This window comes from Saccostrea echinata, unplaced genomic scaffold (assembly GCF_033153115.1).
Source record: "Saccostrea echinata isolate AGI-Se365-2 ecotype Australia unplaced genomic scaffold, CSIRO_AGI_Sech_v1 ptg000007l, whole genome shotgun sequence".
Taxonomy (NCBI): domain Eukaryota; kingdom Metazoa; phylum Mollusca; class Bivalvia; order Ostreida; family Ostreidae; genus Saccostrea; species Saccostrea echinata.
The window spans coordinates 2,298,458-2,442,636 of NW_026889756.1; the positions used below are offsets into that span (position 1 = coordinate 2,298,458).

The 144,179-nt window shown below is 34.1% G+C and overlaps 8 protein-coding genes, 1 non-coding gene and 1 pseudogene across 9 annotated transcripts; 4 read left to right on the top strand and 6 right to left on the bottom strand.

Moving 5' to 3' along the window:
- Window positions 1-6,658: 6,658 nt before the first annotated feature.
- LOC133180614 (uncharacterized) lies at window positions 6,659-8,344 on the bottom strand. Its single transcript, XM_061315086.1, has one exon. It carries the CDS (start codon window positions 8,342-8,344, stop codon window positions 6,659-6,661), a length of 1,686 nt encoding a protein of 561 aa, XP_061171070.1.
- A 2,588-nt stretch (window positions 8,345-10,932) lies between these two features.
- Trnac-gca (transfer RNA cysteine (anticodon GCA)) lies at window positions 10,933-11,004 on the bottom strand. The gene has a single exon. It is a non-coding gene; the product is annotated as a tRNA-Cys (tRNA).
- Window positions 11,005-12,717: 1,713 nt separating this feature from the next.
- LOC133180615 (midasin-like) lies at window positions 12,718-73,811 on the top strand. The gene is made up of 98 exons (XM_061315088.1): window positions 12,718-12,912; window positions 13,976-14,042; window positions 14,216-14,343; window positions 14,659-14,874; window positions 15,385-15,568; window positions 16,719-16,925; window positions 17,303-17,538; window positions 17,775-18,050; window positions 18,399-18,576; window positions 18,844-18,959; window positions 19,248-19,396; window positions 19,694-19,754; window positions 20,021-20,135; window positions 20,576-20,660; window positions 21,038-21,150; window positions 21,657-21,793; window positions 22,020-22,124; window positions 22,271-22,532; window positions 22,809-23,074; window positions 23,411-23,589; window positions 23,885-23,976; window positions 24,544-24,660; window positions 24,988-25,134; window positions 25,548-25,695; window positions 26,036-26,315; window positions 26,790-26,925; window positions 27,159-27,434; window positions 27,823-28,019; window positions 28,319-28,488; window positions 28,702-28,908; window positions 29,331-29,536; window positions 29,788-29,910; window positions 30,318-30,515; window positions 31,247-31,354; window positions 31,582-31,692; window positions 31,934-32,014; window positions 32,324-32,560; window positions 32,925-33,053; window positions 33,180-33,369; window positions 33,671-33,938; window positions 34,078-34,194; window positions 34,564-34,648; window positions 35,813-36,085; window positions 36,415-36,593; window positions 36,888-37,180; window positions 37,356-37,529; window positions 37,655-37,788; window positions 38,006-38,139; window positions 38,614-38,912; window positions 39,316-39,644; window positions 39,898-40,050; window positions 48,880-49,094; window positions 49,223-49,616; window positions 49,787-49,978; window positions 50,133-50,366; window positions 50,641-50,730; window positions 50,879-51,054; window positions 51,488-51,743; window positions 52,021-52,288; window positions 52,418-52,653; window positions 53,781-53,876; window positions 54,023-54,117; window positions 54,381-54,483; window positions 54,846-55,032; window positions 55,618-55,727; window positions 55,820-55,924; window positions 56,037-56,183; window positions 56,524-56,671; window positions 57,001-57,050; window positions 57,134-57,230; window positions 57,942-58,044; window positions 58,180-58,282; window positions 58,470-58,585; window positions 58,755-58,833; window positions 59,087-59,278; window positions 59,558-59,628; window positions 59,820-60,229; window positions 60,313-60,404; window positions 60,535-60,756; window positions 60,991-61,128; window positions 61,306-61,584; window positions 61,850-62,029; window positions 62,113-62,251; window positions 62,400-62,503; window positions 62,802-62,918; window positions 63,027-63,191; window positions 63,700-63,795; window positions 63,948-64,055; window positions 64,207-64,413; window positions 64,615-64,833; window positions 64,952-65,041; window positions 65,639-65,754; window positions 66,077-66,251; window positions 66,477-66,550; window positions 66,907-67,021; window positions 67,270-67,482; window positions 72,501-72,548; window positions 72,978-73,811. The coding sequence occupies exons 1-98, from the start codon at window positions 12,836-12,838 to the stop codon at window positions 73,113-73,115; spliced, it is 16,056 nt and encodes a 5,351-aa protein (XP_061171072.1). The 5' UTR covers window positions 12,718-12,835; the 3' UTR covers window positions 73,116-73,811.
- On the bottom strand, window positions 45,983-47,989 carry LOC133180731 (uncharacterized). The gene is made up of 2 exons (XM_061315200.1): window positions 47,931-47,989; window positions 45,983-47,833 (listed from the first exon to the last, which is right to left on the bottom strand). The coding sequence occupies exon 2, from the start codon at window positions 47,814-47,816 to the stop codon at window positions 46,263-46,265; it is 1,554 nt and encodes a 517-aa protein (XP_061171184.1). The 5' UTR covers window positions 47,817-47,833; window positions 47,931-47,989; the 3' UTR covers window positions 45,983-46,262.
- Window positions 73,812-82,531: 8,720 nt separating the features above from the next.
- LOC133180616 (uncharacterized) lies at window positions 82,532-84,178 on the bottom strand. Its single transcript, XM_061315089.1, has one exon. It carries the CDS (start codon window positions 84,176-84,178, stop codon window positions 82,532-82,534), a length of 1,647 nt encoding a protein of 548 aa, XP_061171073.1.
- Window positions 84,179-116,382: 32,204 nt separating this feature from the next.
- LOC133180617 (uncharacterized) lies at window positions 116,383-117,096 on the bottom strand. Its single transcript, XM_061315090.1, has one exon. The coding sequence runs from the start codon at window positions 117,094-117,096 to the stop codon at window positions 116,383-116,385; it is 714 nt and encodes a 237-aa protein (XP_061171074.1).
- A 473-nt stretch (window positions 117,097-117,569) lies between these two features.
- On the bottom strand, window positions 117,570-118,031 carry LOC133180618 (E3 ubiquitin-protein ligase TRIM45-like). Its single transcript, XM_061315091.1, has one exon. It carries the CDS (start codon window positions 118,029-118,031, stop codon window positions 117,570-117,572), a length of 462 nt encoding a protein of 153 aa, XP_061171075.1.
- Window positions 118,032-123,320: 5,289 nt separating this feature from the next.
- LOC133180732 (midasin-like) lies at window positions 123,321-127,446 on the top strand. Its single transcript, XM_061315201.1, has 8 exons — window positions 123,321-123,465; window positions 125,248-125,301; window positions 125,395-125,487; window positions 126,230-126,332; window positions 126,466-126,568; window positions 126,664-126,779; window positions 126,938-127,016; window positions 127,265-127,446. The coding sequence occupies exons 1-8, from the start codon at window positions 123,390-123,392 to the stop codon at window positions 127,340-127,342; spliced, it is 702 nt and encodes a 233-aa protein (XP_061171185.1). The 5' UTR covers window positions 123,321-123,389; the 3' UTR covers window positions 127,343-127,446.
- Window positions 127,409-130,525, top strand: LOC133180619 (midasin-like). The gene is made up of 5 exons (XM_061315092.1): window positions 127,409-127,452; window positions 127,556-127,940; window positions 128,006-128,113; window positions 128,235-128,456; window positions 130,436-130,525. The coding sequence occupies exons 1-5, from the start codon at window positions 127,409-127,411 to the stop codon at window positions 130,523-130,525; spliced, it is 849 nt and encodes a 282-aa protein (XP_061171076.1).
- Window positions 130,526-130,673: 148 nt separating this feature from the next.
- On the top strand, window positions 130,674-140,341 carry LOC133180620 (midasin-like; annotated as a pseudogene).
- Window positions 140,342-144,179: the final 3,838 nt, after the last annotated feature.

Genomic DNA, 144,179 nt, shown 5'->3' on the forward strand with positions numbered 1-144,179 from the left:
AGTGCTAAATCTTTGACGCTTTATATCTCAAAAGTGGGAAATATTTTGATAAGCAATATTGAACCAAAGATGTCCAAAATAATGTTCTAAACAGGACACAACCTTTCATTTTTTGCTAAACGTCCCCATTAAGGAGTTGAAGGGCCGGCCCCTAAATACTTCTTTTGCGAATATCTCAGAAACGAAAAAGAATTTCTGACTAGCTGATGAACAAAAAGTGTAAAAAATCATGTAAGCTTTAAGGTGATATCAAGGAAAAGGGTCTGACCCCTTAAATAAGGGGCCGAAAGTATACAATCAATAACTCTTTAATGATCAATATTTTGTAATATATTACTGAGGCGAAATAGTTCTTCTTCACACACTTTATCTAAATAACATGATGTTGATATTATATATTACGCAATAAGGGGTCTTTAGGGGGCCAGATTGCATAATATTTGGCGCAATATGTCTCGAAAAGGAAGAATATTTTGATAGACAGTATTGAACAAAAGACGTTCAAAATAATATTCTGAACAATATGCACTCTTTGAATTTTTGCTAGACGTCCCCATTTAGGACTTGAAGGGCCGGCCCTTAATATTTTAATATTTCTTTTGCATATATCCCGAAAACAAAAAAGAATTTCTGAATAATTGTTGAACAAAAAGTGTTCAAAATCATGAGAGCTTTAAGATTATATCAAGAAAAAGGGGCTTACCTCTCACATTAGGGGCCAAGAAGAGCCGAAAGTCTTTAATCTATAACCCTTTAATGATCAATATTTTGTTAAACATTATTATAGCAAAATTGTTCGTCTTAACAATTTATTATATCATTATATTCGAACGAAAATCTCAGTCAAATTCGTATCTCATCTTATCAAAAATCGGACGGAAGACCCACTCGTTGCTCGCAACGAGATCTGATCTAGTTGTTATTTACTTTCCTATTGACTCTAGTATACTGAGTTTAGTCACGTCTATATTGTGAACAGGAAACGAATCGAAATAGAAATAGGAAACGAAAACATGCAGTCTCATGTAGAAAAAAAACTATAACATCAGCAGTGATAAGTCTCCCATTGATTGATGTATTGTTTGCTGTTTTATGTCCCTTAAAACATTTCACTTATATAAGACGTCATGATCACCGTATGCCGTGAAGGATTCAAATGTAGACTTTTACTCGAAACTAAAGGCACCAGAGTTGTGAGGGTTCCTAAGCGCCAAACACCTGTTGTAATACGAGGTTTTGATTTTAAACGTATCAATGGAAATACTCACAGATTTCACTACAAAATATAATGGGAATTCATTATCTTCTCATGTAAGTACATTATCGTTCGTGGATAACCTCACGATCGTGCTTTTCATTATCCATTTCATCATCATCTATTCAATCTCTTGGTAACCTTTTACAAGAAGTCTGAGAACTAGTACCTTAGCAATGCGAAGATACCTAATCAAAGGAAAAGCTAAATTCTTAACAACATTAACAGAGCATGGTTTACCAGTGAGTGATTTGTTTTACTATTTTGTACCCTAAAACTGTTTTTAGATTTTCTTACATTAAAGAAATGAGTCCTATCATGGAAATTTCTTTGCTGAGAATTCCCTTTAGATTTTACTGGAATATCTTATTTGAGTCAATTAGTTATTAAAGTGTTCATTTTAATTCTTCACCTTGAGAGTTTTTCCTTTTCTTTAGGTACTGATGATCCATATTATGAGTGAAAAAAATCTCCAGAGGGACGTTAAACAATACAGGAACTGATGCCAAGGAATTATTTAATAGTAAAGAAAATGTAATGAACGGAAAATGCAATATTTGTAGTTGAATATGGAAATAATTTACTCGTGGGATAGGAGTTTATTTTATATTTTCTCTCGTGCGTCGCACTTGTGTAAATATCAAAGAAATCCTCTCCAAATCTATAAATGAATTCCAAATCAGACAACAAAACATTGAATATTCTTTACATAAGCTGGGTCTAATTCATCTTTTCGAATATTATTGTCATTTAAATGTATGTCAGTTGATCTATCATGACCCATTTGAAGAATGAAAGTTACAGTGTGTCGTAAGAGCAAGATTGTCAGCAAGTCTTTATGCTTGTTATCAATTTGCACTAATTAAAACTAATAATATTGTTCAAGGACCGATTTGCTTAGTACCAAGGTTTATAACTAAAGAAAATTTTTTTTCTAGCTTTCATTGATTAATGTGACAATTACATAATAAAAAATCGAGCAATTATGTGTCTTATATATATAGTCCATTGAAACAATAAAAATCGAGAGCAGAGTAGACAGGGACCTCTATAAACATCAGAGGTGGGATCAGGTGCCCTGGGGGATTAAGCATCCCCTGACGGCCGTTCACATCCAACCTGTGTTCATTGTTATGATCGGGCAAAGGTAAGAATCCATATATAAATCAGTGTTTAAATAATGGCCTAACAATGAGTATGAAAAACGTCAGCCAGCATTTGTTTTAATGATAGTTTGTGTTAGGACATTTTACGACTGAATACAGTAACACCCGAGATATTAGCTGTTTCCTTTTTTCTTACACAAAAAAACTAGCTCTATATTAGTAAAATGAATGAAGAAACAACAAAAGTGTCTTACACATTGTTTTGTTTCATTAATAGGACCATTTTATGAGTCTTCATTCCTAGCTCAAAAGGTATTGGCGATGTATCAGAAAACATGTTTTTACGAACAGAGCTTATTTTACATGGAGAGCAAGGTTAGACATCTATTAGCGACGTGTGAGGTATAATTACAAATATACTAAAAGTTAAAAACTTTAAGGGTTCTGTAAAGTGGGATATAGAATTCATATATATATAAAAACTCTTATGCTTTGAGTGAAACAATTATATCTTTAGATAGTTATTAGGTTAGAAGGACTGATTCTAAAATTGGAGGAGAATGGAGATGGTTGCCAAATTTTAATCTTCTAAGATATGTTTATTCGAATCCCGACTCAGGACTGTCTACAGCTATATTTCTCAACCTTTCATATGTGAGATGTAGTCGGTCTCAACATTTACTGGTTGACTATATTTTGAAGATAATTAAAATGATCAAAAAGACAGAGATAAATTCTACATGAAGTTAATTCCGACTACCAGATCAATATGACTGGTATGATCGGTTGAGAGGGGATGCTTATTTCACCTGATTACATATCCGGTGTTTACAGGGTCAGTGTTTTTGGCCTGTCCATGAATCGTTTTCTTCACTGTATTTATGAGACTGATCATTGTTCTTACCTTCACCTTTTAGCTTTTATTACCTTATAATATATAGAGGACAATTTTGGTGTATTTTCTCGACGGTCTGACAGTATTAACATCAGAGTTTGAAAACGAATTGCTTAATTATGTTTAGAATTAAAGCACGAAACTGAACAGAAGTGTTTCTATAATGAGTGTCTAGAGCACGGACTGTACATTGGCGACGAGGATAAAAACTGCACAATGGCAAAGGTATTACAAACCGCGTGGCTGAGGCTGTCAACATCAATTACTGACTTAAGGAGGTTGGATCCTGCCATCAAAAGTAATGAGAATTTTTTATCAAGTATATTTTTAGAATTTACACACATAGCTTAATCAAAAATCAAAACAAAAAATGGGGGTCAATGCGCTTCTTTTGGCGCTACAGAACATTTAGCTTGACCTTTTTGCACTGTAAAAACGTCTTACACATAAATCAATTTTTAAAGTTTTTCCTCCAATATTTTTTATTCTAATAAGTTATGGGAACAAACACAGTCTTATTTCATTTTGAGTAGACACAATAAAATTTGTGACAACGAAAAACAATTTCATATTACTCCGCATGTTCAATTATTTGACCTTTTTGCACTCAAAAAAAAAAATCATTTTCTGGCATTAAAAATTTAACAAGCAAAAAAATCATTTTGAAAGTAATGACATTTTACTGAATTTAAGAAGAATGGTTTAAAGTATCTTATATATTCAGAAATGAAAATTAAAAGTGGGGGTCTGTGATGTTAATTTTTAGATATTACTAAAATAATGCCAATTTTAAGCTTAAATTAGGGCTATTTTTATCTTGATTTTCATAATATATTTGCTATATTTGTCCAATATGATGATAAAATTCATGACAGTTTATTAAATATATAATTTAGGACCAATATAAAACAGTTCACTGCACAAAATAACTCTGTGTGCAGACTGCATGTAAAAATAGGAATCCAAACTTAACATATTTTTAAATACTTATGGAGAGAAAAAATGATCATTTTCTTCTTAAAAAAAACCTTCCGCCACAAAAAATAGTTCCTCAGTTAATGCTTTTGGTATGGAATTTAATCATGGAGTTTTAACTGAATATAGTTGAATTGGCATTGTAGAATCCATATTTATTGTAAGAATTAAAACATTATGCAAAATGTTTGAAATATAGGTTAAGATAAAAATCTGCTCAAAAGCTCAGGAGCGAACCTTTGTTAATATTAACATATAGCATTCTGCTGATAGAGCACATTCCTATACGTGGGAAACATTAAATCTGAATGAACTATTTAAGATATAGACATTACAATCAGATATAATGCCTAAGTATCAGCATACAATGTAAAAGTATCAGCATACAATGTAAAAGTATCAGCATACAATGTAAAAGTATCAGCATATAATGTAAAAGTATCAGTGTATAGTGTCAAAGTATTAGCATATAATGTTAAAGTAAAAGCATATAATGTCAAAGTAGCAGTATATAATATAAAGGTATCAGCATATAGTATTGAAGTATCAGAATATAATGTAAAACCATCAGCATATAATGTTGAAGTACTTGTATCAGGATATAATATCAAAGTATCAGCATATAATGTTAAAGTATCAGCATATAATGTCAAAGTATCAGCATATGATGTGTCAAAGTATCAGCATATAATGTTAAAGTATCAGCATATAATGTTTCAGGTATCAGCATATAATGTCAAAGTATCAGCATATGATGTGTCAAAGTATCGGCATATAATGTTGAAGTATCAGCATATAATATCAAAGTATAAGCATATAATGTTAAAGTATCAGCATATAATGTTAAAGTATCAACATATAATGTCAAAGTATCAGCATATAATATCAAACTATCAGCATATAATGTTATAATATCAGCATATAATGTCAAAGTATCAGCATATAATGTTAAAATATCAGCATATAATGTTAAAGTATCAACATATAATGTCAAAGTATCAGCATATGATGTTGAAGTATCAGCATATAGTATCAACATATAATGTCAAAGTATCAGCATATGATGTTGAAGTATCAGCATATAATGACAAAGTTTCAGCATATAATGTTAAAGTATCAGCATATTATGTAAAGGTATCAGCATATAATGTTAAAATATCAGCATATAATGAATGTTCTCCACATAAGGCAGCTGATGCGTTCCATATACTTGCTGTAATAGATTCATTGACTTATGGTGTTCAATCCAGAAAAGGTTAGTTAAATATTTACTTATATCGACGTGTTCCTGCAAACGGAAATCCATTTTTTTCTAGCAGTAAATCCATATGAATACAAGGTCTGGGACAGTGAATGGTTATAAGAACCCTAAAAATGTAGTTTTCCTAAATTTGTTCACAGCGACTGAATAAAATGTCAATTGTGTCCGACAATGCGGGGCTCTCACTCATCAACATCCACTTTATCATTCTGCAGTGCGCAATGAAATGACTGATTGTATGTTGTATTATGTCCTGCTCGAGAATTTTTCACTCATATGGAGACCTCACCTTATACCGGTGAAGGGCTTCAAATTTAGACCTTTACTCAGGTAAAGGCTCAGGGCCAACGAGCAGTGAGGGATCTTTGTCGTGCCAACGTCTGTCGTGACACACGGGTAAGGGCATCGGTTTTAAAGATGTCATTAGAAAGACCCACAACTTTCACCTATTTTTTATTGACTAAGGTCAGTCGCAGCCGAAGTTCAACCCCTCAACCTTCCGATCACGAAACGAGCGCTCTGCCGACTGATCTACCGTGACGGTCGCAAGTAAAATAATTATAGGGCGAAACACAAATTACCAATTTGAGAGGAATTAAATCAAAAGATCACCTGGCCGATGGTTGATACGATGCAAGTTCCTTATTAAACAATTATTTTGGGTATATCAAGTGATATTCTGATGGGTGTGAACTCGTTTGCTTGCACAAACTCGTCATTACTCATCAGAATATTTCGTGATACCCAAATTACAATTGTTCAATAACTGTAAACATACTACATTGGGATATAAAATAAAACAACAATGGCCTTGCTGTTCTTGAGAAGAAGTTTTTTAACGATTTATCCAATGTATTCCTTCAGAAGTTTACGACAACGACGACTGACAACGGACAAATTTTGATCAGAAAATCTCACTTAATAGAGCCTTCGGCTTAGGTGAGCTAAATCAATGGGATATACAATAATACAACTTGGGGATATAATAGAGATATGAAACAATACAACTCTGGGATACGAAAGAATACAACACTGGGATATAAAGCAATATAACACTGAAATATAAAGCAATACATGTACAATATTTGGATTTAATACAATACAACACTGAGATGTTAAACCCAGTGCAGCACTGACATATTACTAGTTTTCTTGGCATTAATGCATTATACCGAGCTTGTGTTCTCTAGATATTCATACACGAGCACGGTTGAATTGATATTGAAACCAACCCAGAGGTTGTGTTGATCGCTAACACAGAGAGCACTTGGAGAGTGTGGACATTGCTTTGGCGTAAGTAAAAGAGACAGAAACTGACCGTCTATGTCTACCATGTGGATACTGTAAAACGTCTTAGAAGGCATGGTACCACAATTACTCACCAGGATATGCCCCAGAGCATCTGTTGATATGCCAAAGGGAATGAATACAGACTGAGACTCGTGCCCCAAGTAAGAGAACCGATAATTTCCCGACTCTGTCACGACCACCACCTTATTGGCTCTTGAATCTGACGTACAAATATCGCCATTGACATTCTCTGTTATATAGTTTATACTCTTATATATTTTTCCTCCATCAATAGTTTGAATGTCATGAAGCCTTTCCCCAGTTGTGTTGTATCTCGTCACTTTCCAATCATCTTTCTCTTTTCTTATCCCAATCAGTATATGTCCATTGATGTGAGAGGAGTAGATTGAGCGTGGAATCCAGTCTTCTGTTTTTAGTACTGTGGTTGTCAGATCATCAGTCACTCTGTGAACTGATTTAAGTTCTCTCTCTGTATAAAGTAGTTCTCCCTCTTTAGTGACTGTATGGTAGCCTATGTTAATGGACTCTTTTGTGCATAATGTTTGCAAGATGTTCCCCTCCGTGTCACATTGGATGAGATTCCCCTTTCTATCACTGGCCCAAAATTTTCCTGATGGTAAGAGAGATAAATGACAAACAGTTGTGAGATTTGGGATAGTTATTCTTTTTAATTCTTTCATAGACGAGGGAAGCAAACTATATTTTTGGATTGTTTCCTCGTCAGATGAAATGATTTTGATATGGCCAAACTGTTGGAATATTTCTTCTCTATTCATTATCCCTGCTGTTAACTCTGAATTTGCTTCGGTTAAAGAAGGTATCTGGCTTTTTTCTTTATCAGCTAGATGTTTGTTGATTTCGCCAAACTGTTTTGATATTTCCTCTTGATCCAGCTTGCCTGGTGTAAACTCTGTTATGACTGGTGAATCTATCCTTGGCATCCTCAATGTGACTGAGGAGATTTCCCCGTGGAGTTTAATAAGGTCAGTGTGTTTTATTGATGACACTTTACTCTCATAGTCTGTGATCAGATCATTTACGTACTTAATATAATCCTGTATTTTGTTCTCTTGTTGAACAACATAACTCATTGCAGATTTTTCAGCGTCCTCCAGCTTTGCATTATTATCGGCTTCTAAAGTTTCCACTATTGCCTTCATCTCATCAGCTCTTTTCTTCGTGCATAATCTTGATTTGAATATTTCCTTTCTGACATTTTCAGAGATTTCTTTAAGTAACTTAAGATTGTTTACAGACTTTGGTATAACATTTGTCAAGAGAGTATTCAATTCCATCTGACATTGTCGGAGAGTTTCGTTGTAGACAGTTTCAAGGGGACGGTTATCATGAAGACTGTGGTCTGAAGCAAAGCATGTAGAACAAACGGGGTCCTGGCAACAATCACAGTAGACATCTATGTCGTTTGTGGGGTGGATCCTGCATTTTTCCGAAGGAAGTTTTCTTTTTCTGTCATGATAAAGAACAACCTCATGGTTACTTGTTATTTCTTCAGAATGATGATTTCTGCACTGCTCACACATTCTCCGGTGACAGGTATTGCAGTAGAATTGAGAATAGTTTTTACATGATCTCGAACCGCAAGTGACATAGTGCTGGGCAGTATCCGGTACCTGATCCATGGCGTTCAAGTTAACAGCTTTAAATAAAAAAAATATCAGTTCTCCATAGTTAGGGTTTAATTGTATGCATATGAGATATGGATAAGGATTTTGAAGGATACATTAATATATTCAATGCTTACATGTCACCACGTTAGCACACTTCCATCTAAGCAGTGTCAGCCATTTGTACAATACCTGTCTATATATAGGGGTAGACAGCAGTCAACTTTCTTTTCCAGTAGATAAAATTATTTATAATCTTGTCTAGGCCCGATCTCGATCTGTATTATGTAAATTTAAAGTGCATAAATTGAGCTCGCAAATCCATAATAAAAAGTTCTTTTGACGTTACACATGTACAGGAAAATATATGAATGTATTACCTGTACCTGGACATGGCCATTTACAGGCCGATAGAATGCCTTGTAATAACAGGTGTCAGTGATTAAATTACATCCTATATATATATAATATGCTAGCTGCAAGATTGTCTTAAAAACTTAAATCAAGAAATTCATTAAATTTAATGATAGTATTCACCCCACGGCTATGGAGCAAGGAATACAGCTTTTCAGCTATCTTATCACATTTACTTTTTGCTGATGACACCTGTGGTTCGTTCAAAGTCTGAAATATAAGTAATTTTCGTGGTGGTGGTGGTAGTGGTGGGAGGGGGGTCTTTGTTTGCGTGATATGAAAGGATCCACAAATTCATGCCCTCAACAAAATGTCAAATATCAAATATATAACAATTCAGCACTTCTTCAATCACGAAATGAAATCCCCGCAATTCAATATAATACCCCTTAAACCACACCGGATAATTTGACCCCACGACATGGGCATCATTTTATAGTTATAGTAAAATTGCTAGGTTTTGCATCTCAATATAGCATTGCATGTTTGAAACTTTGTAGTATATTATACATTTGTTACATGATCGTGAGGGAAATATGAAGATTTATTCAGCCAAGAAAAAACATTCCCCTATTCTTGGCTGAATAAATCTTCATGTTTCCCGAACACTCATGCAAAAAATTGTTTATTTTATACAGACACAAGCAAAAACTTGAAAAATAAACGTAAACTTTAAAGCGGATCTATTTACTTGTCTGTACCTGCTTCCATTTGTCATTCTAACAATAAACAAAACAAAAGTGCTTCAGCACTATTAAGAGCACTAATTGAATTCCCTCTCACATTGGTCTCTCTTGTTCTCTCAATTTTGAAAGAGGCACACTTGCTAATCATAACTATGCACTTAGTTTGATTGTTTGCTGAATACCCAGGAGCAGAGAAGATTTTCAAATAATTTATACAGTTTCACTTTATGATCATTACGGAAGTTACAGTACGAACACAAAAAGTTTCCACGCGCCTTTTATGCCAATTAAGTAATATTGGAAATTATGTATTTCTTGTAGTGAAATATTTATAAGTTAGTAATTACCTGTTTGACATCATTCTTTTCTCGGTGTCTAAGAAAAAGAAAAGTCCACCATAATACCTACATTGTACATGCTGTACAGGTACAAAACCGTCCAATTATTTAAATCTCTCCATTTCAAAATCTGACCAATAGATGTGTGTGTGGTCATGTAAAAGTATATATCTACAGGTGTGGATCCAAAGGGGTGTATATCTATGTCACTAAATACCCATGTTAATAAAGAATGGACAGAATGAAACTTTAATAGAAAACTTAATTATCATTTATGCATTTATAGCATATTTAATAGTTTATTTAATTTATATTTAATATTTATTTTATTTCATTTAAAATCATTTCAACTTTTATTATTTTAATAAAATTACCTCAGTCTACTTCAAATGTACTTCTGATTTTTTCTGTTGTTCATCTACCGGAATTTTTCGGGTATTCTGGTATATATATACTTTTTTTCTAAAATACCTTTGAGCACTTTGATACAAACTTTGAAAATTTAATTTAATCTATTGTATGCATTTCCATTTGGAAATAATCAATAAAAACCTGTGATAGGAGGGTTAAATCACTATTCAGATATGACCATAAAGTTTTCTCTCACTTCATTACAAAATTTATAATATTCAGAAATTAATATTACACTAGTGTAGGTTCTATAGTTTGATACATGTATGTGGATACATATTGTATTATAAATTTGCTATTTATTTGAAGTTATATTTTCTAAAGTGGTAAAATATGAATTAAGTCTCATATATAGATTTACAGTGCTGTTGTAAAAAAAGAAAAAAAAAATGCTAGCCCCAGCCTACTGAATGCCCATATAAGCACCTGTCCCAGTTTATACTTTGTACGGATCAATGTTGTCAGTTCCCTAACTGGAGTGTTAGAAAAACAAAACAAAAAAAGTAAGGCCAGAGACTTCCGGGTTCAGTATTACTGTTAAAAAAAATGCCTGACCAATCCTACTGAATACAAATATACCCGATACCTGTCCCATTAACTCTGTTCCAATCTGATCCTGTGTATTAATGTAGTGGTCCCTAAAAGAAAAAATATTAGGGGACACCCGGGTTCGAACCGGGGACCTCTCGATCTGCAGTCGAATGCTCTACCACTGAGCTATATCCCCTCTTGATATTTTAGCTGTTTGTAATCGTTTAAAACAAGTTGATTAACATTCAGTTTTAAGATTTCTCTATTTTCATGTTTGCGTTTTCTCTTTCAGTTGATGGTCGAAAAGCTTTGTTAACTTTGTACAACAGATAGGACTGGCGCTCTACGAAAACAAAGAAGATAACACAATACCGTTTCATTATTAGACCAGTCTATTTCATTATATAAGAAATCCGGAATAAACATACATGTATAACGTTCCGGTTCCGGCGATTATATGTTTGCAATACACACGTGGGGAACCTCATGGAATAATGACATAAAGTGCGTGGATTGTGTGCTAGTGGTTGTATAGCAGACTTTAGAAAGATCAGATAAACTACATAGATTAAAAAAAAGAAATGTCGACGGAGAAACAATAGACTTACATTCAGGGTAAGTTTACTAAACTGTTGATCTAAACTGTTTAGATCAACAGTTAACAGCCGACACAGTATGCATTGCCAGTGGGCAGCTGGTGGGTAAAAAAACAAAAAAAAAAACAAAAAAAAAACACGGGCACTAGAAGTTAATGTAAATATTGAGTATGTGCATGTATAAAATGCATGCACATACTCTACTTCTACATTTATATTCAGTGCCAATGCTTCATAAAGGTAAAATATGCAGACATGAAATTTGTTGATAAATTTAAAAAGTTGAATTGTTCGATCAGTTTATTACAGAATTAACATCATTTTTTGTAAGTTAAAAGTTAACATGTGGTTATTGATGCAAGTTTTCATCAGACATAAGTAAAAATGTTATGTCTCTGGTTTCAATTTACATTGCAATTTCAGCACATGAAACATTCTGTACTTTCAGATGATGAAATTTAGTAGATTGAATGAATCGTCAACAGCAGATCAAAAGAAGGACACGAATGTGGTAGATTTTATCTTCCTATTTGAATGTTAGATGGTTTTACCCATCTGTAACTGTACACATGGTATACCTCAGTCATGATTGATTGACCCACACCTTTTGACACAACAGTCCACTGATTTTTTATTTCTTGACAAAGAGTAAGACAGATCAACCTAAATTATTTTAATTCATTGAACAGTCATAGAAGAATGCATATGTATTCCTTTTTCCTGTATCTTATGTAAAACAAAAGAAAAAAAACAAAAAAACAAAAAACAAAAAAAAAAAGATGATACAAATGACTGTGTTACCCTTTGTAAAATTTTGTCTTATCAAATATCCATACTTGATAAGCACTTTTTTAAAATATTTGTTAAACATTAGAATTTTTATTTAGAGTTAAAATATCTACCATTTACTTTTTAAAAATCATTTCTAATTTAAATACTTTATATTGAAATATATATAAATATTGTGCGGCCAAACTTTTATTAATAGTCAATAACTTCTCTGAAGTGACTTTGGGTTGGGGCTGAAGTGACTTAAGGCCAGACTCTCTGATTGCCTTTCATTTTTTTTTCTTCGTTTTTTTTTTTTGGTTTTCATTTACTTTTGAATTTATGGTATAAACTTTTTCCTTATCATCATTGGCATGAGGTTTAAACTCAGTTTTGTTTGATATCTGATTAAAATTTTTTATTTAATTAAAACTTAAAGTTTAGACAGTAATTTGGAATATAAGTATATGATATATTTCTAAAGTGAATGATAAATTAGCCAAGTAAACAAACACTTTTTCATCAAATTTCTAGGTCCTACAGAAGTTAGGACGATTACTAACTGACACACAGCATGTGGAGAAGGTATGTCAGAGCTGCAGAAAGAATGTCCTAGATCTAGTTCATCGAGCTCGAGATGCTATTGCTGAGATACAGGACGAGATGTCTCGGAAAGAGAAACAGCAGATGTACTGTGTGGCCTTAGCCAGAATTCTTGAGATGTGTCCTTATATCATAGGGTAAGGGGTTGTTTTAATGTACAATTAATTTCATATGTATTATGTACAGAGTTTTCAAAAACAGTTTGTCCTTTGACAATCTCAGTAAAAGTTTGTCTGGACCGGTATCTTAATATAACAAAACATCGGTCCAAATGATCATTTGAAAAATATAATAATGGTATTGCCAAATATGCTGAGTGTAATAAGTATTTTTGGTATACTTTATACAGTAAAACTCGGTTAAAGCGAAGTTCTGGGGACCTTTCAATTTACTTCGTTATGTCCTTAATTCGTTATATCTGTATGATGAATTCATTGAATTATATATAGTGAATTCGCAATACACGTTTTTCTGTATATATATTTGCCGACTAGGTGTAGGGAAGTATTAGATACAAAAGAAATTCTTGGAGAATTAAAAATTTAAAATGAATTTAATTTCAAACGTAAATAATCATGGAAAATAATGTTCAATTAAAATCATCAATACTTCAGTTTTTTTTTATCTTTAAAATCCATTATAAAAGATGTATATTGCATTACTTTTAAGTTCTAGGAGATACAAAATCAATTCGCTATATCTGTAAATTCGTCATATCTGTGTTCTTTATAACCGTAATATTTTACAAGGATTTGTCAAGATTTTTGCCAAGGATCTCAAAAAACTTTGTTATATCAGTAAATTTGCTATATCTTTGTTCATGCTAAACAAGTTTTACTGTAACTATATAATAAGGCTGATAGCATTTATTATTTTCTTTTGACTAATATATAATATGAAAAAAAGACCAGATTAACGAATTTGATAGAAAAGCTAGTGAGAGATTGCGACTGCAGAAACAGGGAGCCATTCATTGTTCAAATTGTTTCATTTACAAAATAATTTAAGATATACATTTCTACATGTACATCAAATATCAGAAATATTCATTTGTTGGACAGATATATTGCTAATTTTACTTGTCCAACCTAGTTTATACTTTCCACAGACAGTCAGACAACCATTACTGTCTGTCATGTATCGTAAATGCCTGTACTAGGATCAAAGTAAATTTTGTACATTTATCATTTCATGTTGCAGGTTTGTGGACAGTGTTGTGAGGTCATGTGACAGTTTCTTTCATTTACGGCATAATTCCGAAACCCAGGTCTGTATAATATAAAGAATTGGAGGTAATCACACACAAAATGTTGAATAATTTTGTAAATGCTTGGTTATCAAAAGAAGTAAAGCACATTACTTAAAAAATATTTGAAATACACACAGTTTTCAAACTCAAAAAAAAATCAGCTTTGCATTTTGAAAAAAATTCTTTTACAGTTTGTTCTCGACTTAACAAAAGCAACCTTGACCTTGACAAGGAGACTTCCAAGCATTCCCTTTGACCTGCATTCTCTATTGGAGTTTTTGAGACAGGAAAATGGCAAGCTAGAAACCGAGGCATTGTGGTAAATAATAAAACGATTATACTCACTTAAGACAAAATGATATGAGTCAGATTTATTTTATTAACAGCTTTTTTTTCAACATCAAATCTGCATCAATTTGCCATTAATAAGCTTTATGTTTTGGTAAGTAAAGTTTTAAGGTTAATGAAAAGAATATGTTATGACTAAGTATGTAAAATTTAATTGCTATTTTATAAAAGTTTTTCAGTAAAATGCTGCATACATTCATAGTTTAGTTAAATTTTGTTGTAATTGTGAAAAAAGCATGGTACTTGAAAAAATAGTTTCAAACTGAAATGTAATTATTTGATGTAGGAATGTTCTTGGTGCCCTTGGAGAAGCAGTGCGGTTGTCAGGGAAACAGAAGAAGGACCTGCTGCAGTTAATTCTGTTGTCAAGGGCAACCAAGGCACAGTTAGAGAGTGGGGAGTCCCACAGGAAGAAGAAAAAACACAGTAGGAGGGACCGTGGAGGGACACAGCCAGGGGTCGTAACCATGGAGAACTCTGACCTTGACCTGGAGATAGCTAGGTGTGCAGGAATCTGGGGATTAAATTTTTTTGTTTGATTTTGATTTGATTGAGTTACTTAAAAATGGGATAAAAGCACAGCTATTGTTTGATAGCAGGGGTCTGATAGCGAAGGAATGATTAAGTTTGATAATTTCATACGTGTACTGTTGATCACCAAATTTTCACAACACCTTATTTTCGTGAGTTATATATTTGGTATTTATAAGCACGAATGCTGATTTTAATTGTATTTATCCTATGCTAATAAATATATATGCTAGAATAAAATTTTTGCGAGCAGACCTTCTTGTTTAACTATGCGAAAATAAAGTTCTTGTGAATTAAAAGTGATATACATTATGGTGCTAAATTTCCGTAGAAGTTGGCAAAACATTGAAAATAAGTTTTAAAAGTCTTATAAAAATTCAGAAGAAAAGAAAACTTTCACACAATTGTTTTTTTTATTTCGTATGTATTTTAATATAAATGCATCTGTTGAATTCTGTTTTCATTTTCTGGTTGTTTGTAGAATCTACAGTCCTGCTGTCTCCTGCCTGCAGAAGACTACCGTGACAACAAGAATTGGGACACTGAATTCACAGGAAGTGACATCAGCAATGGAGGATCTGGATACCAGGGAAGAACTGCTTCACAGAGGCGTGGTCCGAGTGGCCGGACTTCTGCTTCCTCGTGTCAAAAATACTGAAAGTGAGGTGAGTGTTTGATACAGATCATTTGTCATAAAATTTGTCTAGTACCTACATTTTTATGCCCCCGGATCGAAAGATCCTGGGGGTATATTGTTTTTGTCCTGTCTATCTGTTTGTCTGTCTGTCTGTTGTCAACTTTAACCTTGCCCATAACTTTTGATTGGTCTGAGGTATGACTTTCATATTTCACATGTGTATTCCTTGTGACAAGACCTTTCTTTTGGTACCGACATATTTGACCTTTTGACCTTGACCTTGGAGTTTGACCCACTTTTGCAAAATTTTATGAGACTTTAACCTTGGCCATAACTTCTGAACAGTTGGTGCTTGGGGTTTCAAACTTCACATATGTATTCTTTGTGACAAGGCCTTCTTTTTCATACTAACAACTTTGACCTTTTGACCTTGACCTTGGAGTTTGACCTACTTTTGAAAAACTTTAACCTTGGCCATAACTTTTGAACAGTTGGTGCTTGGGGTTTCAAACTTCACATGTGTATTCCTTGTGACAAGACCTTCCTCTGGATATGAACCTCTTTGACCCTTTGACCTTGACATAGGAGTTTGACCTACTTTTGAAAAACTTTAACCTTGGCCATAACTTTTGAACGGTTAGAGCTAGGGCTTTCATACTTCACATATGTAATCCTTGTGACAAGACCTTCCTTTGGATACCAACCACTTTGACCCTTTGACCTTGACATAGGAGTTTGACCTACTTTCGAAAAACTTTAATCTTGGCCATAACTTTTGAATGGTTGGTGCTAGGGTTTTCATACTTTACATATGTAATCCTTGTGACAAGACCTTCCTTTGGATACCAACAACTTTGACCTTGACCTTGATGTTTTACTTACTTAAAAAAACTTTAACCTTTGCCATAACTTTTGAACAGTTGCAGCTAGGGGTTTCAAATTTAACATTTTTTATCTTTTGGCCTGGATTTTGACTTGCATTTGAGAAACTTTAACCTTTGCCATAAGCTGCCATATGGGGGCATCAGTGTTTCACAAACACATCTTCTTCTAAATAATAATGATTCAGGTTCCCCATCCCCAAAGTTGTGTTGCACGTATTATAAATGCAGGACTTACTGCAAGGTACGGGGCCTTATTTACAGAAGAAACATTTTCATTTTTCATTCTGCTTGCAGGAGACCTGTAAACTGGTCCCCGTCTCCTCAATGAAGGCCAACCTACAGAGTTTGACTCTGGCTGTAGCGTCTGGTAATCCGGTTCTACTACAAGGACCAGTGGGGTGCGGGAAAACCAGTCTGGTTCAGTACCTGGCTGTGAAGGTGGGCAGGGTGGGGGCACCGGAGTTTATGAAAATTCAGCTGGGAGACCAGACAGATAGTAAGGTAAGTGTTATTGTAGTAGGAATTCTTGTGTCCTGCAGAATCTAAGAGAAAAATGGGTTTTGCATTCATTTGTGTTGGTCATGATTTCATTTTAGAAATATAAACAATTGTATACAATTTCCTGAACAAGGTTTTTAACCAAGTACAAGTTTATGTGTGAAAGTTATTATTATGTTTATGTACAAAATATTGAATTCTCATTTCATTTACTGCATATTTTTACAGACATTGTAATATTAATATCATTTCATGGTTACAAGGAATTTATAATAGATTAAGAAAAATCAAAAACAAGTTTGAAAATGAATTGTAAAATGTTCTGATAGATTTTGCTGAATATCATAGAATAATATACAATTATGGACTTATTTTTGTAGGCTCTACTGGGTACGTACCATTGTACAGACATCCCCGGGGAGTTTGTTTGGCGGGCGGGAATCCTGACACGGGCGGTGATGGAGGGACACTGGATTCTTCTGGAGGACATAGATTACGCCCTGATGGATGTGGTGTCAATCCTACTCCCCCTCCTGGAGCGGGGAGTGCTGTCCGTACCGGGTCACGGAGACAATGTTCAGGCTCATCCCGAGTTTAGGATGTTTGCCACACAAAGGTATATTTATAATGAAAGCTTGTGAATGCATATAAATGTTGTATCCTAAAGTTTATAAACATTGCTTCATCATATTTTGAACTTACCTTTACTTTATTTTGTACACCAAACTACTCATTTTCAAATTGATATTTCTGTATTGAAATAAAATCATTTACATTGCAGAATTTTGTTTATCTTTTCATCTAGCAAATTAAACATTTTTCTTTATAAATGATTATGACAATGTATTGCAGGTTGCTGGGAGGTTGCAGTGGTTGGTACAGACAACAGAGCAGCAGCTCCGTGTTGCTGGAGAAGATGTGGACAAAGGTCAACATTCAGCCCCTGTCTAAGGACGAACTCCGTGAGGTAATCAACACCGTGTTCCCACAGTTGTCCACGGTAACGGATCGTCTGCTGGATATTTACTTCCTGTTGTCAGCGGGGAAACACGAGATCACAGGAGAGGAAGTAGTGACGTCCACCGTCGGGAAGTTCCTGTCAAATGAAGGCCGTCTTATCTCCACCAGGTATTTATAGCGTTTTTCTATGTATGTGTACTTGTACATGTATATTTTATGGCAGTTGTATGTTGACTGTCCATTATTTTTACTTTGTTATGAATGTGAATGTACGATTTTAGGATATCTTTCTTATATATACATGTATAATGAAAACATTCAAAATTAGGGCACACTTAAATATTCAAGTTCAGTGTCCTAAGAATTCGCATTTCCCTTTATTTGATGTTCTTAAATTGCTGAAAATTTCCTTATTTTTAATAATTGTTTTTAAACAGATTCTGAAGCTTTCTTACGCAAATTAATACATGGCAAAGTTTTGTCAGACTGAAAATCAATGTATACATGCTTTGACAGGGATCTTATGAACTGGTGTCGTCGGATTGCTCTGGATTTTCAAATCCAGCAAACCTCCACGGCTGGTCTGGTACTACAAGAGGCCCTGGACTGCTTCACTGCCTGTATCCCCAACCCCCTGAGGCGAGTCCAGGTGGCTCAGGCGATCGGGGCCAAACTGAACATCACTCCAGACAGAGTAAGTCTGACATTAATGGGGTTGATAGTAAATTGACATCTTTTGATTTATATCAGCAACAGCAGATAAGCCAAAGTGGTAGATACATTTACTTACAGGTATGTTAAGTTTCTACAGGAGACAATTGTTTGTATGTATATGACATTGTATCTGTATGTATCCACATTAGAATGCTGTTACATGGTTACATGTATGTGTATGTCAGAGTAAGTTAATGATTCTATACTGGGCTGTCCACAAAATCAAGCATTGTATTGGACATTTTAGGCTGAGTACTTTTGCACTAAGTATAAACCCAGCACAGAGATAACAATGGAGAAATTTACAGTGGGGAGGGTCATTCTGGACAGACAAGTGATGGATCCCTCACTCAACCTTATCAGGTCAGTATTCTGTATCACTTGGGGGGTTGAAGGAGGGATTTCAAAATACAATTTGTTTAGTGAAAATTGAAGAGAATAAGGTCTACCTTGTATTGTTATAGTTAATATATATTTGCATTCTTCTTCTTGATTATAAAGACAAAGTTTGATTTGATTCTATTATAGGATAACCTGTGGAAGCATATTTTAATATTTCTCATCTCTTTATAACAGTTTCCCTCAAATAAAATAGTTTCCTTTAACTAACTGGGCATTGTAACAATGTTATATTTGTTTAATTTCCTTCAGAACAAGGACAACATTTTCCTTTACCCGACAGGCCTCAGCATTGCTGGAGAGGGTTGCTATGGCAGTCAAGGAAAACGAACCAGTTTTATTGGTCGGGGAAACTGGAACTGGTAAAACATCCAGTGTCCAGTATCTGGCTGCTCAGTTAGGTAATAACTTCTTAGGTTTTCACTGGATTTTGTCAAGTCTGTCTTAAAAAAGGAAAATGAAGTCAATACATTTATTTTAAATTTTAACTCTCAGTCATTAAGATTTGAACTTTAAATTGGAATTTTTTTTTTCAAATCCTTGTTGTACTGAAAATGTCAAATATGCTACTTTGCTAAGAAATAAAAGTTTTTAATCATGTACATGATATTGAAGAAATTTCAAGTACATTATAAAGTACTAGTATACAGATGGTAGTTTTAAAATTGACTAATTCATTTTTCTGAATTTGTCCTCAGGTTATAAGCTACGTGTGATCAACATGAATCAACAAAGTGATAGCTCTGATCTACTGGGAGGGTAAGATGGAATTTTATTGAGATTAGGCATCATAATATTGAAAGTAAATGATAATTTATACATGTAGGAATAACATTTTCTATGTAATGTGTGAATGCAATGAATTAGACTACTCCACAGTGGAAATTAACCAGGAACATGTTCACAGATAGCAGAAACATGTATTAGAAATGATAAACTTGAGACTAGATAAAGAGAAAAACATTTGACAGAGACTCCACACAAGTTTTGATTTAGAGCCTGAGAAATTTCTTTACTCTCTCTAGGTTTAAACCTATGGATCTGAAGATAATAGTAAAACCTGTGAAGGAGGAGTTTGAGACCTTGTTCTGTTCCACATTCTCTGCCTCAGAAAACGCTAAATTCCTCAGTCATATCCAGGTCAGATTTCTGTGTAATGGCATTTGAACATGTACAAAATTAATAAAATATCTGTACATCCAGGAAAATCCATAGCTGTGTAGGAAAAGTCTGGCATCATTGAATTTAGTAACAGCTGATAAATTTGAAAGCTTGATATCTAACTTTATCCACAGTTTGTCAAGCATTTTAATATAGATGTCAATTGGAAACTGTTTCAGTAGAAAGAGATTTTCCTCAACTCCACGAAGAAAAACTGTCCTATTTTTACAAATATGAAAGAATTAATCTTGAAAGAATTTAAAAATACCATACCAATATTTTTCAGGCTTTGCATGTACATGTAATTAAGATATTAAAAACTTTATGAATTCAACAGTTTTATAATAATTGACAAATGTATATGCTATTAAAGAAGAAAGACATTTCACATGAAATGCTGTAAACTTTTTCTTTCACAGGAGAACTTTTCCAGAAGTAATTGGGCCAATTTATTTACCCTGATGGAACACACGGTAGAGCCTGCCTTAAAACGAGGCAAAGCAGGTAGGTACTTATATACATATACTACAAGTAACTTATGCCTTAAATGAGGTAAGGTAGATCAATACAGAATATTAAGCTTATAGATTAATTTAATATGTAAAAAAGGAACACTCAGTAATTTACTAGAATTGGAAGTACATGTGTAACTGATATGTACTGCAACTGAAAATTGTGGCAGAATTCACATTAATCATAAGTTCCACAAACTCTCACTCATATTTACTAAATTCCTAATTTAAATCAAGGACTTGCACAGTTTATTTGAATTTTAAAATGAGACTGAATTTTGTTTAACCTAGTATGTGTATAAAGATTTTTTGTCCCAACTCCACTGAAAGCATTATGTTAATTTTTGAAGACATTTATTTCATTTACAGGGAAACTTAATGTTGAGTTGCACACCAAGTGGAAGAATCTAAAAATCAGAATCAAACGGTTAAAACTGCAGGTCAAAAGGTCAGAGAATGCCCTGACCTTCTCTTTTATAGAGGTGAGTCTATGTTGACTTATAATAGGAGCTCTTGTACTTTGTTTTAAATCCACTAGTAATGGGGAGGGTCATTTCCTGTAAATCAAATGGTAGAATTTAGACAGGTAGTCATGTACATGAACAGTGTATGTTGAACTTGTAATACATGATTGTATAACAATTATGTGTCTTTAAACTTGTATATACCTACCAGACTTGTACATGGTAACTTTACACTAGATTTAGTAGGAAATTACAGTTCTTTCTGCATACCAGTTGACAGCATGGTGTAGGTTTCAAAGTGGAGGGGCACTGCACTTAGTGGAGCTTATAGAATTAAGTTTTCAAAGTTGATATAAAGCTTGTGCTATAAAAATTATAACTTGAAAGTTATTCCTCACCTTATCCCCCTCCCTTGGAAATCCTGGATCTGCCTTTTGTAAATTCAGATATTGTATGTTTTGCAACAACTCAGAGTGTGACTATATTGGTAGGTACCTGTGTACTATACATGATATGGTTTGTAGGGCACACTTGTAAAAGCTCTGAGGGAGGGAGACTGGGTGTTATTGGATGAGATCAACTTAGCAGCCGCTGAGACTCTGGAGTGTTTGAGTGGATTACTGGAGAGTACTAAAGGCTCGATTGTACTCACAGAGAGAGGGTGAGTGGACTCAGAGCCTATTTCAAGTTCATGTCTCATTCATAAGACTTTATTGTGTGAAGGAAGTTTCGTTTAAGTAAATATCCTGGTTAGTCTCAATTTGTTTAATGAAGACTGGGTAAAACATACACGTTTATTCTTCAAATATTCTTTTTTCATCAGAAATGCAGTAAAATTTTGTACATACATGTACATGTATATAAAGTTTTATTTTCCTGACTTGAAGTGACATCTCCCCAATACAGAGGCATGAGACCTTTAGGATATTTGCCTGCATGAATCCAGCTACAGACGTGGGGAAGAAAGATCTACCTATAGGTGTCAGAAACAGGTCAGTGAATTGTTAATGAGGTCATAGTTGTGTCCGATACAGTTATGAGTTATACATATCTGGTAGGTTTACTTAGTTTTACTTGTATAACTAACACAGATTTACAGAGTTTTACTTGTTACACAGGTTTATGTTACTTTACACAGGTTTACAGAGTTTTATGTGGACGAGTTGGAGGAGGAACAAGACTTGAGGATTCTGGTCAGTGATTATCTCTCCTCCCTCTCTCTCACCCCGACCCACATCCAGGGCATCGTCAAGTTCTACCTTGCTGTGAAGAAAGCAGCGGTAGACAAACTGATGGACGGGACCGGACACAAGCCACACTTCAGTCTGAGGACATTGTGTCGGGCTCTGAGGTTCGCGGCGTCTAATCCCTGTGGACAAGTGTCCAGGTCCCTGTATGAGGTAGGGAAGATAGAACTTTACAGTCATTAAAATCCAGTGATTCTGTTTTCATAATCACTAGCGATGCAGAATAAGATGTACTCAAAGATGCCTTGTTAACAAATTTTTTTTTTTTAAAATGTTTGTTTTTGAAATTTTTTCTAAATTTCTCTTACTGATAGGAGAAAATGATATGTTGTAACTAGATGTAAATATGTTTAATTTATGTACCTAATTGTATAAGACATAGGTATTGAAAATATGCAATGCATACGAATTTAATTAAATATTTTTCAGGGTTTCTGCCTGAGTTTCCTGACCCAGTTAGATAGAGCCTCTCACCCCGTGGTTGTGAACCTCATCACGCAACACATTGTGGGCAAGTCCAACATCAAGTCCCTCCTGAAGCAGGGGATCAGGGAGCCCCTAGAGGGAGGGTGTCTACAGTTTGAGGGGTACTGGGTGTCAAAAGGCAGGGCCACACCCACTGTGCCCAGTAATTACATCCTTACACCCTCAGTCAGGGCTAATCTTAGGGATCTGGCCAGGGTTGTGTCAGCAGGGTAGGTCTTTAGTGTCACTAGCTTGCTGGTGTTTTACAAATGAGTGTATTTCGATGCCGGTCTTTCTATAGATTTTACAAATGAGCGTATTTCTATCAGTCATTGTTTACCTATTACACAATGAACATTTACATACATGTATATGAAAAATTTCTTTATAATAAGCAGTTTTTATTTGAATTTTTTTATCACTTGTATATCCAAATATTTTGATAAGGTAACAGAAACTAATAGAAAAAAATTTATGAAACATAAAACAAAATTAGATCTGAACTCTGACATTTTCAGAAGCATACTCTCATGTACATGTATGTTTTTTCTGTCTTCTAAATATAGACAACACCCAGTTCTGCTCCAGGGAGAAACCTCAGTAGGTAAGACAAGCTTGGTGAATTATTTAGCTCAGAGCAGTGGAAATGTGTGTGTACGTGTGAACAACCATGAACACACAGACCTACAGGAGTACGTGGGATGTTACTCAGCAGATCAGACAGGCAAACTCGTGTTCAAAGAAGGTCAGTACCTACTGATACATACAGGTATACCCCCTTTACTGTCTTTGTAAGTTCACTGTGATATTTTAATTTCTAAAAACCTGTCATGACAAAAATAAAACTATTCATGTATTTCTCATTGTGAAGTATTTTATATCAGATATAAAATACTTCACAATGAAAAATACATGAATATTTTTATTTTTGTCATATACAGATAATCTGTACATATTATAATTCTATTCTCTCTGTAAATTGGACATTTGGTGTGCATTGACTTCACAGTTTTAATTTTAACTGTATTTTTTTTATACAGGTGTGCTTGTTGAGGCCATGAGGAAGGGACACTGGATCATACTGGATGAATTGAACCTGGCTCCAACAGATGTTTTAGAGGCCCTCAACAGGGTAATGTCTCCCAGTTCTATATCTCAATGATCACTGCTATCTATGGTTAATAAAGTAGTAAATCTAAATCTAGTTGCCACTGTGACCGATGATTTTTGAGGCCCTAAACAAGGTAATGGGGTCTCTATTCCTGGCCTGGATCAACACCAACATCAATTAAACTCTTAAAAAGCTATGAGTTTGGCGTGTTGTATCTCAGTATAGTCCATATAATGGTTACAGTTGAAGCCTGTAAATCTGAATGCTTTTGATCCCATTTAGCAAACAAATTGTCTAGATTACTGACTTGTTCAAACTACTGAAACAATTTTTATAATTGGTAAATGTAAAATTTAATTTCTGATTTCTGTTCTGTTTCTAATTTCGTCCAGAAGGTAAACCATCCGGATTATTGGCACCCAGATTATGATAGCCCCACTGTATACTGCAGATAATGATTGTTATAAAATTTCCCTATTCTTGTACTTTTATTCAGTCTTCAGTGTACATGACGATACATGACTTGTATATGCTAAACTTTTTGATCAAATCACTTGTGTCATTTGTCTGATCTTGTGAATATTTCAGCTTCTGGATGACAATCGAGAACTTTTCATCCCTGAGACCCAGGAAACAGTGAAGGCTCACCCAAAGTTTATGTTGTTTGCCACCCAGAACCCCCCGGGCTTGTATGGGGGACGCAAGGTAGGGAACTTATATTTAGACAATGTTGTTTGCCACACAGAACCCCCAGGACTATATGGGGGACTTAAGGTAGGGACCTTACAGTATATTGAGACTTTCATGTACACAGTACATGAAAAAGTGATTGTTCTTTGACAGGATCATCATGATTATAATTGTTGACAAAAAGAAAATATTGAGTGTTACATGTGCATGTACTTGAACCTTCCAAATGTACTCTAATTCTGTATGTGAAATTCTTAGCTTGATCTTCAAATAAGATTTGAAATAAATTAAAAAGCAATTGATTGTTTTTACCAGATGTATTTTCTTATACATTATTTACAGATTCTGTCAAGAGCCTTCAGAAACCGATTTATTGAGCTCCATTTTGATGAGATTCCGAGTTCTGAGCTTGAGACAATCCTTCACCAGAGATGTGATCTACCTTTGTCTTACACCAAACGACTTGTGGCAGCCATGTTAGATCTGCAGGTAGAGTTTGTGTACTGTTTCTGTAGATTGTTTGAAATATTTGAGGATGTGAGTAATGTTTTCTTTTTGTCTGTTTTGTGGTACATACGTTTATCAGGGTATACTTCAAATTAAATTAATTCACATTATTTAACACAAGCATGATTTTAGTCAGGAAGAATTTCATAAATGTATAAATTTGAAAAATCTTTCTATGCAACATTGAAATACATATTTTTTTAAATGCTTTATTTTTGAAAAAAAATTCTTTATAATTATACAATGGTAAGATCTGAACTGAAATACATAATGAAAGTGAATTCCCTCTATAATCTCTTGAATAAAAAGTTTTAGATTGTACATGAAGATGAAGAATAATCATTGATAGACTGATAGGGATCCAGCTTTAATCTATTGTGTTGTTTTTACTACAGACCAGAAGACGTGGATCGGGAGTATTCGCTGGGAAACAGGGCTTCATGACCCTCAGAGACTTGTTTAGGTGGGCAGATAGGTACAAGTGCAAAGAGGTCAAACTAGAGAAGAAGTTTTATGACTGGGACCAGCACATGGCTGACCATGGTTTGTATAAAATAATCTGCTGTAGTGCGTTAAAGGGAGATAATCTCACTTGTTCTAGTTTGTAATACGTGCATAATTCAAAGAAAAGTGGATGTTGTAGAAGGTTAATAAAAAAAATATAAAAATACATGGATCTCTTCATTACATGATGTAAGAAACTCAAGTTCAGACAATAATTTTCAAAGAAAAGGAGATTAAAACTGTTTTGAAGTTTGATTTGTTTAAATGAAAAATGTGAATCAACAGACAAGTACATGCTCACTGTACATGTTCACATTTGTTTTGTGGATACAGTAATTATCATTTCTACATAAGTAAATACCATCTCCCTATTGTACAGGTTACATGTTGCTGGCGGGCAGAGTGAGAAAACCGGAGGAGGCAGCCATTGTACAGGAAGTGATTCAGAAGCATCTCAAACGCACTGTTGACCCTGATCAACTGTTTACGCTGAACTCCCAGACATCACCTACCACAGTGTCAATACTGAAGAGGGTGATGGGAGACTCACCGGCGGGATTTGAACACATTGAGTGGACGTACGGAATGAGACGCCTGGCAGTTCTGATTGGTCACGCTGTACAGTTTAGAGAACCTGTCCTTCTTGTGGGGGAAACTGGGTAAGTCAGCATGCACAGCCCATATTCTCAGGGAAAAAGAGCTGAAAATTTCATTTAGAGCTTATTTTAAATGTGAATTATTGCCTGAAATGAAAAATAAAGGTTTATATGGAAAATAAATTGAGCTCAGTGACCTTAAGTCATATCCAAGATGTGCCATCTTTTAACATACAGTCGAACCTTGTCAACTCAAACTCAATGGGACTAAAATTAAACCTTCAAGATATGCAAAAATTTGTAATAATGAGTGTAAAAAATCATCAAAAACCATGGTTTGGACTGCCAACTCTTTTAGATATTGCTGGTATTCTAGATATTGGTGTTCGAGAAAATGAAGTTCAACTGTATATATATATACAGTGTATTTCTCTAATTTTTCTTTCTACTAATTAAAAATGACATTCATTTCAACATTTAGAACCATAATGTCCAACTTAAAATGCATAAAAATTCCTGTATCCTTTTGTTATTTAGTTGTGGTAAGACAACCATCTGTCAGCTGTTGTCCAAGTTACACGACCTTGACCTACATTCCATCAATTGTCACCTTCACACAGAGAGTGCCGATTTTCTGGGAGGACTTCGACCGTGTCGGTCTTACAGCGAGGAGGTATGAGTTCATACAACTTTTACAATTACAAATAATCATTGATTTTTAACAACATGTAGGATTTATGTCCACCTGGGTTTTAGAGGTAGAAAAGATTATGAAATTTCATTTGTTGCAAATTTAAAATTAAAGCAGTAACTTATTCAGGTATTTGCCAATCTCATGATTGAAACAGATTTCTTTTAAAAGAAATAAAGTATGAGAGAGAATGCATATTAAGGAATTTTTTTAAGGATTCAGGCGGTCCTAAGAAGTTGTTTGAGTGGGTGGATGGTCCTCTGGTCAATGCCATGAGACGAGGGGACATGTTTCTTATTGACGAGATCTCATTGGCTGACGACTCCGTTCTGGAGCGGCTGAACAGTGTGCTGGAACCTGAACGGACCCTCCTGCTGGCTGAGAAGGGCGGGGAGGATGGAGGGGGGAATCAGGTTGAGATCGTGGTGGCGGCTGACAGGTTTCAGGTGTTCTCCACAATGAATCCCGGCGGGGACTTTGGTAAAAAAGAGGTAACTGATTGGCTATTTATTTATAGACTGTTGAAATTACATACATGTATCTTTTATCTGTCATTAGTCTATAGTAGATTATGTAACTGTTGAAGTATCATGGGGTCCAATGTTCATTGACTTGTGTAGTTCACCTGTACCCATAAATTTTTATTCCTAAGAACAATAACTTTGTCTGTATAGGTTCATTGAATACTTTATATAAACAAGTAAACCAAAATTGTACTTTCCCTAGAAACTGTTGGTTGCTTATAAACAGTGACCCCCATTGAAATTATTCCACAGTCTATATATCTCATTGAACAAATATTTTCAACCATCGGCTTCATATATACTACTTGAATAACATTTCCGGTACAAAATTTACTTAAATTTTTGTACCAAACAGTTATCCCCAGCTCTAAGAAACCGTTTCACAGAAATCTGGTGTCCTCAGACCAGTGAACGAGCCGACCTGATACGCATCATTGAGCACAACCTGTCACCTGGTATTCACCTTGGTAACCAGGAGGATGGGACAAGTGGAGTGGGTCGGGTCATCATGGACTTTGTGGACTGGTTCACCAATAACGATCTAGGGAAAAGGTGAGGATACCAGTTTATTTAATTAGATTCTGTGTACATGTACAATGTACATCTTGACACATTCATTGTTAAAGTCTGTAAATCAAGCAAAAAACAGTAAATGAAACAGCAATAGGTAATGATGCTTTTAGACTAACTTTAGAGTTGGCAATGCTGATTGAACTAGAGGGTGTTTGGTTTACTTGTAAGCCAATATTAATATTCATGGCTTTACATACTAAAACTTTAGTAATGATGAGGGGAAAACAATGCTGGTTTTATTCTAGGCGTGCAGTATCTCAGTGTGGTTTTAATTTTAGGTGTACTGTGAGTATCCGTGACATCCTGTCCTGGGTCAACTTCATCAATGTCTGCTCAATCAAAATAACACCGGACGCCATGGAGACAGAACCAGGATATAACCATTTAGAACCAGTTGTGGCCTTGATCCACGGAGCATGCTTGGTGTTTCTTGATGGACTAGGAGCAGGTAATATGATTGTATTGGCTACATTTTCATGTTAACAATAACTCATTGTATTCAATTAACAAATGTCATAAGAGTGCATTTGTAGCATTTGCTGTTGGTAATTTTCATTTACAAGTAACAGTCTTAGAAAAGTAAATCTTTTATAAGAATTTCTATTTGGGTCAGTTGGTATTGCATGTAAAATTATTTTGAGTTGACTATTTGTTCAACTAGGAACCACCAGTAGAGGTCGTGACTCAGATATCGCAAGTCTGAGATCTGCCTCTCTCTCACATCTCCTACATCTCATCAACCAAATATCTCACCAGTCACATGATCTGAAATCTCTTGGACTATTGGACAAGAATTCTGGGACCTTTGAGGGGGTAGTGAAAGTGACACCAGATGCGTTTTGTGTTTGGCCATACAGCATTGATCGAGGTATTGAGTTCTTATGGTAACAAATAGCTTAGCTATTATATGAAATATATTTCAATCCCAGAATGCAGTGTAATTTTGAATGAACAAATAGCATAGCTAAATATGAAATATATTTCAATTCCAGAATACAGTGTAATTTTGAATGAACTTTTATAAAAACTGCTATTGCTGAGGAAGTATTGCCTTGACTTCCATCAAATATTTAACTGGCTTAATATGCAAGCAAATTCAAATTACTTTTATATGGCAAGCAATTTCAATATAAATGAATATAAATATACATGAATAAGTGCATACCGTACAGTATATGCAAATTGCAAAATAATTTTATAATGCATATGAATTAAATGGTACTATTTACATGTAAATTTGTTTCATGGTACATTTACATGTAGCGTGAAATTCAGTTATTATTTGTTAAGGTGTGCTTGAGAGTGGTCTGGATGAGAAATATGCCCTCCAGGCTCCTACCACTTGTGTGAATGCCCAGAGAGTCTTGCGGGGTCTGCAGCTGCCCCGCCCTTTGCTTCTGGAGGGATCTCCAGGGGTGGGGAAGACAAGTCTGGTGGCCGCCATCGCTAAAGCAGCAGGAAAGGAACTGGTCCGCATCAATTTATCAGAACAAACGGTGAGCCATGAACTAAAGAAAATTCATATTTTGACTGTGTCCGATATGGAATTTTTTGGATATAAAAATGGTATAAAAGTGTTATTGAAACTTTGAAATTTGGTAAAACTGGGAATTTATAGCATAGCACATGTACAGGTTTTCACATTTAACATTTATTTTATGCAGTCATTAAACTTGTGTACAAATAAGTCATTCCATTATGTGACATATTTGTTGATTTCTTTTGAGTGTGTAGTATTTTATGACAGGATGTAACGGACCTGTTTGGGGCAGATTTACCTGTGGAGGGAGCAGAAGGGGGGAGATTTGCCTGGAGGGACGGTCCACTACTCAGGGCCCTAAAACTAGGTCACTGGATTGTACTGGATGAGGTAAGGCCTCATGGGATAGATTACACTCTGGACATCTTAAATTTACATGTCTATATTTGCATTGATTTTGATTTCTAGTTTAAAAAGATTCATGTATTCTTTAAATAAGCCTTTTTGTAGCAGTCCATTCATTTTCTTTTAAAGCTTATAAACTAATTCTTTTATGTGGAATTTTGAAAAGGTGAGGTATTGGCAGTGAGTTTGGCAAAGAGATGTTTAATTTTAAAACATTTTGTTGGCACTGTTTAGCTTTTTTTTTCATTCAGGTTAGATCTCTTGATCAAATATCCAATTGTAAAAAAATGTTCTTGTCATTTCATGCACACATTTCACAATCTTAAGTACCCTAGAATAAAATAAGTTATCTACTGATAAAGATTTGATATATAACAATATTTGTGATACAGTTGAACTTGGCCTCCCAGTCCGTGTTGGAGGGACTAAATGCCTGTCTGGACCACCGCGCCGAGGTCTTCATCCCGGAACTGTCCAAAACCTTTCACATCCAGCATCAGAAGACCAGGCTATTTGCCTGTCAGAACCCCCTAAACCAGGGAGGGGGCAGAAAGGGGCTACCTCGGTCTTTTCTAAACAGATTCACACAGGTATGCTAGAGCACGAGCAACATTGAAGGGTAACAATTGAAATCAGAGGTTTTGATATTTAGTCTCATTTTGAAACTAGTACGTTTGTATGTCTTCTCGTATCCATGTTATCCTATGCAAGAAAAAAGGTTTAATGTGCTTTTTTAATGAAGAATCTTTGTATAGCTCTAAAAGTTGTCTTTTAAATAGCTGGTACAGCAAAAGGACTGTCACAGTTCCAAAATTTTTTGGGTCCTGTTGGTTCTGTAAATTTTCGGTTCGGTTTCGGGTTTTTCGGTTCAGTTATTTACATATATTTTAAACCTTAATTTCATGAATTTAACTTGAAAAATCTTTATTTGTTACATTAAATTTACATTGAAAACAAGTCTTAACATGTGAACGTCTAGACATCGGTGTGTAGAACTACTTGGCCTACTATAAGCCACAACCTGACCATTCCTGCTCATTTAGATGATTATCTAATACTTCCGTGACAAGTGTTTTGTCATGGAATGAAGTAGATTTCAGTTGTGATGTTTATTTATCACTGTTATCGTCATCATTCCTTTGATTTCGACGCCATTTTTTGTATTGAACAGACTCTAATATATAAACCAGATCAGAACCGAAATCCAGAATAATGGAACCAAAACTGAACAGAACAACTTGGACTGCGGTTCTCGGTTATTTCTGGTATTCGTGACAGCCCTATACAGCAAGCTAGAATAAAAATTTCTTCTTTTTTTCAGGTTTACATAGAACCATTGACCTTCAAGGACTTACTATTTATAGCTCACAGGACATATCCAGATATACCCTGTAACATCCTATCTAATATGGTTACATTCAACATGAAGGTACTTACACTATAAAGCACATGATGTAGTTGCAGTGGTATTTGCTGATCAATCATTTAAATGTTAACATTTGTGAGATAAACCCATTGTTTAAACATAAAACATATATTTTTTTATTAACATTGGTTTTTGCCTGAGGAAACTAATTTCCTTCTCTTGGTCTCTTATTTTTCCTACAACTTTAAATGGTACAGTTTATGATTGTCACAAACTGTTTGTACATGTAGATAGAACAGGAGACTGTGGCTGAGGGTCGGTGGGGTCAGAGGGGAGGACCCTGGGAGTTCAACCTCCGCGATCTGTTCAGGTGGTGTGAACTTCTACTGAAGAACCAACGGGTAAGATTTGTTCAGGTGGTGTAAACTTCTTCTGTAGAACCAACAGGTAAGATTTGTACAGGTGTTGTGAACTTTTATTGAAGAAACAGGCAAGTTACCTTGACATTCCTATGATAGACATTGACCTTGAAATGCTAATGAACTAGGTTAGCACACTACCAGAGTAGCTATAAATAGTCAGAGAAACTTTACAATGTACATTGTATTTCTATCTGGATTGATTTAATGAATTTTCTTTCAGACTGTAGATGACCTTGACCCTGGAGAGTTTGTGGGACTGTTGTACAGGGTCAGAATGAGGACAATGGAGGACAAACAAAGGGTATCTATAAATAGACTTCAGCATTAAGCTAAAACAAATGGTCGTCTTCTTCTGGAAATGTGACATACATGCATAAGTATAAGTACTATTGAACTGAAATCAATGGAATATACAGGACTGTGATTCTTTAAAGGATGTGATTTCAAATTATTCACACAGGAAATAGTCAATAGTTTTTCGAAAGTATGAAAATAATATTATGTACAAAACTAGTTTAGATCATTTTAGATTTAAAATTTATGTATTTTCAATGCCAGTTCACTTTTGCCTTCATAACAAATTCTGATTCATTCTTGACATTTACTGTAGGTGTTGGATTTGTATGACAGAGTATTCTCCCCTGACAGACCTGCCTACACCTCTTCCAGACAGGTGGTTATCACGGACACCCATGTCCATGTAGGTCACTCCTGTCTGCCTCGGTCTGAAGTCCAGGCCCCCTCCCCCAGGGGTAAGGCCAGGAAGTCCCTGTACCTCCTCCATCACTGTCTGGAGCCCCTGGAGTCGATAATGAAGATTGTAGAGATGAACTGGATGAGTATAATTGTATGTGGTGGCAGAATGTGTAGTGATACATGTATATTTATTTAGAACATGATAGTAGAAACTGAAAAATAAAATGTTCATTGGAACATGTTTAAGAAACAATTGAACTATAAAAAAAAAATGTTTTTTAAACAAATTATGAACTTCAAGATGAAAATTTAAGTGTTTTTCAAACTCCTTTGTATTCAGTTGGTTTTAAATCAAAGAAATTTTAAATATTTTGGAATGAAAAAGTATCTATTAACAAGTGCTAATACACTTGAATGTGTATGTGACTGTATAGTATGATTAATTTCTTGACTTTTTATGAATGATAAATAAGAAGGAGCTAAAATTGAAAGTTAACAGGGAACATTTTTCTCAGGTTGGTGGTCCATCAAGCGGAAAGTCAACCTTGGTACAGATTTTGTCACAGTTGACTGGAAACAGACTCCATGTTTTAGCTACAAACAGCGCAATGGATACCACAGAACTACTGGGGGGATTTGAACAGGTAAGCTGAAGGCAGATGGGGACATCTTTCTATTTATACTATTTTTTTTGGGCGGGGGAGTTGAAAACTGTGTTCACTAAATAAATGTGTTACAGACTAATAAATGAAGTGTTTTGTCCCTTGCAGGCAGACAAGAAAATGCATGTAGAAGAGTATGCTACAGAGATGGAAGAGGTCATGACCTTATTGCTGAACTGTCTCCTTGGTAACCATGATATAAAATCCAGGGTCCAGAAGTGGGAGGAGAGGATAAAAGAGGCGGGTAGACTGACGGAAGTCTGGGGGCAGTACACAAAAGTGGGGGAAAAGTACAAAGGTGAGAAAATGTTATGCCAATGGGAGTGAAAGTTTGGAGGGTCTGGGAAATACATGTAGATCTGATGACAAAATGTTTCAGTAATTATATCAATGTTTATGTAGAGTAAGCTTTTTCTGGTACAGATATATTGAAAATGAAGTATATATTTGATTAACCTGTGATGTTGAATAAGAAATTGATAATTAATGAATACTGGGTTTCTTATACAATGTTGTTCATCTACATAATTATTCATCGAAGATTAGTTTTATCTGCTCTGCCTTTTATCATGAGAATCACACTGCCATATTGTGTGTAGGTAAACAACTGACAACAACAGAGGAGGCTGCCCAGCTTCAGGAGAGAGTGAACGCCCTGGAGGAGGTGTTCAAAGAGGTCAAGTCAGGGTCAGCACAGCTAGGGGAGGCCTTCCATAGGTTACAGCAGAAGAGATCCAAGGCTCTGATTGGTCTGGAGGAATGGAAGGCAGGACAGGGGGCGGGGACTTTTGAATGGATTGACAGCTTGTTGGTTCAGGCCTTACAGAATGGGGAGTGGCTAATGATTGATAATGTTAATTTTTGCAAGTAAGGAGCTCTGGTATTTAATATGCACTGAATGTACAAGAATGCCTGCATGGAATTTAATATAAGTGTACAATGTACATTTACAGTATATTATAACATAAATAGTAAAATACTAAGAAATGGACTTTTTTAAAATTAGTGCATCGGTGTTAGATCGGTTGAATGCCCTGTTGGAGCCCCATGGTGTGCTGTCTATCAATGAGAGAGGAGTGATTGATGGGAAGATCCCCAGTATTAGACCACACCTAAACTTCAGGTTAGTAAACCTCACAATGGTGAAGCTAGGGAGATCCCCAGTATTAGACCACACGCAAACTTCTTATCAGAAAACCATACAATAGTGAAGCAAGGGAGATAACTTCCTCATATCATTTTAATTTCACATAACTATACAACTTTGTCTCCAAAGTTCTTTCAGTTTTGCCTTGTCAGCAATACATTGAGAGGACCTTTTTGTGCTATCTTTATGTATTGATGAATAGAAGCACATTTTAGAAAGAGTGTTTACTAATTATTCATCTAGATCTCTCCATTTTTCATGTGTGTAAATACGTACTCTGGTGATCAATTTCCCAGTGTTTAGACTTGCATGTACTTATCTGGATATGATATTGTCTATTTTTAGACTGTTTTTAACAATGGACCCTAAGTTTGGTGAGATTTCCCGAGCAATGAGGAACAGAGGAGTGGAGATATATATCCCAGGGGAGGTAAGAAACTACTAACTCTTTTTTAATGGCATTTTCCTTGTATTGATTTCATAAAATTTCTTTAATTAAGAAATGAATTTAAGGTCAAGATCTAGTAAATGAGTTTAGACTATCTTTTTGGCGCTAGATCCATTATGACGTCATAATTGATTTAAACTTAATTTTTTCCGTACTTTACGGCTATTATAGAATTATGCAGAAAATGAAACATTTTCATGGAATTCAATTTGAAATCATGTCAAAATTAACTCCGATACCTATATTCAAATTAATATCATTTTAAAGAAGAGGTCAAGAAGATATGAAACACTGTTTTCTGAGAGACTGTAGGCAATATTGATACATTCTCTTTTTCTGAGAAGGAAAAAACTCCCATATTTATACCTGAATTCCTTCAATTTTCATTGAAAATAACAGTTTAAAGTATCTTTTTTCGTTGAGTTTACCGAAAAATTATGCCCCGATACACCTAATTTCGCCAAGCTATATTTCTAAAGGATCATTGAAAGAACTTGTTTCTCAAATTTGAGAAATCTGAAGGCACCTTTCATTTACTAGATCTTGACCTTAATAGCTACCCAATTTATACAGTATAAAGTGGGTTTGGGCAGTTTACGCTTCATGCATAAACCACGAAGCGGTTTATAAAAAAGTGTAAACTGTTCCAACCCACTTTATACCGTATAAATTTGGTAGCTATCAAATTCATTCCTTATAATTTAATTTTTATTCAATGACATTTAATGAAAGAAAAAAGACAATTGGCAATGCCCTTAAAAAATGACTTCAAATTGTACAAAATTGTAAAATTAATGTAACGTCAGGCGGATCGATACATTTTTGACGCAGGTCATTGTGATGTAGGCAACCGAATTTATTCCATATAAAGTAAATTTTTTATCCAATCAAAAGGCACGTTACAATCAGAATTAAATTATTATTTAATTCTAAGAATTTTTTTTACTGGAAAAATACATGTAATTAAGTGTAAAACTAGTCACTGATAATTTAGAAATGTTGGGGATAACCAGCATCTAGTTATTCTGTTCCTGAAATTTGTAAATATTTCCACAGTTTCTGACTTTCACAATATTACATGTAATTATTTGTTAGCAAGGTGTTTTATGTTTCTCAAGTTTAGTGTAATAGTTGCTTCTCTTTCAGGAAGAAGGAAATGTCTATTCAAAGCAGGATATGATAGTGATGCTTCATGGGATAGGTGTAGAATGTAAGAAGGTGTCTGATTGGTTGATTTCTCTGTATGTAAACATGAGGGAGGTTTTACCAAAGGGAGAGAGGCCACACCTTCTACAGCTATTACAGTGTGGAATGACCATTGTCCAGCAGACAGACAGAGGGATAGCAATAGGGGAGGCGGTCAAGTGGGCGGCAAAAGAGATGTTTGTTAAAAGCATCAATAACACAGAAACTAGAAAGGTGGGTGATGGAATAACAGTACTGTGAATTTTTATCAAAGTTTTACTCTGGCATAAATAACTTCTGCTGCTATATTAAGTTATCCATTTGATCTGAATAACATGATAAAGAGGATAGAGGTTTTGTCAATATATTGTTTGAAATAAGCTTTTTTTCATTTTGAATTAGGGTAGACCAAAGCAACATTAGTATGCATGTTGCCGTTATTATGGAGCTTATAATCTACTCCTTTATCCTGACCCATTGTGACTTGATATGTCCATATGGATCACAGCTCCCTTATGCTATGTAGCATTTGTCTTTAACTTATAACCTTCTCTTTGTGACAGCATGTTACATCAGTGTTGGAGGAACATTACCAGGACTGTGATTTGGAGATGTCTGATTCTGATCTACACAGAGTTATCCCCCTTAGTCCTGTATCTGACCATGTCAGGGACACATTCTCAGCCAACCTTCAACAACATAGTGCCCTGATACGGAATATACTACAGGACATGATAAATAGGTAAACAAATGTCAAAATTAAACATTATAAGGGTATATTCCTTATACAGACAAGCATTCTTAATATCTTAAACTTTGTTGTTAAACTGGCAATGTATTAAAGAGGTGCTTTGTTAAAATTTTAAAAAGTTAAACTCATCCAATATTTTATTACAAATCTTCATTTGAAGACTTCAGCTGCATTGCATAAACTTAAGAATTTCTCACTTTAATAAGTAAGCTGTGTTCTTTTTGCTGTTTAATATTTTTGGGTCTCTTTAAAGGTTTGTTAAATTTTCATGGATTTATATTGTAGACTGTCTTCTGAAAATGTTGAAAGAAAATCACATGACCTGTATACATGGCAGAGTCTCTTGTCTGCCTCTATGTTGTATGTGGACCTCTCTACACCAGACACACTCACACTACGTTCCCTGCTCCTTCAGCAGATGTTTGAGAGTTATAGGAAAGTACTGAGTAGGTCAAGGTCAAAATCTCCTCTGCTTGATGTCACAAAAGGTCACCTCGAATTGGTACAGGATGTCATGGGACAGGTGTTCAACAATGTAAAGAATCTAGCACTGGAGAAATACAGAAAATTTGATAACAGTAAGTTTCAAGTGTTGGCAATGTCTACATTTTCCAAATTTTCTCGGAAATACTTTTAAAAATGTTGTATAATGTCATACATAAAAAAGAATAACAGCAAACAAAGTTCAGAAAGTAAGATAATTTAATGGTTTTGTTGAATTAATTCCAAATACACTAATTTCCTCTGTAGCAGCTGATATAAGACAGCACTACATGGATCCTCATCATTGCCCCCAGGTTCTGAGGTCTGTCAGTGGGGGAGGCAGTTATGTGTGGGCTGTGAACCTCTACATTCTGGTGTCTCAAGCCAGTAGGATATTATCATTGGGGGCTCCACAGGTGGACAGATTGAAAAAATTCTTAGAGGGTAGGTTAATGTCTACCAAGCAACGAGAGAGTTGCTTGCTTCTCTAAATATGTGGTAAATGTTACACATCCATGTACATGCATTTGTGGTACACAAAAATAATTTTGATCATGGATTTGTTTTAGAAGGGAGCAAGGAGAGTTTTGATGTTGATTATCGGATCCTTGAGAATCTGATGATAGATGTTATACAGACGGATAAAATCCTACAACAATTCAGCCATCTAGGTCAGGACAGGGATCTACAATACGTAATTAAGGCATGTCAAAAATATTTATGTGTTATTGAGTTTTGCCTTCTATTATGATTCTGTGCAAAGAGGATAAGTCACTTATTCACTTCACAATTTTTAAAAGATTCAAGTTTTTAGTTTTATAAAAACTTATTATTTTATATGCATTGTTGAAATGTATATACAGCTTAAAATCCAAAAAAAAAAAAAAAAAAGAATGAAGTCGATGTATATTTGTTGCTAGGTGATGGACAAGATCTCTTGGGTTGCTAGGATGAGGGAGGCCTTGGTTACCTACACACATGATCATGACATTAACAAGGTCATTCTATTCTACTCCTGGGTCAAGGACAAACTACTGCCTGTAATGGGTGACAGGTAAATAACTGAGTCAAGTAAAATGATATATTTTTAAGTTTACAATTATTATAAAGATTTAAAATACATGACTTGCATGATTATACTTGGTTTAATTCAATGAAAAGTACAGTTGAACTTTGGTATCTCGAACACTGATATCTCTAATACCATGGATATGTCGAAGTGATTTGGAAGTCCCAACCACTTATTCTTTAAGTTTTTTACCCCTGATATCTCGAAGTTTTTTCCCATCGAGTTCAAGATAACGAGGTTTGACTGTATTTAGAATTAAAAAGAATTTTAATTCTTGTTAAATTCAGTTAAATCAAATTTTCTAAAAGACAAAAATGGATTTTTTTTTTCATGTCTTTTATTTTTGATAATTTATTGATTTTGGCATTTTGACTGAACTGTACATAAAATTCTGCCACACTGTGACAACCACAGAGATTTTGTATCCATTGAACAGTATTTCTCTCCCTTTCCGTTCAGGTTTCTGGTGAGTTTTCCACATCTGCACAAGGCTGGGGAGATTCTGCTGTCAGGATATGAGGAGACAGATTGTTACATCAGGTTTCAGAACTCCCATGGTCACCCACCTCCTTACAGAAACCAGAAAGAAGCTGAGGATAGTTTGACCTTGATTGACCTCTGTAAACTGTCTGAAATCCATAGAGAGGCTGCTGACCTCATTACCAAGTACAAAGTAAAGTTGCATCTAGACAGGAGGAGTGAACTCATTTCATTAATAATGAATCCACTGTCTGAAGTGAAAATGGGAATTGCACATGGTACGAATATTGCTTGCCTTTAAAATTAAACAAAATAATTGTTTTGTACATGTTGGATAGAAATACATGTAATCTTGTTATTCTCTTTTTGTTGTTAGCTAAGTCAAATGATTTCTGTATTGTATGTCCTAGCTCCTTTGACTTGAACCTAATGATTTCTTCGGGTGTTTGAGTAAATAAACTCTTCTTTTTTTTTTAAAAAAAGTCCAAAACAATTTTTTTAGATATTTGTTGACAGATGAATGTTATGAAAAACACAATGCATTATTACAATAATACCTTATGAGTAACATGTTTCACACCATTGTGTACTACATGTATGTGGAAAATTAGCAAAGAACACTTAAGAAACTGAAGAATATATACAACAGCTATTGCAATACTGAAATTGATAAACTTTCAGACAATAACACAGAGACCATTAGAAAAGTTAGACAACTCCTGCTCCAGTATAATCTGATACAAGAGGAAAAAGAGGAAATGGACCAATCAGAAGGCAGCAGTCTGTCACAGTGCAGCCAATCAACATCTGTTAATCATGTTGACCTTTGGCCTCTTCATGATCACATGTTTGTCCTTTCTGAACTCAAACTAGTCAATGAAATGTTTACATCATTAGAACCTAGAGTTTCAGCTGGGACAGGGGCATTAGTTAACTATGGATCCCAATTTACACCTGTGTCACCAATGTTTTTAACAAAACTGAAAGCAAAGTCTGAGGACAGAAGTCAGGTAATTTAATTTATTTTTTTAATTTAATTGAACCTTATGAATTAATCAAAATGTTAAATTTTCTTTAATTTGTTTAAAACAATGATAAACGAGGTCATTTGTTGGAAGTGGAGTCCCTATTCTCAGATATTAATGTCTCAAGAAGCTTTGCCATGAATTTTTTCTCTTTATAATAAATACTAGCTGTTACATGCATTTACTATTAAGCAATAAAAATATATTGTATACAAAATTTTATGACATTTATTTTTAGGAAGCTGCCAGTAACGCTTTGTGTGAGATACTTTGTGATTTGTACCAACAACTGTGGACCAACACTTCCACTACAGGACTTAACTGGTGGTTAACCTGGTCCACAACTCCTCAGAGCATGACATTAAGTATTGAGAGGACCAGAGAAAATTTGGTAAGATTTTGTATACAACCAGAATCATAGTAATTAAGGATTAAAATTCACATCCTTTCACAGACTAAACTCTTATAACTATTAACAACAATTGATCCCAATTTGTTAAGTGTGTAATATGTGTTTGTGTTTTCAGAAGAAAGCATAAAAAATAGCTTTTAGTTATATTTCTAGTGAAAGTAGTACAGTACAGTGCTTTGTTTTTCTGCAACACATGTTCATTTCAATATATCAACTTGTTTGCCTCTTTAACAATTTGTAGTTTCCCTCTAGTTTTCCATACAATATGTGCATTCATATACATGTGTCTCTCCATATCACTAATGTAGCAACTCCAGTTACCCCCCTTAACTATATTTTTCTTCAATTTTTCTATCAGTGCCATATTGGATATGCTGTTTTCCTGCAAATCATTTATTTCTTTTCGATAGAAAGGGGACAAGAGAAACAAGAAAAAGTTTGTTGTTAAAAGTGTCTACTGAAGTACACTTATTGACATGATAGAGACATTTGAGAGAGATGTTACCTCTTGGCATTTGAAGAGTATGTCAGTAGGTGGTAGAGATGATATAAGCAATTCTAGTGAAAAAAGTGGACTTTTGACACCTTCTGTAATCCTCCAAAATTGGTTTTGGAAAACCTAATGTAAAGCCCTGTTTACACAAAAATTTTAATTTGCAGTAAATTAATGTGAAGTAAAATAATGCATATTAATCTAATGCAAATTAAATTGCATTCACACGACAGCTAATGCGAAGTAAACTAATGTGAATAAAATTTTTTTTTTCTACAATAAGGCTGTTCAGTAAGGCTATTATGACGTCATTTGCAAACCACAAACCATGTCACATTGTGCAGAGCAGATATATATTTGACATAATGTTATAGTGTCTGTACACATTTTAGTGTTTAACATAATTTTCCTTTCTTTTCCACTCAAAAATAGCATAAGTACCTATATTTGACCACCGACATGTGGCTTGTGACTTAATTCTGCCCTTATGCATGCGTCAAAATTTAATTCGAATTAGCTTTGCTTAGCGTTCACTTGGAGCTAATGTGGAGTAATTTAATGTACAGTATATAAATTTGAATTAAACTAATTCACATTAAATTCTCCATGAGATGCAGTTCAAATTTAATTCGCAGTAACTTGCGTTTAAATTGAATTAAACTCTCAGTGGTGAACAGGGCATTAATCTCTCTCCTTTTCCTAAGGAGTTAAACAATGACTTTCGGCGAATTGACAATTCAGCAAGAGCCTTATTCAGGGCCATTTCTTATGGTACTAGGATTCAGGGCCATTTCTTATGGTACTAGGATTCAGGGCCATTTCTTACGGTACTAGGATTCAGGGCCATTTCTTACGGTACTAGGATTCAGGGCCATTTCTTATGGTACTTGGATTCAGGGCCATTTCTTATGATACTAGGATTCAGGGCCATTTCTTACGGTACTAGGATTCAGGGCCATTTCTTATGGTACTAGAATTCAGGGCCATTTCTTATGGTACTATGATAGCAGCAATTTTAGATGAGGCTGAATGTGAGGATGATCGTGTGGAAGGACGTAAAGCTCTCATCAACTGTTTCAGAAGTATGGCTGATTTGACAGCAAGACTAATGGCAAATTCAGTGTTGAGTAGAAGGGAAGATTTTTTTTTTTAAATGTAGATTTTAATGTAACAAAATCTGCCTTTAGTAAATTAAGCCAGAGTATTGTTAAATAAAACTTTCTGATGAAATTAAATCTCAGATTTATAGAAACAGACCATTTAAGGTGTAATATCCCTCTGATAAGAGAGATGACTTTTCAAGGAAATTATTCCAAGCAATCCAATGAAATGTCTTACCAAGTTTAACAATAATAAAGACCATTATATAATCCACTCATTAAAATCAGATTTAAGTTACAAATACTGATTTCTATTTTCTATTTGCCAATATTTATATTAATTACTTATAATAGTTTATCTAAAACATTTATACCCAGTTCCTTTAAACTGTTAAAATTGAGATATTTCTATCTCTTAACAAATAATTAAGTCTTCCGTTCACAACGGAAGACTTATAGTGATTGTATTGTTTCTTTTTATTATTATTATTATTATTATTATTATTATTCCTCCCAATTTTTGTGAGCGCGATTACTCAGAGATGGTTGGATAGATTTTCACAATTTTTCACATGTTAGTAGGCTGATATATGAAGTTTATATAAAATTCCGTTTTTTGAAAAATTCACTTCCGGTCCGAAGTTACGGCCGAATTTCCACTTTTTAAATGCACTTTTGTCCGGAATTTTTCTCGGAAACGGTTTGAGGTAAAGATGTGAAATTTACAGGAGTATTAGATCATGACATTCTCTTTGTTTCGAAGTTGTTTTCGTGTGTTTCCGGTACTTCCTGTCCGAACCGGAAGTGAACTTGTGTTTGGTCAATTTTCAACTTTTTTGTTTTTTAATATTTTTTCAAGATATTATTATGTATAACAGAGGTTATTCTACAAATATTAAATATATAATTTGTTTTGAAATCAGATTCCACATTTTGCAGATTTTCGGTACCCTCATTTTCCCTATTTACCTAGTGTGTAAACAATGGGCAAAGAAAGATAACTCTGACTTGTAAGTGAAAATAGAACTTTCGAGATAAAGGCGGAATAGTATCGATGACGTAAGAGAAATATACACTCTCCATATCAAAATATTTAGACGTTCCATATTCACTCTTCTAAATATAAGAGTACGTTGGTTACCACTTCCAATGCATGTATAGTTTGAAGTTGCCAGTGTAGTGTAAGTCTGTATTGACAGTTAATTTATTTACACATGAATATATCTAAAAAAAAAATTAATATATATGCTAGGTACCTAATTCAAGTAAATATATTATAAGCACTGAGTATACATTTATAGTGATGGACAGGAATGCAGTTTTATCTATCTCGTATAGTAAGTTCAGAATACGATAGTTATAAGCCTTCTATAATGCAGACGATTTATTATTCTCTATGATTTGAATGCGAAATTATCCCGATTTCCGAGTTTTATTTTCGATATTAAAAAAAATATTACATACACTCAAACAGGAATTGAGCGATAGAAAATTGTAATACAGTACTGTTTTAAAGCCTTTATAAATAAATTGATATCTGCCACTTAAAAGAAAGAAAATCAATCTGTTGATTAGATTTTGTTATTACATGTAAATTTGATAAAAAGTTAAATTATTTATGACACATGATCTATATTCTATATACCCAAGGAATTATAAAAGATGTGAAAAGACGATTCTTGGGCATGGATTCTTGTGAAATACTCAAAGAGTTAAAAAAAATATGTGAAAACGCGATTCTGTGTGAAATAATGGTACGCTATATGTTTCTTTTGAAAAAAAAAAAACATGAAAAAAAATTGCACAGGTCTGTTGATATGTGGGATAAGTATACCTGAATGAACACAATTTTATGCAATGATATATAATTATGTACATGCAACTGACGTCCGTACTTTTCCTTATAATTCATAAAACATAAAACTATCTAATTCCTTTGAAGACTCCCCCCCCCCACCCCCACCCCACCCCCGTCTTGATTAATATTTGGAGACGTTCGTGCAGCTAGGCATTTGAATTATATATTCGTTTTAGATTTAAATCTGGAACATGTGAATATAATTACCATTTACATGTATACAGAATTTCATATTTTATAATTATGAAATGTTCAATTTACATGTCTGAGAGAGAGAGAGAGAGAGAGAGAGGAGAGATTCCCTCTTAATCCCGATCCAAACCAAAAATTAGTTCTTTATCGGTCACACCCATTCTTTATTAGATGTTTTCTGATTTCATAGTCAGTCATGGTCACATCCTGTATATTTTTCAGCTTAAAAAGTATCACACGAAGTGCACGTGTGTTGACCTGTCAATCAAAATCACTTGACGCTGTATGCACTGCAATTAAGTAGCCTGAGTTCGAAATGATCTTGAAGTATGATCTTTAAGTAAATCTGCTGCAACAAACTTGTGAAAAAAATAGAATAAAATAAAAAATAAAATATCTCGGTATTATGAACTTCGACTGTGGGACGTGGAGACCGGTCCTTTGGATGAGATCGTATAAATCGAGGTCCCTTGTCGCAGAAGATGCTGGCATAAAAAAGTTTCCCCACTGCTCAATTGCGATAAGTGCCAAAGTATAGGACAAAAATTTACAGTCTCCACCGGCGAGTGGTGGCGTCTCCATGTGAGTGAAAAATTCTGGAGAGGGACGTTAAACAACATACGTATAATCAATCAATCAATCAATCAATCGATTGCTGAAGAATTACTGTAATTGAATAATCTGTCTTATAGGTATGTTGTCAAATCTTGATATTATAACTTTACAAAACTCAGTGACTTTACGTTTAATGTGATACTAACTTAATTCATTATATTTTTTTATAACACCATCACAATTATGCCAAAACATACACACAGTGAAGTTTATGATAGTACGGTGTTCGTTCGTCTGTTTGTTTGTCTTAGAAATGATTGCAAACATTTTTTTTTTTAAATTGCTAATGATATACGTATATCTCTTATAGGTGCAAAATGTATTATACAAGATTGATAATGAAAATCAAAGTACCTTAAGTACTGAAAGGACTTTTTTCCATTTTTTTTTTCTTTCACAGTAAATATGATATGTATGTTTTTTACACAGAAAAAAAGCAAATTCTTACAGATTTAGAAGAACGGAAGACTTTTTTGTTGCCATGGCAACAAGAGTCTAGTTCTTTTAATTATTCAAGAAATTTAAGATGCAGAATTTTTTGTAATCAATCAAGTAATATTATTACTAAAAAATATTTTTGAATAATGATAACTCCTTAAGATTGAAAAATAACCCTTGTAGATGGATGCATTTTATTCTACAACAGTGTGATATTCTCATGGCCATAGGAACGGGGGGGGGGGGGGGGGGGGGGGACATGGCCCCCCTTCCCCCCAATAATTTTTCCAATATATAGATTACTGTAGAAAACATAACTACTATATGCTTGTACCCCCTCAATGAAAATGTCTGAAGCTCTTTTTTTTTACTTGTCAAGGAATTTTTGTTAGTAGATAGTGCCCCCTCAACTGAAAATGTATGGCTGTGCCCCCCAAACTGAAATTGCCTCCTACGGGCCTGATTCTGATTTAAAAAGCAACACTTCATTATGTTTTCTAAAGTGAATTAGATAGGTATGATAGTAAATATTATTTTCTTATATACCTCATATTTTTAATTTTATGGTGAGATAAAAAATTATTGGTCTTTCTATTCACCATATCAAATTTCTTCATATCATGATTAGACATAATGTTCATTTCTGAAAAAGTACATGTAAGCAACGCTTCATACTTTAAACTTTTCCATTTGAATCTAATGCTTTTGTTGTTGATGAAAATCAATGTTGGGAATTTAAAATTGGTGAAATTTGGAGCAGAGGGATATTTCACCTCAAGTTCAATGTAAAACTGCATAATGGGGTATACATCATTGTAAAAAATAAAGAAAAAACTAAATTAATACATGTCATTGAGTATGTAAATTTTATTAAATGTGTCTTTTATTTAAAAATAATCATATGTGTTTGGTTATTTTTCAAAAATGATCATATGTACATAATTTTATGTAACAATGCATGTTCAAAGTTTATCACAACTTTTTAGGATATAGTATTGAACATAGCTGTGATATTCGCTGAAGTTCAATATACATGTATCTAGATTAGGCTGTGTACACTGTTTGTTAGGATGATAGAAATAGTATACAATGAACACAATGAAGCTAATACAAAAGATACAACATGCAGATAATGAAATACATACTATTCTTGTTGTGTGAATATTAATTATGAAGCATTGACCAACTTAATTGAAACTAAATAAGCATCTCTTCAACTTGTTTAATATGCTTGAAACAAAAATGATTGGTATATATACAATAAAAAATATTGTATAGCAACAACACCAGGGAAAACATAATTTCAAAACCAAGTATTCATTTGTCAAACTGTTTTGTTTGTAGTTACCGAGCTCACGCCAACAGGGTTGTGACACAAAATGATCCAGCATAAGCAATGATGTACATAAAATATTATTTTTCTGTCTCCTGCAAATACTTGTACACAGAGACAGTAGAACTGTCCCATCCCCCGACCCAGAGGTTGTGTTGATTATCAATACAGAGAGCACATGCAGGAATATTTAGGAAATGGTTCTGGTGTGAGCAGGAAAGACAGGAACTGGCCATTAACATCCAGCAGATGGACATTGGAGAAATTGCCATCATTCATAAAATAACCATTGCACACCAAAATGTGTCCCAGAACATCTGTACAGATTCCATAGGGAATAAATCCATACTGAGAATGGTGACCAGAGTAAGAGAAGCGATACTCTCCTGATGCAGTTACCACCACAACCTTGCGGGCATGAAAATCTGATACACAAATGTCACCATTAATGTTCTGTGTGATATAGTTAACACTTTTGTAGAGAGTTTGTCCTTTATCATCCCTCTGAATGTCTTGTAACTTCCTTCCTTTTCTGTTGTATCTGGTTATTTTCTGATCTGATTTTATCCTCATCCCGACCAATACGTGTCCACTGATAGGAGAGGAGTAGATGGCTCCAGGTTCCCAGTTCCCTGTCTCAATTAGTTTGCTGATGGACATGACACTAGTTACTCTGTAGACTGTTTTTTCATTGTAATCTGTATAAAGAAGTTCCCCCTCTGTAGTGACTGTGTGGCTACCTATAATATACGACATACTGGTGGATATTTTCTGTACAATGTTTCCTTTCATATCATACTGAATGAGATTATTCAAGACTTCACTAGCCCAAAATTTATTGGGAGGCAAGGGAGACAAAGGAGAAAGTCCTTGTCCCAGGATAGTTACTTCACTTACTTTTATGACTGAGGAAAGCTTAAACATTTCAAGTTCAATTTCACCAAGTTGTTTGGCTATTTCTTCTTTATTAAGTGTACCTAGTGTGAAAATTGGCAGTTTGGGTTCAGCTTTGATAGGCATCTTCAGGAAAGCAAATGAAATATCTTTATGGAAATTGATTAATTCAGTGGATTTTATTGATGACATTTTACTCTCATAGTCTACAACCATTTTTTCCAGATACTTTATGTAGTCCTCTGTTTTCTTCTGCTGTTCCGCCATTTCATTAAGGACAGAATTCTCTATGTCATCCAGTTTTTTATTATTATCAGTTAGTATACTGTCAACAGCCTTCTTAAGTCCATCTGCTCTCTCCTTCATGGAAGTTCTTACAATGGCAATTTCTTTCTTGACATTTTCTCTTTTTTCTTCAAGTGTCTCAACATTATCTCTAGCCTTAGGAATGTCTGTTTTCCAGATATCAGTTATTTCCTTCTGACATTGCTGTAGAAGGTCATTGTAGATGGTTTCAAGATCACTGGTATCATGATTTCTGTGATTTTGGACAAAGCATGTAGAACAAAGAAGATCCTGGCAATCATTATAGTAAATATCTATATTTTTGGTGGGGTGGATCCTACATTTCTCTGATGGAAGTTTTCTTTTTCTCTCGTGATAGAGGACAATCTCATGTCCAATGTTCTGCTCTAGATGTGGCTGTTTGCATTGGTCACAGATTCGTTGATGACAGGTATTGCAGTAAAACTCAGAGAATTTCCTACAGGATTCCGTGTCACACTCGATCATGTGCTGGGCTGTATCTGGTACTTGTTCCATTATTGTTGTTCAAAACTCTAAAAAAAACATTTATTACCATAATAAAGGTAAGGCACTTATAAATGGGTATAGCTTACAACACACTACACTCAATATTCAGAAGAGGAGCCTTACCTTTTCTGTGATCTGGTAAATGAATCTCTTTCACAATACCTTACCAGTCATGATTGGTGTCAGCCATTTGTAATTTATTACGTTTATCCAGGTAGAATGCTATTTACTTCCTGCTTCAAGCAAAAACATTTAAATCTCCATGCAGTCTTTGCATACGTGCCAATATTTAATAGATTAAATGGGCCACAGTCGCAGTAACTGTAATTTATTAATAAATAAAGACGAGTAGTGGGAAAAGAGGATTATAATGTTGAACAAGATTGGATGGTTCTCAAAATTAAAGAGAGAATGGTACACACTATAAATTTAAAAAAGAGCAGCATGAAAAAGGGGATCATAAGGTTCAACAATATCCTTTGGTTCTGTAGAAATATCGATCATTTAATAGTACATTAAAAGATATGGCTTCATGAAAAGAAGTTATTTATTTATTTATTGCCCTTGTGCTCATGTATTGTTGTTAAACTCAGGAATTCATGCATTTAAGTACAGTGTAAGAATTCACTGGAAAAAAATGTCATTGAAGATGCATCAAATTATTAACAGATTGAACAATGAATAAGGTTGAATTACTGCAATGATGCATGTTTCTGAAATCTATCTCAATTTTAAGAGGGATCGAGTAACAAATTTCTGTCTGTCTAGCCATCCATCTGTCTGTCACATAACAGAAATTTTGTCACAGATATCACTTTGCCAAAAAAAAAATATGAAATTTTAATTAACTTTGGACATAATGCAAACAATAAACAACTGTGCTGCAAGACCTTTGATCAAGTATGTGGTATTACTGTACAATTCTCAAAAAAGAAGGACTCGGTACATATAAGTATAATTGTGTGCTCTTGACTCACTGATACGACATAATCTTTAGCTTGAAATCCAGCTAGAGGTTGAAATGTTTTAAAAAATGTTGTTTTTCATAAAAACTTTATCACTTATATTACAGGGTCCCGAAAGTCTTCACAAGGCAGTACTGAGTCAAACTGCTTACCACCTGATGTGTGGAGGTTGTGAGGGAACACAGAAGTTAACACAGGACAGACAGCTTCCTGTCAATGTACCCCTGAGAGACTTAAATAGAAGGCTACACAAATTACAGATTCTGTCACAGCACATCTGGTCTCAAGGTTCAGTGCTCTGTAATGGGAATCTCAAGACTAGGTCAGTTTTCAACAGTTTCTAATTTAATTTTATATTGTGTGTATTCACAAGTTCCAGCATCTAAAGAATTTAATTATTTTAGTGATTAAATATTGAAAACTACATGAATACATTTATTGTTTTACTAGAAAACTGGTGAGAGAGCACATCATGCAAGTGTTTGTATTAGTACTTCACTCCACTGTGACAATGTTTAGAACAAAGGAATCCGAGGACAAATACAAACAAAGTGTGTCAGAGTTCATCACATGCCTCCAAAACAAAGACCCCTCTCATAGGGACAGTGAACATATAATCCAAACCATAACAGATCTCCTTCATGGAGTTATGGGGACTGATCTATTTATAGCCAGGGAGTGTTTGAGTGGAGTACTTGCAATTTCTGATGATGAGGCTGATATGAATACAATAGGGAGACTGTGGGTGTATGTAGGTCTACTGGGCATGCTCCTCTACAGACCAAGGTCTCCTGTTGATCCTGTGGTCAAAACACGGATAAAACTACAGCTAAAACAAAGGGAGGTGAGACGAATTAAGGGAATGTTTACATTAAAAAATAAAGAAATTTTTTTAAAAAATGTCTGGAATTTGCTTTCTGATATCAGTTATTAATTGTATGTTGCAAAATTTGATAAAGATAATTTTAAAGTAATTTAAAATAAAATTATACTTGAAATATATTTTTTTGTAAGTTGGAGGAGATTAATACAGACATTGAGGTCAAGGTCATCCATCACAGGCAAATGACAGGTCTACATCTGCTGGACACGCCCTCCCACCTACAGCATCCTTTGATCCTCCACTTGATTGACAGGAGGGAGAAGTTACAGAGACAGATAGAGACCTTACAGTCCCAACAGGCCTACAGACCAAGCACCTGTCAGGTTAGTGGCTGTGTATTTTCAGGATTAATAATAATGATGATTATAAATTAATTACTTGATGCTGTTATCATTTTTAACAATTTTGGCAGTGCCTGTGAAACAGTAGTTAAGGATTGAATTTATTATCACTTTGAAATTCATTCCTCTGTTTCAGTATAAACAACTTCTGAATATGATAAGGGACTTTGTCAATAGCAAAGGATCTGTCACTCACACAATTCAGCTGATGGAAAAATTATTAAGGGTTTGCAAATCTGGAGAATTAATCAATGAGATTGCAGAAGAGAGGACCTGGCAGAAAACTCACCAGCGATTGGTCAGCTCCCTAGAGGAGGAGTTCCCTTTGTACAGAGACATCACCACACCTTTCATAGTTGCTCTCCAACAGGTGAGTGAATATAAAGTTATACCTGATGCCAGCAACGGGTGAGTTAAGTGAGTCCATCATCATTGTAAACCACAGGTTTTTAATTTCCTACTGTTTCCACAAACCTAGAACTGCCTTCTGCAAGGCTTGCTCTTTCTTCCAAATGAAAATCTCGATATTTATGAATGGTCACCAGATTTAATGTAGAAGTCATACATATTGTGATGATGTAGTGACCCCTATGAATGCAATTGTAGCGATAAGGTATACATGAGACCTTACTTGTTTGTTTTAGGTGAGATGTGGTATAAGGCTGATTGCTGGCTGTGCGAAAGAAGCATACAATGCTCAACAACTGACAGAAAGACTGAAGGTGACCAGTCAGGTAGGAAAGCACTTCTAATGATGGAATAGGTTTCGATTACAAGATACATTCTTTGGTAATTCAGAAATCTACCAGTATTTAGTTGTAGCATGCAGATATTTTGAATTTTCTCCGAAATATTATGGAAGTGTTTGATTTTTCTCTCAAGGTCCATGAGACAATAGGTCACATCAAGGAAGCAGCTCAGCTTTTAGGAAAATTCCCATTTATTTCATCAGATGTGATCAGCAGCCTAAAACTAGCTCAGAAAATCTTGTTAGTGGAGAAACTGGTATCAGGTGGTGGGGGTCAAGTGGAGGAAAACAGGACAGACCACACTTCAAGGTACAAACTGACAAGTATACATTTTTACCCTGTCTCATAGGAAAATCTTGAAATTCCATTGGTTCAGAAAAGTACTATGCCTCTATGATATTGTTTATATCCCTCCCTCCTTCCACATGTCCTACTGAAAAGTGATGAATTCCTAATACCATTTTCACTTGACTTGATCTCTTAAGGGACCTAATAACTTGCAAGACTATAAACTTTCACAGGCATGATAAATTAACTTTGTACTCATTAAAGGAGTTAATATGCTTTGTCCAATATGTATTTTTTCAAGGACCCTTCTAAGTGTCTTTAATACATAACTAGTTGTGATATTAAGGGTATAAACCTGGTAGCCTATGTATGATGTATATGGCCTTCATTTGTATGCATATTTGACTGTGACAAATTCTTCTGCATTTTATGTATTGTTTACTTTTATTTTCAGACTGTACCTTGGTGCATTATTTTTACTGCGGAACTCAGCCTTGATGAGAAAAGAATTGAACAGAGAGATCCTGTTGTCTCTGCACCAAATCTTCAATCGTTTTATGTTGTCATGGAAACAACAGGAGGAGATACGACGTCAGAAAGAGGCTGAGGAGGGTCTGTATAAATACAAGACAAAACTCCATGGTGATGACAGAGACAACGAGGTGATCGAGGAGGAGGAATTCAGACAGAATTTTCCTTCCTTTCAACAGGTTAGTCAAGGTGTCATTGCACAAGATTATATTAAAAGTCCTGGAATGATAGTAAGATGTGTCTACAAAAAGTGAAAGAAAATCGGATTAATGATATTGTTATTCTGCATTTGTATTAAATCCTACTGACCATTGATATATTTATTACATGTATATAAATGATTTAGCTCTAAAGCAGTTGGTAATTGCATGATCCAATATTTTTGCCAAAATCAACAACAGAATGGAGCAAAAGTTGTTTCATGTACATACATGTAATCTGCTTGATTTTTGATAGGATTTCCAAGACTTGATAACACCTTCTTCACTGGAAGACACTGGATTTTCTGAGCCTTTGGAACCTGAAATAGAAGATACACCCCATGGAGTTACAGAGAGAGAAGTGACTGCTGTAAGCCACACCCACCAGCAACTGTTCTCAAGTCTGTCATCCTCTGATTGGTTACAGCAAAGTCATGTGACAGAGGTCACAACCCAGGACATCATAGAGCCAACATTGCTGTGCTATAGCATTGCTGCACCTTTGTATAGAGGGCAATGGAACTGTAAGTTTATTGTACAAATAATCAGTAGAGACATTTGATGACCAACTTTGAGGCAGATTTCATGTCAATAAGTGAATTTAAAAAGTATATAATATTTTTTTTTAATTTCAATTTTTCTCTCCTTGACAGTGTCAGAAGTGGAAACACAGACATTAGGGAGCCACCTGCTGGCTAGTCAGTCACTACAAGAGGAGATAACTCCTGTATATGATAACCAGGCTGAGAAAGCATCACCCCAGGGTTATGATGTTTACCATGACCCTAACTTGTCAGAGGTCATTAACTGTGTCCCTATACTTCAAAGACTGATGGTCAGAGTGAGAGAACTTCAAGAGGAGTGGCCTGACCACCCAACATTAATACAGGTAAGGTTAAACATCATCAATATGTTAATGTATCAAGTATAAACTCCTGAGGAAAATGCACAATGCATGTATATGAAATACAGGATCTTAATATAATTTTTTGCTTAGACATGTACCGTAATACTCTTTTCGTACTGTTCCTCTCTTGTACAGGTCACACAGTCTCTCTGTTATACAGGTGACATAGATTGTCCTGTTATACTCTTTTGATACTGTCCCTCTGTTATACAGGTGACACAGATTGTCCCGTTATACTGTTTTGACACTGTCCCTCTGTTATATAGGTGACACAGATTGTACTGTTATACACTTTTGGTACTGCCCTTCTGTTATATAGGTGACACAGATTGTCCTGTTATCCTCTTTTGATACTGTCCCTCCATTATACAGGTGACAAGATTGTCCGTTATACACTTTTGACACTGTCCCTCTGTTATACAGATGACACAGATTGTCCGTTATACTCTTTTGATACTGTCCCTCTGTTATACGGGTGACACAGATTGTCCGTTATACACTTTTGACACTGTCCCTCTGTTATACAGGTGACACAGTTTGTACTGTTATACACTTTTGATACTGTCCCTCTGTTATACAGATGACACAGATTGTCTTGTTATACTCTTTTGATACTGTCCCTCCATTATACAGGTGACACAGATTGCTGTTATACTCTTTTGACATTGTCCCTCTGTTATACAGGTAACACAGATTGTCCCGTTATACTCTTTTGATACTGTCCCTCTGTTATATAGGTGACACAGATTGTCCTGTTCTACTCTTTTGATACTGTCCCTCTGTTATACAGGTGACACAGATTTTCCTGTTCTACTCTTTTGATACTGTCCCTCTGTTATACAGGTGACACAGATTGTCCTGTTATACTCTTTTGATACTGTCCCTCTTTTATACAGGTGACACAGACTGTCCTGTTATACTCTTTTGATACTGTCCCTCTGTTATACAGGTGACACAGATTGTCTTAATATACTGTTTTGATATTGTCCCCTTTGTTATACAGGTGATGCAGATTGTCTTGTTATACACTTTTGATACTGTCCCTCTGTTATACAGGTGACACAGATTGTCCTGTTATACTCTTTTGATACTGTCCCTCTGTTATACAGGTGATACAGATTATAGACAGAATCCTGTCATTCCCTGTAACATTACCTGTCGTCAAGTTCCTCACAGGTCTAGAACTTCTGCTGGAGAAAACTCAGGTAAGTCAACCTTCTTTGACTGGGTTAATAAAATCAACAAATGTTGCAAAGCCTTAAAGAAGTAAATTAATCATGGATATGACAGATTTGGAATGGAAATTATCTGAGGTGTTAAATTATGAGTGATTTGGGGGTATATTTTATAGGAATGGGAAAGCAATGCAGCTAAGCATGTTTCTATGGCAACACAGTTAGCAGAAGTATCATCTCAGATTTTGGCCTGGAGAAAACTAGAGCTCAGGTAGGCCGTCATCTGGTTCTTAATATCTAGAGCTAAAGTTTGTACTCATACTTTCATCCTTGCAATATCAAGGTTTTGTGATTTCGGAACTCCACACTAACATTGTGTGGAGTTCCGAAATCACAAGACCTTGACATTGTGAGGATGCCATACTTTGAGTCTGTATCAACCTCTTAAACTGCTAGACTTAAAAATATTTTCCCCAAAACCACAAAATTTGTCCCCACACAAATATAAGATTTTACAGTATATTCATTTTGCAGTTGTTGGAAGCAGTGCCTGGACAATGTATTTGTGAAGCAGTCCAAGAAAGCCAGCAAATGGTGGTTTCATATTTATCAGCTAATACAGGCAACTTGTCTACAGGTAAGAAAACTTTCCATATATGGCAGTTTATTTAAGGATATCTGTTCCTCAGCTAGGAAAGTGAATGAATTTTTTATATTATTAAAAAAATTCTCAAAATGAAGCTTGAAAATTGAAATCTTTTCATGCAAAAATTTTCAATTCATACATATCAATATTGATTCAAGGTTCTTTAAAGTCTTAGAAATGCTCTTCTAAAAAGGTCACATTCATATCCGTGACCAATTCCTGATTTTCAGAACCTGAGGATTTGACTACCTTAAACCATAAGTCTAGATTAGAATACAGAAAGTCAATACCTCTTGGCTACTAAAAAGAACCAAACAGGTATTAATATCATTACATTAATCCTTATTCTTTAGGAGGAGGGTGTAGAAAATTTAGAAACAGAAGAGAGAGACATGTCAGAGGTTATGGGGACCTTGAAAGAGTTCATGGAGAGGTCCAACCTAGGGGAATTTGAGGCCCGACTAGGGATGCTGAGGTCTTTTCACTGTCAAACCATGTATCTCTGTACTGAGGCCACAGAAGGGAGAACTCAGTCACAGGGTAGGATTTATTTTGTCTTGATTATTGTTAATTAAGAACCCTCTCTACACTGCACACTAAAGAGTTCTGATTCTATGGTATTTTTCTGCAGTTAGAGTGATCTGCCCTTAGATTTAAATTCTAAAAAATAGAAATTTACAGTATATTACTCAATTTGTAATCAATTCAAGTATTATTAACATTTTAAAAGGCCAAGATAAATTAATTGAACATGTTATTTACATGTATTTTCTCTAAGGAGGTAAACAACAGTGATTTCTATTCACTGATACTGTGTTGTGTTTGAACATTTTTCCTGGGGGTAAATGTCAGGTATCATATAGTGAAAATTAAATAGAAAAGCTCAATATTAACACCTTTATTCAATATATTTTTCTCAATGTCCCAAAAATATTTTGCACTGGTGTAGAGAGGGTCCTTAAGTGTTTTATCTGATCCAGAGATGGTGAAAATAAGGAAAATTGACTCACCGCAGCTGACAAGACCCACATGTATGTCTTTTCTCTGTACATTGAGTACACAAAATACAGTGTTTTATCACCTTATTAATTCAGTTGTTATTTATCACTATTTTCTGTTTTGTAGATGACATGATGAGCTTACTTTGGAACCTCCATCAGTTTTACAGCCAGTTCTTACCATTGGTCAAAGAAAAAATACAAAAACTGAGACAACCAATAGAAAAAGAGCTCAAGGTTTTGCGATTCAATTATAATTTTATCAATCTGTAATAAATATGTGGCATACACATGGCATTTCAATTCATAACGCTTTCATTTAAATTTAGGGGTTTGTAAAAATTGCCCGCTGGACAGACATGAACTTCTGGGCCCTAAAACAGACAACAGAGAAAACACATCGGACATTGCACAAACAGATGAAGGCTTTCCAGGTATGTTTTAAATTTAGTAAAAGAGGAGAAAATATTGTTTGGACTATGATTTTTTGGATGTCAATTACAAAAGATATACATGCTAATTCTTTGTTCCTTACTTTTATTGTAGGTTGTTTTAGAACAACCAGTACAGGGCATATTGGCAGACCCAGACAGCAGTATAGATTCTACTGGTCAAAGGGAGAGAACTCTAACATGGAGAGATACATACATCTCAGCTGTGCAGTGTCTGATATCACACAAAGTCAGTGTACAGGTGAGGCAGACAAAACATAATGTTATTAATTATTTCGTTTTTTGCCCAAAATGAAAAAAAAAAAGATTCAGAGGAGTATCATACCAAGCATCGTCTCATACCACGGTCCGGAGTCGGCATATAGCTCTCTCCTACACGGCCAGAATGGGAAAGGATCGTACATTTTGGCCGTGGTTTGCGACGAAGAATGGGAGAGGATCGTACATTTTGGCTGTGGTTTGTGACGATGCATACCAAGGCATTACATTTGGTTAACACAACTTTAGATGGTCTAGTATTTTCCAGAAAAATAATTATGTGGAATCTGCCTGCATATATTTCTTACCTATGTTTGTTTCAGCCACCACTTTCAGAGTTACCTGCTCTTGGTCGTGGAGGTCTACACAGCCGGCTTGCTCAGTTATCGGTCAGAATGTGTAAACATTGGAAATCATTGACAAAGAGGCTCAAGTATGACCAACTTATTGTCAGGCTTGATGAGTTTACAGGTAAATAAACACTCACTCAGTTAGAACCACTAAGACTCAGAGAAGTTCAGACTGATATGACTGTATACAACACTCGAGTTTGCTGACATGCAATCTCTAATCATGCTCAGAAAGCAAATCTGTCGCTTTTGCTCTAAGAAGTTCAAATTGAGTTCACGGGTAGTCCAAACTTCTTTTCAAAAGATTCATTATTTTATATTTATATTTCAGCTGAAAAGTTATTAATAGACAGAGTTTAGAAATTATGAGAATGGATAGACACTTCCATAATTTGCATACATGTTGAAACATCTAACATGGGATTAATATCCAAGTCCGTTTACTTTTAGGAGAAGTCATTGAATCCATTCATGAACTTCAACAATTGGAGGTGTCACAGGTAAGTTTTCTTGGAATGATCTCTTCCAGACCTAACATTTGTTAAAGTATGTACTTCCGTAATATCACAATGAATGATTACAGACAGCTGACAAAGAAAAACAGAAGTCTGAAGCTAAACACATTGGACAGAAGAAAAGGAAGGCTCTGAGTGATCTGTTTAAAGAAATAGCACAGCTAGGTAAAGAAATAGCACAGCTAGGTAAAGAAATAGCACAGCCAGTTAATGACATAACACAGCTAGGTAATGAAATAGCACAGCTAGTTAATGACATAGCACAGCTAGGTAAAGAAATAGCACAGCTAGGTAAAGAAATAGCACAGCTAGGTAAAGAAATAGCACAGCTAGGTAAAGAAATAGCACAACTAGGTAATGAAATAGCACAGCTAGGTAAAGAAATAGCACAACTAGGTAATGAAATAGCACAGCCAGTTAATGACATAACACAGCTAGGTAATGAAATAGCACAGCAAGGTAAAGAAATAGCACAGCGAGGTAATGAAAAAGCACAGCTAGGTAATGAAATAGCACAGCTAGGTAATGAAATAGCACAACTAGGTAAAGAAATAGCACAGCTAGATAATGAAATTGCACAACTAGGTAAAGAAAGAGATTCTGAAATACGGTATTTATAAGAAGAGACATATGTACATGTATGTATACACAAACAAAGTGTTTAAAGCAGACTTCTTATTAAATTGTATTTTCAATCTCATTTGATTTCTTTACATATTAGTAATCAGTACATAATGACATCTACTGTACACACATATATATATATTTAGTATATACTGTACCTGTAACATTACATACAATGATAATAACTTATAATCAATTAAAATAGCACTTTTTAATGTTACTAAACTATATTACTTTATCATTTTTATACAGGTCTGTCATACAGGAGGGGACTTCTCTGTGATGCTGAGAGTAATCTCCCTTTACTTGTCCCACCACTAGATGTCTCTGTCTGCTCAGATAAATTCACCACAAGGTAGAGTGTTCATAACTTTGAAAAGAAATTGTACATAAAATATAAAAGATTACTTATCACTCAATTGATTTTAAAAAGTCATTATCTACCTGTACATGTATGCAGTGTGTAAACTTGCGTTTATTTCTCCATTAGTAAGAACAGTGCTACAGAAATAGGTCAGAGTTGCCATGACTACTACTATAAATGTGTTGCCAGAAGAGCCAAGTTTGCCACAGCTCTACAAACTCCCTCCAAGGTGAGATATATAATGCATTCCAGATCACATCACCAAAGAATGATACTGGTAGCTATAAAGTTGCATTATTATTATTGGCTCTGTGTGATTTAACTCCATCCAAGGTGAGGAATATAAATAAATGCATTTCAAAGGATGATACTGGTAGTTAAATCGGCTCTGTGTGAATTGTTTTTTTAATTTTTAGGAACTAGGTGTTGGGAATATAGAAAGGTGTAAAGGATTCACTGAACACTTAATGAAGTTAGTGGTGGATCAGTATTCTGGGGTGGTGGAGATTCACAAGGCTTACTTATCTTTAAGGTAGGTCAAAGGTCACAATATGGCAATTCCTTAGTGGTATAATTGCAGATTTGCTAGTATTTTATTCATTACAACATTATAAAGATGTTTTAAGGAAAATATTTAGATAATTTAATTAATAAGTAATACATTTGCATTTAGCATACAATTTCATTTTGTACAATTTAAGCTCCTTGTCTGAAGTGTTAAAGGATCTGTGTTCAATTAATGGAACACCCCCTCCACAGAAGGCAACAAGGGAGTATGTGGTACGTATTGGAACAGCCAAATGTAGAAAAAATCATTCTAATTGTTTTATACAATATTTTCATTGAAGCACCTGTTCAGTTCTTTTTCAAATATAAATACATGTATGTGTTAAAGGAACTAAATGAAAGATCTTTGGGTGTTGACATACATGTCTGTGTAATTTCAATTCATAAGATCTAAGGTGTGCATAAAAACCTGCTATTATATTAAAATCATTTTTTCCTTAATTTCACAATTCTGTAACATTTTCAGGAATCCCTTATATCTTTCTTAGTCAGCATGAAGGAGGGTCTTATTCAGGTCAAGGTCATACTCCAGTGTTGTCCACGACAACAAGAGGAGATAACTCACTATCTGTCTCCATTTCCCAGAAATCAATTGTCACAGTCAGCCCTGATGAAGCATGGTGACGAACAGTGGAAACACTGCTTTGATCATATTCAGGTTGGGGCATTTCTGGTCACATTTAGATTTTAAAACTTGTATTTTAAGCAGACAATTTAAGATGTTTCTATTTAGTGTTTGTCTCTTTTTGCAATAAACAGGATTTTTATCAAAAGTCATATCTGCTCATCGACATATCTTTCTGATAACTTTAAATTAAGTGATTTTAAAGAATGAAGACGTTTTGTTTTGTTACGTTGGGGCCACACTTGTATATTATTATTATGGAAAACATGCAAGGTTAATAATTTGAGGCATTAGATTTGTTTATTCTTCTAGACTTTACAACAGAAGGCCAACACATTGTTTGACTGTACCATACCTCTGACAAAGAAACAGCTCATCACATGGTACGCCAAAATAAAAACTCAGAATAAAATGAAATCTTTTCCTCCTTATTTTCAATTTTATAAGTCATTGTTCATGAGTTACCTGCAGTGTATATTTAGGACTGGAAAAAAGTTGAATTTAACCCTAAAATTTTTTTATGCCTCAAGTATTTTGCTATAATTGAAAAGGTAAATGGTGCTTTTCATTACAGGAGTGACCTTGAGAAAGTGAGATCTGTGTACAGAGATTTAAATGACTGTGTACCTAGACTGACAGAGATAGAGAAACACTTCTGTGACCCTGAAGACAAAACTCTGCCCTCATTTATGGAGACAGTCAGGTACCTCAGACAGGAAATACACACCAGGTCTGAAAAATTCACACACTGGGTCAACATGGAGTCAAAAACACAGATCAACACATGGTCAGATAAGGATCAGTTAAAGAAATTGGATCTAGAATCATCAAGGTCAGATGTAGGACATACCAGAAGTGATGACAGTGGAGAGGGGATTGAGGTGGAGACATTTAGTCGAAAGGTGGAGAATCTGATAGCTGGTCTGTTACTGAGTGTACAGGAACTTACACAGAATCACAATCAGAGTGCTGAAATGGAGAAAGGTATTAGGTTTGCACAATCTGTTGTTATTCACAGTGTTATAATAGGACATATTCTGTTTTCTAACAGATATTGATATTTTTAGAAGAGGATAGTGGGACATTGTTAGAGGGACATCTAGTCGTCCATCTTGATGAAAGATTAAAGGGAGATAAACAATGTCTTCAACTGAAAAAGGTAAATGAATTTAATACATGTATCTTTATTATTTTGTTTTTTCTTTATGTTTCCGATGTTTTCATTCTAATGCACTGCATATTCAAAACATTTTAAGAATAATAATTTATTATTTTGTTTTTATGTGCAGATAATTCAGTCTATCAAGAGTTTAGTGAAGGATGTCCTTGACCTTACAGACACAAGTTCAGATGTCCTGATCTTTGTCCAGATTCTAGGACAGTGTCAGCCATTAGTACAGCAGTACCGAGACATGGTGGAGTACTACTTACTTCATAGTTTGGCTGAGAACAGGGTGACAGGGAAACTCCTGTCTGTTCTGTTAGCCGTCTTCACTGAACTGACCTCTAAAGTAAGAAAGACCACAAGATAGTTCTCATGTGAACACAGCTGCTTAAAACTACAGTGTATTCTTTAACATAATAATGTAGGAAAAGTTAATTACTTATAATTATTTCTCCAATTATAAATTTTAATGCATATTCTTGTGTCTCTCGGGGATGCTGAAAATACTGTTAATTTTAAGACAAAATATATGTTTGTTTTTCTAAATACTGTAAACTGTAATATGTTTGTTTTTTGACAGGGGTTCTGTGTTCCCGCTGAGTTTGAGGATGAGGTGGCAGGGGCGGGAGCTACAGAGTTTGAGGACATTGAGGGAGGGGGGCTAGGTCAAGGTGAAGGGGTCAAGGATGTCAGTGATCAGATAGAGAATGAAGACCAGGTAAAGAACATCAGTTTTAATCAATACATCAGAGATGAAATTTAGCTAAGGATTGATTTCAACATAGTTTTGTGTTGTAGAAGACAACCCATTTAGTTGGAACTTATTTAATTCCAACATGTGTTGAAATGTTTGCTTCTTCTAATAATGAGATTCCCTTTAAATAATTTTAAACAGCTTGATGAAGCCAGGAAAGCAGGGGAGGAGAGAAAAGAGGAAGATTCCTCCCAGCAGCCTGACATCAGGTCCGAGGAGAATGCCATAGAGATGCCTGACAACTTTGAGGGCAAAGTTCACGACCTTGAGGCAGCAGACCAAGAGGAAAGGTCAGATGAAGAGGATGATGGGAAGGAAGAGGAGCTGGATAGACAGATGGGAGAAGTGGATGGGAATGACACAGAGAAGTTAGACGACCAGATGTGGGGGAGTGATGAAGAGGAGGGGGAGGATCAGGGGGTGAGTGCAGAAAGGTCAAATGGTCAGAACCATTATTTTGATATTTAAAAAAAAGTTTAAATATAGTCTTTAGTCTCAGAGAAAACATGCATAAAATTTTAAGGGTTTTTTTTGTTCTTCTTCAAATGCTCAATAATATAATTATGAATATAATTAAAGAACAGATCTGCTTAATTAAGATGATGTAAATCTATATTTGTCAATTTTTAAAGTTACTTAATTGACTAAAGTAAAATTATGACCAAAGTATAATTTGATTAAAAAGGAAAAAGAAGAATTTGGCCCAGGATCCCAGCAGGAGCAGAAGAGTGAACTGGTAGCTAAGGACGACAACCAAGACAAGACAGAAGCAGACGACAAATCAGAAAAGCAGACGACAGATGAAAACGAGGCTGAGGAGAATGATGAGAACCAGAAACCACAGGAACTGGAGCAGATAGATGAAGTAAGTACCAATGCTTCAAATGATTCATTGAGAATAGGGAAAAATGTATACTTCAATGTTAACATTGACTCTTTGTGTTGTAGTCAGAATATGATGATGACAGAATCGACCCTAACCATGGTAGCCAGGAACCCCAGCAGGCCCCTGACAACATGGATCTCCCTGATGACCTGAAACTGGATGAAGAAGAGGCCGGGGTCACAGAAGAAGATCAAGGTCAAGGTCTGTATAAATAGCTATATAACTGAAAAAATATTTTCTTGAAATATGAATATACCAAATAAACTTGCAGTAAAAGTTCAAAACTTTATTAAAACCTCTTTTGCAAAAATTAGATAAAGGTGTCTTCATGTTTAATTACTATATGCAGAAGAGCCTCCATCAGAGCCCCCTGGTGGTGACACAGAGATGACAGAGACAGGAGACAAGGGAGATAATCAAGACATGGAACAAACAGAGGAGGACACTGTTTCAGTAAAAACTTTAAGAGAATATTATTTTGGTTTTATTGCAAAAAAAATTTCTTAGATTTCATGATGCATTATGAAGTCAAATATATCCAGTTTTTGATGATTTGCTCGAAAATCAAGTAAAGTAAGAAATTGTTTTGATATGGTTCATTGATTATGCATTCAATGACTTTTTAAGGTTATTCTTAGTCAGGTCATCTAGTAAAGGAAGAAGATTGTAAAAGGCCAGGTTTAATAAAAATGGCAATATCTCTGTAGAAATGAATACCACAATACTCTGCTACATGTTTGTATCTTTGTAGGAAGTGGAGCCAGAAATGTCAGAGGACCAGGACAACCAGACTGGAGAGGAACCAGACAAAGAACCAGAAACCAGGCAAGAGGAAGAAGGAGAGGGGGATCCAGGATTTTCTGCTCAGGTAATGGCCGTCATATTAAATCACTATATTGAAATCTATGTCATGGGAGTTAGCTCAATTAATTTTCCAGGATTGTTCAGAAATAATGTTTAGTTAAATATATTTCAGAATGAACCAACAGATATTCAGGATGAAGAAGACAGCTCTAAGAATAAGGATGACAAACCCCAGGCAGCAGAGACTTATGGGAAGACTTCCCATGATTCCCAGAATGTAGAGCAGTCAGAATCAGCCCAGGATCAGGGAGGGGAACCAGACAATGACCAGAAAGAGGTTGGGCTTTATTAAGGCTGGGCAACTAATTTTTCAATACAGACAAAGACTGCTTTTGATTTTATTTCTGTAACTTTCTTGATGATAGAACATTCCTCTCTCATTCAAATTGCATATATGTATTACAAGTATTCAGGGAATTATACATGAAAATTTTTGCCTCCATTTTAATTTCACTCATTTCGCCCTAGACCCAAGTGGGTGAGTGTAAGACAGGTCGAATTCAAAGAAAAAAGCATGTTAATTTCTTAAACAGAACAGTGACTGGGAGAATTTAAAATGGTTTAAAATTGTTTTGAAGTGTGAAAAGGGCGATAATAACGGGGTAAAAAATAACCCTGTATACAGTAAAACTATTTGCAAAGAAAATATTTTTATGATACACATGTATTTAATATGTAACATATCTTCAGATTTTATGGTTGAGTTTTAAAAAAAAGGATTCCTGCTTATACCTGTACATGTATGTAACAAAAACTATAAACTTACTAGATGTATATATTTATAGAGTGAAGGAACAGGCTGTTCAAACTTAGAAGCTGAAGATGGTCATGAAGGTCAAAGTTCAAAGGTTGCTCCATCATCCACCAATCAGTCTCAAAAGGTATTCTGGTGATAGTTTTATTGTTTTAATGACATGATCTTTGATGTCATAGATAATTAATGGGTTCCATATCATGTACATGTATATATAAAGGTTTCCTCACAAATATTCAAGCCAAAAGTTTAAATCCATGTTGTGATATTTACTTTTAGTCCGTGAAACGAAAAGCTGGTCAGTCAAATGAAGACAGAAGTTTAGGAACTAATGAGAACCAGTTTAAGAAACTGAAGACCATCGAAGAATCTTCTGCCACTGAGGAGGTATTTTTGTCTGTCCAAATTAAAAGCATTTATTACCACAATATTTGCAAAAGTGCAAAAAAATTACTCATCTTTTCTTTGTGATTATTAAGTTTTTTTTTAAGAAGTCACCGTAAGTTTCATTCATTGACATTCTACGTGGATTTTGTAGAGCAAGGAAAATCAAGATTCTACAGAAAAAGTCTCAGAGCTGTATGAACATATCAAAGATACAAAATCATCACATGATGCCCAGACACTAGATGTGGCCACTGATAAACAACAGATGGAGGAGGCTGTACCTAACAAAGAGGTGGATCAAGAGAGTGGAGGGGTGGAGGAAGAGGAAGAGGTGAAGATGGAAGAAGACAATGAAGAGGTGGATGGAAATAACAATAAACTGTGTGCAGCACATTACTGTATTTAGAGATTTTTGTACAATGGAAAAGATAACAAAAATTACTTGTAAAAATTGGAAATCTTGCATCTATTTACACACATTTTAGTTGAAAAAGTTCATCTACTGTGAACTTTTATGATAATCATATACAGTTTATAAAAAGTTTTCATTTTTACCCAGGAAATGGATGAAGCAGTTGAAAAGCTGTCATCCCACGTAAACACAAAAGACAAACATAACAAGAAAAGGGAAGGAATGAATGAAGAAGGGATGAATGAAGATCAGGAGGAGATAATGAAGTATGAAACAGAGGGTGTCATCATGGAAACACTGGGGGCCTCAAGGGGACCAGAATCTACAATTCACACCACACTGGAGAATCTCCACTTAGAAGCCAGGGTAGACAATAGAAAGCATACATTGTCTTTTTACTCCATCTGTAGATTCAGAGCTTTCCTTTAACTTAAGCTGAAACCTGATAGATATAAACAAGAGGTTTTTAATGAATATTTTCCAGGGTTCAGACTTAGATATGGAGAGGCTCAGATCAGAGTTAGAGGAACAGTTGTCTACCTTTACCAACACAGTAAATCACACAGCAGAGGCAGTGAGTATTACTGACAATAGGTAGATTCTAAATATATCACACAGCAGAGGCAGTGAATATTGCTGACAATAGGTAGATTCTAAATATATCACACAGCAGAGGCAGTGAGTATTACTGACAATAGGTAGATTCTAAATATATCACACAGCAGAGGCAGTGAGTATTACTGACAATAGGTAGATTCTAAATATATCACACAGCAGAGGCAGTGAGTATTACTGACAATATGTAGATCCTAAATATATCACACAGCAGAGGCAGTGAGTATTACTGACAATAGCTAGATTCTAAATATAAACAACCATGGAAATATTAATAATAACACTCACAATCCAGGTATTTAATAGATCACTGGTATTTTGTGAACATTAGACAAGACTTGGTCAAGTGATTTAAATTTTAAATTCCCTTTTTTAAAGATCTGTTTTCATGTACTAGAGAATAGATATTTTTCCTCATATATTAAAAATGGTCATATGAATCAAACTAATATGTGTTGGGTTTCAGTCTTTGGATTATTATATTGTACATTAAACTCTGGACTATTATATTGTACATCAATTGTTGTACATTAATTTCTGTAAACATGATTGGCAGGAAGAGGCAGCATCAGAGGCATGGCACCGATACGAGGCTTTGACATCAACTCTGTCCCAGGAACTGTGTGAACAACTCAGGCTAGTGTTAGAACCCTCACAGGCCACAAAACTCAGGTAAGGTCCCAGGAACTGTATGAACAACTCAGGCTCATGTTAGAACCCTCACAGGCCACAAAACGCAGGTAAGGTCCCTGGAACTGTGTGAACAACTCAGGCTAGTGTTAGAGCCCTCACAGGCCACAAAACTCAGGTAAGGTCCCAGGAACTGTGTGAACAACTGAAGTCAGATTTATATATGCATGTAAGTTACTTGTGTTTTAAGGGAGACTATAGGACTGGTAAGAGGTTAAACATGAGGAAGGTCATTCCTTACATACCAGACAGTGAGTGTAATTATAGTCAGATTTATATATAAGTTACTTGATGTGTGTTGTAGGGGAGACTACAGAACTGGTAAGAGGTTAAACATGAGGAAAGTCATTCCTTACATCGCCAGTCAGTTCAGGAAAGACAAAATCTGGCTCCGTCGTACCAAACCCAGCAAACGACAGTACCAGATCATGCTGGCTATAGACGATTCCTCAAGTATGGTAGACAACCATTCCAAACAGGTCAGTACAACAAATAACATGAGGCGAAGGTTAAGAGCATTTCAAATAGGTCATTGTTAAGAGGTCAAGGACAGACGAAGGAAATAACAGAAGTAAATTTTATTTTCTAGAATGACAAGCAAAATGGGAAGGAAAATTTTATAAGTATTTGTAGATAATATACATTACGTTTAATTTACATATAACCAAAACATACCTGTCAAATTTATGGATTTTTATTTTCAGTTGGCTTTTGAGTCCCTGGCGTTGATTTCTAATGCTCTGACTTTGTTAGAGGCAGGGGATTTGAGTATCTGCAGGTATGTTATAGATCAATGTAGATGCAAGCATTTGTTTGTGGCAAAGTATTTGTTTACATTTAAACAGTACTGCCTTATTTTAAAAAGATAAATTATAATGTACATAGTACTATAATAAAGACTGATAATGGGCAATAAATCTGTCTTAATAATCCTTAACAATTCCATGTTCCGCGTCTTGGAAGTAGGGTGCACTGCTCAAACGGGGTGGACCCCTACCCTACTAGATTGGTGGTAACAAATTATTAAACAAAATAATGTACAGTCTTAACAGTATTGAATTTCATATCCATAATGAAACAAGATATAGAAATGCTGTGAGTTTATTTTATAATTAATGATAATTATTTCCACAGTTTTGGAGAGTCTGTACAAATCCTTCACCCATTCACTGAGCAGTTCACAAGTCACTCGGGATCCAGATTGTTACAGCAGTTTACTTTTGAACAGAAGAAAACTAAAGTGGCTCAGGTATGACTGAAAAAAATTCTATAGTAAATGTGCACAAACTGTAGCTGATGAAAGTTATGATAACAAGTGTTTCAATTGAGAGGTCTAGAGTGTGTTTCAGATGCAGACAAGTATAAAGAGATGGGGATTTCTTATATTCCCAACATCCTTAAGCATAAAAAGGAAGGGGGCACTAACTCTAGCAGACTGAGGTAATGATAACAGGTGATTGTGTGTACTTTAGTATACTTACTCTAATCTCTTTTCAGCTTTTGAAGAAAGCCACATCAGTGATGCTGGATGCTCGCTCCAGACAGCGAGGGATTCTGGGTAATCCTGAGACGTCACAGTTACTGCTAATCGTGTCTGATGGGCGGGGCTTGTTTAACGAGGGAATGGAGACAGTGAGATCTGCTGTCAGACAGGCGCGGGAGGCCAGTGTGTTCCTAGTGTTTGTTATCATTGATAATCCTCAAAACAAGGTACATAACTCCTGTAATCCCCAGAACAATGTACATAACTCCTGTAATCACTAATAATCCCCATAACAAGGTACATAACTCCTGTAATCACTAATAATCCCCACAACAAGGTACATAACTCCTGTAATCATTGATAATCCCTAGAACAAGGTACATAACTCCTGTAATCATATAATCCCCAGAACAAGGTACATAACTCCTTTAATCATTGATAATCCCCACAACAAGATACAGAACTCTTGTAATCACTGATAATTCCCAGAACAAGGTACATAACTCCTGTAATTATTGAAAATCCCCACAACAAGGTACATAACTCCTGTAATTATTGATAATCCCCAGAACAAGGTACATAACTCCTGTAATCATTGATATTCCCCTGAACAAGGTACATAACTCCTATTATCACTGATAATCCCCACAACAAGATGCATACATGTAACTCCTGTAATCATTGATAATCCCCAGAACAAGGTACATAACTCCTGTAATTATTGATAATCCCCACAACAAGGTACATAACTCCTGTAATCACTGATAATCCCCACAACAAGGTACACAACTCCTGCAATCATTGATAATCCCCACAACAAGGTACATAACTCCTGTAATTATTGATAATCCCCACAACAAGGTACATAACTCCCGTAATTATTGATAATCCCCACAACAAGGTACATAACTCCTGCAATCATTGATAATCCCCATAACAAGGTACATAACTCCTGTTAGTACTGATAATCCCCACAACAAGGTACATAACTCCTGTAATTATTGATAATCCCCACAACAAGGTACATAACTCCTGTAATTATTGATAATCCCCACAACAAGGTACATAATTCCTGTTAGTACTGATAATCCCCAGAACAAGGTACATAACTCCTGTAATGATTGATAATCCCCACAACAAGGTACATAACTCCTGTAATTATTGATAATCCCCACAAGAAGGTACATCACTCCTGTAATTATTGATAATCCCCACAACAAGGTACATAACTCCTGTAATGATTGATAATCCCCACAACAAGGTACAGAACTCCTGTAATGATTGATAATCCCCACAACAAGGTACAGAACTCCTGTAATGATTGATAATCCCCAGAACAAGGTACATAACTCCTGTAATCATTGATAATCCCCACAACAAGGTACAGAACTCCTGTAATTATTGATAATCCCCACAACAAGGTACAGAACTCCTGTAATCACTGGCAATCCCCACAATAAGGTACAGAACTCCTGTAATCATTGATAATCCCCACAACAAGGTACATAATTCCTGTTAGTACTGATAATCCCCACAACAAGGTACATAACTCCTGTAATTATTGATAATCCCCACAACAAGGTACATAACTCCTGTAATTATTGATAATCCCCACAACAAGGTACATAACTCCTGCAATCATTGATAATCCCCAGAACAAGGTATATAACTCCTGTAATTATTGATGATCCCCCGAACAAGGTACATAACTCCTGTAATCATTGATAATCCCCACAACAAGGTACAGAACTCCTGTAATCATTGATAATCCCCACAACAAGATACAGAACTCCTGTAATCACTGATAATTCCCACAACAAGGTACATAACTCCTGTAATCACTGGTAATCCCCACAATAAGGTACAGAACTCCTGTAATCATTGATAATCCCCACAACAAGGTACAGAACTCCTGTAATCACTGATAATCCCCACAACAAGGTACAGAACTCCTGTAATTATTGATAATCCCCACAACAAGGTACAGAACTCCTGTAATTATTGATAATCCCCACAACAAGGTACAGAACTCCTGTAATCACTGATAATCCCCACAACAAGGTACAGAACTCCTGTAATCACTGATAATCCCCACAACAAGGTACAGAACTCCTGTAATCACTGATAATCCCCACAACAAGATACAGAACTCCTGTAATCACTGATAATCCCCACAATTAGATACATAACTCCTGTAATTATTGATAATCCCCACAACAAGATACAGAACTCCTGTAATCACTGATAATCCCCACAAGAAGATACAGAACTCCTGTAATCATTGATAATATCCACAACAAGGTACATAACTCCTGTAATGATTGATAATCCCCACAACAAGGTACATAACTCCTGTAATGATTGATAATCCCCACAACAAGGTACATAACTCCTGTAATGATTGATAATCCCCACAACAAGGTACATAACTCCTGTAATTATTGATAATCCCCACAACAAGGTACATAATTCCTGTTAGTACTGATAATCCCCACAACAAGGTACATAACTCTTGTAATTATTGATAATCCCCACAACAAGGTACATAACTCCTGTAATTATTGATAATCCCCACAACAAGGTACATAATTCCTGTTAGTACTGATAATCCCCAGAACAAGGTACATAACTCCTGTAATCATTGATATTCCGTTGAACAAGGTACATAACTCCTATAATCACTGATAATCCCCACAACAAGATGCATACATGTAACTCCTGTAATCATTGATAATCCCCAGAACAAGGTACATAACTCCTGTAATTATTGATAATCCCCACAACAAGGTACATAACTCCTGTAATCACTGATAATCCCCACAACAAGGTACATAACTCCTGCAATCATTGATAATCCCCACAACAAGGTACATAACTCCTGTAATTATTGATAATCCCCACAACAAGGTACATAACTCCCGTAATTATTGATAATCCCCACAACAAGGTACATAACTCCTGCAATCATTGATAATCCCCATAACAAGGTACATAACTCCTGTTAGTACTGATAATCCCCACAACAAGGTACATAACTCCTGTAATTATTGATAATCCCCACAACAAGGTACATAACTCCTGTAATTATTGATAATCCCCAGAACAAGGTACATAATTCCTGTTAGTACTGATAATCCCCAGAACAAGGTACATAACTCCTGTAGTTATTGATAATCCCCACAACAAGGTACATAACTCCTGTAATTATTGATAATCCCCACAACAAGGTACATAACTCCTGTAATTATTGATAATCCCCACAACAAGGTACATAACTCCTGCAATCATTGATAATCCCCAGAACAAGGTATATAATCCTGTAATTATTGATAATCCCCAGAACAAGGTACATAACTCCTGTAATGATTGATAATCCCCAGAACAAAGTACAGAACTCCTGTAATCATTGATAATCCCCACAACAAGGTACAGAACTCCTGTAATGATTGATAATCCCCACAACAAGGTACAGAACTCCTGTAATCACTGATAATCCCCACAACAAGGTACAGAACTCCTGTAATCACTGATAATCCCCACAACAAGGTACATAACTCCTGTAATCACTGATAATCCCCACAACAAGGTACATAACTCCTGTAATCACTGATAATCCCCACAACAAGATACAGAACTCCTGTAATCATTGATAATCCCCACAACAAGGTACAGAACTCCTGTAATCATTGATAATCCCCACAACAAGGTACATAACTCCTGTAATGATTGATAATCCCCACAACAAGGTACATAACTCCTGTAATGATTGATAATCCCCACAACAAGGTACATAACTCCTGTAATTATTGATAATCCCCACAACAAGGTACATAATTCCTGTTAGTACTGATAATCCCCACAACAAGGTACATAACTCCTGTAATTATTGATAATCCCCACAACAAGGTACATAACTCCTGTAATTATTGATAATCCCCACAACAAGGTACATAATTCCTGTTAGTACTGATAATCCCCAGAACAAGGTACATAACTCCTGTAATCATTGATATTCCCCTGAACAAGGTACATAACTCCTATAATCACTGATAATCCCCACAACAAGATGCATACATGTAACTCCTGTAATCATTGATAATCCCCAGAACAAGGTACATAACTCCTGTAATTATTGATAATCCCCACAACAAGGTACATAACTCCTGTAATCACTGATAATCCCCACAACAAGGTACATAACTCCTGCAATCATTGATAATCCCCACAACAAGGTACATAACTCCTGTAATTATTGATAATCCCCACAACAAGGTACATAACTCCCGTAATTATTGATAATCCCCACAACAAGGTACATAACTCCTGCAATCATTGATAATCCCCATAACAAGGTACATAACTCCTGTTAGTACTGATAATCCCCACAACAAGGTACATAACTCCTGTAATTATTGATAATCCCCACAACAAGGTACATAACTCCTGTAATTATTGATAATCCCCACAACAAGGTACATAATTCCTGTTAGTACTGATAATCCCCAGAACAAGGTACATAACTCCTGTAATGATTGATAATCCCCACAACAAGGTACATAACTCCTGTAATCATTGATAATCCCCAGAACAAGGTACAGAACTCCTGTGATCATTGGTAATCCCCACAGCAAGGTACAGAACTCCTGTAATCATTGATAATCCCGAGAACAAGATACATAACTCCTGTAATCATTGATAATCCCCACAACAAGGTACATAACTCCTGTAATTATTGATAATCCCCACAACAAGATACATAACTCCTGTAATCACTGATAATCCCCACAACAAGGTACATAACTCCTGTAATCATCGATAATCCTCAAAACAAGGTACTTAAGGTAAAATATGTCAGTCATTATTTGAATATGATATCATTTTTGTTGAGTTTACACTTACTTTATTGAAAGGAACATTTTTTATATTGCGATTACTCAACCATTGTCAAGGTCAAGGTGATTGATACATGATCATTTAACAAACCTGACATCTTATTTGGTTTTGCAGTATTATTTTGTGGTGTTCCAAGATAGATCATGTATGCAACTCTATCATATTTCAGGATATACATGTATCAGTTAGAGCATTTTTTTGATTTGGAATTCAAAATTTGATAATATTGTCATTGACTTTTAGACATATTGTACATATACTCATTTTGTGGATTTCTGGAGTGGAATTGAATGTTTTTTTTCCATCTGAATATGTTTAAATAAATATCACATTTATATGTTTCATATTACAGGATTCCATATTAGACATTAAAGTCCCAGTTTTCAGGAGTGGGAACCAGGTAAGTTCCCTGTTAAACAGAGAAGGATTATAGTAACAGAGAGGGTCATATGCTTCTTTATGTCACTTTATTATACTGCATATATTTGCAAGTTACATTAATTTTAAAATTTATTTATTTTAATTCATGTCTCTCTGAAAGTCATTTTTCTTGAAGACTTTAGTAAATATTTCATGTAGGGAGAGGCCGAATTAAGTTTTATGAACTTGTGCCCCATCCCATTGTATTTATTTATTATAAAAATATGTTGAAATCCAAAAAAATACTGCAAAAGTTATGTTGCTTGCACTTGGAATAATAAATTACATTTGTTCATTTTTATGACTATGATGACAAGCAAAATACATGTAATGATTATGAGTATTTAACTGTGTTTCAAATCTTGATGTTCATTTCAGACGTACAATTCATGTGTTATGTCAATTTCAGCTTCCAGAAATCAAGCCATACATGGATTATTTCCCCTTTCCTTTCTACATCTTACTGCGAGACATAAATTCCCTTCCTCATGTGTTGTGTGATGCCTTAAGACAATGGTTTGAACTAGTGACAGCTGTGGATGTGTGATCAGTCCTGTGTAGATGTTGTTTGATGCCTTAAATCAATGGTTGAACTTGTAATAAAAACTGTGGATGAATGAAAAATTCTGTGTAGATGGATATACTGTGGTTTTGTGAACTACTTTTCTTGTGAACTTACAAGCACAATGAACACATACAATAATAATAATGATACGATGTATGTGCAGTATATGTGAGATGGAAATTATGTGATTTGTCAGAGTTTTTAAGAAGTTGAAGAAACCATAAATTTTACTGATTAATTCATTATGACAATTTTTGAATATTTTGTTTCTGATGAAACATTATACACTTTGAAATATTTTTATACAATTTTCAACATAATGACAATAATAACAGATTTTGCCAAATGATTACAGTGCTGTAATAACCATGTTAGGTTATTCATCTTAGGCGAGAAACATAATTATGAATCCATTCCAATTATAAATGATAAATCATTGTTTTGTTCTTAACCTAACATGTTGAAAAGAGAATCTTTTTTCAAGACTGTAGGTGCTTGTAACATTTATTATATACTGGTCTTGCAAAGTAAAAGATGATGTAAAATGTTAATGTGTGCCATAAGACACATTATGCAGATGTACCTTTCTTTGAGGGATGTTGAAGATTCTTTTGTTATGTTTAAATCAAGAGGTTGTTAAGCTTCAGAACACTGGAAAATAAAGTATGCTTAAAATTAGTGTTATCTTTATGTTACATTTCAAAATTTGATATATATTTAAGGATCACTTTTACCACCAAAATAAAGCCTAAATTATGGACGTCGTATAAAGAGGTACCACTATATTTTTCCTTTTCTTTATTTTACTACATTTATTTTAAAGAGCAGAAGGTATCTTTTTCTGTGAAAAACTTTTTGAATTTGTATCAGCAATGTCTTCTAGACCTGTACAGTAGCCCTTTCACAAAATATCTTACGACATAATTTTATCTTAAGTGAAAACTTATGATAAAAATTTTCAAAAAAATTCTTAGATCTTAAAAGTGCAAAATCTGTCGTAACTTTACGGGAGCCCTAACCCTGTCTTAAGTATTTAAAAACCAATTTTATTGTATAATAATTAACCGCAAAAACCAAAGATTGAACTTCTTCAAGCAACTTACAATAATATTTTTATCCTTTTTTCGAAATTATTGTAAAAAAATTAAATGAAATACACATAATCAATGGTATAATCGTGTTCAATATTAGCACAACAATATTCTTTCTTTTGTTACAGTTGGCTATGTAACATTCGCATTACCAGATCACGGACCTATCTTTAAATTAAGAATTAGCCATATAAATATTGTTTCGTTCTCCTTTTAAGAAAAAAAAAATGTTTTACAACCCGTTTCAAAAAGTTCACTGATCAAAGAGGAGCAACTCTCAAAATGTGGGAGATTTTCCCCCTCCTAGTTGAGTTATTTCCTCCTGTTTGTCGAACAGTTATGAAGACAAAATGAATTCTATGAACTCAGGAACTGAAAACTATAATATAATTATACTAAGTAAGTACCAAAAATGTTAAGGAATTTTTTCTGAAATGACCCGAATTCAAGAATATCTTATATGCGACAAACTGGCCCTATCCGACCATCTAGATATATACCACTGTCAACAATTTCAGTGCGCATTTCCTCGAATCAAAATAAAACGTTTTATACATGTATCACTGTACATGAATATATTGACACATGAATAATTTAAACATAGATGGAGAATTTACAGTTTGATAAATTGAAGTTAATGTAGACGAATACGAAATTTCCATTTTATCTATAGAAGCAAAAGAAGGATGTATACAAGAGAAGGGGGTATTTTTAGACCCCTCTCTTGTTTGAAATAAATAAGAAACAATATATTCCATTTACCAGCCTATTTACATAATAGAAGAGTTGAATTTTCAACATTGTCCGTTCACTTTTGATTAAAAATAAGATTGAAATTCAATATAAGTTGAATTCATACGCAGGTATAAAATTAAATGCATGTCGGCTATGTGTATGGACTACATATTGGACACGTGGACATTAAATCCCTAGAGAATAAGTTTTACTTTTATTCTAGTAGTTGATAAGTTTAACTCTTATTCTAGTTGTCAGAATTTAAATCTGCATGAATGGATTAATAAATTGGTACTTCAGGGATTTAAAAGATTAAATATATATCTCGGGGTAACCTATGTTTCATCAAGCTCTAATGACAGCGTCCAAAAAAAAAGGGGGGGGGGTGGCTTCGTCAAAAATTGTCTATACATATGCAGTTCAATGAACTGAACAGTTTTAAGAACTCTGATATATAATGTAAATAATTTTTTTAAGCAAAAGATATCTTCTAGCTTGGAATTTGTCATGTGTATTTGTAGATCTAACAATGTTTTCGTCCCATGTCTGAATGTCTCTTGAGAAACGTGACTTAAGGAGAAAAAAAGGGGGGGGGGATTTTTCGCTATAAATTCAAAACGACTCGTTTAAAAAAAATAAAAAAAAAAAAAATACCAAGATTACTTTTGTAACCAGTTATATGAAAAAAAAAATATTTTTTCAAAAATATAAATGATAGGTTTATCGTTAAAAAATATTAAAATTGAAAAATACGCATTTTTCAAGGCTTAAATGAATCATAGTTTTTCAGTTTAAGTTCTTAAAAAATATTTTGGCGATGTGTACCTCTACAGAAATACTTTATTTGTGTGGTTATTGGTCAAATGAATGAGTCGATGAAATTTGACATCCAGTCTAAATGGACTTTTTTGAAAATCAAGTATTTTATAGCTAGCCGATTGAAAATTTATTCTCCGCGTGCACAACCAAAGGGGAGGTAACTTTTGGAACTCCCTGTCCAAATACGACTCGAACGATTTTGTTCAAAATGTTCATATGCCTTGTATTTATAGTCCTGTATAAAATGTACAAAAATAGCGAAAATTAAACGACAGGAATTTTTTGGTGGTGGGTGTGTTGTACGTCCTTAAGATTTTCGTAAGTCCTACTTTTACGTCAGAATTGTGATTGTGACGTCAGATTCCATGCTTCCTTCACAATCGATTACATTCGATACTATGTCGTCAATAATGTTTATTTTGTTGTAAAACGTTGAAACCTAAGCTTTATTTTTATTTTCATCCACTTATTTAAGGATCATAAAGCATAATTATTGAAATTGTTGCTAGGGACGAAAACTGTCGTAAGTAAAATTTTAAGTTCAATCGGCTACAAATGCGTTCGAGAAAAGCACTTAAGATTTTGTGTCAGAGATTCTTAAATTAAAATTCCACGCAAAAACTTTTTTTGTGAAAAGGGCTACAGATAGATGATTTTTTTGCCCCTTTCACAAAAATTCATGTGACTCGAGCAAATTTCCCATTTTCCAACAAATATCAAAATTTTAGTAGACTTTCAACAAAATTTCTAGCTTTATGCAACATTAGAGTACTTTAGAAAATACATGTAATATTAAAAAAAATCTTTATCAAACAAAGAATTACAAACATGTTAAGTTTTTATGTTAGATCTAGTTGTAGTTTTTTTTTTGGGGGGGGGGGGGAGGGGAGGGGGGGTGCCACTGGTCCCTAACACTGCAAAACAGTACCCCAAGTGTATGTTGAATGGGAAACAACTTGATACAATTTACAGATCCAGAAACACAAAAGTCAAAATTCAATTTTATTGGCCATCAATAGGTTTTATAATTAATGCAAAGTCAGTCCTATATAGTAACTTCATTTTGTTTATATCTTATCTTTATAGCCATTTCGAGTAAGTTAAAAAACTGTACGGGGGATAAGGTAACGGATTTTAATCTACAGTCAAACCTTCACATTGGTTTGTACAAAAACGAGTCTTATTAATGAAATATATGGAGATAACGAACAGCATTCAAGCTCAAAAGTCCATTAAACAATACAAAATAGGAGCAGAGCAAACACGGACCTCCAAACATCAGAGGTGGGATCAGGTGCCATGGAGGAGTGAGCATCCCCTGCCGACCGGTCACACCCGCCGCGTGCTCCTTGTCATGATCGGGAAATAACGGAAAAATCCGTCGACAATTCAGTATGTAAATAATGGCCTAACAATTAGTATGAAAAAACGTCAGTCAGCATTTGACTCAATGATAAATTGTATTTGCTGACAAGGTCATTGTATCGACCATAGAACTTACGAAATGATGACTTTAAACGAGACAGCTGATATTCTTGTTTCATCAACTTGTTTGTCAATAATTTACCTCGTTTTAGAAATTGTTCATACGTAGAGCATGCTCTTGCGTATCGAATCAACTGAGAGATATATACCCCGTATAAGTAACATAAGTAACATCATTTTCTTTGGTATGTACAAAACCCAGTCATACCCAGGTATATACTTGGTTCATCAGCGAGTTGTAAGAAACTTAAGAAAAGCTTTGGAAGCTTTTCTAAGAGGCGCTTAGACAGGAACCAGATTACATAATAAATAAAACGGCAATATATAATAGCCACTGTGTTTAGAACTACAGCTCCCCGTCCATGTTGTCTATCTATTAGACAGTAGGGAGCAATTTTCCTTTTTATGGACGCAACCTAATATATATTCAGTATGGGTGGAGACTATCAAGCAAAATAAAACAAAAACACGAAGTAGCATTGTATTCAATAGTAAACCATATATCGGTGTGTCCCCCTCTCGTACCCAGTTTCTTATTCGGCCATGTAGCGTCAACTGAATAGAAATATACCTATGTAATGTGAATCTATATGAAAAAGCAATCATTAAGAAAACGATTCTCTTTTTTCTACATTTCTTTCAATTAATATTGTAAAGCCAAAATTACACAATTAGTGCTGTTTTTTTCACTCTGTTAGATGATTTAATCACCTGTGAAGACTTATGTTCGGACTTTCTGACTTAATCCTCCAAATGACCGAAAAAAGCAATAGTCTCTTTACATCATTAAATGATACAGACTTGCTGAGCAAACATTTGCATCTTGCATCAAATGGTTTTCTTTTCGAATTTCTAGGCCTGAGGCGTAAAAGTTCCACGTAATATTCAAGCAATGGATCATTATTTTTTGAAAGATATAGTCTCATAACTGCAACGGTGTGTGCAAACAAATTGAGTAACGCGCGTTACTCAATTTGTTTGCCCACACCTTTGCAGTTATGAGACTATATCTGATTCATTGCTTATATTTACATTTTTTTTAACTCTCTGCCTTGACTGCAAATGTGATTTATATTTCAAAACCCAAGTATTATCCTTTGTGTAAGCTACAGTAAATGGAAGAGCCAATGTAACAGCTTCTGGTCAATGTGAGCGTGATTTTTGATTTTCGCTTATGACGTTGTACTTCCTCGGCGATCAACGATTGTAACGTCAAAATAAAAAGCATGCTTTAACCTTTTGACCCCATTTCCGTGTTATGGTATTTTGAATGCCATAGATTTCCACACACTTTACATGCAAAATACATATGTAATGTGTATATATATATATATATATATATATATATATATATATATATATATATATATATATATATATATATATATATATATATATATATATATATATATAGTTTTTAAAGTTTGTACTTCCAACTTTAAAGTAAGCTTTTCCAACTTTAAAGTTGTCAATTACAACTTTAATCTTGGCTTCTCCAAATTAAACGTTAATGATTTAAATACATGTATAAATAATAGCTTTTCCAACTTTAAAATTGGTAATTCCAACTTGAATCTTGGCTTTTCTAACTTCAGTGCTGGTGATTTCAAATTTAAAGTTGGTGATTCTAACTTAAATGATTGTTTTTCTAAATTTAGCTGGTAACTTCAACTTAAATCTTGGCTCTCCCAACTTAAAAGTTAATTAAAACTTTAATCTTGGGTTTTCAAACTTTAAGGTTGGTTTTTGTTTGTTGTTTAACGTTCCTTTCGAAAATTTTCCACTTATAAGGAGAAGTGCAAATTAAGATCTATACTTAGCACTCAGGGCCATTGAACAGTGAGGGATCTTTTTCGTGCCAGCACCTACTGCGACACGGGACCTCGTTTTATACGTCTCATCCGAAGGACCGGTCTCCACGTCCCACAGTGGGATTCACGAGGGTTAATTTTTCTCATCTTTAGCGAGGGTGTTAAGATCATTAGAATTGAATATTGTTAACGATTCAGGTACTGAAGGTTACCATTGTCTTCTTGGTATCATCAAATCGCTAAAATTACTTCTCTCTAAATTAATTTGCGTCTCGCATAAAAAATCAAGTTATACGGTGTAACAAATACTGTATTTATTAACTGATTCCACAAGGCTCACATAGCATTTATATCATTTTTTTCCAAATCGATTTTGAAATAGGATATTATTCAAAGTATGCATCACAGAAAATATATCTTTACTCCTTTTATATCGAATATTGCTGATATTGAATCATCGATTTAACTGAACACAAACTTAAGTAAATCCCGGACCAGAATACTTTTTCTTTGTATAAAGATTTCTTTTAATTTGTAGTCACTTTTATTGAATTATCACTTGACATAATAAAGTAACTTACCGATATTGGTTTAATTAGTTTACCCTAAAACTCGCTTGAAAAAGGGGGGATGTATATTCATCCGTCAGTCCGTCCACCCATCCGAACGTCCATCCGTTTGTTACGCTTTGGGGGTATCCATCCACAGCTCCTTCTGTACCCATCCAATGAATGAAATTATTCAATACTCTCACAGAATCTTTATTACACAGTTCCACTGTGCACCTCTTTTTTTACTTTTTGATTTGAAACATAGGTTTTCAATAGCGAAACATTAACTTCGCCATTCTTTCTACAATATCATGAGAACCCAACTACCCATTTCTTATTTGCAACTTCCACACCACTATGAATAAAATTTAGTGATACTTTCACAGAATCTTTATCACAAATGGCCATTATGCACCTCCTACTTTACGTTTTGATCAGACAGATTTCTGGGCTTTCCATTAGCTCATATGGAAGCAGGGAATACAAATTTTGTGAGCTCACTGCTCACAGTACCTCTAGTTATTGTATTGAAGTCCTGTTAGGACCACATCACAGTAAGTTTTCCAGGAATTGTAGCGAATATGTTTATAATGAATGAAATCTACGACGCTTATAGGGATGTGATGTTCATTCCTCCTGAATCTAGCGGATATAATGAATTACGATTATTTTTGCGAAGCATCTTTCCATAGCACTTTATAAGCGTGTTTTACTGTACATATGTCAAGCAAGACTTTTAAACAATAAAATGCTTTCTTTGGTTGTTAGTGCGGGAATTAATGTTGCAGCTGTTGCAGCAACAAATACATATCCCGCGTATGCGGGTTATATGAAATTTTTTTCGGCAATAGCTGCGAAGTTAATTCCCGTACTAACAAACAAAGAAAGACATTTTATTGTTTATATTTATATCTTTATAAAATAACATGCAAAGTAAATTAAATATGTTAAATATTGTATTATAGATGCGTATGTCATTGTATGCATAATGGATGGAACAGCCGTTGCTCAAGAAATCAGTGCAGGTGGCTTGCTTAGTGTTGTTTATTGACTGACTAACGGCAATGGTTTTTATAAGAAATAAAGGAAATAATATTCGGTGGATGTAAATATATATCTACATAAATTTGATTACACAGTGAACCGATTTGCTTTTACAACATAAGAATAGCTCACGTTTAATTTTTCCAATGTTGTTTGGTCTGATGAAATTTCGATGGAGAATAACACTCATAAAGTCAACCAGGTTTCATGCATGTACCGAAAACCAGACAAAATATCTTCAGTTGATAATTTAAAAGTTGATGAGAAGAATAAAGACAAAAATGATGATTAAAGAATCTGTAGTTTTGTAACTCGAAGATTAAAACAACCATATTAAAAAAAATAACCAGCAACAGCAGCCCAGTGATCCAAGGGCCCATGTTTGATTCTTTTTCGCTTCAAACCAAAGACGCAAACGTATCGACTGTTTCTTTGCCAAGTTGCCTTTGCATTATCAAGAGTCTTTTGGATGAGACCTTAAAACCGAGGTCCAATTGCACTGTATGAGTTGGCACTTAAAAGAACCCCTCATGTTCAATGGCAAAGAGTGCCGAGTATAGGGCTGAAATTGAAGTCCTTTGCTGGTATAGTGACATCTCTACATGACAGAAAAATTCTCTTATGGGACCTAAAGCAACATACATACTAATAAATCTATAGACAAACATTAAGTAATTACACATGATAATAATTATTATAGCGCATAGCAATTACACATATAAACCCGATTTAAATGAAATAGTTCATTATCTGGTGTAAGAATGCAGCACAGTACCCAAGCATTGCAGTTAAGATAGCGTATTTCACCCAAATCTGAACCAGGGTTGCTTATCCTTTTTTTATGTATATATGATTTCACTGGGTGTTAGGTAACGATATCACTACAATACTGATAACTCGAATTCTTTTCATTAAGAAATGTTAAAACTTCGTAATTTTTCAACTAACAACATACTTTGATCCACTCAGAAGATTTGTTAAGATAGGTTTATTTCTGTAAAAGTTACGACGAGTTCAGTCTACTCTGGGGCAACCTTTCTACATGAGTATGTAACTAATTTTATCAACAGCCTAAACGACATCGAATAACTCACTGACAATTAGTATTCTAATCAAAATCAGAGCAAACTGGCTGATTTTATAAAGAGATCAGAGCTGTTTACTGCTATGGAAATTCAGTACTTGTCCTGTATTTCAGTTTAAAATATAATTCACAGATTGACCTCCCAAAATCATGCCCCTGCCTGTATGAAAATTTTCGCCCTGACTTAAGGCGGAAAAGGGCAAAAGTCAATAGACGAAATCCACCTTTCATCTCAAAAAAAACTAATAACTAGACTATTAGACGTACGTGTTTGTTGCTTCTTTTATTAAGAATAATTAACACCTAATAACGTTTGAGTGAGTATTGTTCAAAAACGATAATACATATACATGTACATCTACGCACATGTAACAATGCATGTTCAAAGTTTATCACAGCTCCTTATGTTATATTGAGCTTTGGATGTATTGAACATTTCTGTGGTCCCCTAAAGTTCAATACATTAAAAGTAGCCAGTATACCACCTTATTGTTACGATAATGGAAATAGTATACAATGAACTAAGTACAAAAGATAAGACATGGAGATATTGGAATGCATACATGGTGAGCGATTATTATTTTTGATGTAATGACCTACTTAAAGGACTCCAAAAAATATTAGAACAATTGTAAATGATATAAAATTTTGTATGGCAAGCACACCAAGGAAAGCATAATTACAAACAGAAATTCTTTTGTCAGACTTTTTGTTTACATCGTGTTAACGCAGATAGAGTTTGTGACACAAATTGATCCAAAAATAGCAAAGCAGTACATTAAATATTATTTTTTGTGTTCTGCAAATACTTGTACACAGAGACAGTAGAACTGTTCCATCCCCCGACCCAGAAATTATGCTGATTATCAATACAGAGAGTAAAGTAATATGCAGGATATTGTTCGGATGTGAGCAAAAGAGACAGGAACTGACCATTTATGTTCAGCAAGTGGATACTAGAGCAATTCTCATTATACCAAATATGGCTGTTACACACCAGAATGTGTCCCAGAACATCTGTACAGATTCCATAGGGACAGAATCTATACTGAGATTCATTACCAGAGTAAGAGAACCGATACTCTCCTAATTTGGTCACCACCACCACCTTTTTGGCTCTGCTATCTGATGTACAAATGTCACCATTATTGTTCTCTGTGATAAAGTTAACACTTTGGTACAGAGTTTGTCCTTCCTCATCCCACTGTATGTCCTGTAACTTCCTCCCTTCTCTGTTGTATCTGGTTACTTTGTTGTCTGACTTTGTCCCCATCCCGACCAATATGTGTCCATTGATAGGAGAAGAGTAGATTGCTCCAGGTACCCAGCTCCCTGTCTCAACAAGTTTGTTGATGGACATGTCACTAGTTACTCTGTATACAGTATTTTTATCGATATCTGTGTAAAGAAGTTCTCCCTCTTTTGTGACTGTGTGGTTACCTTGCTTTTCCCTCATACTGGTTGATATTTTCTGTAAGATGTTTCCTACCATATCATACTGAATGAGATAACCCAAGCTATCACTAGCCCAAATTTTTTGGGGGTGCAAGAGAGACAAATGAAAAGTTTTATGTCCCCGGCAGGTTACTTCGTTTACTTTTGTGACAGATGAAAGCTTAAACCTTCCAGATAAATCTATTTCAATTTTACCTAACTGTTTGGCTATTTCATCTTTATTAAGTGTGCCTAGTGTGAAAATTGGCAGTTTGGATTTAGCTTTGTTCAGCATCTTCAGGGAAGCTAATGAAATATCCTTATGGAATGAGATTAATTCAGTTGGATTTATTGATGACATTTTACGTTCATAGTCTGAAGTCATTTTTTCCAGGTAAGTTATATAGTCCTCTGTTTCCTTCTGTTGTTTCACCATATCATTTATAACAAAGTTCTCGATCTCATCCAGGTTTTTGTTATTATGATTAATTATGCTATCAACCACCTCTTTCAGTTCATCTGCTCTCTTCTTCATGGATACTCTAAACTTGGCAATTTCTCTATTGACATTATCCATCTTTTCTCCAATCGATTTTACATTATCTTTAGCGTCAGGAATAACTGTTTTCCAGATCTCAGTTATTTCCTTCTGACATAGCTGTAGAATGTCATTGTAGATAGTTTCAAGGTCACTGTTATCATGATCACTGTGATGTTGGGCAAAGCATGTAGAACAAAGAGGATCTTGGCACACATCACAGTGGATATTTATGTCTTTTGTGGGGTGGATACTGCATTTCTCTGAAGGAAGTTTTCTTTTTCTCTCGTGATAGAGAACAATCTCATGTCCAATGTTCTGCTCTAGATGGCACTGTTTGCATTGGTCACAAATTCTTTGGTGACAGGTATTGCAGTAAAACTCGGAGAAGTTTCTACAAGATTCCGTGTCACACTCGATAAAGTGCTGGGCTGTATCTGGTACCTCATCCATTATTATTGATGAAAGTTCTAGAAAATATCTATTATCAGAGTGTAGGTAATTAAGACACTTATAAGTGGTTATTGCTTACAATACACGCTACACTCTACATTTAAAAGAGATGTACTTAAGTTATTACCTTTTTCTGCGATCTGGTACTAAATGAATTTCTTTCATAATACCTTACCGGTCATGATTTGTGTCAGCCATTTGTAATGTATGTTTCTTAAGGTTGAATGCAGTTTACTTCTTATCCTGCTTCACACAAAAACATTTAAATCTCCAGTCTTTGGATATGGTGCAGAAATTAAAGGGTATAATAGTACCAGAATATCACGCAATAAAAGGATTTGTATTTAAATATGATAAGGGTAGCATTAAAAGGATCATAATCAATGTTTGGTGCTTATGTGTATAGATATGCTACTTGAAAGAATGAAGGCGTGCAAGGCGCGGACGATCCCCCGCTCTGCGAGAAGACATTTATCAATTCTAAAGAAGTCATGAAAAGTTATATTTTTCAAAAATTATAATATCAGTATAATCTTTTACACATTTGTTTCCTATATTTTGTTTAATAAATTATTGACAAATAATTCAATTTTCACTAATGTCTTAAGGTTTATAAAAAAAAGCTTCACGCATGATTCGAACTCTCTCCAAAGCTCATGGTTAACCACTACGCTACGAGGTCTGCTTGTCTTGTTTGATGTCAGTGTGAATTAAATAAACGGGTTTGATGAAGAGTAACTTTTTTCAGAAATGTTCGATTTTCATATAGAATGGGTTCAGACCCCATTTCTTTGAAACATGAAATAGATTTTACATTTACTTTTCCGCCATATAAACGTTAACGAAGAATGGAGACTTGACCCATTCATATTCAAAAATCATTTTTATGGCTATAATAAACCCATTTTCCAACCAATCCATTTATCAACCAAAAAGTCATTCAATAAAATAACTAAATCAAATGTGTTGAAAATGACATAATGAAAAACATAATTTTAGAAAAATATAACTTTCACGTGAACTTTGAAAATTTAAAAATATATTGTCCCAGAGCGGGGGATTGTCCTCGCCATTTTATGTGCCCTTTCTTCTTCCTTATGGCAATATAGACATCAAATTTCGACTTATCATGGTCATTGTATAACTTACAATCGATCTTTACCCACTGATCATGCACTTTGCATTGCAAGCATATATTGGCCAAATATTACAAAACATTGGATAGACAGATGCCTCAAGCACATGTGGCCTCCTGTGAGTGTGCTTAATGATATTTTGAACAATGATTATCACTGTGTGGCTATTGGGAGTAAATGTATTACCAGTGAAAATGAATTAGAATGGAGATTGTCCTTTTCTGTCTCCGAACAAAAGCTATTGTATATCATGAATCACACTCAGTTTTTATGCTATGGACTCCTTAAGATATTTCTCAGTGAAGTTATCAATAACAACGTGGAGGAACCATTGCTGTGCTCTTACTTCATGAAGACAACAATGTTCTGGTTAATACAAGTAGGGCATTTAAGCTGGTGTCCTAACAAATTACTGGAATGCTTTTGGACGTGTTTTAAATATCTCATTCAATGTGTGTATCGTGGTAAATGTTCAAACTTTTTTTATTCCCAAGAACAATATGTTTTTAAACAAGATCGTAGGTGCTGCACGTGAATCCTTGTTAGAACAGCTTGATCAGTATTACAGTCTAGGCGTATCCTGTCTACTCCAAAGCCCGACCCTCAGATCAATCCTTGAACCAGTCCTCAGCAGATCAGTATCTGTGATTGTTCTAACTGGAGTACAAAGTTTCGACATAACATCATGCCACTGTCATTGCTGTAAAGACCTATGTATCATTACTGAAATAAGAAATCTTGATGTTATTCTATCAAGGAATTGGTTTTTCAATTTGAAATCTGTAGAGATTTTGTTACAATCGCCTTTGTCACAATACCAGTCCCTGACACTACAGTACTACACAGCTGATATTCTTGCCCTTGCTGCCTTCATTATTGTAAGCAATGCCTCATATTTCAAACAAAAACATTACTATTATTTGCACAGAAACCTTTGCAATATCTTGCAATTGTCCTCAAGAATAGGAACTATCTCACATTCATTGTATTTAGTTATGTATTACTTTCGGACAGGGAGATATAATGAAGCCCTTTTTATAACTAATCTGACTAAGCAAAGACTTTCAAAGCCATTTATCGTATATAATGTTTTTGATAAAAAAAAGATACAGAGAAGACATAAGTAGTCTGTCTTTAAGTAGAAAAATGAAAATGTCCTGGGTTGTACCTATCAAGCTTTATTTTGAAGTACACTATATTGAAGAATTAATATTTGAAGAAGGAGAGAACAAAATGGAAGCTGCTATATTTCTTTCACCATTTGTGTTAGTAGAAATGCTCTCTGTGTTATCGAACTATCGACTCGGTAACAGACTTCAGTATTTAAACTCATTGACAGACCTCCACACTTTGCTCCTTTATGATAATGGAAGATATATTCCATTTCAACAAAGAGATTCATCCTGGTATATACTTGGAATCTGTCAACAAGTTGTAGGGGACTATCACAGGGCATTAGAGTCTTACCAAGAGGCACTTAGACTAAACCCAGATTACATAATAAAGAAAACAGTAAAAAAGAGAACAGAATATATACAGCATCAGCTTAATAGAAATGAACATCTATAACATGAATTCCTTTAAGTGATTAACATATGTACAATTTTTTTTACGCTAGTACTTAATTTCACGAAATAACATCGTCAAATCGTGGGAATATAAACTCGTGATTGCATTTATTGATTAAGGAATTTAACATACATTTCAGCAAAAGAAATTTTATATTTTCAAGTGGTATTTCTCGCAAAATTACGCTATAATAAATTTCTCTGTTAATTCAGAAATTTAGAGTATACAAGGACTTCTTAGCACAGGGAAAAATGACATTAACATGTGCAAAATATGATGTCTTGCACTGATAAAATCTTAAACATGTTTATATGCATGCATTGACTCCGTTGATAAACCTGCTGAAACAAGAAATAATTTGTAATTTATCTCGTTACTGTGGTACTAGTGATATTTTTTTTCCAAAGACTGCGTTTATGTTAACATTATTCAACTGTGATTGATTTTATTCTACAAAGACATGTACAAACTATTGAACTGTATTCAGAATTAACAATTTTGAATTGTAACGTTATTGAAATAAAATCACACAATGAAAATTCTCCTGTAGCATTCTTTGTTGTATAAAGCTTTGATTGTTGGTCACATATGTATTTTGCACTGATTTGTTTAACATAAAAAATCATTTACAAGATTTAAAATACACATGAAACCAGAATCTGCGAACTTTATCTTAAAATATTTTCATATAAGATTAGATGAAATCATGCGACATGCAGTAAATGGTTTCCACAAAATAAAAACTTTTCTGTATAAAGAATGAGTAGACTTATAATATAAATCACCTATATTTTAACTATTTATTCTCGATACATGTAAATCATATACGATGTCCTTTCTATTTTCTAATATTTACTTAAATAATAAAATATTTACTTAGGAATTCGTTGCATTTCATATTGACATCGCTGTAATTCTTGTTAATTGATAAATAAACTAATTCGACTGTCGATCGATATATCAATTGAGAGAGAGAGAGAGATGCTGATCGATATCCCTGTCTTCTATTACTATAGATTAGGTAAAATCCACTCTGAGTAGATGTCACCGGCAACATTAACCTGTCATAGCGTCAATTTTGATTCAATACCCAAAGCATTACTTAGTACCAATTTTCTACCTATATAATCATGTATATAAATCGATCTTGTTATTGGTTCTAAAATATATTGGATTCACTTCTTATACATTTTGTAGAGGAATTGCAAAAAGATTTTTTTAAAAAGAAAAAAATATAGCGCTTAATCCACTCATTCTTTTGTAGTCAAGGGAAGAATTAAAAAAAAAAATAAAAAAGATAACGCTCTTTGTCTTTAAGTTTCAAATAAAATATAATAATTACATTTTTCTTTCATTTATTTCCCTCTTTAATACATTCCTTCGCTATATTCTCAAGTTGGTTCTCATCATTTTTAATGAAAGAAGTGTAAGATTATTTTCTATGCTATATTTAATATCAAGTTTGCTGATGTACAGTACGAGAATTTCTATAATATTGTTTTTTAACTAACAACTGGTGCTTGAACCAACCAATGACTACAATGCTCAGCTTTGCCACATTTGAACTGTTGTTTTTGATAAGAATTTATAGGAATATATTTCGAATTCCCTTAAAAATGTCATATATAGGAAAGTACTAGCTATACATATATGTTTATACTTAAAACTAAACACAGTCACAGTAAAACAATAACAACAAAAAAATGTATGTAACATTGATAAAAAAAATCTGACACAAACAAAGGAAACAACCAAAACAGTATTTGCACGTATGACAGACACAAAAAATGGAAAGAGAAAAAAAAAATAACTAGAAACTTGTTGCCAGGGCAACAAGAGGGTTTTCCGTCCCTTCTCTGTCATCAGAGAAGTTTATTTCCTATTTATAAAACGTAAATATTGTGAAAATATTGCAAAATTCAAGCGAAAAAAATACGACCTCATTTTAAGCATAGAATATTATACATTTGTATTACAGCTGAAGAAAGTGAGAAAAATTATAGACATTCGAGATTCCCCCCCCCCCCCCCTGTGAAAACATACACGCTGACCATTATGCTAGGGAGGACAATCGCATTAAGCTAAAAAACAAAGTCCTTCAGTATGTGTTAATCAATTACAAGAAATCTTATATTAATCATTCAAAATGTACTAATATCAACGAAAAATATTACAAAATAAAATAAAAGTCAAGAAACTTGCTTTTAAAAATCTCTTTCGGTGACCCGTTCGGTGACCTTTTCGAAAGGAAATGACGGAAGAGCACTTTTTTTTTTACCTTCAACACATTTAGAGATGACAAACTATCATCCCTGAAAGTTTCAGACGATGATCTTTAACAGTTTCCGAGATCTTGCGCTGAAAATGCATGAATTCGCCTTGAAAAGTTATATATATATATACATATATATATATATATATATATATATATATATATATATATATATATATATATATATATATATATATATATATATATATATATATATATATATATATATATATATATATACATGTATATATATATATATATATATATATATATATATATATATATATATATATATATATATATATATATATATATATTCCAAACATAAAAATCATACTAACGGACGCATAAACACTGTGTATTTCATAAAAAAATGAATAGTTATAACATTTCAAAATGGTAAAAAAATAATGTAAATAAGAAAAAAAACAATATAATCACTATGAGGTCTTCCGTTGCAAAGGAAAGAACTTCATGTTACACAGACAAAGAACACTTGGAAAGGTTTCTCAGACAAAGACCGCAATGGACTGGTGTTTACATAAGCTACATTTACTTCTTTTTAAAATTCCACCAAAGGTAAATATTAAGATCTTAAAAAGATAAAATATTTACATTTTGAATTTCATTTGAAAGAATATTCTTGCTGCCTCAGATCAGAGAGATCCTTTTACATACCTAGTAATTTTGAGTCTGGCATATTCTGCTGCATTTATATATACCTCCCTAATTATAACCAGATCTTGAAGAAAGACAGGACTTTTTATATTGATAATTGTAAGCTCCTCCAAGGCAAGTTATCTCAATTTTCTAGAAAGCAATTTGGATCTTTCCTAGAGTTGTTCAAATGAGTTAATAGAAAAGTGGAGATTACAAACAGGATTCAAGTTCTAATACCTAATTCAAACAATACAAAATCGGTAGCCAAGCAAACACGGACCTCTAAAACAACAGAGGTAAGATCAGTTGCCAGGGAGGAGTAAGCATACCCTGTCGGTCGGACACACCTGCTGTGTGCTTCTTGTCATGATCGGGAAAACGGAAAAAAACGTAAGACAATTCAATGTATAAATAATTGTCTATCAATCAGTATGAGAAGCGTCAGTCAGCATTCGACTTAATGATAATTTGAATTTGCTGACCAGGTCATTGCATTGACCAATGAATTTGTGAAATGATGACGAGACTGTTGATATCCTTGTTTCATCAATTTGTTTAATAGCTTGCCTCGTTTTAGAAATTGTTCGTACGTACGAACAATTTCTAAAGAGGCAAGCTATTAAACAAATTGATGAAACAAGGATACTTTTGCATATTGAATCAGCTGGGAGACAAAAACCGCATATGCAGATGATGAGGTTATATTGCTACACAAGCAAGAGGAATTGACGATAGAAAAATCGAAGTAATCTTCATTCAATTTTTTTTCTAGTACACTCTACAAATATGAAACTGTTATTTCAGACTCTGTGGTAATTTTTATTTCAAGTTCACTGGGATATATGGAGTCGACATATGAATGGAAGTAACTATTGTTAATTAATAATACGTCTTCGTTGGAAGTAAATCAGATGTAAAACTCGAAAGAACTTTTGGAAAATTTAAAATCGCCAAATTTTCAACGGTCGTTAACATCAAATCTACGACTTTTTTACAATTAATGTAACCATTCCTCAGGATAAATTAAAAATAGGCTTCTGGATATCATATACAACTGCTTCTTCAATAAAAATGAAAATAGGAAATATTCCTATCTTGTGATTCGTCATCAACAAAATTACTTTGTTAAAGATCACTCTGATTCTACACACAAGTAATCTGAAGTTGATATTAAAAGGATGCTGGGGTTCTCATTTGTAACATTTATATTGTCTTCAGAGACCAGGTCTTCCAAACAACTTTTGGAATTCTGAAGGGCACTAATTATATTCCTTTATTAGCTGACCTGTTTTATATTCCTATGGAACAGAATTTATTCAAAAACTTCTACATGAGAAAAAGAAAATACTTCCTGACCTTCAACTCGACATTTAGATAAATTGACGATGTGTTATCAATTAAAAATAGTAACTTTCGTTCATGTGTCGATTCGATATATCCCAGTGAACTTAACATTAAAGACACCACAGAGTCTGTCACATCTGTTTCATTTTTGGATGTTTACAGACTATGAACAATGAGGGCCAACTAACTACTAAATTATATGACAAACAACTTTCCTCATTTATATAGTAATATCCCGCTATCCCCTACATATGGTGTTTACATCTCAATATACGATATATACATCAGCATATTTTCCATTATTCGATACTCAAGAGCATGCTCGAGTACGATCAGATTTTAAACCCTGGCAGGCTACTCACAGATAAATTGATGTTATGGGGATTTCAACAGCCTCTTTTAAAGTCAGCACGGACACTGACCCCTGGAAATTCCTGATGATGGATTAGGTGCCTAGTCAATCACCCCTGTTGATCGGTCACACACCCCGTTAGCCCTTTGTATCGATCAAGTAGACGGAACATTCCGTGGTCAAATTCAGTATAAAAAGAAATTCCTAACAATTGATAGGAAACTAGTCAGCAAAAATAGGACCAAGTGATAGGTTATATTTGCTTACAAGGTCATTATAACGACCAAAAAATTTAAGAAATTCTGACTTTAAACGAGGTTGTTGAAATCCCCTGTTACATCAACTTATGTGTGAGTAGCCTGTTTCCGTTTTAAAACTTGTTGTACTCAAAGCACGCTCTTGAATTGCAAATACGTTGGAAGATATTAGTACCATATGCAAGCGGAAATTACTACATTAATAAGGAATGTTGACCATGGAAAAGCTGATGTCATCTCGTTTGTCATACAATATAGATGTTAGTTGGCCTTTGTCGTCTGTAGTCAGTAAAACATTCAAATATGAAAGAGATGTTGCAGACTCTGTGGTTTCTTTTATTTCATGTTAACTGGAATAAATCGAGTCGACATATAAATGGAAATAACAATTGTTAATTGATAAAACGTCGTCATATCTGAATGCTGAGTTCTGTATTGAATTTGGTTTGGGCACCTTATTTGATAGGCATGTTATTATGCATATAGTGTGCACTGCACTGAGATCATGAAAACTTCAATTTCACAAAAGCATTTCATAAATCAAATTTAAAATATAATTTATAAATCGTTTAAACTGATCTAAAGAGAGTGCTGCTTCTCTAAATAGAATTTGTATTTTATTGGTATAAAATCAAGTTCAAATTCAAAGAAAAAGATAAATGCATACACATCTTTTGAAGAGTGTTATACATATGCTTTGAAATAGATTCTTTTGTAGGAATGCTTGTTTCGTTAATATATTTTATGGTGGTATATTGCTGCTATAAAAAAGGTATGTCTATCAATATATTTTTTTTTAATTATTTTGTTAGAACATGAATTATGAATGCTCAAACTGTCTTACGAAAATAATTTAAATGTAATAAAAAAAAACTAATGATGTATAAAGAATACGAAAAAAAAGCCTATACATGTGGAGCTTGTGATAGCTGCTATTTAAGGAAACGTCACACACTCTGGAAGAAGGAAGGAGGATAAATAGCTCAAACACTCAAAGACATAATGAGGAAATAAAGGAAAATGAAAGAATGTATTTTTGTACAAACTGAACGCAAATTTTCATCCATTTTTCATTAAGTATTTTGTTTCATTTTTTAATGCTGCATGTCAACCGATTTTGTTTGCATAACACTTATATATAGTATAAATCCACACACGTAGTCGTATATAAAAAAAATCACAACACCGAAATAAACTCTACCGGTTTCATTTTCAGTCTTCAGGAGTTTGACAACATATTGCTTAGTTACACATAAATACAAAATCAACATTCTTATTGTGACGTCAAAAAGCGCTAATATTTTTAAGCATTGGCAAAGTTAATTCTGACATAATGATATAACGTAAGAAAATTAATGGGGGAAATTAAAATTATTACTATTTTTAGATTTTGAAATGGCTTTCGATTCAGTCGAATGGAATTTTCTTTTTCAAGTTCTGAAAAAAATTAACTTTGGTGATAATTTTCTTCAATGGATGAAAATTCTATACAACAAGCATTCTGAGAGTATTGCATTAGCAATACTACTCCCCTACCGGCAAGTGTAATCTGGTTCCCGTTAAAAATTGAAATGCCATAATTCCTTCAAAAATCAATGAAGCGGAACGAAATGCACACCTGATCTAAAACTCATCAAGGTAAAGTCACACACCAAAAATCAGCTCAATATCTGCAAGTGTTTAGAAGAAAATTGCGGAAAACCCTGAAAAATTGAAAAGGTCGTCAATCCGTCGAAAATCAACGAAGCGGAACGAAATGCAAACTTGACCTGTAAATTATCAAGATACACTCACATACCAAAAATCAGGTCAATATCTGCAAGCGTTTAGAAAAAACGTGCGGAAAACCAAATGGGACAGACAGACAGACAGACGGACGGACGGACGGACAGATTCAGAGGAAACCTATAGTCCCCTCCGGTTTCACCGGTAGGTGACTAATAAACCAATATTCAGAATTAAAAACAATGGACGGATTTCTAAAACTTGTAGCATGAATAGAGGTATTAGACAAGGATGCCCTATTTCAGCTCTATTGTATCTATTTGTGGCAGAAATATTGGCCCTTAAAATTAAAAATAATGAAATACAAGGTATTAATTTATCAAACACGAAAAGAGATATAAAAAATATTCAGCATGCAGACGATGTCACACTGGCTTTAAAAGATATGTCTTCTTTAAATATTGCAGTAACGACTGTTAATGGATTTTGTAAACACGCTGGCTCAAACGTTAATTTAAGCAAAACACAGTGTATATTACTACGTAGTCTAAAAGATAAATACACCAATGTAGGAGGCGTACAGGTAACTAATGATGCTGTTCGATGTTTAGGTATTCACATTGGCCATAATAAAATTCAATGTTATGAATTGAATTGGTTAAAAACTTTTCAAAATATGGAAAAACTCTTTGACTCTTTGAAAAAAGAAAATTGGCTATTTTTGGAAAATCATGTGTCGTTAATTCATTAGCTACGTCACAACTTAGTTATATGGGTTCAATATTACCAATGCCCGATCCCGAACATATTCGGCAAATTAAAAGCATATTTGACTTCATATGGAATAAACGCGATAGAATTAAAAGGGATACTGTGATCGGATAGATATTGAATTGAAATTTAAGGCCTTCAAGGCGGCATGGACTAGATTCTTAATAGATAAGAAATAGTAGAAGGCTATTTGAATCGTCTTAATGTTGATATCTACTATATATTAACTTTATCGGAGACAAAACTCTCAGATTTAGAATTGCTATAATAAATATTTGTTACTCTATTATTTATGTTATGCTAACTATCCTGACCCGGGGTAGTTAGAAATTGTAAATGGTTTGCATAATGATTAATAAATTTAAATTAAAAAGAAAAGAATATATACGATCGAGAACGTTCAAAGACTTTGTGCAAAAAATGTGTAATACAGAGAAAAAAAATCAAGTAGTAAAGAAAATTGAAACATTGATACTAAATGACAGGAAAAAAAAGAAGAAAATATGAAGACAATAAATGTCTTCAAAACCTCTAAAGAATGTCAACAGATTTAATTTGCGAATTTGTAGAAGGCGTGGCATTGTAAAAAGAATTTTGCTCAGAGCGAGTGAGTACTATTATGGTAAATATTAATATTCATGAGGTTGAGGATAGGACAAGCATAAGGACAAATGATACAAAAGAAAATGATGCATGTATTGGTATATATTCTTAATTCGTTTCGGTTGTAAATGATGCAAGTATCAAATTTCTAAAATTAAAAATATTAAGAAATATTAAGAAATTGTAAACTTCCTATGATATTCAAAATGTTACCCTTAGGCCATCAACCATATTAATCTGTACAATTTGTATCACTATATAGGATATTTTGTGAAAGCTTGAATGAAAAAAATTAAAATCTTTGTGGTTAAACTTAATCATTTTACTTTCATAAACATGACTTAAGTTGTTATTTTCATGATTTTTGGACAAAAAAAATTGTATCATCTGTCTCTAATAAGGTTTACCTTTGCAATGGAAAACAATTTATGATTTATTATTAATATTTTGTTGTTTTTTTGTTGTTGTTTTTTTAAAATAAAGTTAGTTATTATTCTTTAAAAAAATTTCCATATAAATAATACAGATATATATAGCGGGAGAAAGTATATATCTGATACAAAATAGAATTATGTAGCATTTAAAACAGGTTATATCGTTAATAAATAGTTTTTCTTTGGTTTAACGCACTTTTTCTGTGGTATCCCTTCGAAATTTGTAAAAGTGAAAAACGGTAAAATTGGTATTTTTATTCTTGGTACAGTTTCTAATATGGTCACTGACGGGGGTACACTGGTATTTTGGTTCCCTAATTTGCTGTCGGTGTACGGTTGCAATAGATCCAGATGTAGTACATGTCCATACCTAACAGAAGAATCTACATTTCATTTCAAAACCGGAAGTAAATTTAATATTAAAACCAACATGTCGTGTATTAGTTCCATTCTTATTTATATGATAACCTGCGCCGGTTGCGGTGAAAATTATATCAGTCAGACAAAAGACACCTTAAGACACAGAATGGCCGTACACTGACAGCGAATTAGGGAAACAAAATACCTATGTACCCTCGTCAGTGATCAACACTGTATATCCTAAGTGTCGGATCTACTAAATAGATACAAGGTCACGGATGGAAATTTATATAAAGCACTAAGAATGACCAACGACACGAACAATAATAATTGTCAAATTTTCGGGACGCCCTGTGCCTTCTTCAGGACAAAGGAAAAGGTTAAGAAGTCATAAAAACAAAGGAAATAGAAAAACAAAAATGTTACATGTTTAATTTAAAGTTTATAATCAGTTGGAAAGAAAGAAATCCAGACCGCTATAAAATACGTCCGGTCTTTCGGGTGTACTCTGGTGAAGTGCCTTGAAGATTGAAAATAAAATTGCATTGAATTTGTTTATGTAATGATGAAAAATACGCCCCATGTAAGTATTTAATTTTTTCCAATACAGTGTCCAAACATTATTTCTATTGTTTTCGCCTCCATTGCACCTGATCCCACCTCTGATGTTTGCTCTACTTCCGATCTGTATTATTTGAATGTCACTTACTCAAGAACCAGGTTGTATAACAAAGAAAACAGTAAAAAAGAGAATATTAGAATACATACACTATCAACTGAGTATATTTTGTTTGCTCTGGTACATGTGTTTTCTTTTTTACACGTATTCCAAAGACTGAGAATGTTAAGATTACGTTTTATTCAAGTGATATTGGTAATATTCCAAAAGACATGCACAATCTTTTAAACCGTACTTTGGCTTAACTATTTTTGGTTGTAAATTCATTGTAATTTGAATAATCTAATGAATATTCTAAAAAATATTTGTAAGAGAAAAATCATATATAAAAATCACATGCTTTTTTTTAAGGGCACTGATTAATTGTAAAGAAACATGACAATATTCTTCAATTAGATAAAAAATAATATCTACCAACTCTTTATTTAAGCAATCTCTGCAAGAGAGAGATATGTAATTCTATAAATATTGTAAACAATAAACAATCCAAAAATAAGCACTCGTTATCTTGAAGGTTAAAATAAATCACAAAATTAGGACTCCTCGTTTCTTTCATTCTTTCGCCTCATTTCGGCGCTCTCTTTATCAAGTTGAAAAACAACCAGACATCCGTCAAAAAAAAAAAAAAAATAAATAAATAAAACTGTTACTTACTTTAGTATTCTATTTCTTTACTCTGAACACTGAAACTTAATTTGTTTTTTTTTTTTATTTAAAGCATTAATATCTCACGAATTCAATATCAACAGTGGTAGTTTTAGAAATTATTTTATTAAATATGAGTAATCTTTCTTTCTTTATGCAAAAATGTTATGTTTGAGAATAAGGAAATATACATTGTAAAATACTTTGATTTATAACAGTTAAAACTTTGAGTTAATATAATCAACTATAGTGCACTATATTGAAGTAAAGTTAACTAAAACTAGCTATAGTATATTGTTGTTGAGGGTGTTTGCTCTTTTGTAATAAAAAGTACGTAATGTTGGAAAATTTTCAATACTGTATGTTAGATTAGATTTGTTTATGAAAAGTTTTATGCAATTTCTCCCTCTCCCCACCCTGAACATAATTACTGGTGTTTCAATCAACCAATGGCCACAATACTCATCTGAGTCACCTAAGAATTCCTGATTTCATACCTTTTTCATGAAATTTCCTCAATAATTACCATAAAAAGGACCATACTGTGATCCTAAATTAACCCCTGGAGCCATTTCAAAACATGGACTATTTTTGTGGATTAACGTATAATTATATTGTAGAGGTTCCTAATTGGCAAAGGAATTGACACAACATAAAAGAAAAAAAAAAAACTGTCCTTTTGCTTTTATCAAAGGGGTCTGTGCCTTATTCATTATTTTTCATGAACAGGCTTTGCAATCTACAAAACTCACTTCAATGAGTTATAACAACATATTTATAGTTTTTAAAATAATGTAAAACCAAGCAAAATCAAACAAAAAAATTCAGCAAGAGCGTTCCAAACTTTTCATAAATAATTGTATTTTCTAAATATTAGGTGCATAAGTGAGAAAACAAACTTTTAAGAAATTTGGACCTGTTCTAATTATCATAACAAGTACTTCAATGCAATATTACTCATTCCTGCTTAGAAAGTAGCCTAAAATACCTACGACTAAGATGAATCAAATCTACATACTAAACATTTAACTGGTCAAATTATATTTGCTTGTGGAAAATAATTTTAAAACAGCATAAAAAATTATTTTGAATAAATTTTATAGAAATGGTATATATGTGGGGCTTGCTTCCCTTCTCACAATGAAGACCGGAAATACTTTTGGTAATGTTTTAGATGCTTTTTCGTTCAGGTTATATAATATTTTGTTCAAAATTTGCTATTATAATTGATATAAATTTAATTTTCGTTACACTTCAAAAATTCAGGCTTGGCAATTAAGTAGAAGTAATAATATATATTGCTGAAATACAAAGGATTAGGTAATTTTGAAATAAAATTAGAAAATTGTAAATAATTCAATGCAGAATATTGAGCAAAAATGTGCTTCTGTATTATGGAATATATTTTTGATCATGATATATAGTACATATAACTGAAAAAAGCCATAAACTTTAAAGTTTCTTTCGGCAATACTGGAAAGAGTGACTTCCCTTAGGAAACTCTCCTGAGATATTTGAAAATACGTTGAAGGGTTATCCCCTCTTTGTTAGCTCTCCTGTTAAATGGCTGCCTCCTTTGTGCTTTGTTAATCTTGCACTTCCAAACAATTCTTATCGAAATAATATCTTCACAGCCTTGAAAATGAATGAACATATATATTAATCAGTGTAACAGTAGTGTACATTAAAAATGTTATAGTGCTCACAAAATTAGAAATACCTGGGTTGATCCCTGCTAATACAGGATACTAACGTAGCATATATAATTGTTAAGTTGACATTGGACTTTAACTATCTAATTGTCAGTAGATTTGTGATTTATTTGAAATATGCTGGGAAAAAGAAAAGAAAACATTGGGCCATTCTAAAACTCTAAGAAAAGATACAAGACTGATAGATTGATTGATTGATTGTATGTTGTTTTACGTCCCATTCGAGAATTTTTCACTCATATAGAGACGTCACCGTATGCCGATGAAGGGCTTTAAATTTTGACCTTTACTCGGCACTCACCATTGAGCACTGAGGGTTCTTAATTTTGCCAACGACTACCGTGACATGGGACCTCGGTTTATAAGGTCTCATTCAAAAGACCCGTGACTTTCATATCTAGTGCCGGGCGCTTGGCTAAGGAATAGTCACTTCCTGTTTTACGTCTTAAGTTTGACGATGCGCGGCGAACGAGAATTGAACCCGGGCCTCCCAATCACGAAGCGAGCGCCCTACCACTAGGCTACCGTGACCGGTAAGACTGATAGAGGTTGCCAGCTGGTAACCCTGTTTAAGGACTACTAGCTTAGAACAAGACAGATAATACCTGTAGGAGCAGGTGAAAAGTAAAAGGCTATATCATGTTATCTACAATGTGTTGCATTTAAGATTTTGCTCAAGAATTATAATTGAAATAACAAACCATCAGTAAAAATTAAATCCATTTAGACATACTTGAGAAAAGAACCTAAATTTGTGAAACACTTTTAAAAGGTCTGAGAATATATATCAATTACAATATCAAGCAATTTACAATAGAAATTCTCTGATTTCTTGAAAGCGTTGCATGCAACACTCCATACTAAAAAGACCATTTTCCCAATAGGGCGTTGCAAATAACAGGAGTATATGTAAGGCGACGATTTTTTTTTCCGAAAAAGAATCTATAAATATGTACATAAAGGGGAAGTTTCCCCGGGAAGAGGGTGTTCTTGAGGGGTTGATCATGAGAAAAAAAGGGGCTTGGCTTTTTGGCGAGGGTGGGGGGGGGGGTCAAGTTAAAATAAATACATTTGACGGAATAAAGTGCTTCTTATTATGCATGCGTTGCACGCAACGCTCCATAGTAAAATGATCCCTTTCTCCAAAGAGCGTTGCAAATAACAGGAGTATATATAGGGCTACGAATTTCATTTTCTGATAAAGAATTATATAATTGTACCTGTAAATTTTATACAGCAAGATATAAACAAAACACTGATCGTAATGCACTTGTCGACATTAGATCATCCTGGTAAAATTTGATGCATTTTATGTGCAATGAGCTCTGACGCCAATTGAAATAACCTATTAGTGAGAATGTTGTTAAATCGTATGGTAGAGAAAGTAAAAGTTTGTTATAATTGAAAACAGCTCAACTTACACAAAAAGAGAGAAAGAGCGCTGAATAAAATTGATAACTGATTTATTGTAAGATGATGTAAGTTAATTAATATGATTACCATTGTTACGTAAACACGAAAGATCGAGGTAAAAAAGTAAGATTTTGAACAATAAAATCACTAAAATAAATTGTAGCACTTTAAGAAAGCACTTTTTCCTGAATTGCTGTACGGATATTGTTGGCAGTGTAACATTGTAAACGTTGAAATGCTTCTTGAAAAAGCAGAAGGAAAATTGAAAGAGGGATAAATTCTAACAATAGTGGATGCATTGATGCATTGTCTGTTAGTTCTTACAAATGATAAAATAATCAAAGAGAAAATAAAAAAAAAGAAATAATCCCATGCAGCTTAAACTTAGGAGCCAGTCAGCATCCACAAATACATGGTATAATAACAAGCATTCTGAGAGTATTGCATTAGCAATACTAGTCCCCTACCGGCAAGTGTAATCTGGTTCCGTTCCCGTTAAGAATTGAAAATGCCATAATTACGTCAAAAATTAATGAAGCGGGACGAAATGCAAACTTGATCTATAACTAATCAAGGTAAAGCCACATACCAAAAATCAGCTCAATATCTACAAGCGTTTAGAAAAAAATTGCGGAAAACCCGTAAAAATTGAAAAGGCCGTAATTCCGTCAAAATTCAATGAAGTAGAACGAAATGCAAACTTGATCTGTAACTCATCAAGATACACTTACATACCAAACATCAGCTCAATATCTGCAAGCGTTTAGGAAAAAAGTGCGGAAAACCAAGTGGGACAGACAGACAGACAGACAGACGGACGGACAGACTCAGAGGAAACCTATAGTCCCCTCCGGTTTCACCGGTAGGGGACTAATAAGCCCAGGTTTGCACTTTTTATCTAAATAAGAGTAAACTGTAGGGAGGATAGCGTTTTCGATGGAATTCCTTACGTAATATTTTTTTTCATTGACCATTGAAAATTTGTAAGCAAACATACAGTATTGTGCATCAAAATGCATTTCACATGTTTTATTGAAATCGCAGGATTATTTTTAAGTATTTCAAAAAATACATTTTTTGTTCACCATGGCAACACAATATAAAAATGTACAACAAGGAATTAGAGATCTTAGTGTAGTAAAATTCGTAAGAAATATTTATTGAAATTAGACTTCAAATGTAGGATAGGTAATGCTGGAATTTTAAGTAAATTTATTAAATGGTCACCGAGTAAAGACCTGTATATGTTAGCGTAGTCTAAGTGTGTACCAAAATTTTGTTGAATTTCAACTGGAGCAGAAGTAGAATCTCACAAAAAGAATGTTTATAGGAAGAAATGTTTACAGGAAGTCAAATAGACAGACGGAGGAACACTCTTCCATCCCAAAGGCATTTTAGACTGTGATAAAAAAAAATGTAATAAAACTAAACCTTAATGTTTTTGTGATTTAATGTAATTTTTTATCTACTTGGTATGTTTGTTCTTTAATGAACTAATAAAATTTTGAATTAATGGAAATTTCATTTTTTTAAAGACCATTTCAGAAATTGTCATCATTAAACAACAACGACGTTCTGTGCTGTGTAACAATTACCAACATGCAGATGAGAATTTTGTATACAAAAGATAAGAGAATATTGCCCAAATTGGTTGTGAGTATGAAAATATCATCAACATTTTTCTTTTTCAACTGAATGCTTTTTAGAAACATTCGGTCAAAAATATCTTACGTATAAAAGAAATAGGCTTTATATCAGTGAAAAATAATTAAAGCAATATATTTACTTTGCTATGTTTTTCAAATTAACCAACTATCGAATTCACTTGAATGTCATTTATGTGTATACTCACTCGAGAAATATTCACAGAGAAACTCGAGCTGAGGAGACGTCACAGTGAATCTAAGGTACTTTGACAAAAATATGACGATATAAGGGAGCGATGAATTCAAGAATTCAAACCTTGAGTGTATTTTTGCGGCTTTTAAAAGTGTAAAATGGAAAGTAAGGAATTTTTTTTTTCAGTTTTGTGTGAGTTATCAGCGTGTTTATCAGACAGAACTACACTTAAACATATTTTTCATGATGCGCCAGCGCTATCAATATGCTTAATTGACAAGTCTGTGTGATTAACACACCAATAAATCACACAAAACTAAAAAAAGTGCCTTTTGTAATGTTTTGTACGATGGCAATAGTATAAAGTAAAATAAAAATAATATATTTTAAAACAATCTTATAAAAAGGAGATGTTAAGATTTTACCTGCCACTTGAAATTTGTTTAATTGAATTTGAGGGCATTTCTTAAGAACATAAACATTTTATGACACATACTTTATTTTTACCGATAAACTATGGGGTTTTATTGTTTTGTTTGTTTGTTATTTTTGGAGGGGGTGTTTTTGATTTTTTTTGTTTTGTTTTTCTTTCTTTTTGTTTTGTTTTTTCTTTTATAGAAGGGAAAAAAAGATTTTTTTTCTAGTATTTTTCTAAACCTTTGAAAAACAAATATAGGACTGGTGTAGATTTATATTTATTTAGTTGAATGGTACATCTTTCTTTCAAATGAAACACTTCGTTGGTGATTATTGAGGAATTCGATATCTTTCTTAGTGTATTTCTAAACTCATATAATTTTGAATTATTTGAATTGACGAAATTATGACATCACATGCAAAGTCATGTTTAGTGAGGATAAAAACGATAGTTTTGTAGCATGGAAATTGCATTAAATCCTTGTTTGTTTGTTTTTTTCAAGATTTTGCTATGCTTAAAATCCATTCAGTCTTTAATCGATTGCGTGTATGGTTATATGTTTAAATCCTACTTCTCAGATACGATTTAAATTTTGTTACAAAAACTTTTAAGAATGTAGTATTAATATGTATAGTTTTGTGAACTATAAATTACGAGATTCACTCTTTTGAAATACCACATTAAATATTTACCAGCTCATCTAAATGTTCATTAAATAGCAGAGTTCTAAATGAATGTACTTAATAGAAGAAGACGATTTTCATTTTAATGAATCATTCTAAAGTTAAAGACTTGAATCATTCTTGAATGATGAATCATTTCAAAATATTATCTTATAAAATATTATCAAAGTTTGCTTGAAGAGAGAGCTACATACAAATAGTATATTGCTATGCAATTCAGAAGTCATTTATTTCAAGACGTTATTAATTTTTAGACTAGGTAAAACATAAATGTCCGAATATCCGGCCTTTATAAATTCTCGCAATATACATAATGCACATTGAATCACTACTCATCCTCTCTCCGTTCAAACTGAATCTTTCAATGTCAAAACATAGGAGATTTAGCGAAAAATCTCACATCAAGAAATGAAAACGTTAAAATAAATCTCCCCATGGCGCATTTATTAAGCCTTAAGTCTTTGACATTTGTGAGGGTTTTAAAAGGGTATTGTCAGTAAAATACAAACACAGCAAAGCTTATTATTCCGCTTAATGAAATATAAAATGGATATTAACATTATGCGAACTCTTTAGAAATGCTACAAAAGTAAGACAAAAAAGGTTATTTTCCCGGGCAATAGGTCTAGTGATTTATAAAACTGGTCATCAGTTCTACATTTTTTTCCGATTAAAAGATATACTGGTAGAATAGTCCAATGTTATATGTTAAGCTGGAAAGTAATAACGTCTTGAATACAAGATTTTGCCATTGTATTATAATCACTTAATGCTTGTCTTTAACTTCTCCAAAATTGTATGCACCATCTGAAAATCGTTCATGCCATCTGTAAAGTTAATGAACTGCAACTATCTTGATCACGCCTTGTTATGTCAATTTCATTAGATCAATACACACTTTTGTACTTTTTAGTTTGTTCTGATGGTGGCCCGGCATAGCTTTTTTCGGGTATTTTAAAAGACAAATATTTTCTTACTTCCTTATTTTCTTTTCCTATTATTAACTGATACTAACAACATTGAAGAATGACGTCCATAGTTTGTGTTAGCGCATTTAAAGGTTATTTAGATTAGTTTTTTAAGACCAAATTTAAAATCCAAAACGTCGAATACAAATTTTTAACACTCTGGACAGTGTCCATTTCGGGAACCTTTTCAGTCGGCAATTTTTTACAGAAATTTGTAAGTTCAGAAAACACAAACCAAACTATTTCGACCTTTTTTTAAAATTCCTGTGAAGCGAAATGTATTGCATGAAATATATGGAGATAACGAACAATATTCAAGCTCAAAAGTCCATTAAACAATACAAAATAGGAGCAGAACAAACACTGACTTCCAAAGATCAGAGGTGGGATTAGGTGCCATGGAGGAGTGAGCATCCCCTGCCGACCGGTCACACCCGTCGGGTGCTCCTTGTCATGATCGGGTAATAACGGAGTTAAGTGTATGAATAATGGCCTAACAATTAGCATGAAAAACGTCAGTCAGCATTTGACTCAATGATAGGTTGTATGTGCTGACAAGGTCATTGTATCGAGCGTAAAACTTGCGAAAAGATGACTTCAATCGAGACCGTTGATATCTTTGTTTCATCAACTTGTTTGTCAATAGGTTGCCTTGTTTTAGAAATTGTTCATACGTAGAGCATGCTCTTGCGTATCCATTCAACTGAAAGACATAAACCCCATATGCAGGTAATAAAGGTATATTGTTACATAAATAAGGGAAGTTGACGATAGAAAACTTGAAGTCATCATGTTTATCATAAAGCTGTGTTGTTAGGTTACTATTAACGTCTTTTTCTAGTAAAATATCTAAATCTGAAAAAACTACTACACCGGAAGAATACACAGTCTGTGGCCTTCAACTTGATATTTAGATATATCGACGATGTGTTATCAATTAATAAAAGTTAAGATTCATTCAATATATCAATTCAATATATCCCAGTCAACTTGAAATTAAAGACAGCAAAGTCTTCTCCATCTGTTTCATATTTGGATGGTTTAATAATTAAAGACAATAAGGACCAACTAACAACTAAATTGTATGACAAACGAGATGACTTCGACTTTTCCATCGTCAACAATCTTTATTTATGTAGTACATTGAAATTATCATTATTAACATGCAGACTATTAACAAAATATTTTTTAACCCCATATTATTACCTCTCATATTGGCCTCTCTTGGCCTTTGAAGAACTTTATAAAGATAAGTATTTTTTGTCTCATTGTTATTCATCTATTATTTTTAAGTCTACCTGATCAATAAAACTATGAAAGTACTATTTGTATTATACAATAAATGTTCTTGCATAATTCTCTTATTCTATCAACCTTTCAAATAGATTATTTACATTGATTAATTATCAAAGGTGAATGTCAAGGGGGATAACTTTGCTAAGTAGAATGCAAATAAATAGAATCTTGGACAGGATCAGAACACTTGACTAAATGGTCTAGATGTTCAGTAAAAATCCCCTTGCTTATTAAAACTTTTAATTTGATTCGATCCAATATACCCAGGAGCAGAGAAGATTTTCAAAGAATAAATATCTTTTCACTATATAAACAATAGAGCCCCGCCCTAACACCAGAACCCCTGATCCAGGGGCCACGAAATTCTCAATTTAGGAAGAGGCAGTCTTGTTCAACATCACTATGTACTTAGTTAGTTTATATAATACCAAGGAGCAGAGAAGATTTTCAAAGTAATAATGCACTTTCACTATATAATCTATACAGCCCGACCCTAGCACCAGAACCCCTGACCCTGGGGCCATGAATTTCACAATTTTGGTAGAGGGTTCAATGCTTATTATATTCATGCCAATAGTTTGACTTCTTGATGTTCATGAGTAAAAAAGAAGATTTTTAAAGATTGCATTAATTTTGATGGTTTTAGGCCCATCCCTCAGGCCCAAGGGGGCAGGGCCATGAATTTCATAATTTTTGTTTCCCTTCAATCATAGATGCTATATTGAAAAATATGTTGAAATTGCTTCAGTGGTTCCAGAGAAGAAGCTGAAAATGTTCAAAAGTTTATGACCAACGGACGACGAACGACGAAAGACAAAAATGGATAGCAATAGTTCACCTGAGTGACCCAGGTGACCTAAAAAGTCCACACAGAAGCCTCTTGTTAAAGCTGAGCACAACTGCTAGAAGGAATTTTTCCGCCATATTTCTTTATTATTGCGATATATCTAAGATCCCGATATAAACTGTTCATTGTTCGGTGTAATCAGTTTCCATCTGTGTAAGCAGACGTATGCTGTCTAGTTATTGTAAAACACTTGGTAGCAATACAAGAAACTGTGTGCTTCTTCCACGACATGAGAAAAGGTTATACAAGGGTTGTTCGGAAAGTTCGTGGACTACCGTCATAACCTTTTTTTACTTAACGTCATATTATATCAAAATTTGGAAGAATTATTTCAACAGTAAATTCAAATGATGTGTATCAAAAATAAAAAAAATATCGTGGTTTATTTTAAACATATTCAGACTTTAAAAATGGAAAATCGGATGGCAGAGCAGGTCATAATTTTGTAATTTACAATCAAGACACGAAATAATGTCTGAAGTCATATCTTCTGTAAAATGACAAAAATGGAAAATTCTACACTTTCAAATTAGGAATTATTTCATGGTTTCTGATTCCAAATTATGACTTAATATTTTGCTTCGTTGAAAAGAAATCAGTTTCAGAAGATAGGTAATCCTCATTTAAAAAAGGCAAAAAAAAAAAAAAAAAAAAAAAAAAAAAAAATGACGTCGTAGAACGGAGCAGCAGTTTACCATACAATTTTGTGTTGTACTTTGGAAAACTCAAGAAAAAAACTCTGAAAATCCTTGAGGAAGTAGGATATATGTTGAAAGCAAGCCATGCACTTGTGTGTACATGGTACAAGCGGATTTGAACTAGATTAGATCTCGTTGCTAGCAACGAGTAGGTCTTCCGTCCGATTTTTCGATAAGATGAGATATGATTTTGACTATGATCTTTGTTAAAAGATAACAATATATAGACTTCCCTATTTAGATTTCATTCTTTTGATTTAGATAACATTATCAAAGAGCTATAGATGACATGCTTTTGGCCCCTCTGAGCCCCTAGTTTGAGGGATCAGCCTTTTTTTTTTCTTGGAAATATTTAGGGTCCACCCCTCCAAGTCCTTAATGGGGCCGTTTGACAAAAATTGAAAGGGTGCATATTGTTTAGAACATTATTCTGACCATCTTTTGTTCAGAATTCCTTATCAAAATATCCCCCCTTTTCGAGATATAAAGCGTCAAAGATTTAGAATTCTGGTCCCTTGTGACCCCTAATTACGTAACACATGATCAGAATCTTATCATATGTTGTTGTAAATCGTTAAGATAAGCATCTTTGCTTCAGTAATGTATTACAAATTATTGATCGTTAAAGAGTTAAAGATGAAAGACTTTTGACCCCTCTGAGCCCTTAATTTGAGGGGTCAGCCCCTTTTTCTTGATATCAAATGAAAGGTCGTATCATTCTGCACAACTTTTGTTCTATATATATTAACAAAATGTTTACAGTTAAAAAGATATGAAACAAAATGTGTCAAATTTTGTGAGATGTTTCTGAGACATTTTTTCGAGCCCTACCGAGCTTTGGCGCCATTGGCGCTGGAAAGATATGAACGTCAAATAGCACATCTACAAACCTCCCTCTACCTTCACCGATAATCTTATCTCTTTATCTTCATTCGTTTAGGAGAACACTCCAGGACAAGCCAACCCTCTAAAAATCAGAAAATCGTCAATATCTCACTACCGGAAGTGACATCATAAACATTTCCAATAAGGTTCAGATAAATATCTATCACATGTGAAAGTTTGGTGAAAATCTACCCAGCCATTTCCGAGAATTCGCGTGCACAAAATCGGTAAGAAAAAAAAAGAATAATAATAATAGGGAAAAAGAAACCGAACGAAAACAATAAGGTCTTCCGTTGGAGACGAAAGACCTTAATGATAGACTACTCTGCTTAGACGATGGTGATCTGTGAGAAACGGATTATCTGTAAAATCTTATCAAAAACTTCGAAAAGTTAGTAACGTCATGCTAAGAGTTTTGCGCTTCACAGATGCTGATCTTGTGAAAGCACACTTATGCAGTGAAAAAAATATAACATTGACAAACAAAATGATACTACAGGAACAATTGTTAGCAATGTGTGACCGGTCGGCAGGGGATGCTCACTCCTCCATGACACCTGATCCCACCTCTGATGTTTGGAGGTCTGTGTTAGCTCTGCTCCTATTTTGTATTGTTTAATGGACTTTTGAGCTTGAATACTGTTCGTTATCTCCATATATTTCATTGATAGTTACTTCACTCACTTTTGTGACAGGAGAAAGCTCTAACCTGTCAGATGAATCTAGTCCAATTTCACCAAATAGTTTGGCTATTTTTTCTTTGTGTAGTGTACATGGTGTGAAAAATGGCAGTGTGGGTTTAGCTTTGTTAGGCATCATCAGGGTAATTAATGATATATCTAAATGTAATTTCATGAGTTCAATTGGTTGGACTGACGAAATTTTAGTTTCATAGCCTACAATAATTGTATTCAATTAATTTATGTTGTCCCCAGTTTTCTTCTGTTAAATTGTTCCACCAAATCATTTATTACAGAGTTCTCTATCTCATCATTTTTTTTTCTTCATTATTATCGGTTAGTATACAGTCAACCACCTCCTTCAGTTCATCTGCTCTCCCCTTCATGGAAACTCTTTACTTGGCAATTTCTTTCTTGACATTATTTCTCATTGATTCAACATTATCATTAGCCCCAGAAATGGCTGTTTTCCAAACATCTGTTAATTTTTTTCTGACATTGATGTAAGGTGTCATTGTGAATTATATTACAAGGTCAAAGTTGTCACTATTGTTACATGTAACTTTAGTTTTTTTAGTATCAAAATTATCACTAAAGTTAACTATAGTATTTTTGCTGTTATTAAAATATTAAACTTAGGTCATTTCGGTTTTTTGAAGGGAGGAGAATTTCAAATGCTTTTTGTGTTTTTGGGAAGTCAAGTAGAATAAGATTTTAACGATTTGATTCCAAAAAATTTAAATTGCTTTAATATGATCAAAAAAGGTCCTTTTTGGAATTTTGAAAGAAAAGAAAACATAATTTAATACGTTTTGAAGTCTATTAGAGGACAATGAGAATGAAATTTAAACGATTTAATTTTTTCAAAGAAATTCAGTTGCTCCAAAATGTTTAAACAAGGTCAATTGCGGTAATTTTAGAGAGAAAAAAGACCATACAACGTGTCTGAAAATTTGTTACAGGTCACTTGGAGTGAAATTTAATTGTTCAAAAAATCAAATTGCTTCAAACTGTGAAACTAGGGTCATTTTCGGTATTTTAAAGGAAGGAGAACAAAACAATGTATTAAATGATTATTTTAAAATTTAAATGTCTGTCAAATGTTGAAATTAGGTAGTTTCGGGTCTTTTGAAGGGAAGAGGACAGCATACAATGTCTTTTGAAAATTGTTAAAGATGAAAAAGAATGATTAGAAGATTTCCTTCGTTTTCAGCTCAGTTTCCAGAGACTTAACAGAGAATGGAATAAAGATGTTTATGACGATACAAAAACATTTAAGAAGATAATAACTGTCTTCAGAGGGTGTAGTTACATGACATAAAGTTAAAGCATTTGGACGGTAAAAAGATATTACTTATATGAAATATGAAGATAACGAACAGTATTCAATCTAGAAAGTCCAATAAAACGATGCAAATTTGACGGAGAGCAAACACGGACCTCAAAATTTTGAGGTGGGATCAGGTGCCATGGAGGAGTGAGCAATTTGATATGTTACTTCAAGAAGGATCGGAAAATTGAATGTTTGGGTTTTTTAAGGGAAGAGAACATCATCAATATCTCGTGAAGTTTGTTAGAGATAAAAAAAAAAGAATGGTATTTCAATGATTTAAATTTTTCAAAATATTAAAATACTTTAAATTATCTAAACAATTTTTTTTAATCGAAATTGCTAAAATTTCGCTTTATTTTACCATAAAAAGATTTCGAAAACATTGTATGATGTTCTCCTTTATTTGAAATACCGAAATTGACACTTGTTTTAACATTTGGAAGCAATGGTTTTTTAAAGTATAAATCATATAAATTTTAATCTATTTGAAATAAAAAAGATTTTAAATAGTCCCCGACCTTTGACATTGCCTGTTGAGTAATGCGTCTTTCCTAAATACACTTTGTTAATAGAGGCACAATCTAGGCACTGAACATATAAAATCCCTGTCACCTCAGCTGGCTTTACACCCAATGAATTGCATAAATACAGTGGTTTGCTACATGTATCACACCCGTTTAATTGTTTGGCTACAAACTCAAGCTCCACCACAAACCAACAGTAATCTAATTCTACTATATCTGCAGCCAACTCCTGAAGTGCACATTCAACCTTAAATTCTCTCTCATTTTGTTGACTTCCTCTTCAACATCAGAATTGCTTAACAAGTAACAAAAGACACCTCCTACACTTTTAATTGTCAAAAAAGGTCTGTCACAGTAAACATGATCTTGGGTACTTAATTTAAAGTATTCTTGTTATGTTTCATATAATTTTGATGCTTTCTCTGATTTTCAAAGTTTGAATGTAAATTTTCATGTTTTACTCCTTACTGAATGCATTTTTCAGTTCATACAAATAATATCGGGAGGGGGGGGGGTAGCTTCCATTGTGGTAAGGAGTTGCAAAGAGGCAACTGCCTCACTAGATTTTTCAGCAACATCCCCTTCCCATAATTCATAATATATTGCAGAAGATATTTGTTTTCAAAACTAATGGTTTTGATTTAACATTCAAACAAATATATAACATATTGTACTTTCATATAAAATTAATAAAATATGTATTCATCTTTGAATGTGTTTGAATAAATATTTTTATTCACTCTATTAAATATGAATTTTTTGTCGTATTTCATGCAAACTGAAGTCTTAAATATTGAAAGCGGTTAAAATTACGAAGTTTCTGCCCAGGACAGGACAAGTATGATTTTAACATTCTAAATCCCCAAATGTATTTTCCTTCGAGTGGCTTCGGTCCACTGAACCTGCTACCAGGGCTCCAGCCTTGACCTACTGGAGGCCTTAGGCGGTCCCAGGCCTCTGGCCGCAATAGTTTAGCCTCACTATTAATCGTTAACCATGATAACACACGAGATTGTAGTGTTTTCCTTGTCATTCATTTTGTAAACATTGAAAATGCAGCACATTACAGACGTTGTTGAACGTGAATGGATCGCTAAAATGTACATAGAAATGATACCAATATTCTTATTATAATGTTCTTCATCTCTGATAATTCATTTAAGCGAAACATCCTGATCCCTGGTTTCTGATTCTCAATCTCTGTGAACATGGTCACATGAAGGTGTTTACTGAAAAACCGGAAGGGCAAATATTTGTATTTCTGATTATATTTAATGATTAAGATTCAATGAAAACTCCCATTAGTATTGTATTTTATCATTTTAATAGGAATTATCATTTAAAACTGCTTGAGAATTATTTTCTTTTCAGCTTTTGTTTTACGACTTATGCGCGTTATCATGCGCAGAATGCTCGAAATTTTAAACCCGCGACCTACTATAAAGGTACTGTGGTGTCTTTTTTTCTAGTTCACTTAGATATATCGAGTCGACATGTGAATAAAAGTAACAATTAATTTTAATTTCAATAAAAAACACATCGAAGATATGCATCTGAATTTCGATTGAAGGCTAAATCAAGTGCCTTTTACTTCTCATGCAGATTATTCATTGTATATAAGGCAATGCATAGACATGAGTACTGTGTAAATTTAAACTTGCACAATTTAAAACAGAATTATACCAACGATGATTGCCCCTTTGTGTTAAAGGAAAGATACTCAACACTCTACCTGTAATGATTATTGTCAGCCATTTGCAGTACAGGTGTAGGGGGTTACGCTTTATTGTTGTATCTCAAATAGCATTTAAATACCATTTATTTGAATGAGACTTGTTATTTTAAAAAAGATACATATCTCGGTTTTGAATAGGCCGTGTAAGAATAAGCAGTATTTTATATTGTGTATTTAAAAGGAATTCTATCTGGTCAAAAAGATAAGTAAAATGATATGTCAGTGCTATGCTTTATTCACAAGATACATGTACGTTAATCGCATATGTTTTCAAAACATTCAAAATTATTTTTTATTCAATATAAATCACAATCTTGATTTAATTTAATCAATTTTAAAGGAAATTAAATTTCTGCATTACATAACTCAGGTAGTAACAAAAAAGCAAAAAAAAAAAAACACATCAAAGTAAGGTAATAATATGACCAACACAGGTAATTCTTGAGGGATTTAAAATCAGTATGTACTTATGTCCACCGTCGGGTAAATTAAATTAAGCCTTAACTTAATTCTTTGTTGTGATGTGGTTCTTTGTTGTGATGTGGTTCTATACTGGAAAGAAATAATTTTTTTTTTATAAAAATTGGTTAACTATCACTGTAGGTATTAGTAACTAAAGCTGGCGTAAGATCACTACACTCAGGTAATATCCTAACATAAACTGTATGAAAAAATCAACTCAAGCTAGTGTTAGAATCCCCAGTGCCACAAAACTCAGGTATGATCGATATATGGAACTCAAAAAGTCCACACAGTCCTGTTAAACCTGAACACGACTGAAGGAATGTGTCCAATATTCCTTTATTCTCACGATATATCTCAGTTCCCTAGTATATAAACTCTTCACGTAGTCGCGGTTCAGTGTAATTAGTTTTCACTTGTGTAGACAAACGTATGCTACATAGTTATTGTAAAATACTTTGTAGCAATATAAGTTTCTGTGTGCTTCTTCCACGACAGGAGAAAAAGTTATAAAAGAAACTTACACTTCATTGCAGTATAAAAAGAAATACAAATACATGTACACGTTAACTGAAATAAAATGTTAACAAAGGTAATATAAGAAAGGTAATATGAGACAACCAGCTCGAAAAAGATCATCCATTCTATGCAGGTTTCCATGACAAAAACAAAAATGCGAAAGATACATACCTGTGCTGATACCAGAGATGATATCAACAACAGTCTCGTTTGAAGTCATCATTTCGCAAGTTTTATGGTCGATACAATGACCTTCTCAGCACATACAACCTATCATTGAGTCAAATGCTGACTGTTCTTTTTCATACTAATTGTTAGGCCATTATTTATACACTGAACTGTCTCTGAATTTTTCTTTTTTTTTTTTTTTTAATTCTGACAAGGAGCACACGGCGGGTATGACCCGGTCGGCAGGGGATGCTCTCTTCTCCATGGCACATGATTCCACCTCTAAATTTTGAGGTTCTTGTTTGCTCTGCTCCAATTTTGTATCGTTTCATTGGACTTTCAAGATTGAATACTGTTCGTTATCTTCATATTTCATGATAAAAGTTATATGGCGTTAGCCTATATACCAGTCGTGTTCAGCGATAATTTACATATATAGAACTTAGTTGAGGACCAAAACGATAACTAACCCGTGGCCTTTACATGGTCAAATAGGAAAAAGACAAGGTCAACATATATGTAACTCTATTAAATAGAGGTAAATAAGTATGAAGATCAAATTAAGGATACAAAAAGCTCTGACCCACAGTTAATTGAATTAAAAAAAAAACATTCACACGAATGATATAAAACTTTATTGTTTTTTTTTATTTTGATATGATATCGGAAATATTTTCAATAATCATCATCATCATTGTTATGACCTGAAAACTGATATAATTTAATGGTTAATACAGGACTGGTAAGAGGGTAAATATAAGGAAGGTCATTCCTGACATTGCCAGTCAATTCAGGAAAGACAAATTAAAAAGATTTTAAGACAAAAAAAATTCTGACTTTCTTTTTCTGTGTTTCATATTTTGATATTTTGATTAATAACATCATTTAAAATTAATATGGAAAAAAATGACAAATTATTTCAATGTAAGTCCTGAGTAATCAGTTTGTTAATACGGAATTTGTAATTGAAAAATTGCAAAATATCGGCGGCATTGATGTTTCTTTTCCTTTTTTTTTAAATACGCTCCTGATGTAAAATATACATTTACAGTGAATCTACATGTATACACCTGTATAATTATAAGTTATTAATACATAATAAATTCAAACAGCTGCCTTGAACAAATGTACCTATAGTAGATCTAGTTGTGCATTCTTCTACATAATGTTTTCTTCAGACAGCTTTGGGGCTTTCCAATAACAAAAAGAGGACTTTGTAATTATACTCATATGGGAACTATAGGTATCATTCTGTGAGCTAAGAGCTCACTGTATCTCTAGTTATTGTATTGAAGTCCCGTTAGGATCACATCACAGCAGCCTAGTGATCCGAGGACCGATGTTTGATTCTCTTCTGCATCAAACCAAAAACGTGAACATAGATAGCGATTTCCCTTCGACAAACGCTCGGCATTAGATCTGAAAGTCGCTAGTCTTTTGGATGAGACCTTAAAACAGAGGTCCCATGTTAATGTAGGTGTTGGCACGACAGAAAACCTTCACTGCTAAATGGCCCTGAGTGCCGAGTATAGATCTAAAATTGAAGCCCGTCTCTGGTATATGGTGACGTCTCCTTATGAGTTAAATTCTTGAATAGGACCTAAAGGAACATACATACTTATAAATTTGTAGACAAAGATCCAGTTCTTAAGGAACGATATCACTACAATTCTTATTAATTGAATTCTTTTCAAGTAATCCTGTCAAAACTTAGCAATTTATCAAATAACACACACAAATCAACTTAGAAAATATATAAAGATATATTAATTTATGTATAAGTTATGAACACAGTTTAAGAAGTTTTGGGACAACCATCATACACGAATATGTTAATTTATAAACAGTAAAAGAGACATTGAATTACTCATCGACAGTTAATATTCTAAGGTAGAAAACAGAGCAATTTGGTTGGTTTTAGTTTTAAAAACCAAAACTTGTTTACTGTTATGGAAATTCAGTATTTGCCCTGGATTTTATATAAGTTTAAAAATTTAAAATATGAACCACAGATTGACCACCGGAGATTATGCTCCTGGGTTATGCTCTGAATTTGAAATTTTTTCTATGTCATATGAATGGTAAAACAATGACAGGGATTCACTTAAATTAAAGAGACTGGTTTTTATTTGGATTGTATGCTGATAAAACATAATATAAATTTCAAACAAAAAAAAATCACATACTACTGAAATAACAAAAGAAAATAATTCAGGGTATTGCCAATTCAGAATAGACCCTTTTCCTATGACATATTTTGCCTAGGAGTTATTTTCCTTAGCCGCCATATTGTAGGGCATCATTCCCAGATCCCTTCATTATTCAACCAAGTTCAATTTCTTATACTGGTTACTGAGGTAAAGATAACACTATTTTTCTTATGAATACACATTTGTTATATCCTCTATTAATCCATGATAATAAGATTGTAAATATTTTCCCCCATATTTTTCTTGAATGCATGTTTAAAATTGGTTGCTCAAAGAGGTAAATTCACTGCTTTGCCATACAAGATGGCGGCTAAGGGGAATAACTCCTAAGCAAAATGTGTCATAGGAAAAGGGTCTATTACTGTAGAATATCTCAAATTAGAGACTGTCTGACACAAACCATTGAGTTACTAAACACTGCATGAATGGGGCAAACACCGTGGTAAAGAGTTAAGAGAGAAAAAAAAACTAAATACAAGTGTATGAAACAAATATATGTCTCTTTTATTAAAAACACACCAGCCCTTATCATGTTTCTGTGATTATAAATATACACACATGTAACAATGCATTTTCAAATTTTATCGCAGCCATAAGTGTTATTTTAATTTTCCTTGGGATATTTTGAACATTTTTCTGGAGTCCCCTGAAGTTCGTATATCGAAAGTAGATTGTATACTCTATTTGTTAGGATGATAAGGGTAGAAATAGTGTACAATGAAGCAAGTACATGAGATATGACATGTAGATAATAGAATACATACTTGGTGTGTGATTATTAATTCTGATATAAGGACCTACTAAAAGGACTCGATGCTTAATAAACGTCTCTTCAATATTTTTTTCCTTAAAACAAAAATGATTGGTACATGATATAAAATATTGTAGGGAAAACAAAATTTAAAAACAAAAATCCGTTTGTTAAACTGTTTTGTTCATACTGAGTTCACGCCGACAGGGGTTATGAAACAAATAGATCAAGCATGAGCAATGCAGTACATGAAATATTAATTTTCCGTTTTCTGCAAATACTTGTACACAGAGACAGTAGAACTGTACCATCCCCCTACCCAGAGATTGTGTTGATTATCAATACAGAGAACACACGGATATGGTGAACATTGTTTTGGTGTGAGTAAGAGAGACAGAAACTGACCATCAATGTCCAGAAGATGGACACTTGAGTAACGTGTATTATACATAAAATAGTTATTACACACCAAAATGTGTCCCAGAACATTTGTACAGATTCCATAGGGACAAAATAATAACTGACTGTGGTGACCAGAGTAAGAGAACCGATATTTTCCTGATGCGGTCACCACCACAACCTTACTGGCCGAGCTGTCTGCCGTACAAATGTCACCATTTATGTTCTCTGTGATAAAGTGAACTCTTTGGTACAGAGTTTGTCCTTCATTATCACACTGTATGTCCTGTAACTTCCTTCCCTCTCTATTGTATCTGGTTATTTTCTCATCTAAAATTGTCCCCATCCCGACCAATATGTGCCCATAGATATGAGAGAAATAGATGGCACCAGGTTTCCAATTCCCTGTTTCAATCAGTTTGCGGACGGATATGTTACTGCATGTAGTTACTCTGTATACAGTGTTTTTACTGTAATTTGTGTAAAGAAGTTCTCCCTCTGTTGTGACTGTGTGGTTACCTCGGATATACCACATACTGCTGAATAATTTTTGCAAGATGTTTCCTTCCATGTCAGACTGAATGAGATTTCCCGATGTATCAGTGGCCCAAAATTTACTGGAGGGCAAGGGAGTTAAATGGTAAATTTTATGTCCCTGGATAGTTACTTTTCTCACTTTTGTGACAGAAGAAAGCTTAAAGCTTTCAGATGAATCTATTTCAATTTTTCCAAACTACTCGGCTATTTCTTCTTTATCTAGTTTACCTAGTGTAAAAATGGGCAGTTTGTGTTTAGCCTTGTTAGGCATCTTCAGTGAAGCTAATGAAATATATTTATGGATTTTCATGAGTTCAGTGGGTTTTACTGAGGGCATTTTACTCTTATAGCCTGCAGTCATCTTTTTCAGGTAATTTATGTAGACCTCTGATTTCTCTTTTTCTTCCACCATATCATTTAGTACAGAGTTCTCGATCTCATCCAGTTTTTTGTTATTATCAGTTAGTATACTGTCGATCACCTCTTTCAGTTCATCTGCTCTTTTCTTCATGGATACTCTAAACTTGGCAATTTCTTTCTTGACATTCTCTCTCTCTTTCCTCCAATGGATTCAGCATTTTCTTTAGCTTTAGGTATGACTGTTTTCCAAATATCAGTCATTTCCTTCTGACATTCTTGTAGAATGTCATTATAGATGGTTTCGAGGTCACTGTTTGCATGATCACTGTGTTCTTGGGCAAAGCATGTAGAACAAACAGGATCCTGGCAAAACTTACAGAAAACATCTATATCTTTGATGGGGTGGATCCTGCATTTCTCTGAAGGAAGTTTTCTTTTTCTCTCATGATAGCGTACAATCTCATGTCCTGTGTTTTCCTTTAAATGGGCCTCTTTACAGTGGTCACAGATTCGCTGGTGACAGGTATTGCAATAAAACTCAGAATAGTTCCTACAGGATTCCGTGTCACACTCGATTAAATGCCGGGCAGAATCTGGTACTTGATCCATTATTGTTGATCAAAACTACAGAAAATATTATCAAAGTATTAGTAAGGCTCATGAATGAAAATATAGCTTACAACTCATGCAAGACTCTATATTTAAAGGAAGAGATTTACTATTATTAGCTTATTACCTTTTTTTTGTAATCTGGTCAATGAATAATTTTCACAATACCTAACGAGTCATAATTCGTGTCAGCCATTTGTAATGAATGTCTAAACAGGTAATATGCAATTTACTTCCTGCTTCAAACAAAAACATTTAAATCTCCATAGTGTAAAATTAAAGAGAAAAATGGGGCTAGAATTTCACACAGTAAATGTAATTTAAATGTTAAAAGGGGATCATAATGTAAAACAATATTGATTGGTTCTTGAGAAATGTTTATCATTTATTGATTTAAAGATCTGGTTTCATATAAGAAGTTGTTCATTCATTTATTGTCCCCGTGCTCATGTATTGTTGTTAAACTAAGGAATTCATTTTTTTTTAATTAGCATGAATTTACTGGAAAAATCTTCAGTAAAGAAGTATCAACATTCTAAACAGGTTGACCAAGTGAATAAGGTTGAATTAGTTTAATGTTGCATGTATCTGAAATCTGTCTCTTTTTTAAGAGGGGAGTAACACGATTTGTTTCTGTCTAGCTGTCCATCTGTCTGTCACATAGCACTAGTGATAGGGTATACCTTGATAATTAAGATAATATATTATTTACGTTGCTAATCGGGTTACATGGTTGCCTAGCTACATGACAAACATAGCAGCTGTTTATTCCTTTATGTTACACTTTCAGCTTAAAACGCAGTATTTAATATTCATATTTTTTACCTGAAGATATTACATTAATCATTTGAATGTAAAAATGAACTTATTCATAAGTTGCTTTAAAATTTCATGCCAAGTATTCTAATAACCTAAGCAACACATCACCTGATGTAGTTTGCTATATGAACGGTATCATAATGTGACTAATAGGTACATATATAACTCTTCAATCAGGGTAAATAAGACTCGAAGAGTGAGATGTTAAGGAAGTACAATACTCGGGTTAATTTCTGAGAGAAAATATTTTCAAACTCCAAACATAGTTTAACTAACTCGCATAGAATGTACGAGGGTTGATCCAAAAGTTCTTGGAAGTTCTTTGTAAAATTTTATTGTGATGTGATTATAGCAAACAATAGACATATCTATAAAATAGAGCCGTTAAGCAACAATACTGGAAAATTTCAATACGTTTAAGATCACACGAGTTTTCTTAACATGGACAGCTGTAAAATCCGAGGGAGACTCGACGTAGCGTCAAGTTAGGTATGTCACGTCACGATCTAGGAGCATCTCAGCCTCACGTTCAAATCGACTTAGAGATTCTACAGAGCACTGCATTCTTTTCTCCTTTTCTGTTCTCGATGAAGGCCTGGGTACCCATCTCGTTCCCACTTTCTTCATATTACGATCATTTTTTTCAAAATACGCTCCGTCTTTCCGTTTGATTTTCCGATTTTAGTAGCAATGTAAAGCTCAGTACGTCGGTGGTCTACGTCCATTAACGCTCTCAATTTGTCTACGAGGAAAAAACGACCTTCCAATATTCGGTCAGACCTTCATCATCCTCCACAAAAGTTCTGTTTTCCTTGTTTTTATTTACTCCACTTGAAAACCAGTTGTTTGTCCTGCCTGTATCATAAGGATATGCGTTTCAGTCGGAGCGTTCCCGAGATTTTCACAAAAACTTAGTACCTGACCGAATTTCGACGTTGTCTAACGATGTCATGATGAACAACAAATCATCAATAGAAAAACTAAAAATCCAGTAAAAATCGATAAAACTTTCACACAGGGGTTTATAAGAGTTCAAGCAATCGTAATTATAACATCATTTTCGTTTTATATGCCACTTTTTTTTCTCACAATGAGTATTAGGAAATACAATGTCTCCCCCGCATTTTCAAACATCCGTTTTTATGACAACTGCCAAAGTGTTACTATCATTAATATTTAAAAGATCTTTTTTATTTTAAAAATTCAAAAAGCATACATATTTTCATCTGTAATTCTTAATCATTTCCACTAATATATAAATAAAATATTAAGAAATTCCACGAACTTTTGGATCAACCCTCTAGTTACGAAAAAAAAATCATTGTCATCACATTATTTTTTTCGGTAGTGCCACTTAAAGTTGGGGGTACAGATCGACCCTGGTGTGGCAAAATCAGCTTCTGATAATTCACATAATGCTATATATCAAACAGAGAAAACAAGGATATGGAAAGAATTATTTATTGTTTATTTGACTTAAATTATACTTAAGCATGTAAATCATATACGATCCCAATTTTGATGCACAAGATGCGCATTTCGACAAATTATGTCTCTTCAGTGATACTCATGCCGAAAAGTTGGAAATCCAAATAATTGAAATAAAAAAAAGACTTTGAAGAGCTGAAAAAATAAGGTGCCAAAGACTGCAGCCAAATAGACCAAAGGATCAGAGATATGCATGAGGGAGATAATTCTTAATTTTGAAATAAATTTCTAAAATTACTAAAGCAATCAAGTATATGTCCGTATTTTCAAGCTAGTGCCGAAGTACTTAGCTACTGGGGTGAAGAGACCCTCGGGGACTAACATTCCACCAGCAGAGGCTTCAATGTAAATCATATACGGTACCAATTTTAATGTTCATGCCGAAACGTTGGAAATCCAAAATACTAAAATAAAAAAAATGAAGAGCTGAGAAAAGGTGCCAAAGACTGCAGCCAAATATGCCGAAGGATCAGAGCATAAGTAAATATTTTTTCAGATGAAAAATGAAAAATGCAAAGTTCTATACACTATACTAATGATGCAATACACCTTAGCTCTCTATTCCTGAGTGTCAGTTTTTCAAATATGTGAATGTTTAACTTCAATTCTTATTTAAAAATCTCTGTGAAAATTCAAATCAACAATGTATGTGATAGAACAAATTATCTTTATTTTCATTACGAAAAATGATATGTCCTCATATTTATTTAAAATTTATGCATGTTTTTACATCTGAACAGACATTTGACCTTTTTGCACTAAGAACCCCCCCCCCCTTTTTTTTTAAATGCCATTTTCAAATATAAAAATGGATATATATATATATATATATATATATATATATATATATATATATATATATATATATATATATATATATATATATATATATATATATATATATATATATATATATATATATATATATAGGTCACGGTCCACCAGTCCAAAGGTTCACTAGTCCGAAGGTCCCCTAGTCCGAAGGTTCAGTGGTCAGAACCGGTCACGGTAGCTCAGTCGGTAGAGCGCTCGCTCCGTGATCGGGAGCTCGTGAGTTCGAATCTCGGCCGCGACTGACCTAAGTCGATAAAAATGGGTAGCAACTGTTCATTTGCCATGCGCTTGGCACTTTGAAGTGAAAGTTGCGGGTCCTTCGGATGAGACCTTAAAAACCGAGGCCCCGTGTCACGGCATGCGTTGGCACGATAAAGTTCCCTCACTGCTCAATGGCCCTAAGTGCCGAGTAAAGGTCAAAATTTGAAGCCCTTCACCGGTATATGGTGACGTCTCTATATGAGTGAAAAATTCTCGAATGGGACGTAAAACAACATACAATCAATCAATCAATCAGTGGTCAGAAAATCCAATATAGTCTGTAAGTTAAACAGTTCAAAGTGCCCGGCTCTATGCAATTGTTCTATACTGTACCTAACAAGTTCCTGAAGTCTGGGGTTGAAATTGGACCACAAAATACTACGACTAAAAATTATTTATAGAAATTTGAAATTTCCTTCTTATATTTATATTCCCGCATCTCAACCCTTCCTTTCTCCACTTGTTGGCAATTCAATTTAGAGTTCTTTAGTTTAGAAAATTATCATTAACGCTAAACTTTATATGAGTGAAAGGAGGGTTTAAAAAAATCATTCGGGAAATTTAATGTTGCGGGAAGATGAAGAAATATGTTATATAGAATAAAATAGAATAGAATATAATAGATTTTTTTTACCAAGTCATCCAAATAGGCATATTATTTCAGTACAGACAGTAAATCTTGAAGTCCCTGAAATAATCGACAACGGGGGGAAAAATCCCTAGATCTGTAGAACTTACCGTACTGAATAAGTTTTGCTTTCATTTCTGTATATTTACATTTCCAGATATTTTTCCTTAAGATTCTTTGCAAAGCAGAAGACTGTTCATTTTCTCATGAACTACCATGGATGAGCATGAATATCTCCATTGTTTCGTCATAATACCGTACTTGACGTCAAACTATAGTGCAAACGGTTTTGCTTTAAAAATGATACTTGAATGGCGTAATTTGGGTAACTCATCAGAAAATAATATAAATATAAAAAATGAATTTAATTTTTGAAAATTCATGAGGAACATGAGCTACAACGCTTCACGCCGACATATTTATCATGAAGCACTAACGCGCTTCAAGAAATATATGTCGGTGTGAAGCGTCGTAGTTCATGTCCTCATGAATCTTCAAAAATTAAATTCATTTTTTAAATAAAGGCCACTTGGTATTAACCGTCAACTGGCACACAACGAGCTTTGGCCACTTATCAATATCAGCCACTATGTAAATATTTTGTTATCTTTTACATTTAACACTTCGTAATTATTACCAGCTTACAATTAACAATCTCTGACCAACAGAAGTTTATCTCCAATAACTTGCATACCAAAGTTTAACACACAAAAACGAGTGGCCAATTTTGTCTACTATATAATCTTTATGTCAATAAATTTAAGTGGCTTTACTGGCAAGAACCCGTTTCTGAGCGTTTCTGAGCATACTTTGCTCGTCTTGACCAAACAATTATCTTTAATTTGTTTATATATATATATTGTTCTTTATTGTATTATCATTTAATCAAATGACCCGTTAATTACATTATTTACAATGATTTCTTGATTAAAACAATTAAGCAAAGGGGAATAACTCTAAACCATTTCAGATTCTACTGGACAAAGGGAGAGAACTCTAACATGGAGAGAAACATACATCTCAGCTGTGCAGTATCTGATATAACATATATTCAGTGTACAATTGAGGCAGGCAAAACATAATGAAACTATATATAATTATTTCGTTTTTGCCCAAAATGAATAAAAAAATATTTGGAGGAGTATCATACCAAGGCATTACATTTGGTTAACACAACTTTAGATGGTCTAGTATTTTCCAGAAAAAAATGCGTGAAACTGCCTTCGTAACTATATTTCTTACCTAGTTTGTTTCAGCCACCGCTGTCAAAGTTCTCTGCTCTTGGTCGCGGAGGTCTACACAGCCGGCTTGGTCAGTTATCGGTCAGAATGTGTAAACATTGGAAATCATTGACAAAGAGACTCAAGTATAACCAGCTTATTGTCAGGCTTGATGAGTTCACAGGTAAACAAACACTCACTCACTAGTACCACCAAGACTCAGAGAAGTTGAGATTGATAATTTTGACCTCATACAACACTCGTGTTTCCTGAGATATCGTTGCAATCTCTAATCGTGCTCAGAAAGCAAATCTGTCATATAGTAGTTAAGTATACTCAGGAATAGCTTTTGCTTTAAGAAGTTCAAATTGAGTTCACTGCAAGCCCATGGCAAAGTGAAAGGCAGTTATTTGGCAGTTTCTTAGCCTTAACAGTTTGAACTTTTTCAGCAGTTCTGGAGCAGTTACTTAATCTTCCCTAGACTGTTAATGGATAAACAGATTGCTTTCAAACCGTTTGCAATCTATAAGCAGTTTTCTTAGCCTTACCAGTTCGTAACCAGTTCGCAGGCAGTTTACAGGCAGTTTCTTAGCAGTTCATAGGCAGTTTCTTAACAGTTCATACTAGGCAGTTATTTATAGGCAGTTTTTGCTTACTGCTAGTGGTCTTAATTCCAGTAAGCTATTATATACTTCTTATATATTTCCCTTTTACAACATAAATATTAATTAGTCAGGAGGACATTTCTTATTATGCAGCCTGAAATAATATGCAATTATAATAGATCTACCTAACATTTTAATTTATTGTATTTGTACAATTGTATAACACAGTCAAACAATTAGAGATTGCTAAGATGAATGTTTAAAAAGTATCAAACACTGTTTTATGCATCTGTTATCATAATCAGTGTAACTATAATAATTAATACATGTACCTTATTTACATTCACATGTGCAACCAATTATACTCACTGACTAGTAACAAATATCTTATATATCCCAGGGCATATGAATTTAATGTTCAACAAGATTCAACACTGAAGGAAAAAGTCAAAAGTACAGCAAATATTCACTTCATCCAAACACCACAAGGCTACAAATTAATAAATATATTATACTTACCAATTGTTAAATGTCTACTTCATTATTTCAATAAATCTAAAGCTTTGTGGCCAGCAGGCTCCCTCCTCATGATGCTTTAAAGCTTTTGTCAAACAATACAACATGGCAGCCAAAAATTGAATTTTGGCGGTCTGTTGTTGGGTTCCTGTTGTTTATATTTGTTGATCATTGAGCCCAACATTAAAATTTCCCTTGAAACTAATCAAATTGTACAAGGAAACTGCTTATAAACTGCTTACAAAACTGCTTAGGAAAACTTTCTTCTCCTCAAGCATAGGCGACCAATATAAAACTGCTAGGGAAACTGATTACTGCTTAAAAACTGCTAAGGAAAACTGTTTACTCCAAAGGCACTAGCAGTCACAAAGAAAAGAAAAAAGCCAAACTGCCTGAAACTGTTTGAAAACTGCTTAAAATTTGCAAAACTGCTAAAGAACTGCCTAATAACGGCCTATATAGGCAGATCACTTTTCCATGGGACTACAAACTTCTCTTCAGAAGTTTCATTATTATATATATATATATATATATATATATATATATATATATATATATAGATATAGATATAGATATATAGATATATAGATATATAAATATATATATATATATATATATATATATATATATATATATATATATATATATATATATATATATATATATATATATATATATATATATATATATATATATATATATATATATTTCAGCTGAAAAGCAAAGTTAATTATAGGCAGAATTTAGAAATTATGAGAATGGATAGACACTATCTATAATCATAAATTGCATACATGTTGAATCATCTAATGTGAGGATTAATATCCAAGTCCGTTTACTTTCAGGAGAAATCATTGAATCTATTCATGAACTTCAACAACTAGAGGTTTCACAGGTGAGTTTTCTTGGAATGATCTCTTCCTAAAATTTGTTAAAGTATTACATGTAAGTGTATGTACTTATGGAATATCACAATGAATCATTACATACAGCTGACAAGGAAAAACAGAAGTCTGAGGCTAAACATATTGGGCAGAAGAAAAGAAAGGCTCTCAGTGATCTGTTTAAAGCAATAGCACAGCTAGGTAATGAAATAGCACATCTAGGTAATAAAATAGCACAGCTAGGTAAAAAATAGCAAAGATAGGCAAAGAAATAGCACACCTAAGTAATGAAATATCACATCTAGTTAATGACATAGCACAGTTAGGTAAAGAAATAGCACAGCAAGGTAAAGAAATAGCACAGCTAGGTATTTAATGAAATAGCACAGCTAGTAAGAGAAGTAGAACAGCTAGGTACACACAAATTAAGGGATTGTGTTCATAAGAGTCATATACATATATGTATACAGAAAGTGTTTACAGCAGACTACCTTAATTTTATTTTCAATCTCATTTGATTCCTTTACACATTAGTAATCAGTACGTAATGTGTTTATTGTACACATATATATATTTAGTATATATTGTACCTGTAACATTACACACAATGATAATAACTTATAATTTAAAATCATTTACGGTACCAATTTTGATGCACCAGATGCGCATTTCGACAAATTATGTCTCTTCAGTGATACTCAAGCCGAAACGTTGTAAATCCAAAATATTTAAATAAAAAAGATTTGAAAGAGCTGAAAAAGATGCCAAAAAATGGATCCAAATACCTCGAAGGATCAGAGCTATGCATGAGGGAGATAATCCTTATTTTTGAAATAAATTTCTAAATATTACCACAGGATTTAAATATATATCCGTATTATAATCAATTAAAATAACACTTCTTAATGTTACTAAACTATATACTTTATCATCTGTTATACAGAGCTTTCGTACAGGAGGGGACTTCTCTGTGATGCTGAGAGTTATCTCCCTTTGCTTGTCCCACCACTAGATGTTTCTGTCTGCTCAAATAAATTCAAAACAAGGTAGAGTGTTCATAACTTTGAAAAAAAGAAATGTACGTAAAATATAAAAGATGACCATCATTCAGTTGACTGTAAAAAAAGTCATGATCTATGTGCATGTGTGCATTGCATTTGTGTTTATTTTCCCTTGTAGTAAGAGCCGTGCTACAGAAATAGGTCAGAGTTGCCATGACTACTACTATAAATGTGTTGCCAGAAGGGCCAAATTTGCCACAGCTCTACAGACTCCATCCAAGGTGAGGAATATAAATAAATGCATTCCAGATCATAATACCAAAGGGTGAGTCACTGGTAGTTAAATCGGCTCTGTGTGAATTGTTTTCATTTTTAGGAACTAGGTGTTGGGAATATAGAAAGGTGTAAAGGATTTACTGAACACTTAATGAAGCTTGTGGTGGATCAATATTCTGGGGTGGTGGAGATTCACAAGGGTTATTTATCTTTAAGGTAGTTCAAATATGACAATTCCTTAGTGGTATAATTGCAGATTTGCTATTATTTTATTCATTTACAACTTTATAAAGATATTTTAAGGAATATATTTAGATAACTTAATTCATAATACATTAGCAGTTAGCATACAATTTTAATTTGTACAATTTAAGCTCCATGTCTGAAGTGTTAAAGGATCTGTGTTCAATTAATGGAACACCCCCTCCACAGAAGACAACAAGGGAGTATGTGGTATGTTTTGGAACAACCAAATGTAGACAAAATCAATCTAATTGTTTTATATCATATTTTTATTGAAAGCACATGTTCAGTTCTTTTTCAAATATAAATATGTGTTAAAGGAACCAAATTAAAGATCTTTGTGTGTTGACATCCATGTCTATGTAATTTCATTTCATAAAATCTAAGGTGTGCATAAAAACCTGCTATTATATTAATATCATTTTCCCCTAAATTTCACCATTCTATAACATTTTTAGGAGTCCCTTATATCTCTCTTGGTCAGCATGAAGGAGGGTCTTATTCAGGTCAAGGTCATACTTCAGTGTTGTCCATGACAACAAGAGGAGATAACTCATTATCCGTCTCCATTTCCCAGAAATCAATTGTCACAGTCAGCCCTGATGAAGCATGGGGATGAACAGTGGAAACACTGCTTTGATCATATGTATATTTAGGACTGGAAAAAAAATTAACCCTAAAATCTTTTTATGCCTCAAGTATCTGCAATAATTGAACAAAAAAGATAAAAATGTTTTCCCTCATTGCAGGAGTGACCTTGAGAAGGTGAGATCTGTGTACAGAGATTTAACTGACTGTGTACCTAGACTGACAGAAATAGAGAAACACTTCTGTGATCCTGAAGACAAAACTCTGCCCTCATTCATGGAGACAGTCAGGTACCTTAGACAGGAAATACAAACCAGGTCTGAAAATTTCACACAGTGGGTCAACATGGAGACAAAAAAACATAGCACATGGTCAGATAAGGATGAAATAAGGAGATCAGGGCTAGAATCATCAAGTGATGATGGTGGAAAGAAGATTGAGGTGGAGACATTTAGTGGAAAGGTGGAGAACTTGATAGCTGGTCTGTTACTGAGTGTACAGGAACTTACACAGAATCACAAACAGAGTACTGCAGAGGAGAAATGTGTTAGGTTTGCACAATCTGTTTTTATTCACAGTGTTTTAATAGGACATTTTCTGTTCTCTAACAGATATTTAATTTCATAGAAGAGGATACTGGGACATTGTTAGAGGGACATCTAGTCGTCCATCTTGAAGAGAGATTAAAGAGAGATAAACAATGTCGTCAACTGAAAAAGGTAAATGAAATTAATATCTTTATTATTTTGTTGTTTCTTTATGTTTCCAATGTTTTCATTCTAATGCACTGTATATTCAAAACATTTTAAGAATAATTATTATTTTGTTTTTTATTTGCAGATAATTCAGTCTCTCAAGACTTTGGTGAAGAATGTACTTGACCTTACAGACACAAGTTCAGATGTCCTGACCTTTGTCCAGATTTTAGGACAGTGTCAGTCATTAGTGCAGCAGTACCGAGACACGGTGGAGTATTACTTAATTCATAGTTTGGCTGAGAACAGGGTGACAGGGAAACTCCTGTCTGTTCTGTTAGCCGTCTTCACTGAACTGGCCTCTAAAGTAAGAAAGACTACATGATAGTTCTCATGTGAACACAACTGCCTAAAACTATAGTGTATGCTTTAACATCATGATGTTGGAAAAGTTACCCAAGTCAAAGTGGAAGGCAGTTCTTTAGCAGTTTTTTAACCTTAACAGTTCAGTGCTTTAGCAGTTCTTAGACAGTTTACTAGCCTTCTCCTCTGTTGGTGGCAGAAGGTTTTTGTCATACTGATCATTAGGCAGTTTTCTTAGCAGTCCACAATTTAAGCAGTACTTAGCCAGTTCATTAGCAGTAACTTAGCAGTTGCTTAGCAGTTTCCTTAGCAGTATCTTAGCAGTCAATAGGAAGGTTAAGGAGAACTGCTTAAAAACTGCTTAATAACTGCTAAAGGTGTTTTCTTTTGTTTGCTCTACTTATATGGAAATGACTCTGAGTGACCTACATATAAATTTGAAAATTGATTAACTGCTTAAAAACCGGTAAAAAGAATGCTATAAGTACTATTCTTGTTTACTTATAAGAAGATAACACCACCCATATACATGATATATGAATACAAAAATGCATATAATTTATGCTATTGAAAAAATAACATCACATATGGGAATTTAACTTAGTATTGAGATTTAGATCAGGTATTAATTGTATTAAATAATTAAGTCCTTTCATTAAGTCCATTTTCTTGCATAAACGAGTGGCAACTTTAGAGCTTGGTTAATTAATACAGTGGACTAATCTACAGATCCCTCTATCAGTATAGCTTAAATTTATCTGCAAATATTTTGAATTTATACTAAGTACTAATAATTAAAATACAAACTAGATTATACATTTTATAGTTTAACAGTTATCCAAATGAGAGTGGGGATGACTATTATATCACAAGCCCACACACTTACCATATTTTCTGAAGCATAATACTTTACTGCCAACAAATCTTTTAAAAATTTTCCTATATCACTCAATTCCATTGTTGCTGAATGCATGTATGATCAGATTTTTATAATAATGATTTCCCATCTCATGGAATTTAATTCAGATACACTTGTCACTAAATATTATGTTCACATCCAATCCTGGATGTGGTGATCACAGATAATTGTATTTTCCAAAGCATATATTTTACTTCTTCACTGTATGGGTATAAATATATATAATATTCCAGACCATCACAAACATCTTCACAATTTGTAATTTTGAACTGATGTGGAAAAGGCGCACAAATCTTGACTGGCTTTCCTCATTGGATACAACCCTTTAGTTTCAAGCAACCAAGGGGGACACAGCAGGTTGTTAATGTAACTAGAGGACTGGATTTACAAGTTGATGGGATAAAGATTAGAAGCTCATATGCTCATGCTTTTTATAATATGAAGCCTCAATTTATTATAAACTATTGTATCATTTCTAGTAAGATTTTTAGTATATATTTTTTTCTTTCTTATTTTATTTTCTGTATAAGAAACTCCTGCCTGGCCCCCAATTATTTGTGACGTTATCATCAGGAAGCATTAACAGTAACACATGGGCAGTAATGAAGGCTAGTGAAAGTTAGGACCACCAAGAGTGAAAAAGTGTTGAATTACTTCTTATAAGAAGTCGAAATGAATTAGTTGCACTTTTAGCAGTTTTGAGAAACTGCTTGTTTGACTGCTTTAGTTTGTTCAATACTGAACTGCTTACACAAATTCTTAGCAGTTTTTTAACCAGTCTGTAAGCAGTTTTAAGGAATGCTAAGACTAAGACTGTTAAGAACTGCCTAAAAACTGCCAAAAAATTGCCAGACTGCCTAATAACTGTTTATAAACTGCTAAAATAAGCAGTTCACTTTGACTTGGGTAATTACATATAATTATTTCTCCTAACTAAAAATTTTAATGCATATTATTTGTGTTTCTTGGGGATACTGAAAATACTGTTAATTTCAAGACAAAATACATGTATATGTTTGTTTTTCTAAATACTGTAAACTGTAAGATGTTTGTTTTTCTTACAGGGGTTCTGTGTACCAGCTGAGTTTGAGGATGATCTGGCAGTAGAGGGAGCTACAGAGTTTGAGTACATTGAGGGAGGGGGGATCAGATAGAGAATGAAGACCAGGTAAAGAACATCAGTTTTAATCAATATATTAGAGATGAAATTTAGGATTGAATTCAACATATGTTTGTGTTGTAAAGGACAACCCAAGTCTTATTTAGTTTCAACATGCGTTGGAATGTTTGCTTCTTCTAATAATGAGATTTCCTTTAAATATTTTTAAACAGCTTGATGAAGCCAGGAAAGCAGGGGAGGAGAGAAAAGAGGAAGATTCCTCCCAGCAGCCTGACATCAGGTCCGAGGAGAATGCCATAGAGATGCCTGACAACTTTGAGGGCAAAGTTCACGACCTTGAGGCAGCAGACCAAGAGGAAAGGTCAGATGAAGAGGATGATGGGAAGGAAGAGGAGCTGGATAGACAGATGGGAGAAGTGGATGGGAATGACACAGAGAAGTTAGATGACCAGATGTGGGGGAGTGATGAAGAGGAGGGGGAGGATCAGGGGCTGAGTGCAGAAAGGTCAAATGGTCAGAACCATTATTTTAATATTGAAAAAAAGGTTTGAATTTAGTCTTTAGTCTCAGAGAAAACATGCATAACATTTTAAGGCATTTTTTTTCTTCTTCTTCAAGTGCTCAATAATATTAGTATAAATATAATTTAAGCACAGATCTGCTTAATTAAGATGATGTTAATCTATATTTGTCAATTTTTAAAGTTACTTTATTGACTTAAAGTAAAATTATGACCAAAGTAAAATTTGATTAAAAAAGGAGAAAGAAGAATTTGGCCCAGGATCCCAGCAGGAGCAGAAGTGAACTGGTTGCTAAGGACAACAAGACAGAAGCAGAAGACAAATCAGAAAAGCAGACGACAGATGAAAACGAGGCTGAGGAAAATGATGAGAACCAGAAACCACAGGAACTGGAACAGATAGATGAGGTAGATAACAATGCTTGAAGTCATTCATTGAGAATAGGTGAAAATGAATACTTTAGTGTTAACATTGACTCTGTTGTAGTCAGAATATGATGATGACAGAATTGACACTAACCATGGTAACCAGGAACCCCAGCAGGCCCCTGACAACATGGATCTCCCTGACGACCTGAAACTGGATGAAGAAGAGGCTGGGGTCACGGAGGAAGAACAAGGTCAAGGTCAGTAAAAATAGCTATATAACTGAAAAAATACTGTCTTGAAATAAGAAAATACATAAAAAAATACTCGCACAGCAAAAGTTCAAAACCTTTTTAAAACCTTTAAATAAATGAATGTGTCCTCATATACTTACCATTTATTATTACTCTATGCAGAAGAGCCTCCATCAGAGCCCCCTGGTGGTGACACAGAGATGACAGAGACAGAAGACAAGGGAGATAATAAAGACATGGAAGAAACAGGGGAGGACACTCTTCCAGTAAGAACTATAAGAAAAGAATAAGCAATGAAACTTTGAACATTTCATGATACATTGTGAAGTCAAATTTATCCAGCATTTGATGAATGGCTAGAAAATCATGTAAAGTAAGAAATTGTGTTGATTTGCATCATAGATCATAAAATTTCTTTCTGGAGTTATTCATAGCTAGGTCATGTATTAAAGGATTCAGAAGCTGTTTTCAATAGACCAGGTTTATTAAAAATGCAAATAGCTAAAATAGAAATTATTAATACCATATGCTGCGTTATGTATATTTGTAGGAAGTGGAGCCAGAAATAGAGGATCAGGACAACCAGACTGGAGAGGAACCAGACAAAGAACTGGGAACCAGGCAAGAGGAGGAAGAAGAGAGGGATCAAGGATTTTCTGCTCAGGTAATGACCATAACAAAGAACTTACTAAATTAGAATTTATTTAATGGAAGTAAATACCTTCAGTTTCTCAGGAATTTATTAAATTTATGTAATGGGAGTTAATACTTTCAGTTTCTCAGTGATTCATATTAAGTTGTTGAAATAATGATTAGTTGCATATACTGCAGAATGAACCAACAGATATCAGTGCAGAGGATGAAGAAGACAGCTCTAAGAATAAGGAGGACAAACCCCAGGCAGCGGAGACTTATGGGAAGACTTCCCATGATTCCCAGAATGTAGAGCAGTCAGAATCAGCCCAGGATCAGGGACGGGAACCAGGCAATGACCAGAAAGAGGTTAATTGGGCTTTATTGAGGCAGGGCAACTTATTTTTCTATGCAAAAAATGGCTGCTAATTTTAAGAAATTGATTTGATTTCTGTAAATTAAAGACCTTCTTTTCAAAGAATATTATTCTTTATTTCATTCTATTGTATATCTTCTGTATTACAGGTATTTAGAGGATTAAAACTTTTTGGCAAAGAAAAAATTCCAAGATACATATGTATACATGAACATGTCTTCATACTTTATGGTTGAATATAATTCTTTTATGATAAAATAAATAGAGTTCTGCATTTTCATGTATATGATAATTAAACTTTTAACTGAATGTACTTATTTACAGAGTGAAGGAACAGGCACTTCAAATTTAGAAGTCCAAGAGGGTCATGAAGGTCAAAGTTCAAAGGTTGCTCCATCCTCCACTAATCAGTCTCAAAAGGTATTCTGGCGTTAGTTTTATTGTTACTTACATATAATGACGTAAACTTTGTTATAATGGATGATAAATGGATTCCAAATCATAGTATGTAAGTTTCCTCGCAGAAATTAAAGCCAAAAGTTTTGATCTATGTAAGTCAAAGACATTAATCATTAGCTTTTCAACCTTTACACATCCTGTTGTGATTTTTACTTTTAGTCTGTGAAGCGAAAAGCTGGTCAGTCTAATGAAGACAGGAGTTTAGGAACTAATGAGAACCAGTTTAAAAAACTGAAGACCATTGAAGAATTTTCTGCTACTGAGGAGGTATTTTTGTCTGTCCAAATTAAAAGCATTTAAAACCATTATGATAATGTTTGGAGCAATGAAAAAATACTTATCATTTCTTTGTGATTATGATTTTTAGTTTTGAAGAATCACCTTTCATTTACTGACACTGATTTTGTAGAGAGAGGAAAACCAAGATTTTACAGAAAAAATTTCAGAGCTGTATGAACATATCAAGGACACGAAAACATCACACGATGCCCAGACACAAGATGTCGCCACTGATAAACAACAGGTGGAGGAAGCTGTACCTAACAGAGAGGTGGATCCAGAGATTGGAGGGGTGGAGGAGGAGGAAGAGGTGAAGATGGAAGAGGACAATGAAGAGGTGGGTGGGAAAAAAAACTTTTACAGCACATGTCAGAATTTGGATAGATTTATACAATGGAAAAGATAATAAAAATTATTTGTATAACGAGGGAAACCCATATCTTTATACAAATTTTTGGTTTAGAATTTCAGCTGAGAAGGTTCAGATACTGTGAAATGATAATATTCATGTTATACAATTTAAAAGAAGTCTTGATATTTCCCCAGGAAATGCATGAGTCAGTTGAAAAACTGCCATCTCACATAAACACAAAAGACAAACAAAACAAGAAAAGGGAAGGAATGAATGAAGAAGGGATGAATGAAGATCAGGAGGAGATAATGAAGTATGAAACAGAGGGTGTTGTCAAGGAAACACTGGGGGCCTCAAGGGGGCCAGAATCTACAATTCACACCACACTGGAGAATCTCCACCTAGAAGCCAGGGTAGGGCAATAGACAACATACATTGTTTTTTTTACTCCTTCTGTAGATTCAGATCTTTCTTTTAACTTATTGTGAAACTGGATAAATATAGACAAAAGGTTTATTTTCTATCAATTTTCCAGGGATCTGACTTGGATATGGAGAAGCTCAGATCAGAGTTAGAGGAACAGTTATCTACTTTTACCAACACAGTTAACCATACAGCAGAGGCAGTGAGTATTACTGACAATATTTCCATTTCTATTTGTTTTCTCTGTGATAACTCTTTGAAAGTTAGGAGAGTTGATTTCTTGACCATTCTACTGGAATGCAAATTTCGCCAAGCAAAAGGTCAGGAGCTAAGAAGGCCTAATATGCATGTAATTCTCTTGCGGCTGTCTTTGTGTCTGACTCTAAGGAGACCTAATATGCATGTAATTCTCGTGCCGCTGACCTTGAGTTTGAAGTCAGTGGGCAGGGACTATTGAAATTGACATGTGAGGCCTCGTGTAATTTAAATCTATTAGTCTTCATTTTCAAAATCTAAATTTACAATTTTATTTCACAATGAAATGGAAATATAAGGAATCACTGCCTAGTAAGTAGAGTATGCCAGGGACTTCAACGATAGTTGGAAACGTGGGATAATTTATGCATAACGGGCAAAGCCCATTATGCAAATTATCCCACGTTTCCAACTATCGTTGATGCCCTGGCATACTCTACTAAAAAGACAGTGATTCCTTAAATAGGTAGATTATAAATATAATCAGCAATGGAATTATTTGTAACAACACACACAATCCACATATTTTAACAGAACACCAGTTTTTTTGTAAACATGTGACACTCTAGGGTTAAATGAATGAAGGGAAAAGATTTTTTTTCATCAATGATTGACAGGAGGAGGCGGCATCAGAGGCATGGCACGGATACGAGGCTCTGACATCAACTCTGTCCCAGGAACTATGTGAACAACTCAGGAAAGTGTTAGAACCCTCACAGGCCACAAAACTCAGGTAAGGTCCCAGGAACTGCATGAACAACTCACTGACAGGCTAGTGTTAGAGCCCTCACAGGCCACTAAACACAGGTAAGGTGCCAGGAAGTGTGTGATCAACTCAGGCTAGTGTTAGAACCCTCACAGGTCACAAAACTCAGGTAAGGTCCCAGGAACTGTGTGACCAACGCAGGCTAGAGTTAGAACCCTCACAGGCCACAAAACTCAGGTAAGGTCCCAGGAACTGTGTGAACAATGCAGGCTAGTGTTAGAGCCCTCACAGGCCACAAAACTCTGGTAAGGTCCCAGAAACTGTGAACAACTCAGGCTAGTGTTAGAGCCCTCACAGGCCACAAAACTCAGGTAAGGTCCCAGGAACTGTGAACAACTCAGGCTACAGTTAGAGACCTCACAGGCCACGAAACTCAGGTAAGGTCCCAGGAACTGTGTGAATTACTCAGACTAGTGATAGAACCTTCACAGGCCATAAAACTCAGGTAAGGTCCCAAAAACTGTGTGAATAACTCAGGCTAATGTTAGAACCTTCACAGGCCACAAAACTCAGGTTAGGTCCCAGGAACTGTGAACAACTCAGGCTAATGTTAGAGCCCTCACAGGCCACAAAACTCAGGTTAGGTCTCAGGAATTGTGAACAACTCAGGCTAATGTTATAGCCCTCACAGGCCACAAAACTCAGGTTAGGTCCCAGGAACTGTGAACAACTCAGGCTAGTGTTAGAGCCCTCACAGGCCACAAACCTCAAGTAAGGTCCCAGGAACTGTGAACAACTCAGGCTAGTGTTACAGCCCTCAAAGGCCACAAAACCCAGGTAAGGCCTTAGGAACTGTGAACAACTCAGGCTAGTGTTACAGCCCTCACAGGCCACAAAACTCTGGTAAGGTCCCAGGAACTGTGAACAACTCAAGCTAGTGTCAGGGCCCTCACAGGCCACAAAACTCACGTAAGGTCCAGGAACTGTGAACAACTCAGGCTAGAGTTAGAGCCCTCACAGGCCACAAAACTTAGGTAAGGTCCCAGGAACTGTGTGAATAACTCAGGCTAGTGTTAGAACCTTCACAGGCCACAAAACTCAGGTAAGATCCCAGGAACTGTGAACAATTCAGGCTAATGTTAGAGCCCTCACAGGCCACAAACCTCTGGTAAGGTCCCAAGAACTGTGAACAACTCAGGCTAGAGTTAGAGCCCTCAGAAGCCACAAAACTCAGGTAAGGTCCCAGGAACTGTGTGAATAACTCAGGAAAGTGTTAGAACCTTCACAGGCCACAAAACTCATGTAAGGTCCCAAAAACTGTGTGAATAACTCAGGCTAATGTTAGAACCTTCACAGGCCACAAAACTCAGGTAAGGTCCCAGGAACTGTGAACAACTCAGGCTAGTGTTAGAGCCCTCACAGCCCACAAAACTCTGGTAAGGTCCCAGGAACTGTGAACAACTCAAGCTAGTGTTAGGGCCCTCACAGGCCACAAAACTCTGGTAAGGTCCCAGGAACTGTGAACAACTCAGGCTAGTGTTAGAGACCCCACAGGCTACAAAACTCAGGTAAGGTCCCAGGAAATGTGAACAACTCAGGCTAGTGTTAGAGCCCTCACAGGCCACAAAACTCAGGCTAGTGTTAGAAACCCCACAAGCCCCAAAACTCTGGAAACGTCCCAGGAACTGTTTGTACAACTTGGCTAGTGTTAGAACCTTCACAGGCCACAAAACCCAGGTGAGGTCCGAGGAACTGTGTGAACAACTCAAAATTCAAATTCTATACAGTCAAACCTTTGTTTTCTCGAACTCGATGGGACTGTGGATAAACTTTGAGATATCCGAGTGTTCGAGATATCGAGAGTAAAATACTTAAGAAATACGTAGTAAGGACTTCCCAATCACTTCGACATATCCATGGTATTCGAGATATCCATGTTCGAGATACTGAAATTCAACTGTACTTGTGTAGTTTTGTAAACTACTACCATGTTACTTATTAACAAATATTTAACAATATCGTGATGTGTTTTAAGGAAGACTACAGAACTGGTATTAATTGTTAAAACATACCCTACATACCAGTGTAATTGTAGTCAGATTTACATGTATATATTAGTTACTTGATATGTTTTAGGGGAGATTACAGAACTGGTAAGAGGTTAAACATGAGGAAAGTCATTCCTTACATACCAGTGTAATTATAGGCAGATTTATATATGTTACTTGATGTATTTTAGGGGAGACTACAGAACTGGTATTTATTGTTAAAACATACCCTACATACCCTACATACCAGTGTAATTAAATTATAGTCAGATTTATATATAAATTACTTGATGTGTTTTAGGGGGGACTACAGAACTGGTAAGAGGTTAAACATGAGGAAAGTCAGTTCAGGAAAGAAAAATCTGGCTCCGTCGTACCAAACCCAGCAAACGACAGTACCAGATCATGCTGGCTATAGACGACTCCTCAAGTATGGTAGACAACCACTCCAAACAGGTCAGTAGAACAAGTAACATGAGGCCAGGGTAAAGATTAAAGCATTTAAGAGATAATTGTGAAGAGGTCTTTGTAAAAGTAAATATGATTTTCAAGAATGACAAGCAAAATAGTGAAGAAAAATTTGATTGGAATATGTAAATAATATAGATGATGTTTATACACCAAAAATTGTTAGTCAAATTTACAGATTTCTTTTTTCAGTTGGCTTTTGAGTCCCTGGCTTTGATTTCTAATGCACTCACTTTGTTAGAGGCAGGGGATTTGAGTATCTGTAGGTATGTTATAGATCAATATAGATACAAGTAATTTTTTAAAGCAAACTATTTTTTTTTCCATTTGAAAACTACTTTCTTGTTTTCAAAAGATTTTGAAAAAAAGATGAACCTCTATCCAAAGGTCACCTCTGTATTAAGGTCACTTTTAATGGATTCCGTAGGTGACTGCTTAATACAGGTTTGACTGTACATAGTACTCCTATAATAAAGACTGATTATGGCATTAATCTGTCTTCATAATCCTTAATAATTCCATGTACCATGTCTGGGAAGAAGGGGCACTACTCAAACTGTGTGGACCCCTGCCCTACTATATTGGTGGTTACACATTATAAAACAAAATAATGTACAGTTTTAACAGTATTGAATTTCATATACATGATAAAACAAGATATAGGAGTGCTTTGACTTTATTTTATGTTAATAATATTCACAGTTTTGGAGAGTCTGTACAAATCCTTCACCCATTCACTGAGCAGTTCACAAGTCACTCAGGATCCAGATTGTTACGGCAGTTTACTTTTGAACAGAAGAAAACCAAAGTGGCTCAGGTATGACTGATAAAAATTTTAAGCAAATATTCACTAAATGTAGAAGACTGAGTTTATAATAACGTGTGTGTACATTATTTTTATTAACATGTCCTTTTTACAGCTTTTGAAAAAAGCCATATCAGTGATGATGGATGCTCGCTCCCGACAGATAGGAATGCTTGGTAATCCTGAGACATCACAGTTGTTGCTGATTGTGTCTGATGGGCGGGGCTTGTTTAACGAGGGAATGGAGACAGTGAGGTCCGCTGTCATACAGGTGCGGGAGGCCAGTGTGTTCCTGGTGTTTCTTATCATTGATAATCCCCAGAACAAGGTAAATAACTCCTGTAATCATTGATAATCCCCAGAACAAGGTACGTAACTCCTGTAAGCATTGATAATCCCCACAACAAGGTACATAACTCCTGTAATCATTGATAATCCCAAAAACAAGGTACATAACTCCTGTAATCATTGATAATCCCCACAACAAGGTACATAACTCCTGTAATCATTGATTATCCCCACAACAAATGTACATAACTCCTGTAATCTCCAGAATAAGGTACATAACTCCTGTAATAATTGATAATCCCCAGAACAAGGTACATAAATCCTGTAATCATTGATAATCTCTAGAACAAGGTACATAACTCCTGTAATCATTGATAATCCCCAGAACAAGGTACCTAACTCCTGTAATCATTGATTATCCCCACAACAAATGTACATAACTCCTGTAATCTCCAGAATAAGGTACATAACTCCTGTAATAATTGATAATCCCCAGAACAAGGTACATAAATCCTGTAATCATTGATAATCTCTAGAACAAGGTACATAACTCCTGTAATCATTGATAATCCCCAGAACAAGGTACCTAACTCCTGTAATCATTGATAATCCCCACAACAAGGTACATAACTCTTGTAATCATTGATAATCCCCACAACAAGCTACATAACTCCTGTAGTCATTGATAATCCTCACAACAATTTACATAAATCCTGTTATCATTGATAATCCCCAGAACAAGGTACATAACTCCTGTAATCCCTAGAACAAGGTACATAACTCCTGTAATCATTGATAATCCCCAGAACAAGGAACATAACTCCTGTAATCATTGATAATCCCCAGAACAAGGTACATAACTCCTGTAATCATTGATAATCCCCACAACAAGGTACATAACTCCTGTAATCATTGATAATCCCCACAACAAATGTACATAACTCCTGTAATCCCCAGAATAAGGTACATAACTCCTATAATCATTGATAATCCCTAGAAACAAGGTGCATAAGGTAAAACATGTCAGTCATTATTTATTATTATTATTTAGTATTATTTTGTGGAGTTCCAACCTAGATCATGTATGCAAGTACACCATATATCATATTTCAGGATATACATGTATAAAGTAGAGCATTTTTGATTTGGAATTCAAAATTTGATACTATTGTCGTTTACTTTCAGACATATTGTACATATACCCATTTTGTGGATTTCTGGAGTGGAAAATAATGGGGTTTTTTTTTTTATCTTAATATGTTTGAATAAATATCATATTTATATGTTTCATGTTACAGGATTGTATTTAATTATAAAAAAAAAATGTGTTGAAATGCAGAAGAATACTACAAATGTTATCTGGCTTGCACCTGGAATGGTAATAAATTATGTTTTTTTTCATTTTTTTTTTACTTTGATGGCAAGCATAATAATGTTCAAGAGTAACATGATGTTGATTCATTTATTATGTCACTTTCAGCTTCCAGAAATCAAACCATACATGGATTATTTCCCCTTTCCTTTCTACATCGTACTGCGAGATATAAATTCCCTTCCCCATGTGTTGTGTGATGCCTTAAGACAATGGTTTGAACTTGTGACAGCAGTGGATGTGTGATAAATTCTGTGTAGATGTTGTGAAAGCCTGCCTTAAGACAATTGGTTGAACTTTTAGCAGCAGTGGTTGTATTATTAATTCTGTGTAGATGTTGTGTGACACCTTAAGACAATGAATTATAAAAGCTGTGGATGTATGACTAATTCTGTGTAGATGGATATACTTTGGTTTTCTGAAGGCCTTTTCTTGTGAACTTGCGAGCACATACACTATTAATGATACAATGTGTGTGCAACACATGTGAGATGGAAATTATGTTTTTAAAAATTTGGAAGAAACCATGAAGCTTACTGATTAATTCTTTATGACCATTTTTGAATATCTTGTTTCTGGTGAAACAGTATATATACGGATGTTTAAAAATGATTGAACTTGTAAAGCTGTGATTAATTCTGTGGAGGTGGATATACTGTGGTTTTGCGAAGGGCTTTTCCTGTGAACTTGCAAGACACAGAAAAATACAATAGTAATAATACAATGTATGTGCAATATATGTGAGATGACAATTATGTGACTTGAGTTTTTAAAAATTTGGAAGAAACCATAAATTTTACTGATTAATTAATTATGACAATTTTTGAATATTTTTTATGGTGAAACATTATACACTAGAAAAATGTTATTATACACTTTTCAAAACCTATTGACAATTTTAATAGATGGTGCCCAATGATGACAGTGCTGAAATAACCATGTTCTTGGGTTATTCATCTTAGACGAGAAGTGTTATAATGAATCCATTTCAGTTATAAACAATGTTTTGTTCTTTACCCAACATGTTAAAAATAGAATCTTTTTTAAGACTGTAGGTGCTTGTAACATTTATAATATACTGGTGTGGCAAAGTAAATGATGATATAAAATGTCATATAGTCTAGCAAAGTAAAAATGTAATAATATAAATTGTCAGAGTGAGCCATAAGACACATCATACAGATGTACCTCTGTTTGAGGGATGTTAGAGATTCTTTTGTTATGTTAATATCAAGAGGTTTTAAGCTTCAGAATACTGGAAAAATAAACTAAAAAGTTAGTGTACCTTTATGTTTCATTTCAAAGTTTGATATACATGTATATTTAAGGATTATTTTTACCACTGAAATATATCCTGATTTATCATATAAAAAGGTGACACTATATCTGTTCTTTACTACATTTATGTTAAAGAGCTGTAGGTAACATTTTCTTTAAAAAAAAATTTTGAATTTGTACCGACAACGTCTTCTACACCTGTTTATGTAAATAACCCGGTCCTCTTTCACAAAAGTTCTTGTGACTCGAACAAATTTCCTATTTTCCAATAAATATCTAAATTGTAGAAGTTGAACAAGATTTCTTCCTATTATGTAACATTAGAGTACATTAAAAAGTAATATTTAAAGAATAAAATATGACAAACATATTAAGGTTTTATATTGGATCAATTTGTAAGATTTTTTGAAAAGGGCCAATGGTCCTTTTCTCCAAGTGTATGTAGGATTGGAGACAATTTGATACAATTTACAGATCTAGAAACGCAGTGATCAGGAGTGGGTACTATTGGCCATTACATTACTTGAATTATTAATGGAAAAGTCGATATCGATCCTATATAGTTTTATCATATTGTTTATGCCTGATAATTATAGTTATTTCGTGTAAATATAAGTTACGGGTTACCTCTACAGTCATTGACAGACCTTCAAACTGGTATGTGTAAAACAGAGTCATATCCTACCTGGTACATACTTAGTTCTCTATCAATGAGTTGTAGGAGACTTAAACAGAGCACTTAAGGCTTACAAAGAGTCACTGACTAGAACCAGATCACATAATAAAGAAATCAACAATAAGGAGAATAGACTCTGTGATTCGATCTTCGTGGTGTTAGCTAGTAGGAAGTAATTTCCGTTTTGATGGACAAGGCATATATTTTTTCGGCTTATAGTAAATACCAGTGCCCACGTAGGCTCGAAAATGTTATACTAAATTTATGACTTTCATTTTTAAGAAGCTGTCAGTAACCCTTTTTTGGTGAGGTAGTCTGTGATCTGTACCAACAACTGTGGACCAACACGTCCGCTACATGTGCAGGTCTACATCAATACAGGTCAATCGTTACCTGCATATATTTGAGTACATGTTGAACTGATTAATTTTTACCACAAAATGACTCCGATTTAATTTTTCCTATGTTGTTTCGTCTTCTGACAGTTTAATTGAGAATAATATTCATTAAGTCAACCAGGTCTCATGTAACCTACCGAGATCCTGAAAGACGATGTTTTTTTGTTGTTTTTTTTTTTGTTGTTTTTTTTTTTTTTTTTTGTTTTTTGTTTTTTTTTTCTCAATAACATACAACATATTTTTGAGGCAACACTTCCTCAGAAGCCCTCCGTAGATACCTCACCTGGGGTGCCAGGAGCTCCCTGGATTGGTAATTTATTTCGTTTATAAATTATTGAATATTTCCATAAAATATTTGAAAACAGCAGAAAAAAAGATAAACATCATTATGTGAATAATGCAAATATTACAGACATATATCTTTACATAGTCACATAGATCATATTGAAATTTGAAAAAAATCATAATATTAAATATAAAGAAAAATATTTGTCAATTGTAAATAGTAAAATTAACTATAATGATGATTTTATAAATATATAGCATTGGAGAAACACTCACATTCAACCGGAGGTAAAATAACATCTAAAGAGTCCATCCACATTACCTCCAGGTCGATTTTATAACAGGATGACTGACCCACCCTGCAGTGAGTGTTCATCTAAAATAAAATTAAAAAGAGTTAACAATTTATAATTTCAAAGACAAATTTTGAAAGTAAATTCCATCATTAGTATTTTTCATAATTTTCATAACATTTGCATAGGACCTAACAGAGTCTTTTAAAGCATGTATCAGAGAATTTTCACTTTCTTTTTTGAAAGTTTTACAAAAGCCTTACAAAATCCTTTATCACATGCTTGGTTAACAGCAGTCTAGGAACCCAGGCTGCTTTTAATGCCTTTAGTTTTGCATCTATATCTGTCAAACCTATGCCACCCTCAGTTATTTCCCCTATTACAGTATTTCTTTTTATTCGTTCATTTTTATTCCAAATAAAATTGAAAATTAATTTATTTAACTTTTTTACATATTCTTTCTCTGGTAGTTCTAGTATTGTGGCCTTAAAAATCAACTAGGAATAGCTAAGGTATTTATTACAGAATATTTGCCAAAAAGTGTTAATTTTCTTTTCTTCCAAGACTCAAATAAAGTTTCTATTTCATGATATATTTTCATCCAATTTTTATTGTAGCATTCTATCCTATCATGTCCTAGGTATATTCCTAAACATTTCACTGCATGATTTGTTATATTTATACCTTCCACATTGTTATATTGATCTTTTAAAGAGCCTAAAAGGATACATTCTGTCTTGTTTAAATTGATCTTTGATCCCGCGTGTTTACAAAATAGATCTATTGTACTTATAGCTTGGGATAATGATTCAATGTTTTTAAGTGCCAATGTCATATCATCTGCGTGTTGTATATTTTTTATTTCTTTATCTGAATTTTTATATTTAAAACCTTCAATGTAGATGTTGTTTTTAATTCTTTCTGACAATATTTCCGCTACAAAAAGGTATAATATTGCAGATACTGGGCATCCTTGCCGAATTCCTCTATTCATTTTGCATGTTTTGGAGATCCAACCATTATTTTTTAATCGGAAAGTAGGATTTTTATCTAGGATTTTTATCCTTTTATAAAACAATTACCAAAGTTAAATTTTTCGAGGGTTTTAAAAAGAATTCCATTCAACGGAATCGAATGCCTTTTCAAAGTCTAAA

What these genes read in the sequence shown, in the direction of transcription:
- LOC133180617 (XM_061315090.1), bottom strand. Translation starts at nt 117,096, where the DNA reads ATGGAAGGAAACATCTTGCAAAAATTATTCAGCAGTATGTGGTATATC.
- LOC133180614 (XM_061315086.1), bottom strand. Translation starts at nt 8,344, where the DNA reads ATGTGTGAGCAGTGCAGAAATCATCATTCTGAAGAAATAACAAGTAAC.
- LOC133180616 (XM_061315089.1), bottom strand. Translation starts at nt 84,178, where the DNA reads ATGGATGAGGTACCAGATACAGCCCAGCACTTTATCGAGTGTGACACG.
- LOC133180615 (XM_061315088.1), top strand. Translation starts at nt 12,836, where the DNA reads ATGTCTCGGAAAGAGAAACAGCAGATGTACTGTGTGGCCTTAGCCAGA. An exon ending in GACTGAAGGTGACCAGTCAG is followed by an intron (nt 50,731 to 50,878) that starts GTAGGAAAGCAC and finishes TTTTCTCTCAAG; the next exon opens with GTCCATGAGACAATAGGTCA. An exon ending in CACACAAAGTCAGTGTACAG is followed by an intron (nt 56,184 to 56,523) that starts GTGAGGCAGACA and finishes TGTTTGTTTCAG; the next exon opens with CCACCACTTTCAGAGTTACC.
- LOC133180618 (XM_061315091.1), bottom strand. Translation starts at nt 118,031, where the DNA reads ATGGATCAAGTACCAGATTCTGCCCGGCATTTAATCGAGTGTGACACG.
- LOC133180732 (XM_061315201.1), top strand. Translation starts at nt 123,390, where the DNA reads ATGTGTAAACATTGGAAATCATTGACAAAGAGACTCAAGTATAACCAG. An exon ending in TAAAGCAATAGCACAGCTAG is followed by an intron (nt 125,488 to 126,229) that starts GTAATGAAATAG and finishes TCTGTTATACAG; the next exon opens with AGCTTTCGTACAGGAGGGGA. An exon ending in TCAAATAAATTCAAAACAAG is followed by an intron (nt 126,333 to 126,465) that starts GTAGAGTGTTCA and finishes TTTCCCTTGTAG; the next exon opens with TAAGAGCCGTGCTACAGAAA.
- LOC133180619 (XM_061315092.1), top strand. Translation starts at nt 127,409, where the DNA reads ATGAAGCATGGGGATGAACAGTGGAAACACTGCTTTGATCATAT. An exon ending in GTACTGCAGAGGAGAAATGT is followed by an intron (nt 127,941 to 128,005) that starts GTTAGGTTTGCA and finishes GTTCTCTAACAG; the next exon opens with ATATTTAATTTCATAGAAGA. An exon ending in TCACTGAACTGGCCTCTAAA is followed by an intron (nt 128,457 to 130,435) that starts GTAAGAAAGACT and finishes TTTTTCTTACAG; the next exon opens with GGGTTCTGTGTACCAGCTGA.
- LOC133180731 (XM_061315200.1), bottom strand. Translation starts at nt 47,816, where the DNA reads ATGGAACAAGTACCAGATACAGCCCAGCACATGATCGAGTGTGACACG.